The sequence below is a fragment of the Amborella trichopoda genome, chromosome 8 (assembly GCF_054954075.1).
Source record: "Amborella trichopoda isolate Santa Cruz 75 chromosome 8, AtrichopodaSantaCruz75HAP2 v2.0, whole genome shotgun sequence".
In the NCBI taxonomy this organism is placed as follows: domain Eukaryota; kingdom Viridiplantae; phylum Streptophyta; class Magnoliopsida; order Amborellales; family Amborellaceae; genus Amborella; species Amborella trichopoda.
Window position 1 is genome coordinate 504,476 of NC_142343.1, and position 124,499 is coordinate 628,974.

Below are 124,499 nucleotides of genomic sequence, written 5' to 3' on the forward strand. Positions count from 1 at the left end.
TGATCATCATAATCCTAAAAAAATAATCATGGTTGAAAGATATCAATATTTTCCAAAATGAGATATATTAACAGAAATGCATCAACAGTTTCACTTTCAATAAATGCATAATTAAGTATAATCCGAATAATTGAAATGCACATAACATTTTAACGGCAGTACATAATTCAAAGGATTTCAAAAAATACCCTACTGGCGTCCCCAGTAGGTCACCTATATACCCCATCAGCGTCCTGATGGGTCCACTTAATCCCTATCGACGTCCCAGATAGGTCCACTTAATCCCTGCAGGTCCACTTATACCTCACCGGCGTACCGGATGAGTCCACTTAATCCCTACCGGCGTCCCAGATAGGTCCACTTATACCTCACCGGCGAACCGGATGAGTCCACTTGCATACTTAAATTATTTCTAAATCTCTTTAAACATTCGAAAGCAGCAATATCATGTACTCAACATATCACTGAAATCATTAATATGATTTCACTTAAACCATTAATAACAGTCACTCTCTATAACATTTCAAAAATAACCAATCAAATATTTTGGGCTCAAATTTAGAAAGGTAGCAGTTTGTAAAGGCATTCTAGCATAATTGCCCATTTAATATGTATAGAAAAACTCTTATAAAAATTCAAGAATACGGAATTATCACAATTTATGGGATATCAATCCACAAATAAACATTTCACAACAATACTATAATCAATTGCAAAAATGTCAATTTTTAAATAATAAGGCAGTCATTTGCACATGAATTTTACAATGTCTAAATATTCAAAACAGTAGAAAGAAATATCACAATTTTACTAAAAGCAGAAATATCACATTTATTTCTAATAATTTGATAGTATCTAAAATTTTCTAACAATAGCCAAGAAAAATAAATAAATTTATTTTTCTAAGAATTTACAGCATTTAAAATTTCTAACATAAATAAAATATCACAATTTTTATTAAAAAGATTATTTTTCAAGATAATGAGGTCGTGTGCGCATAAAATTTATCGCACCTAAAATTCATGATAATAAGCAGAAATAATTATTTCATTTTATTTTTAAAAAGAATGGATTATTTTTCGAGACAATGAGGTCACTTACACATAAAACTGATAAAATAAAGATCCTGGACGGAAATATCACTATTTATTAAAGACAGACTATTTTTCAGAAAGACGATGTCACTTACTCACAAATATTTGAGAGGGAGCTTCCGATAAAAATTCGGTTCGAGAGAGGAGTTCACTGTGTTTCGACCAGAGAGAGAGAGAGATCTCAAAATTTTCTAGGGTGGGAGTGCTCACCTCCCCTATTTAAATTCTTATAACGTATTATTATATTATTTTATTACGCTCTACCTCATACCTGAGGTGTCGCGTTAAGAGTCTGCTTTTAACATACGAAAACCACGTCCACTAAAGGACGTGGCAAGCAGCAAGCAGCAGCAGGCAAAAGCAGCAGCAAGCAAAAGCAGGCAAAAGCAGCAAGCAAAAGTTTTAACCAAGTAAAAACTTTGAAAGTAGTGATGGTCCCCAAGGACGATCATACTCAAACAGACCATCACCTATTTAAAAGCATCTTTTCTCCTTCTTCTTCTTTTTTTTTTTTTTTTTTTAAAAAATTTTAGGATTGTTACAAACAAGAAGTATCAAACTTATCAAAAGGATCTGTGTATCAGATCTAATTTACTATCATGTTATTTTTTTTGGTCCAATATATTTCCAAGAGATCACATGACCATATAAAAAGTTTTAACTCATATAACAATGCATGTGAGCTTACATCTTGGAAGAAATTGAATTCTTTTACATAATAAAAACTTGGCCCGCCACTTTTGGATGATTCTCCTTTATTTTCAAATAAAGTGCCAAATATTGTTTCCCCTTTAGCTACTTCAATCATTCCATAAAGAATTGGTGATACATGTTTATCTTCCCCTTGTTTAGTTTTGAATGAGAGAAGTTTAGATAAAACTATTTTCCTAAAGGGATTGTATGCAATGAGACCGTTTACCTTTAATACAACGAGGTCACAATTATTACAACCATCTTATGTGAAATCTGATAGCTTAGGTATGTCTCAAAGTTTGAGAAATTTTTTTTTGAAGTTTGAGCTTGCTTAATCGAATAACTATGGCCGTCTAATTTCATATCCAATAGTCAAGATTAATTGTGACCAGCTTGTACCAAAGATAAATAGTCTCATTATACCAATGACCTGATTATTCCACTCCACCTAACGGAGACAATTGCTTTGCACTGTTATGATTCATTCTTGAATAAATCAAGACAATATTTAGATGTAAGAGATATAATTACTTTTCCCCTGCTTTGCTTTTCCATTTAAATAACGTCTAGAATGAAATGGACACACAACTTTTCTTACTTTCATGTTGTAATGCTTGACTTGTAGAAAAAATGAATGCTTCTATGTTAAATGTGATTGTTTCAATAATATTTGCAAGTGGCACTTGCAATGCTTGAATTCACTATATTAATTACAATCTCATAGAGGTAAGTGCATATTTAAAAAATTCTCCATCATCATCTTCTATGTCTTATCTTAACGATTTAGGGTCGAATAACAGTAAAAAAATTATTTTAAAAAATAATACCTAAAACTTGGTGATATGTCTTATCTTAACTATTTAGGGTCGAATAACATTAAAAAAATTATTTTAAAAAATAATACCTAAAACTTGGTGATAAGCGATTAAGTTTAGGTTACGATAAAAATAGTACGCATCTCCAGTTCCAATTAAATTACCTGCCGTATACTCCTCATGCAATCTTATCGGCTTCTGATTGGTTGAGATTGCTACCCATCTTTCAATTTCAAATTACAATGTTCATTTCAAGAAGGGGCAAAGATTGAATTGGATTAAGAAGTAGGTTATGCTTTCAAAACTCCTTAGCAGCTATCCTCCCCAAAGGTTTCTCATCGATATGGACCACTTTAGTAAATGTGGATTAATATATGTAGAATAGATACGTGAATTATAATGCCTATTATGATAAAAATATGTCAATATCAACATGCATATGCTCTACCCATTCATCATCGTCATCCAAATTTTGTTTTAATTATTTGGCGTCGGCTTCGTAAATTTTGTTCATTCAATTTTCTCTATTAATGGTCGTCCACTCAGTAAGAACAAAAGTCACTATATCTTTTCTCACTACGTCTATTTATGTCTTTTTAGACATTCCCTTTGTCTTTTTAAAGCATTATATTTGAATCAAATCGCACCGCCTAACTTGTGCTATATTAGGTCTACGCTACACATGACTACCCCAACTAAGTCTACCTTTCCTCATCTTTTCACCTATTGAAGCCATACCTAAAATCTTTTGTTTGTATTCATGTCAAATTCTATTCTTTATTGTCTCGTCACTCATCCATCTCAACATCGTCATCTTAGTTATACTCATCTTATTTATATGTTGTTTTTTGAACGCTTAATATATGATCTACCCATTGTAAGCTACATTTTATTTTCATTTGTGTATGTTCATTCCTAACTTCCACATTGTTTCTATAGCAACTAACAAAATGGTACGTGCTTAATTAGATGAAAAGTACTTGACATTTCAACATTTCAATCTCATTCTTATGTCGGTTTTTTTGGTAGAACTATTTTAACCATTTCTAAGCAATTTATTTTTATTTCTTTCATATGTTTAATTTTATTTATTAAATTTGTTATTTTTATTGATTTCTAATATTGACCTTTTTTTTGAGATAAGTGTTGTTGTTTTGATAAAATATAGGAACTCCTAGCTAACTTGATTGGAGAGGGAGTGTGTTGTTGTTTTGCTATAGGGAAAGTATATAATGAGACCATTTACCTTTGGTACAAGGTGAAACATTAATCTTGACCATTGGATTTAAAATTAGGTGGCTGAAATTATTCCATTGACCAAGCTTAAGCTTCAAAATAAATCGATATGAAATTGGGTGGCTGAAATTATTCCATTGACCAAGTTCAAGCTTCAAATTTTTTTTTTTTTGAACTTTGTGACATATCCAAACAATCAAACTTCACATTAGATGGTTGTAAATAATTGTGACCACTTTGTATAAAAAGTTAAATGGCCTCATTGTATACAATCCCTTTGATATAATACAGGAACTCCTGGCTAACTTGATTGGAGAGAGAGAGAGAGAGAGAGAGAGAGAGAGAGAGAGAGAGAGGGTGGGGGATTAGGTGAATTAGCGGGAGAAAAATTTATATAAAGCGTCAACTTTATATTATTGATATAAGGCCGTACATCAAAAACCCATCGAAAAAGGTTGTTTCAATGTTGAAACACTCAAATTGATCATCTCAACATTGAGATGTACATATATATAAAAAAGATTTCAAGTAATGAAAATAGTGCATCTAATAACACAATATTTGGATAGGTCAATTTTAAATTTTTTGAAGTATTTGTATATTTACATGATTTTTGGAAGTTTAAATCTCATTTTATGGATGGCAATAGATTTTCATACCATTGCAAGACTTTTCAACACCAAAACTGCATCTTTTGGCGTAGCTTTGTAGTGCGCCTTACTTTAATAGTGTAAGGAGTTGACACCTTAAACAGGCCCTTGCCATTAGGGGGACACTTAAAAAGAAAGTTGATTTGATTGAAAGTATTATTTTAGCCGTAAGTTAAATTTATTTAGAGTTTAAAAAGAAAGAAAAGCTTTATATGTTCCCTCTACACCATAGTAGTTCTATCCTCCTCCTACCATCCAGCCGTCCATTTTTTATCAAAAGAGTTACTCACCATTTGATCTTAGATTCGAATTCTTAAAATATTTTATTTTTAGTTGTTTTAATACAAATATTTTGAATATAAAATTTGGTATGTGCCATCTTATCATTGGGGCGTACCTATAAAAAATATTAACAATAATTTTTTATAAATTATAATGACCAAAATACCCATTAAAATTTCCAGATGTCTTTTGGTGATTTTATTTTATTGAAAATATTTTTTATATGTTTTTCGTTAGTGAGAGTTTAATAAAAGAATGGACATCCAAAATTTGGTATCAAAATAGTTTATAAAAAAAAAATTAAAAATAAAATAGTGTAAAGACATGACATTGTGATTGGAGCAATCTTAGCCCTCCATTAAAAAATTGACGGTTGGATAAGAGAGAGATAGAACTTCTATGTTGTAGGGAGAATATAAAAAGCTTTTCATATAAAAAAAATGATAAAATAGTAAAAAGCTAGAGATAGGAAAGGAGTTGGGTCGTGACAGTGGCAACCCGATACCTAGTTACCACATTGTGGTTTTCAATCTTATTGATACCACCCATGAAAGCTTTAGAAAAGTTAACTCCCTAATTTATAGAAAACACATGTAGAGGTATGTTATCTCTACTGGATTATCCAAAAAAAAAAAAAAGAAAAAAAGTAGAGATTAACATCGAGAATTTTAGAGTAAGTTCTAAACTTTAAAGTTCAAAAAAAATCTTAGGCATATAGAAAAAGAATTCACTGTATATATAATATTATATTAAAAAAATGACATATGTCAAATCTCACATGGGCATGTAATCATTGTAATTTGAACATTCTAATGAGAAAAATTATGCCGCGAAACCCCTTAGATAAGGACAACAAATGGAAGGGAGGGACCTTAGTGTTGTGTGATGGATCCCAAATTTTACATACATGTTTTAGATTCGTTAAGTTTTTAATAAATAAATACATGCAATGAAATATAAAATAAAATATATCTATCATGTTTTATCATTATATCACCCATTTTTATTCATTTCACTGCTCTATAATCTTGGGCCCTCAATAGATATTTCTCCTTTACCAAAGCCAAAAACAATAAAAACTATTATATTTTTGACAAAGCATCTTAAGAAAGTCTGGAATTATATTAATAGAGAAACTCTTCCTCATGGAGATAACCGTACCGCTCCTTTTAACCATGATTCTAACTAAACAACAAAGAAGAAAGGAAAAAAAAATGCCTATGTTGACGAGATTTTCCATGGGATAGTGACAGAAATCTTATTTTTCTCTCTATGTTTTTTTATGGGATAGTGATAAAACTAAAGTTAATTTGAAGAGAAAATTACCAGATTATCTCATTTAAAAATTATGATTATGGAAATCTCCCAAATTTTTGTATATTACACGTATATCTATTTTGGATGCGAAAAATCAGAAGTCAAGAGGACCGTATTTTCAACATCTGAAGTGATTTCAGGTTTTCTTCTAAAAAATAAATTTAATAAAATACAACTACAGATATTGAAAATCCGAAGTCATCGGTGACTTTGGATATTCAATCGCCAGAGTCAAAGATAAACTTAAAATTAAAAACGAGAGACAAAAGTGTTGGGTGTGTGTGGCCATCAAATGCTTCATGAGTGCTTTTAAATGAATTTATATAATAAAACATGAACTTAGTTGGAGTGTGATCCTGTGTTGATCATGCTAAGCAAAAGATATTTACAGATACCAGACTGAGCTTTACGAGCTAGGCCAGTCTGCTTGGGAAAAACTCATGTTACTTGGGTAGATAAAATAAACCGATAAAGGGTTATGATGGGTAATCCCTTGATGAAGTCAAAGTATGTCTGAAAAAGTGAGCCGAGAGACTGTGCGGCCCTTGTGTGATGAAGGCCTTCAGAGATGGAGCCAAAGTCACATTTGCATACCATTACACGGTATGCACAAGGATAATCGTTTTCAGAATACTGAACTACCTTTCAGAGTGAGGTTTGTGCATATGTGAGAGATAACTCTTATGCACCATAGAGCAATGGATTGTATCAAGTTTAGGTAACCTTAGTATGTATCTAGGGGAGAACCTGAAATCCACAAACTGAGATTACGACTCATTGCCCATTGGCTAGACTTTAATGACCCACTAATAATCCCTTGCATAGACTGTGCATCATAGGCAACATTGGGTTGGTTTGAAAAAACAAGTTCAGACCGTGGTCCTTAATAAAAAGTAAAGTGCTACAATATATATATATATTCATGTTAGATCACACAAGTCCTTTCAGAAAGAGACATACATGTAATATATAAAAATTAAAGATATTTGTATAATTATAATTTTAAATGAGATATAAAAATAAATTTCTCTAGTTTAAATACATTGTCCATGATGATAACATTGATAAGACATCAAATATGTGGGTAATAATAGAAGTGTCAATTTGAAGAGATATTGGGATAGAAATATATTAAGAGAAAGGCCTCAATAATTAGAAGATATTATATGTGAGCAGGGTTAGAGAGAGAGAGAGAGAGAGAAATTTTTTTTATTTTGACAAGAGAGAGAAAATATTATTGAAGAATATCAAGGGACTGGTGTGGGTAGCTAAAAAAAGCCCAATAATTTTAGAATTTTTATAGTTGCCATGCCCATGACGCGTTGTGCTGCCATTGTTTTCCTGCAAAATCCAAATGCCCCAAAAATTTTTAAACTGTCCTTCACCAGCCACCCCAAACAAACTAAAACGTCTTTCTCTCTAAACAAACATCTCTCTCTCTCTCTCTCTCTGTGTATTTGCAGTAAAATTTGGTGTTTTGATTGTGCAGAAATAGTATTAGTGATTCGAACTCTCTCTCTCTCTGTATAAAAAAATCGAAACGATTATTGCTCTGATTCTCTCTCTTAACTGTATGCTATTTTGTCATGACAAACAGAGCCTCGCTCTGAAGCCTCTCTCTCTCTCTTCTATCTTTGTCGTAAGCACGTGGATTGCTGCATCTTTGGCCAAAACTGAAGCTTATTTTCTCTCTCAACGAAGCTTCGAGGAAGATGCAACCTGCGTCATGACAACAACGCATACCTCACTCCTGCCCATTTGCCATAAAAGGACTCTGCCTCTCTATCTCTATATAACACCCCACCTCATCCTCATCCTCCTAATTAAATCTGATAATTCATTAGAGATTTATAAGTACGGCCTTCTACTTCCATTGTAGAGAGAGAAAGTGGGGGGAGTTCAATGGCTTCAAAGAGCATCATTGATGTGGAGAATGGAGGGAACTTGAAGGGATTGAGCAGGGAGATAAGGCATGGGAGAACGGCTCATAACATGTCTTCTTCTTCTCTCAGAAAGAAATCGGACGTCACTCTGCTTCAGAGTGTTCAGATTGGGGTTTTGAGAAAGATTTTGGCGAATTTGCAGGAAGTGATCCTCGGGACTAAGCTCGCATTTCTCTTTGTTTCAGTCCCCGTTGCCATTGTTGCTGAGTACTGCAATTTCGGCCATGTGAGTGATGTCAACTCCCCAATGGAAAGCAAACCTTTTCTTTCTCTCTCTACTTTCCCACCTATCAAAAGAAAAACCATGTCTCTCTCTCTCTACTTTCCCACCCATCAAAAGAAAAACCATGCCTTTTGCTTTTTGTTCTCTCTCTTAATAGAATCTTCACAAAGTTGGCAACATACTGAGTTTAAATTTATGAGCGAATTTATACTCCATTATATCAAGATTTTAATTACAAGCCTTTAAAAGCCATAAACCCAACAAAACTTTTATATATATATATATATATATAGTTTTTTTTTTTATTTTTTTATTCTTTATTCTCCACAAGAACCTGATGTCTCATTTTGTATACATTTTCGTCAAGAAAATCTTACTTTTTGTTTTCTTTTACCTGTCGCGAGAACCCCTTCTCTCTCTAGACTTCATGTTTTCGGTCTTCCTCTGGTGTAGTTTGGAATCTTATTGGTTTTATTGAAAAATCTTTCAGGGATGGGTCTTTATCCTGAGCTTACTGGGCCTCATACCTCTCGCTGAACGAGTCAGCTTCCTTACAGAGTATGTAATCTGCCTAGAGAGAGAGAGAGTATTTCAATAAAGAGAGAGAGAGAGAGAGAGAGCATTTCAATCCAAAACCACGAGTTCATGACTAAACTGATTTTGTGTTTCTCTACACAGGCAGATTGCATTCTTCACAGGCCCAACAGGTACCCAATGTTGGCGTATGGATATTTTGTTAGTATTTATGTATCAGTATATGAGTATATATCTGTTGAGTCAATAACTACTTCAAGATTTAGTAATTACCAATAACGGTTGGTATCAGTCGTGCTTTTTTTCTTTTTTTTTTAGAAAAAGCTAACTCATACTCTATTTGAAGAAAAAAAACGGGTGGTTTTGTTCCCACTATTAACACCATCCTATTAATATTTTTTAAAAAAGCTAATTTATAATCTATTTGAAGAAAAAAAACGGGTAGGGACGTATCTTTCCTACTGAATTACTCAAATAAAAAAAATGTAATTAATTTAAAATAAAAAACAAAATGTACTTCCTAAAAAACTAAAGATAACCTTATTTTCTTATAAGCATTGCTCTCCTCCTTATATGCAAACTTTAAAATTTTAGATAAAATATGAAATGCTCTATTTATACGTGGAAAAGAACTGTATTTTTTTTTTTTTTTTTCAATATTACTCATCGGTCACCTTGAATTTTGTTTTTTTAATTTTTTTACTTTTCTTTAGTAGTGCAGTGCCTTGAAGCTTGGGCCGCTGTCCTATAACAAAATAAAAGAAACTAAAAATAATAATCACAATTTAAATTGATAGAGATTTAATTTTGTAATTTTTGAACAGAGCATTTTGTATTTTACCTAAAATTTTAATGTTCGTGTCTAAATCACTTGAAAGTTAAAAGATAAGTTACCTTACTATCTTTAAAGACAAGCTTGAGGAACAAAATTGAGTTTTCCTCCAACAAAAATAAAACATACCCTTATTTTGGGCTAAGCTTTAGAAAAGCTTTATTTTGAAAAAAAAACAAAATTTAACCCTAACCCGATGCAATAATTAAAAAAAAAAATAACCTTAATAAAAACTAAAAAAATATATTCATAATAAAATAAAAAAATAATTTAAGTCTCAAAAATTTGAGAAGAACGAATGAAAAATGCTGAATCCATTTGATTTTGATCTGCATCGCATGCTCACCTGGTTCTTTCAATTTGGCCATGGAAATTACAGTGGGTGGGCTTCTCAATGCAACCTGTGGAAATGCAACAGAGCTTATAATTGCCTTCTTTGCCCTTGCAAGTGATAAAATAGTGGTGGTAAAGTGCTCCCTCTTGGGCTCTGTTCTCTCTAATCTCCTCCTGGTCTTGGGCACCTCTCTCTTTTGTGGTGGTCTGGTGAACCTCAGGAAGGAACAAAGATATGACAGAGTAAGTATTCTGTTTCGAGATTCTAGAGAGAGAGGGGGATTTTGTTGGTGGGTTTTCTCTCTGATACTCTGTTCTGATTTGATGGTTCTCTTTCAGACTCAGGCCGATGCGAATTCGGGTCTGCTCATATTGGGAACGATGTGCCTCATTCTCCCACTGCTCTTCAAATACGCGGATCCTTCGAGCTTGGGGCATCCAGCCCTCGATCTCTCGCGGGCGAGCAGTATCATAATGCTCATCTCCTACGGTGCTTATCTCTTCTTCCAGCTAAAGACCCATCGCCAATTGTTCGAGCCTCAAGAGGTGAGAGAAACACAGAAAATTCTCTGTGTTTCATTCCTGATTCTTGCAAACTAAAGATACAAGGTTCAGGGCTAATTCTTTCAAATTCAAGGAAAGGAACCGATGTCTTAGTTTTCATTTTTGAACTTTAAGAAAGAAAGTGTTGGATTTTTTATCAGGACGACGACGGAGACGAAGAGGATTCACAGGTTGAAGAGGCGGTTATCGGGTGGCAGAGCGGGGTCGCTTGGCTGGTGGTGATGACTGCTACTATCGCTCTCCTTTCTGAGTATGTGGTTAAAACCATTGAGGTACGCCACCATCTCTCCTCCAACAAATCCTCTCTCTCTCTCTCTACAAAACATGAATTCTCTCTCTACCGAAGTTTGTACACAGCTAATGGATTGTTTTCATGTAACTAGTCCGCAGCGAACTCATGGGATATCTCTGTGAGCTTTATAAGCGTAATCCTTCTACCCATAGTCGGGAATGCGGCCGAGCATGCCGGTGCAATCATCTTCGCTGTCAAGAACAAACTGGTTAGCCTCTGCTGAACTCCTAGAGAGAGAGTGTGTTTGGAAGAGATAGAGAAAGAGAGGAATTTAAGAGGGTGCATCCATCATCAAACAAGAGAGAGAAGAATAAATTCAGGAAATGGGGGTGGATGAGCCATGAATTTACAAGTGTATCCATCATCAAACAAACAGTATCCATTTAATTTTTTCCTCAAATTTACTTGCAGGATATCACTCTAGGTGTTGCCATGGGTTCTGCATCTCAGATATCCATGTTTGTGGTATGAATCCTCTCCTATGCTCATCTAGAGAGAGAGACAGTCCAAAAACATTGAGGTGGGTTTGTTGTGAATTTGATGATATTTTGGTGCAGGTTCCATTAACAGTTGTGGTGGCTTGGATGATGGGGAAGGGCATGGATCTTGACTTTGGAATCCTTGAGACTGTCTCTCTCTTCATATCAGTAGTTCTTGCTGCTTTCATGTTGCAGGCATGCCACCACACTCTCTCTCCTCAAATTTTATTGCCTTGTTCTTCAATCTCAGTTTCTGGTTTGTTTTTTCATGACCCATAAAGTGAATTGTTTTTCTCTCTTTTCTTTCAGACCGGAGATTCTCACTATATGAAGGGATTCATTCTCCTGCTCTCCTACTTAGTCATAGGCGCATGCTTGTTTGTTCTTAAAACTCCACTCGGTAAGAGCCCTAACAATGAATTCTCCTCTCTCTCTCTCTCTCTCTCTCTCTCTCTCTCTCTCTCTCTCTCTCGCTCACTCAATCAACTCCAGATTTTTTTATTTATTTAATATAAATAAATTAGATATTTTTATATAAAAAATAAATTTTAAAATATTTTTATATAAATATTTATTTTTTGGGATGGTACACAATAAGATCATTTACCTTCATAATTGATTACAGCTATAAAATCAAATAGCTTGGATGTGTTCGAGAATTTTCTTTTTTTCAACTTTGAGTTTGGTCAATAAAATAAAAGTAATAATCTTATAATACCTTCTCATATCTTAGGATTTTAAATGATCATTATTAAATTTGACACAGATTTTTAAAAAAATTGAAGTTCTCACTTATATGATAATGTTTTTTGATATTAATGTTAAATTTAATGGTAATCTTTTGAGATTTTAAACGTATGGGTGTGGGATGATCTTATCGTATTATTACTCATGAAATAAATGCAGCCACTTAATTTTACATCCGATAGTCAAGATTAAGTGAATGTCTAGTAGAAAAGGTAAATAACCTCGTTATATAGTTCCCTTATTTTTTTAAGACGAATTGGCTCGAGTTTAACTAAAGCAGCTCAAATCTGATTGAAGCGACGCACTAAACTTCGCCTTCGCCCCACTCGAGTCTCAGGATTAAAATCTGAAAGCTTCAGCCTCTGGGGCTAAACAAAGCGAGTTTGACAGAACGAGAAAGAACCTCATTTTCTCTCTCAAAATGAACTCCCGTCTCTTTCTATCTCTAGAGTGAGGAGTTCGATTCTCTTTCTCTCTCTAACGTTGGTTTCTCATTGTTGTTGTCGGCAGATGAGTCCAAGGTTGTGAATCTTAAGGGTGGTGCATTCAGTGGAGCTGCTGCATTTTAGTCCTACAAGATTTGAATCTTTTGATTGTTAGAGAGAGAGAGAGAGAGAGAAGAATCAGCGTGCTCATTCCTTTTTCATTCTTTCATTTTTATAATCCCTCGGTCCTTGGCTTAGGGATTGAAAATGTCGGCAACTTGCTGTACATATTCTAGAGAGAGAAAGAGAGAGGTTGGCATGTCTCCTATCTTATATCAACTTCCTCAATTAGAGAGATGTCATTTGAGTATTTTTCTAGAGGGAGAGTGGATGAAATAAATCATTCTAAATTTATGTAAAGTTGCAAATTTAATACGTAGAAATAAAGATGCGCTTCAAAAATCCATCAAAAACATTGGTTTAATGTTGAAATATCTTCAATTGATCGTCATAATATCAAGATCCATGAATATGAAAAAAAAAAAAAAAAATGAAAAAGATTTTGAGTCTTAAAAACTGTGTATCTTGCAACACATTGATTATTTTCAAAAAAATTTATATGCTTATAGATTTATTTGATTTTATCTATTTTTAAAATTTAAAATTTTATAATTAAATATCAAAATGGATTTTAAGATAATTTTAAAAAAAAATTACACCAAAAATTATATATTATGATAAAATTTCGAGGTAATTATTGGATGGTTTGAAGTTGCAATCTTCTAAATATCGCACCCTTTTAAGTTTCAGGTTTCTTCTAAGTGTCTTTCATGATTGACCATCTTTTAGTTAAAAAAATAGGAAGGGTTTGGTGTAGTAGGTGTTGGGTGAGATTTTAGAGAGAGAAACCTCAATATCATTATAATAAAAGAGACTTTAATGCCTCTCCCTCAAGATTATCAAGAGCGATAAACCTCAATACCATTATAATAAAGGAGATTTTAATGTCTCTCCATCAAGGTGATGTGTAACGTGTATGGAATTGGGCATTCGAGCTAGTAAATGGTGTGGTCTACAACAAAATTAGTATCATGGTTGGTCGGAATATATCTTTGAAAAAATAAAAAATAAAAAATAAAATATAATACAATAAAGTTTTATTTTGTTTAATTGGTGTGACGAGCCAAAATATTTCATTTGGATTATTAATGATTCTAGACCAAAAATCCATCTTTTACTACGGACTCGACCGGCCAATAATTTTATACCAAAAACGATTGGTGGCTTGGTGGGGTGGTTCGGTGAAATGTTTAATAACCATGCACTCGATACCTATTTAAGTAACATGATTGTATATTTCGAGACTACACAATGGACTTACTCGTTAAGGGTGAGTATGCAAACTTTCTATTTACTTGTAGAAATGAGATTATATTGTTTTATATCCTCTATTTTAATTGGACGGTGTATATTTGATATGATTTTTAAAATAATATATATTTTAAGATAGTGTCAAATCTACATTATTGATATCAAATGAATAGTTTAGATTGTTGTAATTTTACTTTTAATTAAGATTACAATTATATATATATATATATATATATATATATATATATATATAGGAGAATTTTTTGTCATCATGTTATTATTGGATGATATAGATTTTGATATGATTTTTAAAATAATATATATTTTAAGATAGTGTCAATTCTAAATTATTGATATAAAATGAATAGTTTAGATCATTGCAACTTTAATTTTAATTAAGGTTACAACTTTATATATAACGGAATAATTTTTTATCTTCGTGACATTATAATGTAATGAAACTACGCTTCTAGATAACTATGTTTGTGGCATCTATATGACCTACAAAATTGTAGACACCCTCTTTATATCCCAATAATCAATTTTTAAAATATAAATTTAATTTACACCTTAAATACGATCAAAATGAGTTCTCTTCACAATGAATCTTGACCAATTATTTGGTGAATTTCAAGATATAAGCCTTTACGAACTCAAATTCATTTTTTTTTTTTCTTAACAATGTTCATCATAGCAAAGGCATTAAAAATTTTGAAAAAGAAAAAATTCCTTCTAACGTCTAGTCTAAGCTTCAAGTCATGTTGGATGAAATAAATAAAACTTATTTCAAGTATGAAGAAAGTACACAAAGTAAGTTGCTAACACGTTTGATTCATATGCTGTTGTCGTTCAAATTTAATGGCAGGTAAGACACAATTGTGTTTCCAAACCAGATGGCAAGAGAGAGATGGTCTATGAGACAGATGCCATAGGTGGAATAAATTGTTAGAATTTAAAAAACCTCCGTCATGAAGAAATAGCTGAAATAGGAACACCTAATTTTGGGATTCTACCAAGATCGCGTATTTGGCTGGCTAGAAATAAAACATGCGAGAAAAACCATAATACAAGTATCAGAAATAAAACAAAAGAATTCACATACCATAAGAACACACAAATTTATGTGGTTTACCTCAAAATGTTATATTTATGGATACTACAACCAGAAATCCAATATACTAATAAGAATTATATTAAATATTTTGAGATACATAATTATCTCTCTAACTCTCGACAAAATGTAATATAGCAACTCCTTTAGACTAGCTCTCTCAACCAATATCATCGGGTAATCTCCCATCTTTATTCTGCAGCTAAATCTCTATCCAGGAAAAAAACCTCGAGACCTCTCTTGGTAAAAGGCGAGACATAACATAACATCCATGAAAAATGCGTCCCTATAAAAAATCAATATCTAACTTTGAAGGAAGCATTATCACAATGTTTATCTGCATAGGAAGTTCATTCCTCTCTATATAAAAACCTTGCCTCTCAATGTAAAAGACCGTTGCCTCTCTATAAAGGAAGCTACGTAAGGCACACACATCTTTTATCACTCATTCCATATAAATAAGTTCATGAATCTATGATGTTATATATATCTCAAACTTAAGATATTCAATACTTTAAATTTAGTTGAAGTTCTAAGTATTTTACTCAATCTTAACCCGACTTATACTAAGATTTCGGAAGGGTGTGGCTTTGACTGTCACCCTCTCCTATCTTAACCCTAAAGTGAGAATGGAACCACTCAAATGTAAAAGTTTACTACATATAGTGTACTTATGTAGAAGTAGATTTTTACATTTACTCTCGAGAGCAAAAGATCTACTTATATGAGGATTTTCTTGATTTGAAGTAGAGTTCTGTTTTCAAATGCTATGAAAATTATTTAAGAAAATCATATTGACTTTCATATGCTTAGTTTTTCTTTTAGACCAGTTTTGTTTACTTTTGTGAAAATATTGAGAGAAAGAGATATGAAATGAGATTTTTTTGGTGGATGAGGAAAAACAAAAACATGGGCTCTCTCTCTCTCTGGATCTCTGGAGAAAAACTGCATGGTGTTGTGTAGCATATATGTAACATCGGCCGTCAATTTCATGTATACATGGTGATGTGTAGCATATTCGCGTGGTGGTACTTTTTCTGATATTCGTGTGGTTAACGCCCTAAACAATCAAAGTAAGACGTAGGTCTAAATAGTGTCAAAATATGATATTTAAAAATAGTGTAGATCAAGTAGACTATAAACACGTTTAAAATATTTTAAATTGATGGCCCAAGTAATGCATCACAAGATGAACTATTTTCCAAACTTGTAATCCGTTTTTTTTTTTTTATGTTTATATATCTCAAGGTCGAGATGATCAATTTGAAGGATTTTTTTTTTATGATGGCAAAGTGGCTAAAGTTCCATTTCAGATCCAATGGCATGAAGAACATTTAGATTTCCACCTTTTCCACCACTCTCTGGCACTTGTGGGTCGAGTGTAATGCACGTATTCATGTGGGGAGAATGACCTCTAGAGAGCACCTCCTTGGGTGCATCATTCACTTTGTGAGAAAGTTAGCAGAAGGGAAGGGTTGGGCTTTCTACCCCTTTGAGCTTCATATTTCCACTAATGTAAAGCTTAAGTGGCATATTGCTCTCCCCCCTCCACCCCAGTCCCAATCTCATGGTCTCTCTCACCTACATGGTATTTTAAGTTCAACATCGATAGCTAGTCCTTTTGCAACCCAGGCACCACGGGATGTGGGGGGGGGGGGGGGGGGGGGGGGGGGGGGGGGTCATTAGAAATGACACAGGTGGCTTTGTAGTAGCCTTTACTATCCCTCTTGACACCAACTCCAACAATGCTACCGAGTTCCATACCTTGGATCGAGGTATCTCCTTGGCGCATGAGATAGATTGCCGCCATCTTATCATTAAGAGTGACTCTAAATTGCTAGTTGACTCACTCACCTGCCAGGACGTTTCCCCTTGGAGGCCTATCATCCTCTTGTCCAACTGTAGGGCAAAGCTCTCCTCCTTCGCAGATCACTAGTGCAAGATAGCACATGTATTCTCGGAGGAGAATATGACTGCTGATTGCCTGTCTAAACAGGTGGCATTCGTGGCACAAGCCACAGTTTGGCTGGCCCGTCCCCTTGATTTTGTCACTCCCTTCATTTCAATGGATAATACCAATGTTCCTCTTTAAATGCTTGGTTAATTTATTGTATATGTTCTCTTCTGCAATGTAGCCTTTTTTGTGTGTTCATTAATAAAAACAAAATGGGCAGCGGCTTGTTTATCCTCAATGATTTACCCAAAAATAAAAAAATAAAAAAATCTTCTAACGAATTTTTAAGTTGTCTTAATTTGATTGTTTAAACACTACTGGACATCCGTGATCATCAGATCGACCCAGATCCAATCTGGGCCGTTGGCATGTGGTTTATATATAGAGCTTAGGCTCTAAACGATCAAATTAAAGCTTACCTTCAAATAGTGGTGAGAAATGTCGTTTCAATATTGAAAATCTTTGTGATAGTCTTAAAATATATTTTTATATTTATTTATAAAGTTTGAAGCTTAAAAAATAGTGTATTTCGACATATCTATGAAAACTTGAAAATCTTGAAAATTGAGGGACAAAAAATACGTTACAAAATACACTATTTCCAAACTTACAATCCATTTTTTTCTCATGTCCATGCATCTTGATGTCGCGATGATCAATTTGAAGATATTTGGGCATCAAAACGACCTCTTCTAGTGAAATTTTTGAGGTAGCCTCAAATTTGATTGTTTAGAGCCTCGACTCTCTCTCTCTCACTATATATATATATATATATATATATATATATATATATATATATATATATATATATATATATATATATATATATATATATATCTAATGTAATTGTTGTGACCTTCTATTTGTAGAATGAGGTTATGATGTTTTACATGGCCTAGTATTCGTAAAATTGAGCTGGAACGGTTAATCAGAGATGGGCTTGAAAACGGTTTAATCAGCCTAACTGGTAAACTGAGCGATTCAACAGTTCTAATCGGACAGGTCTTGCGCGGTAAAAAAAAAAGCATATAAAGAATGATTAAAACATAACGCAATCAAATGAAGTTGAAAATTAATGAAAAATTTGGATTTTAATGAATTGCTTTTTGAATTAACGTGAGTATTAATGACCACAACAATTTATAATATTTACCATCATGTAAAGAATATTAAACAATGCATTACAAACCAAATTCTTTATTTTTAAGAATTTATATATGTTTTTTTTTTAATTTTTTAATACCGGTTGATTACCAAAACTACCCAAAACTAATCTAACATGCCAGTTAGCGGTTAGATTGCCAGGTTTTTCCAATTGTGACATGGCTCATAGATTTAAATTTATTTTTGATATAATATCAAAAAATTGTATGTTTTTTAAGATAGTGGAAAATCTATATCATCACTCACCCAAAAAAAAAAATCTACACTATCGATATAAAATGGATAGTGTAGAGCGTTGCAACCTAACTTTTAAGTAAAGTTGCAAATTTATAAATAGGGGACTAATTTCATGTCACCGTGTCATTATAATGTAATGAAACTATACTTCTAGAGAACCATGTTTGTCGCATTTGTATGACCTAAATAATTGCAAACACCCTCTCTTTATCCCAATAATCAATCACCAAAAAATAAAATTCAATTTGCACTTTGGTGGAAATAGATTACCTCCAACAATGAATCTAGACTATCCATTTGGTAAATTTCAATATCTAAGTGTTTACGAATTCAAAATCATTTTTTTCTTTTTTAATATTGTTCATCTAATGATCATAAAGTCGTATAAAAAGTTAAGAAGGAGAATTGTTTTTTCTACCACTTCGATCTAAGCATCTTCCCAAAAATGGACAACCTATATTAGTTGGGTTAAAAAAAAAAGCTTTTCTAAATTGTTGTTTTTAAATTATACTTTTTCCTAATTGTTCATTAAAATGAAAATAATGTATATTTAAAAAATGGGGTCAGAAAAATGGCCCTAACATAATATATTTTAAAAATAAGGTTAGATAAATGGCCCTAACATAATTTTCAGAAATTAATTCGTTATATTACTATATAACTATTGTATGAAATCACTCGCTATATGTGTATGTATGTATGGTGTTGTAAGCATATTTCTCATACATAGTGTTGTGCCTAGGGACATCCAGTTGTCTAATATTATAACCTAATGACTGAATGAATGCCACACATTAAATGTTGGTTGAGGTTTGACTACCAAATGGCTCCTAAAACGTTGTGATGGTGTCTAGGAATTTAAATCATACCATTTTTTAGGTGTGATAATATGCTAAGCTCCACAATATACTTGTTCGACACCCCATTTTTTAATAAGGCAAAATTGACTCATTTTTTTAACTTTAGACAACCCTTAGGATCATACTAACCACAAAATACCATAGTCCGTAGTCCTCATCTTGTAATCCAATATCCTCAAGACTCACTTATATTGAAAATAATCAATAAAAATTAGCAAGATATCGTACTTCAACCTGATTTTTAGAAAATCACTAAAAAATGTGTGGATCAACCCATCATCTGAAGTTTCAGATTTTGGTCAGATCTGGGCTGGGCGACACAAGGTGTGTGGCCAAGATCTATTGGGCTCAAATCGACCCAAATCCCCCTCTTTCAGCTTCCAAACCTTTTTTGGACCAGATTCAGTGAATGTAGGCTAGGCGACACAGCTTTTGTTGCGCAAGCCCGGGTTTGATCTAGGCGGCACAAAGTATGTTACCCAACCCTCTGACCACCAAAATTCGATTGCGATCTAGCATATCCACTTGTTTTTAGAAGTTATACAGTCCACACGCTTTTGGGTCTATAAAAATGCATTTTGCCAACACTTTTAGGGATGGCCAAAAAACATGAGAGAAGAACCCTGATCTGTGAGCAAAAACCCTGATCTGTGAGCAAAACCCTACAATGAAATCCTAAAATCCTAGACCATCAGCCACTTCCATGAAAACCTATCTTCAACCTTCAACTTTAGATCAATCTAAATCCTAGTTCAACCAAGCCACAACTTGGTCAAATCGGGATAGAGAAAGAAAGACGCACGACGTAAATTCAACGACGGTCCTGATGCGGACGACACCTCAAAGCCTTGAGTGTCATGGGCCAACCGGCTTAGTAAGGTATATTTCTATTACCATTTCCCTACATTTTTAGTTTCTTTGGTGATCTTGATAGACCTAGGATAGTTTATTGCTTTTCTTTTGGTATTTCATGCAAAAGATTGATGCTGACTCTGCCATTGATCTAAGAGCAGATATGTTTGTTTTTGGATAGATTTGTCTCTAGATTATAACTCGATTGATCTCACGTCTCTACTTTTCTTTAAAAAAATAAGTTTGTAGTGTCATATCCAGGTATCTTCACTCGAAGATCTCTAAACGCATAAAAATCTTAAAAATAGATGGTCCATATAATATGTCGCAAGATGTGTTATTTTTTGGATTTGAAATTTTCTTTTATTTTCCCACATCCGAACATCTCGATGATCAAATATATCGTTTTCCAATATCAAAATAGCCTTTTTTGATAGAATTTGAATTGTACCGTAAAGTACAATTTACATAATTGTACCTTATATAAACTTTTTCCTTTTATATATTTATATAAGCTATTATAGAAATAATGTACATACAACTTGATATCTGTCTCTGCTAAAGCCAGAACTAGCTCTCTCAAACCTCAAAATTAGCTCTTTTTTTAATCCACAAATCTAGCTTTCGCTCTCCTAACCCACGAACATATCTCTCTCTTTATAAGGAGGCAGCCACATTAGTTTCTCTCTCTCTCGCGCCTAAGCCATAACCCTATTCCTTTATGCAAACATAGCCAATCTTAATCGTCTCAGTATAAAGCAAATCCGACACTTGCCACTGTATAGACGAGAGAGTTTCGAAGGAAGAGAGAAAAATGTGCTTGTTTTGGTAGATATAGGGGTAGCAATGGGCTAGGTGGCTGCCTCGACCCGATTTGGGCGGCTTTAAAAAAAACAAGGCCCGAGGTACAAAATTTGGAAGATATTGAAGTTTGTGTTATTTAGAAGGGAAATAATTGAAAGAGGAAAATAATAAATTTTAATTTTTTTTTTTATGCAACTTCTAAGAGGGGCATTTGGTAATAATAATAATAATAATAATAATAATAATAATAGTAATAATAATAATAATAATAATAATAATAATAATAATAATAATAATAAAAAAGAAAAAAAAAGTGGATGGTATTGTTGAACGTTGAAAATATAAAATAGGAGCGTATCATTTGATGTCTACAAAGATTGATTTTGTGGGTAAAGGCGATAAATATTTAGACTAGGGCCGGGGCCACTAAGGGCCTAGTATGGTTCTTGTAGGAACGATTTGAGCCCAATCCGGCCAATAAAGGTAGACTGTCCCATGACCGAGCCAGGCCAGCCATGTTGTGGTCTTGGCCCAGCTCGGGCCTCCCCTTGGGTTGTGGTGCTCATGCCTACCTTATGTACTATTTTGTGGTCGAAGCTCTTTTATATAGTAAAGCTTGACTTTATAACTCATTGAAAATTGCAATTCAAGTATTGAGAAACTTTTATACCTATCATCTCCGCACGAACAATATCGGTGTGAAAAAAATAAAAAGAATAATTTCAAGCTCTAAATATGGTCTATATTATACCAAATTATCTAAACCGTCAATTTCACACTAAAACGAAGTGTTCATTTTTATTTTTTAAAAAAATTTATTGCCGAACTTGGAAATTGATTTAGAGCTATTATAAAAATTTCTGTGGGTAAAATTACTTTTTCAAAATTTGAGATGAGGCTTTATTTTGTTTCGATAAAACCTGGGCTTTATAATATAAACTTCATCCTCTTTTCAATTTTATAGAAATGTTTATTAAGATTTAAGAGAGAAATTAGGGAGAGGCAGTTAGGGTGATTGGTTTTCTACTTGCGTTCCACTCAGACCCAGTAACGACGCCAAATTAAAAGGAGGAGAGAGAGAGAGGGGATGGCCTCTTCCTCACTTTCTCTCTCTACAACTGAGAGGAAGATTGGGTTTTGATCTCTCTCTCATTGAGCTTGAGGTTTTTGGGGTTTACAGTTTTTGTGATGAGAGAGGGCGTGTTAATATGGAGGCCCATTCCAGGCTTTGAGCCCCCTCCTCCTCAACCTCAACAGCCCAGTAATGGCAAACTCGTTAGCGAATGCAGGGGTAGAGAGAGAAAATGGGGAGGAGAGAGAAATTGGGTTTTTGCTTCTGTGGGTTTTGGAGGGAAGGGAGAGAAGGGGGCCTCAAAAGAATTCCCGAGTAAGGAGCAATTTGTGAAACACCCATTGGCATTGTTCTCTTTGGTTCCTGATGAGTTGTCCCTCTGCATTGCGAGCGCCATTGCAGGAGCTGCTGCCAAGACATTCACCGCACCTCTCGATAGAATTAAGCTTCTCATGCAGGTCACTTCTTTCTCTCTCTACCCATGTTTTTTTTTCCATACTGCTATTGTCCATTGGCTTTCTGCAATCTTCTATTGAAATTGGTTTCATAGAAGACGCCCTCTCTCTACCCATCTTTCTCTCTATCTTCTCTGTGCACTAGCTTTGATGGAATTTGGTTTTTTTGTCACAGTGCTACTCTCCATTCGCTTTTTGCATTCTTCTGTTCGCTTTTTGCAATATCCGCATTTGGATTCCTAGTATATAGTCTCTCTCTAACTTTCTTATTTTTTACATTCAAGCGAATAGTCTCTCGCTTACCCATCTTTCTCTCTAAGTCCCTCTATCAGGCCATATTTGTTCCTCTACTCGGTGCCTCTCTCCCCGTATCTTTCTCTCTCTACTACTCTTTATTGGCTTCCTGCAATCTTGTATTGAATATGGTTTCTTGGATTAGTTACTCTCCTTCTACATCTTTCTTTTTCTCGCTTAAAGCACTAGTCATTGATGGAATTTTGTCCTTGTCGTAGTGCTGCTCTCCGTCGGCTTTCTGCAATCTTCCATTTAGTTTGGTTTCCTGGAACATATGTTGTTCACAGACACACTCCCTCTCTGAGTTTTTCAATTGTTTCTTGTAGTGGTGCCTTCTGTTTTTGTTATGGGAGCATTTATAGTCTAAGTGCCTTTTTTCAATTATTTCTTGTAGTGGTGCCTTCTGTTTTTGTTTTTTTATTATGTTTTCACCTTCTGCTTGAATTTCTGTTCCACTTAAATATGGGAGCATTTACAGTAGGAATGCCTTTTGATTGTGTTCCTAAACTCCCTCCAATTTTAGAACTCATATGGTATTTTATTTTATTTTGTTTTGCTATTTGTTGTCTTCCTCTTTCTTATCTTTCAAATCCTATTTATTTTCTCTTTTTATTTTTGGTTGGATTAGCAACATTGTGTGGGGGTTGGAGTGGTGTTTTATTTTAGAGGAGCACCTTTTCAAAAAGAGCACTTTGTTTTCTTTTGCTCCTTATTCAGCTACAAAGTGTGTATTTATTTTTGGTAATCTTATCATTCGGTTGCAGACTCATGGTATACGGGCTGTTGAGAAAAGTCAAAAGCAGGGCATTGGTTTTGTTGAGGTTGGTTTCTCCTTTTGTTTATATTGCATTTTTGACTGGTTTTGTACAGGCTTGGAATCGATATTCATTGTAACAATCCATTCTGTTAAGTGCTTTTTCTGGTCCACTTGTTGCAATCATCAGTTTCTTTTTCCAGGTCCACTGTTGTCAATCATAATCATGTTTCAGCATATTGTAGTGGTTGAAGTTCGCATTCAGGAATTCTTATTTGCAATCCTTAATTGAAAAGCTCATGTCTTAAGTAGTTTCTTATCCTCCTGTGATTTCATTTAGTTTGTAGTTTTGGCAAAGAACTAACTAAAACGCGGTGTCAGTCTCAGTCTCTGCACTGCACATTCCTTTTCCTTTTTCTTTCGAGATTCATGAGTATGGCAAAACAAAATCAAAATACTTTGTTCTTCAAGATGTACATCCAAATAAAAATTTGAATTCCTGTGCTATATCAAATGAAGACAAAAGAAGACTAGCATGGTAATAAGTCATATGGAACACACTTCAAATAGATTTCCAAGGATGCAAGTAGAGGAATTCATTGTGATATATGAAGTTTTATCATTACTCCTGATTATATACTGTGGAATTCGGTTGAGCTTAATCTTGAATTGCCTTAGCAAGATTACCACGTGTACAAACTATAGACTATCACTAATAAATCAAATTTGGGATTCATTGCTTATGAATAACAGGCCATTACGATGATTGGAAAGGAGGAAGGACTTAAAGGTTTCTGGAAAGGCAATCTTCCTCAGGTATATGTATATGTTCTTCATATATATGTCAGCTTTACATGTATCGCCTTTGCATGATTAGCTTGATCTTCTGTATGGTAGAACTTATGTTATTTGAAAATATATGATTTTCCTTTGAATTGTTTCAGGTGATACGGATTATTCCATACACTGTAGTGCAGCTTTTCTCATATGAAGTATACAAGGTGAATGTAGAGCTTGAATAATTGTTTGGCTGATGTAAACTTTTACTGCATTTAATGTTTGGATAAAATTATCAGAAGCGTGATAAGAGTGTTCGCCTAATGAAAAATGTCTCAAAATTTTGTATGCATATGGTGTTTTTCCTTTCCTTTTACTTTTTTTCTTTATAATTACTGGAAGAAATTGTTTTCATGTTTGTATAATAGTTTTCGTTCTTTTCTTTGTTGTTAGCCAGGATATCCGCCAGTTCTCGTGATATATAGAATTTACAAGAGAAACTATTAGTATCATTTGTAATATTCTTTTGCTATTGTTGGTTTTATTCACCAACAAAAACACTGATTCCTCTTCTGGCTTCTGTTGTATATTTGGACAGAAACTCTTTAGAAGAGAGGATGGAGAGCTCTCCGTTGTTGGGAGATTGGCAGCAGGGGCTTGTGCGGGCATGACTTCTACTCTCGTAAGTCTTATTTTGTATCATCATTTTATATCGTGCCCAACATGAATACAATGTCTCACAAGTTCTACTTTTCACTATTGACCTGATCAAATCATGCAGCTAGACATAGCAGCAGTCCGTAAAAGTCCAAATACATCTCCTAGGCAGATTTTGAATGCTGGAATATTGTTGTCTAGTTAAATTATGTCACAATGGAAAGTATAAAACTTATTCAACATGCACTATTTTTGTAAAGTTTTGGCAATTTACAAGTGGTTACTTTCTGTAATTGTTATTTTTGAATTATAGATTTTTCGTTCTAAAATCATAGGATTTACTCCTTTTTTTTTTGAAGTACATAAATTTTAAGCGTACAAACTCCCAGTAATCTGTGACCCTAACCACAGTTTTCTTCCTTTTGGCAGTCCAGCCTTAATCTCTTGCTTTCCCTATTCCCAAGAAAAGTTGGTGGGGCTTCCATATGTTAGATGGTGTCTTACTGGGTGATTGACATCATTAAGTGATCCAGAGATCAATGTTCGAAAATTCGGTTGCTTGACCGCCTAGGCGAAAAAAATTTCAAAACGCCTACGCGCAATTTGGGCTGGTGCATTAGGCTTTTTTGCTTTTGGGTGTCCGCCTAGGCTGTCTGGGCAGCGCCTAGGTGCTATTGTCTGGTCGTCGCCTAGGTGCTATTGTTTGGGCGTCGCCTAGGTGCTATTGTCTGGGGCCCTCCTAGGCGGCGCCCTGTGACAACTTGCGGGCGGCCCTTGGGTGAGGGTAAAATACGTAATTCCTTTTAGGGAAAAGGGTTTTAGGGGGTATTCTTAACCCCCAATAGAAAATCCGTGGCCTTTAGGATGAGAAAAACCCCTAAAAAACTACTATTTTTTGATTTATCGAAAGATCGACAATTTTTTATTTTTTCGATTTCTTCCCAAAACAAAAGCAATAGTTCTTGGGTGGATTTGGAGCTTCTAATAGTTGATTTTGAGAACTTTTGGCGACCCAATAGACGAGGTTTGCACCGACATCGATTTGATTTTGATATTTTAAAACTATTATCATATTTGAAAGAGGGTTTTGATTTTATTTTGCTACAACATATTATGTTATGAATCATGTGTTTTTTTGTTTTTTCCTTTCACGGTATATTTAGATGTTTGTAGTTTAAAGATTGATTTGTTTGGTGATTTATTGATTTTTTTCTCACTTGGACGATGAAATTGAGCATATATCGTATACTTTTATGAAATTGAATAATTGATTCCTTTTTGGTACAATGTCTCTTATTTTGATATTCTATTTTTTTTGTTATTTGATGAATAATTGATTATGTGATATCTTAATGGGTCAAGTCTTATGTGAAAGTGAAACTAAACACCCCTATTTTTTATGTTTGGGGTGCAGGGGGTTTTGATTTTGGTGAGGGCACCCTGTCCTTGGGCGCCCGCCTAGGCAGCCAGGCACCCAAACTGCCTAGGCACCCGAATCCGTTTTTTTTAACATTGTCAGAGATCTTCAAACATCTCCTTCCTCCATGGGGCAGTGCGCCAGTGATCTTTTTGTCTCCCAACTAGGATATCTTTTTGTGAAGGAAAATGGTTTGATAGGGCTGCAGCGCTATCAAAATAGGTAATAACTCATCAAAAATTGCAATTCAAGCATTAGAAAACCTTTAAATCAATTAAAGATCTACAAAAAAATGGATTTCAAGCTCTAAAACTAGTGTATATTGGAACAAATTATCTAGATCATCCATTTCACCCTAAAAATAAGCGTTCATAGATCCGCAAGATTTGTACCATTTTTTGAGTTTTGAATTTCACTGTCGGTGTTGGAAATTGATTTTAGAGCCATCATGGATATTTTCGTTGCTGAAAGTGCTTTCCGAATGAGGATTTGAGGTGAGGGTTTATTTTGTTTTCATAGAGCCTAAGCATTATAGAAACCTCACCCCTTTGGGAATACTTTGCATTTTGTTTTAGCCTACTCTCCCTCTGTTTCATTTTGTTTGCATGTTTTTGAAAGGCAGGGTATTGGAGCATCATCTCATCTCTTCCTCCTCTCCAATTTCTGTTAATTTTTCCAGCAACATTTTTTTCATTTCATAAAATTGCTGTATTTTGGTTTCACAGCTCGATGATAGATTAATTTTAATTCAGTTTTCCTTTCTTTGTCTCTAATTACTTCGACCTTATGAGGATTTTTGTTCGGTTAGTGTTTTATTTTCGATTATCTAGTTGGTCTTTATTGAAATTTGAGAGGTACAAGTGATTTTACGTGCTTGTCTTTTTGTGGATGTATGGTAAAAAAATAAAAATAATTATAAAAATGATAATGCTATAGTTTGACTCTCAAGGGAAACTAGGAGTCACTTTTTCATGTCTCTCATTTGTGGTCACGCACAAATGGAGCACCCTTTAGTTTTAGAAATGGACCAGACTTTCTGGGAGCCTCTAAAATCTGGTCCATTTCTAAACAAATTGTGTTCTTTTAAACAATTTATTTGAAGACAAACCTGTTTTAGTTTTAACATCACTGGGTAATAATCTTCATCCAGTGGTTATTTGGTATTTTTTTAATGCCATTTGAAGGAATGCATACTTATGAAGCCAAGAGGATGATTATTACTTTCGAGGGACTAGGAATGAGAAGTGTGGGGTGGGTGTGTGTTTGGGGGGTGGGGTTGTTACATAAACAGCCATCATCACCACCGCTCCCCCCCCCCCCCCCCCCCCCCTTTCCCCCCCAAGAAGAAGATGAAAAAGAAAAACAGAAAAAAAAAAATCTCCCCCACAGAATGAACAACCACCCAAAAAAAGGAGAAGAAGAAACACAAACCATTTTCCCCCCTTTTCCAATGGGGGGGGGCTGAAATCTTTTCCACTGCTCGTGTGGGCACATCACATGGCCTGATGTATTCCCATATTTGGTTATGCACCATTTGGACTGGTGCATCTTGCTTGGCCACACCACTTTAATGTATTGGCATAATTCATTAAGCAGCCACATTTGATAACGATGGCCTGGGTACGAATAAATTATATGGTTATTCTTTTACTTAGACTTTTAAAAGTAATGAAAGTACTCGAACTTTCTGGACTAGTCCAAGTTCTAACCTCAAAGTTTTGCTCTCTCATTTAATGTATGTCAGCTCCTCAAATATATTCACGAAAGGATACATTTATGGGGACTGTCCAAAAGAGGAAGGAGAACTTTAATAGCTCTGAATCACTTGATGTTTGTCATAACTATCCAATAATAAGGCACTGTTTCCAGGCTATTAAATTGCTATTTCGACCAAATTGCCATTTCAAATTTGAATTGATTTCTTATTTCAAATGGGCCCTCAAATTGGATCTTTTGCAAAACCTCCTTTAAGATGTTTACCAAATCCAACTTGGCTCTCTCTCTCTCTCTCTCTCTCACACACACACACACACGCACACACACACACACGCACACACACGCACACACACACACACACACACACCCGACCACCACCGCCTAGCCACCACCACCATCGCCTAGTCACCACCACCATCCTCATCACAATGCTGCTGCCACCACCACCACTGCACCACCATGACCACCACTATCGCGCCACACAATAACGATTTGCAAGTCAAATTAAAACGATCAACCACCCCTACACATCAAATGATGATTACCAAATTGCCACTTGGTCTATTCGAAAAAAACATTTGACTAAATTTGAAATCAAATGGTGCCTAAACATAATTTATACGTGGATGTATAGAACCCCTCATAGGAAGGTTTAACACTAGATTAGGGCTGGATGACAATGGTAAGGAAACTCTGTGTTTGTGGTGGAATTTCAGGGGAGTTTTATGCGAACTTGCAAAATGAATAAGACCTGCACATTTATATTTGTGTAATGGTACTGTATCATTTTACACTGAAAATTAAAATTTTATCTTGTGTTGTTCAAAAGTGATAACTATGAAGTTATGCAGTTTTAAGTCACCAAAAAGTCTATAATAGTAATGCTTATTGCATAAGTTATGATATCAGTGCCTATGGAAACCATAATATATTGAGGTGGTCACCATCCGTGGAAATGTTGGATGGTAATGGAGTGCAAGTGGGATGCACTGTCGAGGTACTGCCGTATTCTGATGGGTCCTACTCGTTCCCCGTCCCCATTAATCATTTCATTGGATGGCAATGCCTCAAATGGACTTTGGTTCTCCATACTCCTTTGGATTATATTACTTAGTGCATCGTGCCGAAGATATTTTGGCTCATATTCAATCTTTACTTCCTTTTTTTTTCAATTATTGGTCTTTCCACTTTTGTATTCTTAATAGGTGACTTACCCTTTAGATGTCCTAAGGTTGAGGTTAGCCGTTGAGCCAGGCTGCAAAACAATGACCCAGGTATGGGCACAAGTTAATGTCTTTTTTGGGAGCAAAATCTTTACATTTATTGTTACGAATTTGATGTCACAAATGAAGTTGGTGATGTGTAGAATTACATTATTATCAGGTTGCTTTAAACATGCTCAGAGATGAAGGAGTTGCTTCCTTCTACAGCGGTCTTGGACCTTCTCTTCTTGGAATCGCACCCTATATTGCTGTCAATTTTTGCATTTTTGACTTGTAAGCTTAATCCCTTTTGCTTTTTGCACTGAGAATTTTACTTTTTTGGAATTTATACTGTATACCAGGGATGCAACGTATATGTTAAACTAGAACCATATCGGCCCATCCATCTCAAATATCATAAGAGTGGAGATTAGGCAATGCCAGATATTCTCCAGGGTACATTTACTCTCCATTGTCATTGGGAATGGACAGTGTCACAGTGGTTGTCTCCGTCGCTTTCCAGATCCCACTTTTCTCGAGTCAACTTGTATTAAAATTCTACTTGTGTACCAACAATTATTGTTTTTAGCCTATTAGAAGGATGTTTGCAACCAGTAGTGCAGGTAACTTTGTTGAAACTTTATGTATATTCTCCAATGGGTGTATTTGCCGCATCTTTGTACAGTATTCATGCTGAAAGTTTCCCATGCAATTCAGTGCCCCCCTTTTAATAGGGAATGTATAGTGCACTTCAACAGGAGCAAAGTTTAGGCTGGCTCTCATGTGCCCCAAACACCTAGTTAGTTAGTTTTTTTTTAATTATCTGAAAGTTTGCAAATCATCTTTGATTCACCTTGTGAACAATATTTTTTTTCTTTTTTCTTTGTTTTAATGGTTTTAAGCTCTTGAAAACATAGATCCGATCATCCATAAAATAGATGGTCTTGAGTCAATGTTTGGGGCTGGCATTCATTTGGAGCACTTTTTTGGCTCCGAGTTCTCTTATTTTTTTTTAATTGATCTTAGAGATGAATAAAGATGATTTGGAAGTTCTGGGGTCAAGCAAATTCGTTTAACATAGTGTTTTGCCCGCAGGAGCATGTGTACAATTTGCTCCTGCTGGAGCACAAAATCATTTCCCTTGTTATTAAAAGAAGTGGTTTCTCTATGCGGCAGCAGTAATTGGAGTGTTTTTGTCTTGTTTGCATGTGTGAATGGCAGGATAAAGAAATCTCTACCAGAGAAGTATCAAAAGAGACCTGAAACATCTATTGTAACTGGTTTGGTGTCAGCCACCCTTGCGACACTTATGTGCTATCCTTTAGATACCGTTAGACGACAAATGCAAATGAGGGGCTCACCATACAAAACAGTTTTGGATGCTTTTCCAGGTAATATTTCGAATGCTTTTACTGTTGGGGTAGAATCTGATTGTTTTAATCCATTTTCTATCGTTCCAGTGTCCTTCTATGCAATCTCTTGAATGATAAAAACTTCTCATTTCTCGTTCACTCTCTATCGCTCTCTCTCTCACACGCACATACATAAATACACACAGAATCCTGAAGATGGAATGTTCAAGATGGAATGAGAGGAGTGCAAAGATGCTAACAGAGATAAAGAGGAAGTGTGATTTTAGTTTAGCAGGTGTTAGCCAGGATGGGGGGCAATCCATCCATTCAAGCCAACAATTCTCATTTAAACAATATAGAAAAACCATAGAGGGCCAGGATTCTTTGTTCTTCCTAGAAACAAGTCAAGCCCTAACAGCCAACTCTTTTAATGGATAGAGAGTAAGTGGGGAGCAACTGTGGCTCGACCAATGATCGCATTATCCATCATCATCACCGCCACCATCATCGTCAAAGCCTTTTCCTAACTATTTGGGGTCAACTACATGAATCCTACTCTGCCATTCTACTATATCAAAGATCATACCTTCAGTAAAACCATAATTCCCGACATTTTTTCTTACTACTTTCATCCATGTCCTTTTGGGCCTTCTTTTTACCCATTAAGAGCGTTCTACATCAACGAAAGCATACCTTCTAACCGGTGCTCTATTGGGTTCGTGCTGCACATGGCCAGCCCACCTAAGCTACTTTTGATTGTTGCTTATTGGAGCCACCTTGACTGATTCTCAGCAGCCAGTCAACATCTGGTTGTCTGGTTTGGACTTTGGAGGGAGACCACAAAGAGCTCATCGCATGGGCTGCCAGAGCATTAACAAAGAGATCGAGCCAGAGCGCTCCTTGTCTCTATATATGTTCGCCTTGTGCCTGAGCAATATCATTGATTGAACACTAAAACATAAGACTCTGTCTGTTAGGTTTCTAGGGCATCCTCTAAAGATTCATGGCAATGGGATATTCTCCAAGAAACCTGAGCTCCAGTATTGGTGGCAGTGAGATCTTTGAAGAGTTCCCATCTCCCTGAAATTTTCACCCAGGAGTTGAAGAAGTTCTAGAAGGAGGTGCTCGTCATGCCCCCCACATGGTCATGGAGCACCAGATGAACAAACCATCGCTCAACTCCCTAACCTAGCTCCCTAACCTGTTCACAGTAAACAACCCCTTTCTTAGTAGCGCCATCATTGCTATTGCCATAACAACAATGGATGGCTGGTACAGATGGGTATGGGGATACCTGAGTAGCAAGGATAATGAATTGCAATCGTGACTGATGGTGCCATCTAGGGCAAATAATGACTTCACATCATCAGTTACATAAGATGGAGTTGTGATGTCATCCACTGTGAGATGGGCTGCCTTCGTGGAGATGAAGGCAGAGCCAGCATCATTGCAATGGATGTTGATTGAACCATCACTGTGCGTGGCTAGGAACCCTGTCAGAGGGAAGAAGTGCGTGAGGCAGTTGGCGAACGTGACCTTGACGCCTTCCAGCACAGTGCCGAGACCTGAAGGGGTTTGACTGAAGAGTATGCCTTGACCTGAAGGGGAAGAGCATGCCTTTCTGGATGTAATGGGCGGAGAGCATGGCCAAATCCCATGGCATTAAGTCATAGAGTTCTATTGGGGAGGGTTGAGATGAGTAAACTGTAGATTTTGTGAGAGAGAAACTAGAGGTTGTTGGTGACATGGCTAGTTCGTTGCCATCTAGTTTGAATGTGAATTCACCATGAAAGGGAGGAGTGACTTCACTCCCTCGGTCTCATGTTGGACTGCGCATGGATGGCTTAGTTTTGGGGAAGTTTGCTTGGCTTTTGGGGATGTACAATGGGCTTAAGAAATTTTTTAATAATGATTTCAGGTAGAGATATGAGGTCTTCAGTTACTTGTCAAATGGAAAAGGATATAATCACCCCAGTTTGGGAACTCCTCCTTGCACACACGATAAATTTGGCACTTACTAAAACTCTCTCTCTCTGTTACAGACTCCCTCCCTTGCTGCCCCCGCCCCCCCGCCCCCCCCCAACCAAAAACGAAAACACAAAAATACATTTATGGATAATGATTGAGAGTGGGATTCCTTTGAGGTAGCTTGGATACTTAAAAAGCAAGTGCTGGATTTTACAGTGTCATCAAAATTGGACTAGTCATCGAATTGGTGAGGGCACCGGCCACGTCATAGGTAAAACTAGGCTGATAAATATAAATAAAAATTTTAAAAATTATGGTCAAAACCAGTTTGAAACCAGCCAGTTCACATTTTTCAACAAGTCTATACCAGATATTCAGACTAATTAAATATTTCCCTCCCAAACTGATTGGTTGGGGCACCAGTTATCAGTCCGAACTGGTCGGTCTGGTCTGGTCATGATAACACTCTTTTGTAGAGGCGGTGTATCATTTATGGCTTACCCAGGGGTCGACAGGTGATGCCCTTATTGGTTTCATGTCAACTGTGTGGAACTTGATATTTGTTTTTCAATCTTATTGACTTCAATATGAATATATAATTAGAAATGACGAATGTTATTTTTCCATCCGTATATTGATCAACTCTATTTGCTTTAAAATTTTTTGCCTTAATTATTTCCATTATTAACATGCAGGTATTATGGCGGCTGACGGTCTCATTGGATTATATAGAGGTTTCATACCAAATGCATTGAAAAACCTACCAAGTAGCAGGTCTCTTCCTCTCCTCCTTTCCCTTGCAAATTCTCTTATTCGCTAAAAAGTATACTTCGATCCATTGGACTATGTGTGAAAAGCATAATCCCTTGAGGCCATCATTGTCAAGAATTGGACTGTGATTGCTAAGTGCGCGCCCTGAGAGCTGGCCATGACCCTAATGGTAGGTTTGCCTCACCCCATCGCCATCCATCATTTCATCAGATGGCAATGACCCCAATGGACTATGGTTTTGCATGGTCAAGTGGGTTGTAGATAGTATATATTATATGCTTTTGAAACCATTGAAGTTGGTCACTCTCTTGATCTTTTGCAGCATACGACTAACTATATTTGACACCGGAAAAGGTCTGATAATCACCAGTCGGCAAGAATATGAGAGAATCCTTGAAGAAAACCGCAATAATTTAGTTGCCTAAGAAATTTATTATTTATTCATTTTGTTGTTTTGTTTAAGCTTTAGGGTTTGCAACAACCTGGCCTTATAGCAGTTTTTGTATTTGTAACAATGCGTTTTTGCTAATCTTAGTTTAAATTTTTGTGCATTGTTATTCTGCCGCCGCTGATCTTTCTCTCTCTCTCTCTCTCTCTCTCTCTCCCTCTCTATTTTTATTTTTGGCCAATTTTACCTTTCTTTGAATAAAATATATTTGCGGAATAGATGGATTCCTAACCTTCAAAATTGGTTAAATTGCTCTTATGCAGACGAAGAATATCAGTGGTTAAGGCATATTTAAGCTCAAGATTTAGGTTTGTTGATGATTGATTTATAGGCCCTCTTTCATATTATGGAAGCAACCCTTTTAGAACCATGTGTTGCCATTGGTTCCGTGACACACTGTATTATACTTGTTTTTCCTCCTTTTTTTTTTTTTTTTGATATATGTGTTGTACTTGTCATTTGTGGTTGTTTTACATTTCAAGTTTTAGCCTTTTGGTTTCTAAGTTATTTCCCTTTTTTGGCATCTTTTATGCATTTTGTGCAAAATTAGTGCTTTTCGAGCATTTCTTATGGATTTTGTGCGGATTAATTGTTGGCTTCTTCGGTAATAATTAGGGAAAGTGGACAATGAGACTATTCCCTTTGATATAAAAAAAAGGGTCCCAATCAACTTTAGCTATTACTTGTAAAATAAAATGCTCTTGTTTTGGGTTAAAAATCTTGAATAAACTAAATATATTTTGATAATTTTGCATTGGCCTAATTAAAATAATTTAGAAGGCCCTACTTGTCCTGGGGTTTAATACCAAAGTATGATTTTCCATTAAAGTCTCTTATTCTTTTTGGAAGCCATGACAAGCAAAGATGCGTCATTTGGCTTGAATCAAGTGGGCCAACGAAATGATAAAATTAGGGTGGCAGTGGGCTAGTCGGCCCGGCCTTAAAAAACAAGACCCTAGGCCACAAGATGCGACCGAGGGCTGGGCAACCATGGCCTAGGGTCAGGGCTTCTTTGACCCCATCAGGGTCATGGCCGGCCCTGTAGGGACTAGGCCAGGGCTATGGCCAAAGCAAGCCCAATCCAGGCTCGGCCCATTGTCAGTCCTGGACAAAACTACTCCCACTTGTTCTGAATTTTAAACCTAGTACAATGTTCTTCATTAAAATTTATAGTTTTTTGTTTCGAGCCTTCGATAAGGCTGGGAATAGGTTGGGTAAGGCCTAGGTCAAACGAGACCCAGATCCGACCTGACTAGGTTTAAGTTAAGACTTGGACCCAACCCAGACTTGGGTTGTGTCCAAATCAAGTCGGGCCCACAGGTCGACCTCCCTTGTTTCCCACTCCTAACCTTTAACAAGCGGAAAATTTGGTAATTTTCCTTTAGGTCAAATTATAGGAATGCCCTTCCATGATCAAGATTTAACCCGGATTTCAAACCCAAAACACAAGCATTCTTGGTATCTTTAACAAAAATAGGTAAGGAGGTGTGTCATTAAAATGATCTTATTAAAACTAATAACTTTATTAATAAAGTGGCCCATATGACCACTTAAATGGTTTGTTTGGGTGATTTGACCAGTGGTATTTCCCAAAAAAATTTAAATTCTAATTTTTATTATTTAGCTTGCGTGGCACCTTACCTATTCACACTTACTCTGCCTGCCTATTTTAAGGTCTACCACACATTGGGGAATATATGAGTGCCTCACAAGTTAGTCTGACTGTTGTTAAATTACTGGATTGGGAGAAGTTCTGCATCAAATATAATGAGGCTAAACTTTTTTCTAAGGATTTTTATTTTATTTTATTTTATTTTTATTTTTAATTTGGAGAGAGAAACCTATATGATGTTTGTACATGAGTTGGCCCAACAATTATTTTATCATCTGGTAGTGTGCAGTCATGAGGACAACATATCATTCTCTTCCACCTAGTTGGCTAGTCAATTACTTTTGTAATATTTATTAACAAACATTATTGTTAATAATGCTTTTGTTTTGTTGTTTCAATTATTTCTTATTGTGATTATTGTTATTATAACTACACACAATAGAAGGGGTTTACTTCTAATTATATTTTTATTATTTATTTATCTCCATATGATGTTCAATCCTCTTCTTATTTCATCTTTCTTTTAATGGAAGTCAAAGCTTATGAAATACCTATTATATCACTTAAGGTTTAGGTTGCTTTAGGAGCTAATAAAAATAATTTAAACTAGGCCAAAATATTTTATGCTCCCTCAGAAGCATAGTGTCATTCTGTACCCTGATTAAAACCCTATCTAGGAGTACTTTTAGGGTTCCAAAGTTTGGAGATGTGGCTTTTACTTGGTGTCAAACATTAAGAATAAATTAAAAAAGAAAAAGGAAAATATCACCGCATGTATTGAATGTGCTTGAAATATATGTCATTATTTGTTTTTTTTTTTTTTTCCGAAACAATGATCTGGCTTCTAAAATGGATCCCAAAACTTCATTTTGAAATAAATACTTCTAAGTAGTTCTTTTTTTTCTCTTCGAGGGATTAACTCTCTAGTGTGCTTCTGCGGGAGTATGTTCTATGCACTCTTAAATTTGAGATAGTGACTAGAATCAATTGGTTCCAACGCTTTGCAGTTTTTCCGAGGATTCGATCCTTATAATTACATGAAATATATGGGCCATTGCCATCCATTCCCCATGTTCTATAGAACTTTCCCTTCCGTTCCACATGTTCTATAGAACCTTTCTTTCTACTTTATTGGTAAGCGGCGTTCATATAAAGTTAATTATGATATTCAAATGTATGTGATCAACAAAACCAAAATTAAGTTTGGCTGTGCTTACATTCTACATGTGATTTAAATGAATAAGTATTCGCATTTTTTGGCAACAATTAATTGTAGTACATTATTCATCTATGTTTTACATTTGACCATGTTTTATTGCATTTGGTTTCTATTGCTATGATGTAGTATTAAGTCTTTTAATAATTTTTTATAAGTTTTACAAAATTATAATATACTATTTTTTTTTTTTTTTTGACAATGTTACTAAAGCTTTATTAATCAGTCAAATGTTACAACCAATCAGAAAGAGAAAACATCTGAAATAAACAAATTTTGCCACCTCTCATTTTGCCAATCCATCGGCAATGTCATTAGCCTCCCTATACACATGTTGAAATAAGATTTGGAGACCCTCACATATATCCATAAAATTTAGCCATTTCCTCCTCAAGCTCCATGGTGGCCTGGATATCTTATTGCACCAATTTATCACATTCAGAGAATCCCCTTCTACAATACATGGCATTCTAATATTCTTTTGACTCAAAATCTGAACTCCACACTCTAACGCAGCCAATTTTGCTTTATTAGTAGTTATCTACCTACAAGGGCCAGCAAACTAAAAGATCGTCTCTTCAAATGCATCTCGCTAAATTCCTCCAACTCCAGATATGCCTGGGTTTCGTAATAAGCTTCCATCAAAGTTAAGTTTGATACTCCCAAGCATAGGTAAGCTCCACTTACCTTTTTGGTCTCACTTTCATTACTTTTTGAAGCATCAAATTATGCAAATTAATCTCAACATCCGCTTTGGCCACTCCAACCCTTCCTTTGTCACAGAAAACCAACTCCAAACCGAATGTAGAATCTTCTTTTAACCAATTCCACCTCTAGAGCTTTGTTATCAAATGTCCTCCTATTGCGCTGCATCCAGATCTCCCAAAGAACAACGGCTCTTACCATCTCCCAAATCATCTTGCCCACCATTGGTAAAGAATCCAACTCCATCCTACCCAAAATATGCATATGACTACTCGGCACCACCATCGTATGTTTTGAAAAACCCATATCCAGAAGTGAGAAGAGAAAGGATAATGAAGGAAAAGATGATATCCATTCTCATCATTTTCCTTACAAAGAATGCAAACTTTCGTAATAATCCTGTCCTTTTTTATGATCTTATCCACAGTAAGTGACTTTCCTTGGAACAAGATCCATAAGAAAATTTGAATTTTAAAAGGGACCTTCCAAGACCATATTCTCTTCAATAATGGCCTACTCTACCGAATCCTATTATGAAACAACAGACTGTACACTAATTTAACTGAGAAAATACCGTCCTTCTCAGCCTCCCAAACCAACTCTTCTTCCCTTTCTCTATGCGGCGTAAACCCATGAATATCCTCAAGCAACGAAGTATATTGATCAATCAGTGTGTCCGAAACTCTGTTGTACCTACAGTTTAAAGACCAGACATTTGCATCCCAATCAAAGGTTTGAGATTCCATGATATCTTTTTGATTTGTCGCTCCAAAAACCAGCGGATATGCCGATTTCAAGCAACAATCTCCCACCCACTTACTATGCTAAGAAGATATCTTTCTCCTATCGCCCAAAATCCAGTTACAACCACCAATCATAAAAACCTGTTTTGAAGAATTCCTTTCCATATCGGTGATTTATGAACATCCCTTCCCTCGCTGCTTATCCAAAGATTATGCTGGTCCACTCCATACTTGGCTATTAATATATCTTTCCAAAACATCCCATCATGGCTCATTAATCTTCATCACCATTTTGAAAGCAAAGCCTGATTCACATATTTGAGTTTTCTAATTCCCAAACCACCTTCTCTTTTTGGTGCGCAAATCCTCTCCCAACTTACCAAATGATATTTATTGCCAAAATCTCTCTAACCCCACAAAAAGTTACTCATCATCTGTTCAATCTTTTTGGAAACTATACTCGACATTACTAAATAGGACATTTGGTATATCAGTAAATTCGTCATTGATGACTAAATTAGAGTAACTCTCCCTCCAATGGATAAATGCTTAACTTTCCACAAGTCTAGTTTTGTGTTTACTCTTTTTAAAACCGGATCCCATACCAACTTGAGCATTCAGCCATCTGAAATTGGTATGCCAAGATAACTAATTGGAAACTTCTCTACTCTACATCCCAAATGAAAAGCCAACCGCTTTAGTATTACATCTGAACACTCCACCCCTACCAAGGATGTTTTTTCAAAATTGACTTTGAAGCCGAGCACCACTTCACAACAGCACAAGAACCTTCTGATATTAATTATTTGATCCACCTCTGCATCACAAAACATCAAAATATTATCTGCATGTTGCAGATGAGTCACTGTCAAAGGAGATGTTTCAAATACCTTAAATCCATAAAATCTTCCCCTCTCTTCTATATTCCTTATCATCAAACTTATAACTTCAGCAACAATTGTGAACAGGAACAGAGAAAGCGGGTCTCCCTACCTCAATCCCCTTGAGGCCTTAAAAAAGCCTCTCGGGCTTTCATTGACCATCACTGAAAAATACGTCGAAAAAATGACCTTTTTATCCACCTTCTCCATTTTTTCTTAAAACCCATACATCTCAATGCTTCCAGCAAAATATCCCAATCGACCCGTTCGTAAGCCTTTTCCATACCTAATTTAAGCAATACTCCTGGCTTTGCGTTCCAACTTTCCATATGCTATTTTTTTCTTTCTGGATGGTAATCATAATCGTCTAATGTTTTTAATAGATGGTAAAACGATCAATGTTATTTTGATGGAAAAAACTTTACTTTGATGGAAAAAACTCGACTTACCTACAAGTAATGAGAACTAAGATGTATTCATTAATTATTTTGCCACATTTTTTTTTTTTTGGATGATAACCATAATAGTCTAATGTTTTTAATAGATCGTAAAACGATCAAAGTTATTTTGATGGAAAAACTCGACCTACCTACAAGTGATGAGAACTAAGATGTATTCATTAATTATTTTGCCACTTTTTTTTTTCTTTTTTGTAAAAAATAAAAATTTCAAAGAATTGTATATAAAGAAACCATTTATCTTTTGTATATGAAGGCCACAATCATTTTTATCCTTTAAATTTTAAAATGGGTGGCTGTAAGAATGTCATTGAATAGCTATAAAGTTCCAAAAAAAAATTCTCAGACTCTGTGACTCACCCCAAGCCATCAATTTGACATCTAATAAGTGAGAATGATTTGACCTCTATATACAAAAGTTAAATGGTTTCTTTATAGACAATCCTGACTATTAATGCGGACACAGTTTCTATAGGGCCAGCCCATATATTGTAAAAATGCAGACTTGACAATAAATATATGTTTAAATATAATTTGACCCTAATTTTTAGATAATATATAATCTCTAACATAGAGATCATGAATATGGAAATTAAAAATCAGAAATAATAATTATATTAAAAGAACATTTGGACAGTTTGGATGCTTTATACCTCGGTCCAGCCCACAAATTTCCTTTTAACGCTTTAACTATATTTCCTTGAAACCTTGTAGTAAGTGTATATGCAGTCATACAAGATAATGATTCCAGGAGCTGGTGGGCCGATGGAATAGTCATGAGCCGGTGGGCTGACGGAATGGCCATTAGTCCGATGACTCAAATTGAACCCTTGGACTGATATCGGTCATTGACAGGTGACATTTTGCTTTACTCTTCTTTTTTTTTGGTTTTTTTTAAGTGTATTTAGGTCAGACACATCTCTTCCCAAACTATCTCCGGATAAATTTTAAAAAAAAAAACACATTTACATCCATCTAAATATTCCGACGTCGAATGTGGGCTGTCAGGACCATACTATTTCATAGGCAGAGGGACTGGCAACTATATTTCCCATCATATAGCGCAAAGGACTTTGACACCGCCTGCTTGAGTTCAATGGTATCCTAGCACCTTGTCTGTCATCCGATGTCAACAATAAACGGCTGCAAAGTCACATTTCTATACATCAAAAAAAGAAAAAGAAAAAACTAAAATATATGTCTCTTATTACAATATATGCTAAAGCGATCTAAGAAATCATGTATTGATTAGTTTTTGAATTCATAATTTATTTATTTAATTTAATATACATTAAGTATTTTCCTTGCAATCTTGCCTTGCTCATGCCACAATATTATACATGGTCAATCAAGTTTTCAGAGTATAACTTAATATTTTCTTCACCAAAATATGGATATAGTATATAGAACGATAGATATAAGATATAAACACACAGAATATGGATATATATGCTTTTAGAGAAGCTTATAAGCAACATCCGAATCTTGGGTATGGTTTCTCAATCTTCAACGATGTAACCCCCAAAGTAAGAAGACAAGAAGTGGGAACCAACCTCAAAATCCCAATTGATATTTTCATTTTTATGTCACATTTTATACCTTAAGAGTCTAGATTTCTATGAAGAGATTCAATGTCCATTAATCAATATGAAAATACAAGCTTGTCTTATATAGACAAATACATATTACAAAAATCAAAATATATCACATATATCTATAATATACTTAGACTTATCATAAAATACAATATATTGCACTTAATTATAGAAGGTGTATATTATAATAAGTGTGTATGAAAAAACACTGATTATAATATACACCTTCTATAATTAAGGATGTATGATATATTCTTAAAAGAACAGGATATATAAGGCCATATTGCTAAGGGTGTAGCATTTATGATTTATACGTGGGCTGATGGCCATTGGATCTTGGTTTTTTATGAAACTAGCCATTGGATCTTGATTTTTTATGAAACTAGCCATTGGATCTTAATTAGGCTGCTGATATTGATCCGATCATGTTATATATTTATTAGAGCCTGACAATAACAATGATAATATCAGCAGTCCAATCTTTAATCTTCTGGTTTCAACAATAAAATCATCCTTAAGTATTATGCTCCACGCTAGGAATGACATCTAATTATGTGTGTTAGGGTGCAGAGTGCTACAACATGATATCTAGAGTTTTAGCAAGTTAACATCCAAAAAAAAAATTTATTTTGGGCTGAAAATTTCAAATCACTATTTATCCGCCTTCTCAACATAATAAATTTTTAAAAAATTGGATTGATTGGAGGCTCAAACAAATTTCCCCATGCAATTGGAATTTGGTAATGGAAGAATTGTACAAGGTGGTCCTGGGTGACCACTCCTAATTTCTAATTGGAAAGGATGAAGTTTTTATAGTGCATAGGCTTTATGAAAACAAAATAAAGCTTCATTTCAAATCCGCATCCGAAAAGCACTTTGGTTATCAAAAATCTTCATGATGCTCTAAAATTAATTTCCAACATTGATAACAAAATTTGAAATTTAAAAAACGATATAGATCTTACATATATGTGAACAATTATTTTTAAGGTGAATATGGATTGTCTAGATGATTTGTTACAATATATACTTAAAAGGTTTTTCAATACTTGAATAACAAGTTTTTATGAGCCATGAGGTGAGAGTTTACTTGTTTTGACCATTTTCCATTTAGAAACTCAAAATGTAAAAAATGACATTGCGGTAGCCATACGTCATCCCTTTAGCTGTATCTATATGTATGTATGCCAACTCCGATGCCTGCATATCCTACCTGCCATTTTATTCCGAGCCTGACCATGGTTTCTCCCCCACCCCAACAAGACCCTGTCATAGGCTCAGAGAGGTGCACCACAGTCGCACCACAGGCACCCATCGTGGCTCTAGTCGCTGGAGCCACCGGGCTCGTGGGGGCGGAGCTCATGGCTTTGCTGGCATCCCGGCCAAACTGTTCCAAGGTCTATGCCGTGGCCCGTCGTTCACTGAGTCAAGGCACCCTCTTATTCGACAACCACCACCACCACAACAAACATCACATGCAATGCGAATTCATTGCATGTGATCTTCTAAATCGAGAAGTGACTATGTCAAAGCTCTCGGAGCTGAAAGATGTGACCCACATCTTCTGGACCACTTGGGCTGTCCACTTCCCTTTGGACTCTCCTGATTGCTCCGATACGAATGCCGAGATGATTGCTAACACCCTCGATGCCCTCCTCCCGAATGCCCCGAACCTCAGGCACCTCACCCTCCAAACCGGTACCAAGCACTACCTCTCACCTAAAATCCTTATGGGAACCGCCAAATCTTTAGAGAGGAAGAACCATCGTTACGATGAGGAGAGCCCCAGAGCAACCTATGGCCACAATTTCTATTATGCTCTCGAAGACACGGTCGCGGCCAAACTCCTCGAGACACAAGTTTCATGGTCAATTCACAGGCCCGGGCTCTTGATGGGATGCTCCACCACTTCATTTTTCAACATAGTCGGGTGCTTGTGCGTTTACGCGAGCATATGCAAGCACCTGAGCCTGCCTTTCGTGTTTTGCGGGAGTCGAGAGTGCTGGGAGGAGCCCCACATTGACGCTTCCGATGCCCGGCTCGTGGCCCGGCAACAGATCTGGGCAGCAATCGACGGTGGAGATGCCACTAAGGGGCACGCATTCAACGCAATCAACGGCGAGGATTTCACGTGGAAGGAGGTGTGGCCCAAGATCGCAGCCAAGTTCCAACTCGAGCAGCCGGAGATGTCGCCGGAAGATGGAGATGGGTGGTTTTCTCGGGCCGGGTCCATCGTGGAGAGAATGGTGGACAAAGGAGAAATTTGGGAGGAGATCATAGAGAGAAATGGGCTGAGAAAAACGAAGATGGAGGAGATGGCAAATTGGTGGTTTTTGGACATCTTGTTCAGGTTGCCATTCAAGCTATTGAGCAGTAGAGACAAGGCCAACCGGTTGGGCTTCACCGACATGTGCGACACCGTGTCCTCCATTCTCTATTGGATTGACTTCATGAGACAAGAGCAACTCGTGCCCTAGACTCCCTTCTTTCAGGGTGGTGGAACCCAATTTATATAAGTACGGGTAAAGTGCAGCTAAAAACCCACGTTGTTCTCATACGGGAAAATCTTCAAATCGGTCATCTCGACCTCGAGATTCATAAACATGAGAAAATGGGATTTTCAAGTGTGTATATAGATCTTCTTGATCATCATCATTTCTGAAATTTTAAATTTCATAACTGAAGGCAACAATAGATTTCCATATCATCACAAGGCTTTGTGGCACCGAAATTGCATTTTTGGCATAATCATTGCTATTTTTTCTTTCTTCTTGTGAGATACCTCACTCTTTATGTATTCATTATAATTTAATCTCTCTCTCTCTTGTTTGTGTTCTTGTGATCTCTCTCTTTGTATGTTGTTGATTAGAGTTGTGTTCTTGTGATCTCTCTCTTTGTATGTTGTTGATTAGAGTTGTGTTCTTGTGATCTCTCTCTTTTTGTATCTCTTTTGTAGTTGTAGTCTTCTTTTCTGAATATCTCAATGAACTTTTCATTGTGATCTCGCTCTTTGTATGTTGTTGATTTAGAGTGTGATCTCGCTCTTTGTATGTTGTTGATTAGAGTTTTAAGTCTCTCTTTTGTAGTTGCAGTCTGAAATCTCTCTTCTTTTCTGAATATCTCAATGAACTTTTCATTATAATATCCACCCACCTCATATTTTCATATCCACCCACATCATATTTTCATAAGGAATCCCTTTTATTTTAAGTGGGGCTCTCTTTTTCAAGATGAGTTGTGCCTACATGGTGGGAAGAGGTTGACTAGTAGCAAAAGGTGCAGGTGGTGCATGGAGCTGGCAAAACCATGTGGAACGTTTCAATGTTTCCAAAATCGGAATCGGTCTTCGACTCATCAGAGTTGGTTTCGATTCGCCTAATTAGATTGGGACAGTTTATATTTTTAACAAAAAGTTTTAAAAATATAAATTGTCCCAATCTAACTAGGCGAATCGAAACCAAGATCGGGAGAACGAGACGATCATGCTAGAATTGCATGGTTCCTCATTCCCGTGCCGACTCGGGTAATTCCACATTGACTCGAAGATACCTATAGACAAAATCAGAAAAAGACAGTAATCGGACCAAAGCTAATAATAAGGTTACCATCCATTGGGTTGTCCTCCATTGAGAGAGTGGGACCCACATGTAAATGAATAATACTTTAATTTTTATTTTTATTTTTTGATATATTAATAGCGAGAATGGAGGGTGGGATGTTGTGTTGAAACATCTGACGCATTATTATTTTTAATTATTTATAATAAAGATTTCTGTGAGCATCGGTGAGTTCAGATTGGAAGAGAAAAGAGGGTGGGCGTTTGTATCCGAGAAGGGCAAAAGATGAGCAAGCTTTATGGAGAGTAGGTTTTTTTTTAACATGTTGACTCCATTGATCTAAATAGGTATTTTTTTATCATGTTAACTCCATTGATCTAAAGAGGTATTTTTTTAACATGTCAACTCCATTGATCTAAAGAAACTAAGTATAAAAAAGAGGCTGGAGAGGGGCCGAAATCCCCATGCGAGTTTAACCCAAAATAGGTTAGATCAGGTATGCACTTGTTTGCAAGGTAGAAGCTGCCTTGGGAGATAATGGGAGATTGATGCAGCTAGGTGTGACCATTTGTTTTTCAAAGTCCCTCTCCGAGAGGGATCTATATATAAAGAGAAGAGTGGATGCTGCCAACCCACGGGCTGACTACTACAATGTCAGTTAATAGTCTCGATTGAATCTAAGCGAATCTGATGGTTACGACTTTATTTTGTATTTGAATTTTTATTTTTTTTCTATGAATCTAAATTACTTGAAAATTTATACGTATATTATACTCATTAAGCCGCACCTAATAAAAATATAAAAAAGATAATTCACAAAATATAAATTGACCAAAATACTTTCGAAATTTTCCGGGGGTATTTTCGTCAAAAAAAAAATTGAATTTTTTTTTATTGTTTTTATTATATTATACTATTTTTTAATAATAAATTCTCAAAACTTCAAGTGATTTGGATTTGTATAAAAAATATTAAAATTAAAATACAAATGAAGTCATAACCGTTGGCTGACACTGTAGCCTAGGCCGACATGATCATTTATATATATATATATATATATATATAAATAAGAAAAAGTTTATATAAGGATGGAACCTTAAAATGTAGAATTACAGATGCACCTCAAAAATATATCGAAAAAAGTTGTTTTAATGTTGAAAAACCTTCCAATTGATCATCGAGATGTATCAATATGAAAAAAAAAAAAAAAAAGATTTTGAATCATAGAAATAACGCATCTTGCAACACTCTATCTACACCGTCCATTTTCAAGATTGTCGTATGTTTATAAATTTACTTGACTTTAACCATTTTTTGAGTTTAAAATTTTATAATTAGATATGAAAATATATTATCAAATAATTATAATAATTTTTTATATCAAAGTACATGTTATGATAAAATTTGGAGGTGCACTTTAATTGGATTGTTTAAAGTTGCAACCTTATAGAAACAAATGATCTGAAATTTAGAGCGTGTGCATATATATATATACAATGAAAATTCTACCAGACAATTATGACGGTACGATGAACTATCCAACTCACAATTCTCAATTTTGAAACACTGAATTTAATTCTTCCAAAATTACACACACCATGAGTCTAATAAACATGATTTTCAAATACAAACATAACCAAATGTGAATTTTCTTATGTGTTTAGTTGCTGGTTGAGAAGTTCATAATGTCAAAATTTGAGTCACAAAAATATTCCCAAGATTGGGTTTACCAAGGGCGGAGATGTACAATCTACTCCGGCGGTAGCAGATGTAAGATTTCAGGCCCCCGACCGCAGGAGCACAAAATCTTCTGGAAACGTGGACCTCACCTTTCTCTCTGGCTGAGCGACTGTGATAGCTGCACACCGTCTCTCTTACTGTACTTTGAGAGCACCTCTCTCTGTCTGGTAGTATTATTATAGCGCACTGCTCTCTGTAACCAAAGCGAAATCCAAATCAAATGCCGTTTACATCTCTGCGTTGTTCCCCCTTTCCTCCATTTGCGCCCTCCACAACAACACAAATAACGAGGAGGAGAATAAGCAGAGTACCATTCAATAAATATCAAAGAATTAGGGTTTGGGATAATGTTCTCACCATTTGTTCCTGCCAGGGCGGTATCCCAGAGTATGGCGATGATGATATGAACGATGATGTCAGGTACCAAAACCCTAATTCCTTCAGTCGTTGTCGTCTCGAGACCAACTGCTTGTAAACCCTAAATTTCTTTTACAGGCCATGATTTATTCGTGAGATATCAATTTATCTCACTAAATTATCCAGTTTTGATTATTGTGAATGATTGATATGTAATCCCTCCATTTATTTGAAAAACATAGTAAATTTAATGCATTGTTAAACATCTTAAGCTCTCCAATTTAACAAAAAAAAAAAAAGAAGACTCTTTGTTCACCTTATTTGAAGCAGAACTATGTATTTTCTAAGAAAAATATAATTCTATGAAAGAAATTTATTGAGTAGGTTATTTCCGATCAAATATGTATTGCCATTGATATCGAGCTAAAAAATTAGCTGCTTATACTGATCATTCTTAGAAAATTCTAATGGAAGGCTTCTTTTATCTGGAAGTTTGGATTCAATTTTTTTTTTTTTCGAACTTTATTTTAGTGATTGTTGGAAAATGAGGCCGGTGAAATAGGGCTGGAGTATGTAGTAAAGAAACAAATTAAAAGAAAGTGGACTTTCTTGTTTTCAGCCACACTAGATGAGTAATTTACCCCCTTACTAAAAATTACTAGCGTGCAAAAGGTGACCAAGGCAAATCTAATTTGCCCCCTTATTAAAAATAATAGTGTGCAAAAGGTGATCTGGGCAAATCATCGGGATATCTTAAATAGAAAGTTAGACAAAAAATATTTTTATTTTGTATAATATAGATAAGTCTACTATGCACGAGTTGCCTTAATATAGAGAGCGAAAGTGACACATTTTGTATTTTTAGACAAAAAAAAGTTAGTAGGAAACCGGTGAGAAAGAGAAAATTCGAGTTGGTTAAAAGTCAACCGGCACATTTTGTATTTTTAGTGAGAGAATGTCAGTAGGAAATTGTTGAGAGAGAGAGATATCGAATAAATAAAAAGGTGTCTAAAAAAGCAGTAAAAAATCCATTTTAAAGAGTGAATAGTGGCTGTTACGAATGGTCACTACTGTTTACATGGTATGTGACTGATGGGCTTCTAACTGCCACCGTCCAACGGTTATCAACCTCTTGGATCCACCATGCACATGTCTCTTGATCTTAAGGGCTAGTATCTTAGCCGTTAGATCTAAAATGGGAAAAGGGGATTGAGCCTCGAGCCCGACCCGTATACATTAAGCGCCTTACATTGTAAGGGTGGGAAGTGCAAAGTGAGTCATTAAGCGCCCTACATTATAAGGGTGGGAAGTGCAAAGTGAGCCATTAAGCGCCCCACATTGTAAGGGTGGGAAGTGCAAAGTGAGCCATATAGCGCCCTACGTTTAAAAAATCCCTATTAAAGAGTGAATAATGGCTGTTATGAATAGTCACCACCGTTCACATGATATGTGACTGTTGGGTTTCTAACTGCCACCATCCAACGGTTATCAACCGTTGGATCCACGATGCACATGCCCCTTGATCTCAAGGGCTAGTGTCTTAGTCGTTAGATCTAAAATGGGAAAGGGGGACCAAGCCTCGAGCCCAACCCGTATATGCACATGCCCCTTGATCTCAAGGGCTAGTGTCTTAGCCGTTAGATCTAAAATGGAAAAAGGGGACCGATCCTCAAGCCCGACCCGTATATGCACATGCCCCTTGATCTCAAGGGCTAGTGTCTTAGCCGTTAGATCTAAAATGGGAAAAGGGGACCGAGCCCAACCCATATACAATTAAGCACCATACATTGTAAGGGTGGGAAGTGCAAAGTGAGCCATTAAACACCTTGCCTCGCAATGCTTCACATGCTTTGTACATGCATCCACACTCACCTTTGTTCTAAAGATATTAGGCATGAAAGTGTTCCCATTTAAAATGCACTCTTTCAACACTTCACTCTTCAATGTGGGACTAAACCCCACCACTCAACACTGCACTCTTCAATGTGGGACTAAACCCCCCCACTCTCTATGTATTTAAAACATAGGAAAAACAATACGTATTAGATATATTAATTTGAAATTTGAAATATTTTATAGTATTTTACTATACTAAAATATTAACAGTGATATCATTAAAATGCATTTTATATACCGAGTAAACTATTGCCACTTTTGCTGGTGTAGGTTTACAACCTATTTATTGGTTGTTTTATCATTTCAAATTTATTCATTATTGTCAGTTTTTTTTTTTTTTTTGGTGATAATTTGTGGCCAATTCTTCATGTGCCATGGAAACATACTGAAATCGAAAATCTCTCATAATATTTTTCCTTTTATTTCCACAATTTTGTCACCCTTGTGTTTTTTGTCATTCGTCTTTTACTGCTTATATTACTTCACTCTCCTTTTCTTCTGATGGTTTGTTTATTTCTGTTCTTTTTGTTAGACTGCCAAGTACAATATTAGTTGAACGATATGAAGATGGTTCTACGAAAAGGTATAAGCTGGAGTTTTTTTTTGGCTAACTACCATTTATTTTTACTCCATTGGGAAGTATTGAAGTTGACTTTTAATGCATGTGTTTATAAATTAAGGATTGTATACAATGAGGCTGTTACTTTTCACACATCAAGGTCACAAACATCCCAAGCTTTCAGATGTGATTCGTATGGCTGGGGTGTATCATTTCTAGGCATGATATCCAAGAAAAATAATCTTTGCAGTAAATGGTGCATCCCCAGCCGCCCAATTTCACTTGTGACAGTAAGCGACGATTGTGAATTTTTGTAACTGAAGGTAAACACTCACATTGTATACTTTCTCTTTAGGTTATGAACCTGCATGACTTGCTGGTTTATGTTCGATGCAACAAGGCTCTATTTTTTGTTTACTTTTGGCTGGACCCCACTTTGAAAAGTAGCTCTCTGAAACCTTTCTGATTTTCAGTGCGTGAGGGGCGCCAATTTGTTACGCACAAATATAAGGATACCAAATTTGGATTGATGCAAACCAGGAAGTTAGAAGAACAAAAAAGACAAGAAGCCAACCCAATGAGCTACCTTGTTAATTAGATTAGGGCATATTTGTTTTGGTGGAACTTTTGGGTAGTGGAAGACCCTAGTTTCACCCATTCGATTTCCACGCTTGTCAGACCCTCGTGGAAGCCGATTTTAGGAAGGATGGCATTCCACGCTAAACGTCTTTTGATGTTGATTTTAGGAATCCACCAGCATGGAAGGAGCGGCCTCCATATTTTGTAGAAGAGGGGGCTGGGGGCTTGGGCAGCCCCCCTCTTCCACAAACAAACACACCCTTAAGGTTATAATTATCTTTTCAGGCAACATGGAAGACTTTTCTTATGGACTCCAAACCTAAGTCTAGAGGCTTCTAAAGACCCTTCACTAAGTCCGCATACATTGGAAGACTGAAATTCACGTAAAAACCCTTGATGCATCTATTAAAAAATAGACATTACATAGGAAACATGCAAAAGTGAACCACAAACCCCAATTATAGATTAATACTCATCTAGTAAAACATACATGCATCCTGTTCAAATGGAAGGCCCAAAAGGACATTGATAGAAATAGTGAGAAAAATAATGGTGACTTTTGGTCTTATTGAGAGTGTAGCCCTTGATAGAGAAGTATGGAGGAACAAAATTTATATAGCCGTTCCAAATAATTGGGATAAGTCTCGGATGATGATGATAACTCTCTTCCTAAATTATCCTTACTAAACTTTTGGCAGTTGTATGCTTTATAGTGCATGCGCACGCACGCTCGCGCACACACACACACAAAAAAGACTTGCTTTTGTAATGTTAAACTCCATCATTCTCCCTTTGTTGAAAAGAACTCGATTCCTGCGAGTTTTCCTTAACACACTGGCACAACAAATCCTCATCACCTTTCTCAACTCGACTTCAGAAACCCATGACCTTCCAGCCATAGTTTTCCTTCCCACTGAACTAGATATTGCTGATAAGAGCCACTTGTCTTGAGATAGTCCAAACCAAACTTCAAGATCTGGTTTGGTTTCTCTTCTTTCTCCTTTGGCAATTAATCAAGCCCATTCTTTGCTTGATCTTTATGCAGGTCCCCCTGAAAAGCATAAAGTCAGGTTCAATATTCTCTCTGGTAGCTCAATATGATAGAAATTATTTTTAATTTTAAAGTTTGAATTCATTGTCAGTACCTACATTAAGCCTCTCTTTTCATGGTTGAATTGTTTCTTGTAAAATCGGATCGAACTAGAAGACAAACTTAGTTGAGCTTGAAATGGAGTATCTGTGAGCTGGTTCGCTCAAGCTGATGGTCAAACATGGAACTTTCTTGATTTAACCTTTGATATGTTGCATATTGATCATTTGGACTTTGGTTGGATCGACTTTTAGACTGTGTTGTTCAAGTTCTATTTGGTCTACCACAATTGCAGGTACATATTTGATAACATTGCTCTACTCCAAACCATTCAAGAGGATGCTACCCCAACAGTGAGTGCAACAGTCCACGAATCACCCCCGACGCACACCCACATATCTTGGCTTCCCGGCATTTTTCAAAATTTTGTCTTGCCTGCGGGGTTTCCAGGTGACCAATGTTTTGGAAGGTTTGCTTTCCACTCGATTACTATTTCTTTCCATTTGTCTGTTGACTTTGTTATTATTACTTTCTCAATTTGTTTCTCTGTTATAAGGGTGAGGTGTATATAAGGTGCCCTCCTTATATTGTAAAAGTAACGTGTGCTTCTAAATTTTGCCTGGAGATGTAGCTCTGGTGTCGAAAACCCTATGATAGTTTGAAAATCTATTTTTATCGCTAGTTAAAAATTTAAAATTCCAAAAATGATACAGATTGAGTAGATCTATAAACACTTGAAAATCGTGAAAGTGGACGTTCTATATAACTTGTTACAAGATGCATATTTTTAGGACTTAAATTTTTTTCCCCTTCATAACAATTCATCTTGAGGTCGAGATGATTAATTGGAGGGCTTTCCAATGTTGGAACACTCTCTACAAGGGATTTTTGGGTTGCACCGTAATTCAACATTATAAGGTTTATCCCTGTTCCATGTGTTTTCACCAATGGTTTAAAAAACGGATCGGTGCCCCAGATTGGGCACCTCAAAAATCCATACGGATCGGTGAATCGGCGATCTGGATAGGAAATCGGTCGGATTAATCCTTAAAAAAAATCTAAAAAAATTATCAAAATTCATTATAAATATTGTTTTTTAGAAATCCAATAAAAAATTGAGGTACTACATTATTAACTTTCATTTTTTTCATCAATATGCGAATATTGAGATGTTCTTTCCCTGTATGAACTTATGTTAACTATTAAATTTACATCACACAAAAGAAAGATAATAGAATTATCATGGATGAAGTATATAATTATACTGGACTATAATAAAGAATGGATTAAATCGATGAAAAATTGGCCATCAAAATCTCGAATAGGCGGAAGACCCTACTCCGCTAAAAAAACCCAAATTATTAGTACCTAACTGCAGTATTATATACTGAAATTGAAAATGTTGGTTTATATTTTATAGTTTATTTTATTATACAAATAATAACAAATCCAAAATATCTTATAATATCATTTAATTTAAAATGTGTTATTGACAACTAGAAGAAAAAATAGTATATCACATAATTTATAATGCAAATAAATTAAAAAATAAAAAATAAAAGATTTGGTTATCAATGTAGAAATAAATTCTAAAGTGGTATGAGTTAGTGTTATTTTTCTCTCTTAAAATATCATCTAAACTAATATTTTTTAATATTCAATAAACTAGAATTAGTATTATTTTTGTTTTTTAATATCCTATGAGCTAGTACTAATTTTTAATCTCAGTTAACTACTTAATTAATTATTAATCATATAATGAAATAATCTTGTGATATACCTAATAGAATTTTTACGTTTTATTTGGGTAGGTAAATTTAGTTTTTTTGGTGTAAGATAGGGGTGATGAGCACCCAATTATTGTTATTAATAATTTTTTCATTTTTTATCATATAATGTAATTACCACCACTGAGTTGACTCGTTGTTTTTTAAATCCCTAATTATAACTATTAATTATAATATAGTATTATAATATTAAATCAAAATAATTTAAAAATATTAGTAGAAAACTTCCATATAATTTAACAATAATTTAATGTATATAAAACTAATTATATTGACAAAAAATTAACATAATTATATTTAAGTTATTCACATAAACAAACAACAATTTCATATAATTATGTTAATTTTTGTAAATTATTATATAACATTTTATTTTTGTAATTTTATGTAATTAAATATTATATGTACTTTATATTTGCATATCATAATAAATAAATATATAATTAATTTTAAAAAATAATATATCTTAAAAATAAATAAAAAGAATTATAGACTATTTCATTTTGTCATAAATTTTATTTTTTTGTCAATGGAACTTTTTTGTCAAAATAACTTTTATTTTTTTGGCTAAAGTAACTTTTATTTTTTGACAAAAATTAATTTTTTGTTAAAATTATTTTTATTTTTTTGTCAATATAACTTCTTTTTTTTGTCATAATTTTTATTTTTTGTCAAGATAACTTTTTTTATTTTTATGACTTCTTTTTTTTGTCAAGATAATTTTTTTTATTTTTATAAGTTCTTTTTTTTATAACTTTTTTTTATATTTTTATTTCTTTTTTTTTGACAAAAAATCCAATGCCGTTTGTTTTTATAACTTCTTTTTATATTTTTTTTTTTTGACAAAAAATTGTACTACAGTCGAGAGGGGGTTCGAACCTACAACCCCAGCAAGAAAAATAAAAGAGCTACCCATCATACCACTGCAGCGTATTTGTCTACTATATATGTATATTTCTTATGTTCTTAAGACCACCTAACTAATTATCCCACATTGAAGCCTATGGAAAAGCATTGTAAGTATAAATTGTTCACGGGTGGTGCATTACGTGGCGCACGTGGAAGGCAGGCGCTCCATGGACGCTGTTGCGTGAGCGTCCGCGCTTGTATGCCCGACTCGGCTCGTTTGCCCGTGTTAATGACGTCATGAGCCGGTCCATGACGTCAAAGTCGTTCGACTCGTCCGATTTGTTTCTAGACACGGGTGATTTGCGGTTTTACGCTAGAATCAACACGCGGCGATTTTTTAATCCCTGGTTTTCACATTGGATATTTTTATTGTCAAGAGTTTATAACTTGCTGCAAGGCTGATGCAACACCCGTAAGCTATGGAACATGAAATTTAACTTGCATGGATTATACAACATAGATTAGTGTAACATAATGTGATGTTTTCGAAAGTTTTATTATGATATGTTTTGAAACGAATGGTTAGCAATGGGATGAAGTTTGTTTTTAATTAATCTTGAGGTGTATAAGACAACAGCAAACATTAAGTGCCATTAATTGTACTCCACCCACAAATTGCAGAAGCTCCACTTGTGACATACTAAGGCATAACTCCCCCTTTTGGGTTGTAGTTATCTTAGTGATTTTGCCTTACTTTGTCTATATGGAGATGGAAAGGGCACGTTTTTGTGGTTCTTGTTTTTTTCTTTTTCTGTCACTGCTTTAGCTCTAGCCTCTGGTATATTTTCATAAGTTATTACCTATTATAGTGCTATCTTGCATGCTTACCTAGCCAACAAAAAGTTCTTATTCTTTCTCTTAGGGCCAGTTTAGGTAAGCTTTGAAACGCAGGTCCATTGTATTTAATACGTGGAACCACATGTTAAAAAATGGATGTAGATTAATCTATCCAATGGCTTTTGGATGCCATTTAGTATTATAAGTGCACTAGTAAAAAAGAACTCAACTAAGTGAGGATAAAACCTAATTTGATTGCACTTGTAAAAGAGCATACCCGGCTACGACCCTCTATCTCTCTTGACACTAACCTTACATCTCTCTCTCTCTCTCCCTCCCCGCCCCCTCGCCCCTACATGACATCAACCTACCACCATCACACTCTCACTTCCATTCCCACTATCACCACCACCACCATACCTGCACCACACCTAACCTCGAATATCACTATTATCACCACTGCACGTTTGCTGCAATCACCACCACCTCTACTGCCATTACTGTGCTGTCATTGTCACCGCGGTCCCCCCCACCACCACCCTTACTGCCACTCTGACAGAGCCACCATACTGCCATTGTTGCCACTACCACGAACTCCATCACATCTGACCCTAGCCTCCTCACCACCACCCCCACCCCCACCACACAATTCACAAAAGGCATTTTATGCTCAAAGGCAAGCCATGAAAAGAAACCCAAACAATACCTAATTACAATTCAACTGAACTGCAATTGTGGAAAACCACCATACGGCCATATGCAATTTTATGAAACGCATTTCCTTGTTCACATGCATCCAAACTGGCCTATGATTGACTTGAGGTTCTCCTTTTATGTTTCATCTTGATCTTTGGTTGAATTGCATTCACGACATTTTTGTTGTGCATGGAAAATTCGTATAAATATCTATATGCCACTCCTATGCATGTAATGTTCATTTCCTTAAAATTCCACTTGAGGTAAATGGTGATTAATGTTTTGAAATTTTATCGATAGGTCGTCAATATGTCAAAATGAGGATATCCTGTTCATTTGATGGTACATTACGGCATTATGTTTGGACTCCACAATGCAATTTTTTTTTTTTTTTTGTCTTTTGAATCTACACACAATTTATGATTCTCTATTGTGAATCCTTTGAAAGTTTTCAGAAAGTGGAGGTGTGAAAAATTCTCATTGGCTATGCTATTGTTCTCTTTCATAATAATGAATGTAGTCTGTTTCACAGTTTTTCATCTATAAGCACATTATATAGATTCATGTTCATAGAAAAAGTTTTAAGTTTTATCTTCATCCAATGAGGTATCCTTATACTGAACAATGTTTTTTGAATTTGATACAGATGTCTTATTATTTTTGGTAAGGTTAATATTTGCGTATCAGTGTTTGTTTTAGAAAGTTCTTTGTACCTCTTATTTTTCAGACTTGTTGTATCATGATGTCCTTTTTGTATCTTTTTAACATTGAAAACTTTTTGTTACCTATTTTATTTTTAAAAGTTTACGGAGAAAATGTGTAGTATATTTTAAGGTGGAGTGCTGGTGATTAATATGATTTAGTTGGTGTAAGAAAGTTTATTACTTTTTTATTTTGTTTATTGATTATATTAAATTATTGTTTCTGGCAAAAGCGTGTTTCCTGTCAATGTTTACAAGATGTAACTGAGTTAAGCTTTCTTCTTTCACATTGAACTTTTCTTGTCTTTGATATCACTTATCCTGGTTCTTGAATTTCCGTATTGATGAATTGCAGGATCAGTTTCAGATGATTACTTGGCTTACATGCTATTGCAGTTCCCAACCAATGTCACTGCATGGGTCTGCCATACACTTGTGACATCCTCTCTCTTAAAGGTATCATTGACTGTTATGAAGAATGCATTATTATTATCCATAATAATGGCTCAAATTTTGTCGGTGCAATGTCCTTAATTAGCATGAAACTAACTCACAGTTGCTAGGTCTAATTTGTTGCGATCCTCTAATGTTATGTGAGACCCCTGCAGAAACTATCATGTTTTTATGTATCAAAAGAAAAGGTAAGTAAAAATGCTTCCATTGAAGCATTTGATGCTGTTCATATAAGCAGAGATGGAGTATCAGGTGAATGAGATTGCTCATGTCTGATTAGTTAGGCATGCTCATCGATGTTTGTCATTATGGGTGTTCCATTTGACACTACTATGGGCTCATGAAAATTTGTATTTCCCTGGCACCCCATTATATCCATGATATATCACAGATGATTAGTGTTTCTTTCTACCATGTTAATGGAGAGGCCAACTTATGTTCTCAACTTGTCATGAACTTTGGAATAAGCGTGCCGGAGAAATTGATATAAACTGGATTGTAAGGGGATGAATTACATTCACATCACCCCACAATGTTAATTGATGGCCTACCTTAGGTTGTCAAGTTGTTATGAACTTTGGGATTAGCATATCGGAGACATTAATTTAATCTGGATAAGTAATGGGGTGGAATGCATTTAATACCGTCCTTGATTTCGTTTTTGTTATTGTCACACCTGTTTTGGGATCTTCTCTTTATTGTTATAACTCTTTCTCCAGCTCGTGAACGTGTTATGCGGTAGAATATCAAACTTATAATTTGTTGTGACCCCCTCTGAGGTGGTTTGTGGAGTTGAAAATTGAGAATTGTTTCTTATGAGAACTTATTTGCTTCATAAATTGTGAATGTACTATTTTTATTGTTCATGGTTGTGGCTTCATTAATATCATAAATCAGGCTGTAGGCGTGGGTTCTGTTTCTGGAACAACAGTTGCAGCCTCTACTGCTGCTATCAGGTAACTTTTTTTTTTTTCAATGAGCTTTCAAGTGGACTTGCTTAAATGAGTAGCTAACCTGTTCCCCCGCTTCTGTTGATGCAATTTTCACTGAAATGTGAAGCACGCATGTTTTGACTCTGTTAACGGTTCAATATTGATATAAAACTCATGTTGAGAATATCATGGTTATACAAAGGAACTATTTCTGTTATAATCTATCCTTTGTCTTTCTTTGCGATTGTTTCATTGGACATGATTACACTATTTATATAAATGTTTTTTTGCGATTGTTTCATTGGACATGATTACACTATTTATATAAATGTTTTTCTTGAAAGTTCAGATTAGTATTATTGTGGTTAATTTTATTTGAGATATGTATGATGATGCTCTTTATGTTTGATGTGCGAAAAGCTGTAGATTTATTATTGTTATTTTCAGATGGGTGTCAAAGGATGGCTTTGGAGCTTTTGGGCGTCTATTAATTGGTCCGTAATGCTTCAGCTTAAAGCCTCAAACAATAGTAATTTATTAGATATCTTCTTGCTTAAGGACTCTTGTATTGTTTATAGGCGGGCGCTTTGGGGGGCTTTTTGATGACGACCCAAAACAATGGCGCATGTATGCAGATTTCATTGGCAGCGCTGGCAGGTTATGTAACTGGACATTATTTTAATATCGATTGTGACACTTAAATATCCAGAAATACAAGATGACTGTTAAATGATGAGTCACTTGGCGAAAAAGGGCTATTAAACTGACTGAATCCATATTTCAGTATCTTTGAGCTGAGCACCCAACTCTATCCAGCATATTTCCTCCCACTTGCATCTCTAGGAAATCTTGCAAAGGTATTCAAGAACTAAGCTTGGCATGCTGCTGCCTGTGTTCGTGATTACTATCCCTTCCATCATTCTTTAATCCAGCTTTCCATGTTGTTATGATCGATATGTTCTATTTCTTTCTTGGGTGCCATTAGACTGAATTAGTTGTCAATCCCCTTCTGAAAATTTCACGAGTTACAGTGAAATCACTTGAGCTATGCAAAAGTTTATAGAAACAAATTCCAGATGCAAAATCACATAATCTGTTTATAATCTGAGTTACAAGCATTGGACAATAGATTAGAAGTATGTGATGTTCGAATCATGTTGATACAATAAAAGTGAATTCTTTGAAATTATTTTTACTGGAGTCACTCATCATTTGAGGTATGTCCCTAGTGTTGTGGACGCAATTCAGAATACTTTGTATTATGTTTAGTTTGACCTCATGAATGACTCCATGGGATAAAAGTCAAAGGGAAATTCTTATATAGCCAGCCTGCAAAACAAAGAAGTCAGACTTGATGCGATTTCTTGGCCCCCGAGGGAGTGAAAAGAATGTTACGAGTCCATCCAAATAAAATTGCACATGCATGTAATATAAATGGCAACCCATGGCATCGCATATAATTTTCTATGGCCCAGGACAATGCTCTGCTACGTGACACTTACCTCTATGAATAATGCCTTAGCTAAAATTTCAAATTCCTTTATTATATGAAGACTCTTTATTTTATTTTTAAATGTCTGAGGGACGGCCAGTATTTCAGCTTTTACAAGGTAAAGATGCCGGTATCATTGTCAGCAGGATATGTTGGATTAATTTTATCAATGTCAAGGTCGGTTAATATTTTAACTCTATTGTCCAATTATCGAAGACTGACATCATTGGCTTGCTTACAAGTGAACATTCAAGTCAATTGAGTATGTAACAGGGTATAATGTGCCATGCATTAGGAAATGCAAAGGAACAAATGCATTTCAATTTGCAAATATATGCATACAAATGTAAGTCGATAATAGAATGTGCGCAGGCATTCATGGATGCACCCTTAGACTTCTATACACATTCGCCCCACACACTCACCTCTACCTGCATGTTCTTGCATGATAATAGATGAGGCTGCACATGCATATGCATATTATTATGTGTTTCGATTCTATTGACAAGATTCTTGCTACTAGTTACTAATTCTTTTGGAGTCAGGACTTATTCTGTTTAATATCATGATTTTCTTATTTAACTTCTGTCCTTAATTTGTAAACATGATATAGGCTGTAGCCAGAGGACTGAAGGACCCATCATTTCGTGTGATACAAAATCATTTTGCTGTTTCTCTAAATCTGGGGGATGTTGCTGCCAAGGTATTAGCTTTACACAAGTGCAGTTTCACCTCAGATCTTTACATGATAACAGCAATATTTTTCCCTTGCTCAAATGGAGGTATTACTAAATTAGACCAACAGCGATATAGTTCACGTTATAAAACCATGTTTTTATAATATTGTGCTCAAAATTTGTCTTATACATGCTTATCTAATAGATGCATTGACACTTTATAAATGAATACACAGTATCACTTTATAAATGAATACACAGTATAAACAAGGCATACAGATTAATTGAACATTGTTTAGCCCATGCAAAATTTAATGGAAGTCACATGCATGGATGTTTGAAGCTGTGGAAGTAACGTTCCCAAAGAATAGCGCTTTGGTAAAGGAACTGTTGCAAGTACTACAGGCATTTTATTGTGTTTGTGGTGTGAAAGGAAAGTTACAAAACATTTTGAAAGGTAAGGAAATGAAGTGAAGCACTAGTAGGGACTACAATGTAAAGTAGAATGTGAATTAGTGGCACAATCTAGAATGTGAATTGGTGGATCAACATGTCCTTAAATACCTTATTCGTAATGCACTATCTGATTTGGGATTTGACATGCTTCACCTACTGATTCTTGGCAGCTGTAGGGCTCGAAGGTACTTAAATACCATGTATCTCCTATGTGGGTCAAATGGATAACTATCTATCACCACTTTATAAGTTGGTTGCCTTCCCTCTAAATTCCTATTATGAGTGACTCTCAATCTCAAATTCTTGAATTGAGAAGATTCTCAAGGTCATTATTTGGTTGATTCTCTGGAAGGTTATTGGCATAATCTTAATCTCATCATATTATACCACCAATTGCACAGTTATTTTGCAACCCATTGGTGTAAGGTGCAGTAGCTTTATCTCATTGTGTATATTTGTTATTTTCCCTATGTGACAATCTACAACCTAGTATACCTTTTCTGACTCTTGGTGTTGTTCGTAAGCAATGTTATCTAATGCATTATAAATTTATAATTGCATTTGTTTACCATTTTATTTCAATATGTCCGTTAAAGATTTCTTGCTGATCAGGATAGCGAACGTAAAAAAAAAATTTCTTCCCATGCAGTCATGTAATAGACACTTTTATACATGACAGGAGGAAGTCTGGGAAGTTGCAGCTCAGCTGCTTGGACTTGGTCTTGGTATTCTGGTCTTGGTATGTACGTTAAAATAATTTGGTTCTCTTTTTTCAGTCAAATGTAACTGAGGGTTTGGGATTGACCATTTGGTCCCATGGTTGTGGTCTGAATTCTCATCTAAGCAGAATGTCTTTTCAAACTTAATGCAGGCAACACCTGGACTGATGAAATCATATACGACAGTGACTTGTATATGGTTGAGCATGCGAATACTGCATCTTTGGTTACGTTATCAGTCTCTCAATGTCCTAGTATTTCCTACTGTAAGTAATATGTTTCTGCAGTTCCTGCCATATATTGAATCCTCGAGCATAAATTGGAGTGCCTTACTCTGGACTTTCCCTCTGTTTATAGAACAATATCCGGTGGAATATCTGAAATTTAATCATTCCTAAGTTTTGTAGTGCTGAATTGTGTAGTATCAGATGTTGATCGTGCTATTGCTTGTATGTGTTTCAATATTCAAATTTGTTAGCATGAGCTTGTATTGCACGAAAATCAATGGCGCAATCTGCAGTGTACTGAGTATAGATATGTGGTGGAACTAGAACATGTGATCTCTGGTTAGCGAATTTCATATCTATATGTTCTTTTTGTGTACACCTTGATAAAGAAATTTTGACGTGGTATAACCAACATCTTTACTAATCATTTCCAAACGAAGCACACTGTTGCGCTCCATATTTAATGGCCTATACTTGCATCTGCAACTTTAGTATCTGTTCCGTGATATTATGGGGTTAATTAAATTATCAGTTGCATCTGTGTACTCATAGTTGCAGTAAAAATTGCACTGCGCTGTTCCATTCTTGTGTCAAAGTTGAAACCATCTCCCTTGGAAATTTGGAGCAAGTGGCATATCTTGAACCCCATTCAACTGTTCCTTAGGTTCTCCAAATGAGAATTTTTTAGTGTGGGTAAGAAAAAAGGAATAGAGAGATTACCTGCTGATAATCCTCATTTTTGTTACCTTGGATTCTAAATTTTGGCAAGCCCAAGCTCTCTTAGATATGGAAGTCTTCGTATAACCTCTTGAGATATGTCCTCCTACCCACCTCCCCATCCCCCTAAACCCAATATGAAGAAGCTTCAGTGCCCATGATAGACTTTCATTGCAATACCAGCTGCCATACACAAACTGCAGACCTATTAGCAGTGATGTGGATGGTTATATTGCCTGTTTCAGAGCATCCAGTCGGTAAGTAAAACTAACTTTCCCTGGTTTCTCCTATTATTGCATTAATCTCTTTGTTTCTTCGAGTAGGCTAGCAGTGGCTCTGAAACTTGGATGTATTAGTTGCATTATCATTCTGCAGGCTCTAAAGGCCACAAATTCATCAACCACGAGATGGATGACTCATTAATTGAAGTCTCTTGAGATTACACGTCTGACACATTATGGCATAAGTGACTATTTTAGATTAAATTCCTGTTGGTGGTGTGTGATGCAGATAAATCTCAAGCGTGCACGCATCCTTGCCAATGCACATGTCTCAGGATCCGCTGTTCCTGGTACTGAGATTCTACCACATTTTGGGTTTATATATATATATATATATATATATATATATAGATAGATAGATAGATAGAGAGAGAGAGAGAGAGAGCCAAGGCTCTAAACAATCAAAGTAGAGCACACTTTCAAATAGTGTTGAGAAATATGGTTTCAATACTGGAAATCTTTGTGATAGCTTCTTTAATTATGAAATTTAAAGCTTCAAAAACAGTGTAGATCCAGTAGATCTATGAAAATCTTGAAATTGACAGTCCAAAAATGCGTTACAAGATGCACTATTTGCAAAACTTGAAATCCATATGTTTCTTGTGTCCATGCATCTTGATGTCGAGATGATCAATTTGAAGATATTTGGGCATCAAAACAACCTCTTCTACTTAAATTTTTGAGGTGGGCTCTAATTTGATTGTTTAGAGCCTCGGCTCTAGATAGACTTTTTCCACACACACATACACACACACACGCACACACATATATATATATATATATATATATATATATATATATATATATATATATATATATATATATATATATATATATATATATATATATATATATATATATATAATTTGTCAACTAGACTCAGCATAATATTTCTGTTAAATTTTTGAGGTGGGCTCTAATTTGATTGTTGAGCCTCGGCTCCATATAGACTTTTTCCACACAAACACAGACATATATATATTGTCAACTAGACTCAGCATAATATTTCTGTTAAATTTTTGAGGTGGGCTCTAATTTGACTGTTTAGAGCCTCGGCTCTATGTAGACTTTTTCCACACACACACACACACACACACACACACACACACACACATATATATATATATATATATATATATATATATATATATATATATATATATATATATATATATATATATATATATATATATATAGTTTGTCAACTAGACTCAGCATAATATTTCTGTTATCACTGTTTTATTGCAGGATGTGTTGAATGCAACAGGGAAGAGAATATATTGTACCCTCAAAGATCTTTGAAGCCCAAACTGAGGTTTGGGGTATCCTTGAACAAGATGATTGGGAGGGATGGTTTCACTTTCAAGGTACTGAATCAGTTCTATCTGCTGTTGCTACTTTTATCTTTTCAACTCTTCTTATGATGACAATTATATTTAGGGTATAAGAGTGGAAGTCTCTTGCTAATGTTGACTTGGAACTCTTTTTGCTCTCACATGACTCCTTGCTGAGTTGTTCTTGAAAATGAATAAACTGTGAAATCGTTGCAACCTAGCAATGGCTGACCAAATGGAGCCCGACCACGGGAAGGGTATTCTATCTAGTTTTAGTTGAGCGAACAAATCACGGCCTCCCTCAAAAGAGGCTGATTCAGGGTTTGAAATATGGCTGTTACAGCTGTTATATCGACCATTATAAAGGTAACGAACCCTGGAACTTATATTAAGGTAATGGGCAAGGTGTAGAGTATAGCCTACAGCCTATATATCAAATAATGGCTGTTGTTTCATTTACAGCTGCCGTTACAGAACTGCTTAAAGCGGGTTAAAAGGTTTACAATTTTTCTAGATAAAATGGTGTTGAGAAATGAAAATAACAACTGGGAATAACGGAAGTAACAGCCTTTGTAAAAGGGAAAATTTGACCTTTTCCAAAAACACAAAATAAATTTATTTTTGGAATATTCTCTTTTGTGTAGTTCTATGGGGACCTTTCCCCTTCCTGTGGAAGGAATATAACTTAAAACGTCGCATTGTGGTGCCCTGACCTGATTCCTATTATTTCTGGAATATTCCCATGTTTCGTTCTTCGTTTTTCCATTATTTTCCGCTTTTTCTTTTTATTTTACTTATTTTTCATTTAATTATTTTATTTTGGGTAAAAAACAATTTTAAACCTTAATTATGGTGGCTCCATCTCCCTTTTTCTGTTTTTTTAGTATTGGAGTAAAATAAAGGAAATATGAGAGTAGAACATTGAAACCTAGACACAAGGGAGTTCTGCATAAATTTCATCTAATTCAACCTCAACGCATAGGAATCGAGCTTGGGCTTGATTGGTTGGTGGTTCATGATTGCAACATTAAGTCCCAAGTTTGATTCCTAGTGTAGAACTACCCAAGAGAAAGAAAAACCTCAAAGTACTTGATAAACGTCTGAAAAAGCATTCGCCTGTTATGGAACATGTAGACACTCTGGAAGTCGTACTGGAATGAGAAATACATCCTCACAGTACTGCCAAAGTCATACCAACAAGCTCGAAACCTCGAAGTCTTGATTACCTTTAAGGTACACTTCCTTTTGAAATTTGAATTTGAATTTCACTCAAGCAGGAGGAGCATTTAAATCACTTCAATAGGAGAAACATTCAAGTAGAATTCATCTATTTGTGACAAGCCTATCAGTTCTTAGAAATATTTGACAGTCATATTGGCTTTTTATCTATTTGTGCAGGTGGGTGCCACAAGCTTATCTGTTCTTAGAAGTATTTGGCAGTCATATTGGCTTTATCAACATTGGAGATCAGACTCTGTTTATGAGTGTACTGTGGAGAGCTTATTGAATTTGGAAGAAGGATTTGATGATTTCCTTCAACAGTTGAAGAAAGCAGGATGGGATATCAATATGATCACTCTTAAGGTCCCAAATTCACTTGTTATTGAGGAAATAAATCCTCCAATTTCCTAGCATGAGCTTGTATCCCTCTTTGAGGTTCCAAATTCACTCGCTAATGAGAGAATAGATTCTCCAATATCCTCTAGTACGGAGTCATAATACTCTCTCTGTTGCCGTGTGCGTGCTCACACACGCACACACAAACATACACCCACACATTTTATATCTGATGGATAAACCGCACAAAGCTTTGCCTCAATCATTTATGCCAAACAATAAAAGTTGGTTATTGTTTCATGGATCAAGAAAGCCTCTAAAAGTTGGTAACAGGCTCAATTCATGACATGGTTATTGTTTCATGGATCAAGAAAGCCTCTAAAAGTTCGTTTCATGGATCAAGAAAGCCTCTAAAAGTTGGTAACAGGCTCAATTCAGTCTTTAGACATTCCTTTGCAAGTTAATGGGCTGAAGAGGTTTACATATCTAAAATTTGGGGTCCAAAAATATAGGGTTTTACCCAAGGGAGTAAGTTAACTGTATATTACTATAGTAATATAATCTCTTTCGAATTTTCTTTTTATTTGTTATTTTTTACCTTATTAACAAAGATTTGCATGGACTGCTGCATTATGCAGTTTTGTAAGACATAAGAAACACTTTTCAATTTATGAGAGCTACCTTATTACCTAACGGTTTTGTAAGACGAACACTTTCATTAATGAGAGCTACATTATTACCAAAGGAAAAGGCTGGACGCACCTTTGAATATGCATGACATGCCATAAATATGCAATTAAAGATGAAATAGGGATAGTCTAAAGAGATCATTTATCTTTTTTTGTACATAGGAGTTATAATCATTTCCACCCATTAAATGGATTGGAGTGAGTCACGAAATTTGAGAACTTGTTTTCTGCGATTGTATACAATGAGACCATATTTGGTACAGGGAAGTTACAATTACTTACAACTATCTAATGTGAAATCTACTAGTTGTGTTGTGTCATCAAGTTCAAGAAATTTTTTTTTGAACTTTGAGATTGATCAATGAAATAAATGTTGCCACCCAATTTCACATCCAATGGTTAAGATTAATTGTGATCACTTTATATCAAAGATAAATGATCTCAATACATATTTTTCTTTTTTTTTTTAAACTTCGTATTTATTCAAAGACACTCTTACAACCACCTATTTTGATATTTAAGGGACAATAATGATTGTTTCCATCACCTACTGCTTATAACCATTTATCAACATCTTACTACTATCAATCCAATAAAAATGGATGGTCCACAAAATTCGGAATGTTTATAAATGAATCTGAATTTGTCAATGCCCCGTTGGATTACCCAAAGAGTGGTGGTCTATGATCACTGTTGACAAAGCCACTCACCCATGCCATTATAAAAGAAAGAAAAAAAAACTGAAATGATCACCAAATAGAGGTGAATAGATCTACATATATATTATATATGGATAAAGTTTATACAAGGTGTTTAAGCCTTTTATGATCACCTGATCCTATTTAAGAAAGATCACCTAAAAAATGATCACCTTCACCTGATACTGTTTAAGTAAGATCACCTAAAAAATGATCACCTTATACTATTGAAGTAAAATGTACTTCAAAAGTCCCATAGAAGAGAGTAAAAGATTATTTGGACCGTAAACTTCCTAATATTATAAATCCAGAATTAGTTTTATCTTGTAAAACATTATTTGGACCGTAAACTTCCTAATATTCGTAGATATGTGACATTTACTCCATTTTTAAAGCTCTAAATTTCATAATAAAAGGTATGAAAATATTTTCAAAACCATTATAGGGTTTTTTTGGGTAATTCAGTGGGGAAAACAGCCCCTGTTTTTTCAAATGGTTTAGGAATTAAATTTTTTTTTAAAGGTGTTAGTGGGACAGTGTCAATGCGAATGGAAATCACAAGGTGGTGACTACGGTGTGGGTATGCTGCCACCACGACCCCAGCCCTTCTTCTTTTATAGGGTTTTTTCGATCGCTAAAACTGCATTATCCTGAGAACTTCCTATATATGAACATATCAGGTATGTGCTCATATGCGTGCATATGTACATGGATGCAAATGCTTATGCATGTCCACAAATGTCAGTTACTTTTGCGAGTGCACCCAATATTATCCTCTTTCCTCAACATTGGATGCACCAAATGATATATGGGTTGGTAGATCAAGATGTGAAAATACCTACAATCATGTACAGTTAATGGAACTTACTAAACTCAATTCTGTAGTTCTGTACTCGATAACAAATGGTCAAAAACTTGGAACTCCATGCCAATACTTGGAAGAATGTTTTACATCAAACACTATGAAGAAGTTCGATATTTTCATTTTGAAGGTAACTACAATGACATTTTTTTTTTATAAATGTACCTTAGGAAAATGACATTCGTTTATGCCATGACATATATGTTAACTTTTAAAAAAGGCAATCTAAAATGAGACCATTCGCTTTTGGTACAAAAAGGTCACAATTACTCCTATTAGTTAGATGTGAAATATTACGGCTAAAGGTGTATCATTTATTGCTCTCGAAGTCCAAGGAAATTTTCCTCAAGCTTTGTGCACAGGTGAATGATACAAACCACCAATCCGTTTTCACATCTGATAGCTTAGGGAGTTTGTGACTTTTGTGTATGAAAGATAATTCTGTATAATCTCTCATTAAAAGAATAGCCACAATGTTCCAAGATGAAAGGATCTGTGAGTTCCATTTCATCAACAAAAAACTTGTTAGAATTATAATAAAATTGGAGCATTTTATGATCAATGAAAAGCTTAGAAATCCAAGGAATCCAAAGAGCGCTAAGAAATAGAAAACAAAACGTCCAGCAAGGCAGAAAATGACAGAAAATAACATAGCATCAGCCAAAAAAAGGGTCACCTGGTTTAGATCTCAAAAACTATAGCAAATGGTTCGTTATATGCTAGTACGATTTCAATGCATTTTCTCCTTTGGAAAGCAACTACTTTGTAACATCCATTGCTTCATGTTCGTATAAGCTGCAATCACCACAAACTGAGAGAAGCATAAAACCATGATAAATGCCTCAAAGATGAAGGGATATCTCTTAGGAGGGGTCACTGACAGGTAAATAACATGAATGACAAGAAAACTCAACAGACAGAGGGCCATCAACACCTTCCTAAAGCCAAAAGAAACTCTCTCTCTCCTACGATGTCCCCCGAAAACTTGAGGCGTAAAGTAGAGGAGGTTGGAGAGAAGCAAAAGAGCTCCATATGGTACAACCAACCCATCCCGACAAAGAAGAGGATACATGGAAAGCATAGCGTAGCATGAAAACCAGTGGAAAAGAAGAGGCTCTTCCAAAGCCAAGAGGCTCATCGCTACCAGTGGCAAAAGGACAGACTTCTCGTGAACTGCAATTTTCCACAGGTGACCGATTAGTACAAAGAATAATCTATCAACCAAACAGGCAAAGGACATATCGCTATATACACACACATTACCTTGGAAAGAGAAGAGATAGAAGGAAAATGAACTATTCAGCATAGCATAAAGGAAGCCTTGGCGACTAGGCACACTGATTTGGTGAACCGTCGAGGGTAAAATCGATGCTAGAGTAGCACCAAAGCTAAGCAAGCGCAGTGTTTGCATAGAGAAGAGCCGCTTCCACTTTATGACAAATGACGTGCTACACCAAAAGTTAGCCACATAGTCCTCGTATATTCCCCTCTCAAAAGGGGCCAGGCGACGAAGAACCTGTGTGATAAATTATCAAAAAGAGGCTACAATGACAATAACTGCATTTCAACATGATAATAAATGAATAATTTCACACCAGAGGAAAGGACCCAACAGAGCAGAGAGGAGCAAGATGAGTTAAATGTCAGAGACGAATACTCACTTCTAAAATTGCTTCAACAGAAGAGAGATAAGGCCACCAAACAATGATGAAAGTTCCGAAGACCACAAAACCTAGTTTCATAGTCTCTAGTAGCGGGTTCTTGCGACGGATGCATTTCCCTAATAAATGGCCAAAAAATGCAGGTGCATAATATGCACTCATCTGAGAGTAAAACAAAATGGATATTAACAATATGACTAGATAAGTATGAACAAATTGAAACATAAACAAGCTAAGAAACATGGAATGTGATGATAACCTGCTTGTGGTTGAGTGCTAGACAATATAACACAGAAGCAAGCACATCATTCTCAGAGATGATAGCAGCGACTGCTCCAATCGTTAAACCAAGGCTGATGCAATTATACTGTTAAAGTCACTTAAATCAGAAGCAACTATGCACAACTATGGCAACAACGCACAATCATGGGCCAACATTATAGGAATTTCAACTAGTATGTCATATTTGTGAAAATACACAAGCATGAGAGACTAGAGGGAACTAAATTCAGAGGACCTCAATAAAGCTTGTACTCTGTTCTTTTACTTGCTATAAAAGTAAAAAAAATACCTGAAAGTGACCATGATCTATCAAAATGACACCTGGAAGAAGTAAAATCATGGCAAGTTGCCATGCAACTTCATCATCTTTACGACCAGCATAGTAAACAATAACAAAATACAGAGCTGCTGGAAAGAATACGAGTGCATCTGATGACAATACCGTCCACCTCATCAGGAGCTTGCTACCAAAAAAACAAAGAGAATTACAAGTAGAAATGGGAAACTCGAGCTTCATCACTAAAGTTCCAGATCTGACGTTACATTCAAAATGAGCAGTAACCCTTCTACATGGAAACAATTTTGATAAAGAAGGTCAAATGGCCTGATCAAAAGTCATCATAAGGAAAAATGGCACTTGGTACATAAGACAGATTCCCCCACCTCCCCCCTCCCCCCCCCCCCCAAAAAAAAAAGATGCAGCAAATAGAAAGCTGAACCCTAACTCAATGGAACTTCTTTGTCAGGGCAAATTAACTTGCTAGAAATTCACAAAGACAAGCTCAGACAAGCAATCAATTTTTTTACTGGTTTTTCCTTTGAAACCCATTGGGCACCATTACAACGAGAGAGAGAGATTGGGAATGCACAGATAGATACCTGAGAGGAGTTTCATAGCCTCTGGAAGAGGAGAGGGCGACAGAATTGGGGTCGAGGGCTCGGAGGAAGATGCCATGGAAGTAGCTCTGGTAAGCAGTGAGGGGAGGATAGTCGAGGCCCCAATAGGCAAGATGGTTGAAGGTGGTGTTCTTGTACCATTCTCGAGGTGGGATGTTTATAGTAATCTCCATCCAATGGCGTTGGGCTTCATAGTCCCCAAACATGGGGGGCCTCCGTGCACCTGCAATTAACAATTGATTCATCCAATTTTTCTATACTTAGAAAATTAAGAAGACATTCATTCATTACACTGATCTACATTTTCAGTTCTTTTTGTTCTAGTAGGGGAAGGCAAGGAAAGATAAAGAAAGTACGCAAGAGATACAAGGGTACAAACCAGAGTAAGGATGGAGAGAAACGAGAATGCGAAGGAAAAAGGCAAATAGAAGGATGGACAGGAGAGTGAATTTTCTATGTAGAAGCCAAACGACAACACGGTCTGATTTTTTAGTTGGGTTCCTCTCCTCCTTCCCCTTCCCTTCCATTGTTTTCGTTTGTGTTGTCTCCATTGCAGCTCCTGGCTTTCCAATGCACTAGACTTGCAAAACTACACCCAAGTTGGATATGTATACCTGCCCAAAGCAAGGTAAACTAAGTGCAGCAATACAATACAGCCATACTAGATATTTTGTTATATTTTCAAGCAATTCAGGTCATTTATTTCATAGATAGATGATTTTTCCATCAACTTGAACAAAGGATAGATGTATATATCATCTGGACCATATGAAGAATAACACTGTTAAACTCATGTATAGCAAGACTGAACATTAAGCTGTTCATATTCTTTTAGAATCTGATAGCTCCTGCAAATTTGTGCTCCCTCCCTCCCTCGAAATGCAAAACCAGGTTTAGGGACAATGTTACTCAGATGGCTTTTGGATGAAACCCAGGATATTGCAAATCCATTGTTTGGTTGATCTATCTCTAAAACCTGAATTTGACAGTTTAATGTTAAAACATGTCAACCATTCATTACAAGTTTTGTTGATAAGATATCAAGATCTATCCAATGAAGACAATTTCTAGAAATAATTCCATAACATGACTAACAAAATGGACTGTTCAGATTATCAGCTTTAGATAGCTGTTAAACTTTCACTTTCCATCCCTCCTAAATCATAAGATGTTGAATAGAAATTGATACATTCATGTGATATATCAACCAAAATAAGTTGTCATATCAATGCTGTGATATCAATTTTCCACAAGTGCTTTGAGATTACTCAAATTTCACGAATAAAAAGTTCATATATGCAATGGAATATGGTAAGAAAGATCCATAAATACCCAGATTCTAATTTCCTGTTCATTCTCCCCCATGAAAAGAAAGTTCATTGTCACATACAAACAATAATAATAAGGGATTAAACACAGAAAACTGTTAAATTCCACATGATATTTCAAGGTTTACAGCTTCATTTCTTCATATTCGAAAAAATAGATCAAGGTCTCTTCTTCATATTCAACAAAATGCAGACTACTTCTAAAATCCAAAAAATATAAATTGAAAGATCCACTCTCCCAATACAACCAGAAAACTAGCAACTTTGAACCCCCCAAAAAAAAGAAATATATATTAAAGAAAAACAAATGAAGAAAACCGAATCAGAACCATAAAATTTCATAAAAAACCAGGCATCAGTTATCTCCAAACCCATAAATATAGCAAAACACGCACCAAAAAGAAAAACCAAATAAAGAAAACAAAAAACAAAAGAACTGAAATCCAACCAAATGTCAGGAACTATAAAATTCAAAACACCCTTAAAAAGAAAAAAAAAAAGCAGCAATAGGAAATGATTAAAATATCAGCAAAAGAGAGGAAACCCATTAGCATCAAAGGATTAATTTTTTCAAACCAAAAAATAATAACAAGCATCAATAGAAGTGATAAGAATCACAGTATTGTAGCACCTCATACTACAATGATAGGGGAAGTCCAGTGCTTGTTCCCTGAGATATTTGAGTGGGCTTCAATGATGGTTTGATCCACACAAAACAGCAAAGTTCCTAGGAGTTGCAGGAATGCGAACCTCCTTAAAAAACCAAACAAAATTATATTACAGAAGAAATACATTTCCCGATAATTTCTTAACCAAACTTTCGTAGATTAGATTCAGAGAACAACGCAAGAAGACTTTCATGCTTATCACCATATAGCAAAAAAAAGACCAAACAGAAGTTTGTGACAATGGAAGGAGAGAGAGCCCGAGGGGGAGAACCCAGAATCAGGTTGATCAGAACAAGGGACCATAATAGGGTATTGGGGGTTGAGAGAGAGAGAGAGAAGAAACGAGAATTGGGCTTCGTGGATTTGGATCGAACCTGTTCAGGTACCCTGTAATCAAGAATGAAAGAGTCAGGTCTTGAAGCCTCAGAAACAAAGGGTCTGAAATTCTCGTCTCTCTCTCTACTCCCTTTTTTCTCTCTCTAGCAATGGCCTCGATCATAACCACAATTTACAGAGCTGAAGCCCGATAATAAGAACAATATCGGAGGTCGCAATCCCTTCACACTAGGCCATGAGCCGAGCATTAGCACGGTGGCAAAAGGGTCGGGTCGGGGTCGTTCCGGTCAGAACCGTACTTGTCAGACCCCGCCTGGATACGATCGAACTCCCATGGACTCGGACCCGGATCAGAACGGACCCTTGACCGGTCCCAAAAATAAAAAATAAAAATATTAAAATATATTTAAATGTTATGTTAAATATATGGAAAAAGTTTATATAGAGCCGAGGTTCTAAACAATCAAATTAAAGCACACCTCAAAAGTTTCATTAGAAGAGGTTGTTTTGATGCCCAAATATCCTCAAATTGATCATCTCAACATAAAGATGCATGAACATGAGAAAAAAATGGATTTCAAGTTTTGAAAATAGGGCATCTTACCATCAATTTTCAACGTTTTCAAGTTTGTTTTCATGGATCTACTCAAACTACACTATTTTTTAAGCTTGAAAATTTATAATTAGAGATGAAAATATATTTTAAGGCTATCACAAATATTTTTAGCATTGAAACCACATTTCTCGACGCTATTTGAAAGTGTGTTTTACTTTTGCTTGTTTAGAGCCTTGGCTCTATACTACCTGCACCGTAAATATTGACATGTATTTTTTTTATGGGTTGTCTAAAATAGACCATTTATCTTTTGTACATAGATGTCAAAATCATTTTTTAGTGAAGTCCAAAATTTTGTCTTTTTGAAAATTTACATTTATTTAATGACACTCTTACAACCACCCATTTTAAAATTCAATGGACGATAATGATTGTGACTTCTATGTGCAAAAGATAAAAAATTTTCTGGTAGACAATCTCATTATTTAAAGGGTGTGGTTTCTATAAGGTTGCAACTTTAAACAATTCAATTAAAGTGTACCTTGACATTTTATCTTAACATGTAATTTTGTTGTAAAAAATTCTTAGTATTATCTTAAAATCTATTTTCATACCTAATTAGAAAATTTTAAATTCCAAAAATGGTTAAAATCAGGTAGATCTATAAATATATGAAAATATTGAAAATGGACAATCTATATAATGTGTTGCAAGATGCATTATTTCTGATATTCAAAAACTTTTTTTTTTCATATTCATAGATCTTGATGTCGAGATGATTGATGAGATGGCTTTTTCAACATTAAAACAACATTTTCGATGAAGTTTTTAGGCCCATATGTGATTCTACATTTTAAGGTTGCAACCTTACATAAACTTTTCCCTTATTTAAAAGGTGTCGTTTCTATAAGGTTGCCACTCTAAACAATTCAATTAAGAGGCTCTTCCAAATTTTAACATAACATGTAATTTTGTTGTAAAAAATTCATAGGATTATTTTTAAATCTATTTTTTTATCTAATTAAAAAAAAGTAAATCTTGAAATGGTTAAAATCAAATAGATATATAAATATATGAAAATTTTGAAAATTGACGGTCTAGATAATGTATTACAAGATGCATTATTTTTTAGACTAAAAAACTATGGTTTTTTTCATATTCATACATCTCGATGATCGATTAGAGGGTTTTTCAATATTAAAACAACATTTTCGATAGATTTTTGAGGTGCATATATGATTCTACATTTTAAGGTTGCAACCTTATAAAAGCTTTTCCATTATTTAAAGGGTGCGGTTTCTATAAAGTTGCAACCTCAAACACTCCAATTAAGACGCACCTTAAAATTTTATCATAACATGTAATCTTGTTACAAATAATTCTTAATATTATCATAAAATCTATTTTCATACATAATTATAAAATTTTAAATCTAAAAATGGTTAAAATTAAGTAGATCTATAAATATATGAAAATATTGAAAATAGACAGTCTATATAATGTGTTGCAAGATACACTATTTTTTAGGACTCAAAACTTTTTTTTTGTCATATTCATACAACTCAATGTCGAGATGATCAATTAGAGGGTTTTTTCAACATTAAAACAACGTTTTCGATAGATTTTTGAGGTACATATGTAATTCTACGTTTTAAAGTTGCAACCTTATATAAATTTTTTCCTTATTTAAATATTATAATTAAAATGTATTATAATATCAATTAAATATATTAAAATATTATTATTAAAATAATATTATTCGGGTTCGGATCCACATGAATCCAAACTTAAATAATGTTTGGGTCCAATACTTGGACAGAACTTGATCGATCGGATCTAATTTTTGGACCCATATCCAGACTCAAGTCAGGTCCAAACATCGGGTCTTGAGTCAGGTTCAATCCCATAGCCACCCGAAATTTAGGATGACCCATTCAGGAACACCAATGAATCCTTCAATGATTGATTTCTCTGCGAACAAATGTTGTCTTAAAATGCAGGGCACAACAAATGGGGCAGATAATTAGGACAAAAAAAAGGCAGAGAGGACAGGACCAAGAAATGGAGGAGCACAAAAATGGAGGAGCGAGAAAAAGGATGGGAATATACGGGACAGCGATGCAAAATATTGCAATCAACGGTCCACGAAATTTCAATCTAGTGTTTGTTAATAGAAAAAAAAAAAAAAGGAAGAAGAGTAAAGTAAGGAAAGAAAAGAGGAGAAGGAGAGAGGGTAGGAGTGAGTGCGTGGAGGAGAGAAGAAATAGGTGGTCTTGTGGTGCATGAAAGAGTTGGTTATACGGACTAAGAGGTTTGGGGTAGGAAGGAGGAGAGAGAAATATTTGTTAGGAAGAGAGGGAGGAGCACAAGAGTTGAGTTTGTGCTATAACAACCCCCTCCTCTCCCTACCTTTGGCTCTCTGTCTTCTTAGGCAGCCTTGGGCCTGACTTAGATGCACCAAAAAAATGAAGGCCTTGGGCTGCATTTTTTTTCTTATTTTCTCTCTCGTCTTTCTCTTTCTACGTCTCTCATATGCTGTCACTGATACGGAGGCACGGTTTATCGCGGGCCGTCAGCTCCTCCACTTGCGGGAGGGGGAGGATTTGCCTGACGACCTCGAATTCCATGTCGATACCAACCTCACGTTCCCGAACCCTCGCCTCCGCCGAGCTTACATAGCCCTGCACACATGGAAGGAAGCCATCTTCTCCGATCCTTACAATGTAACCTCGAATTGGGAGGGCGCCGACGTGTGTTCTTACAAGGGGGTGTTCTGCGCCCCTGCCTTGGACGACCCGTCGATCGACGTCGTCGCCGGCATCGACCTCAACCACGCCGACATCGCGGGATATCTACCTCCTGAGATCGGCCTCCTCACCGATCTTGCCCTCCTCCACATCAACTCCAACAGGTTTTGCGGCATTGTGCCCAAGAGCTTCAACAAGTTAGAGTTGTTGTTCGAGCTCGACTTGAGCAACAACCGGTTCGTCGGGCCGTTCCCGACCGTCGTCATCTCTATTCCGGCGCTCAAGTACCTCGACCTCAGGTACAACGACTTCGAGGGCCCCCTCCCCTCAGAGCTGTTCGATAAGGACCTCGACGCCATCTTCCTCAACAACAACCGCTTCCATTTTCACATCCCTGAGAACATGGGCAACTCTCCGGCCTCAATTGTCGTGTTAGCCAACAACAAGCTCGGCGGGTGCATCCCCAGCAGCATCGGCAAGATGGCCAAGACCTTGAACGAGATCATGTTCATCAACAATGACCTGTCAGGGTGCTTGCCACCAGGGCTCGGCCTGCTGAAGAATGCGACTGTCATCGATGTGAGCGGCAACTCCCTATCAGGGCTCCTCCCTACTGGCCTCTCCGGCCTTGCCGGCATCGAGCGACTCGACATTGCCCACAACAAACTCACCGGCTACATCCCATCGAGCCTTTGCACCCTCCCCTACCTGACCAACTTCAGCTTCTCCAACAATTTCTTCAAGGGGGAGGCCTCTGTGTGCGTGCCCACCGCCACTTCTAACGTGCTGCTCGATGACACTGTCAATTGTATCCCCAACAGGCCCAAGCAGCGCTCCGCCCAGCAATGCGCAGCAGTGCTCTCTAACCCTGTCGATTGTTCCAAGTTCAAATGTAGCAGCAGCAGCAGCCCCAAGACGAGCCCTCCTACGCCCCCTAAGAAGACCCCTTCGCCACAATCTCCTCCTTCCGGGACTTCTCCGATTGCAAGACATAGGCCCCCTCCCCCACCAGCACATAGAGAGTCGCCCATTGTGAGGGTGCACTCACCACCACCACCACCAACAGTTGTCCACTCCCCTCCTCCATCTCCACCACCACCGCCACCGGTGCTTAGCCCACCACCCCCCACCGTGTTTAGCCCACCACCACCAGTGCATAGCCCCCCACCTCCCCCAGTCCATAGCCCATCACCACCCCCCACCGTGTTTAGCCCACCACCACCAGTGCATAGCCCCCCACCTCCCCCAGTCCATAGCCCATCACCACCCCCAGTTTTCAGCCCACCTCCCTCAGTTCATAGCCCACCACCACCCCCAGTTTTCAGCCCACCTCCCCCAGTCCATAGCCCACCACCACCAGTCCATAGCCCACCACCCCCCGTCCATAGCCCACCACCCCCCGTCTTTAGCCCACCTCCCCCAGTCCACAGCCCACCACCCCCAGTCTTCAGCCCACCACCCCCAGCCTTCAGCCCACCTCCCCCAGTCCACAGCCCACCACCCCCAGTCCACAGCCCACCACCCCCAGTCCACAGCCCACCACCCCCAGTCTTCAGCCCACCTCCCCCAGTCCACAGCCCACCACCCCCAGTCTTCAGCCCACCTCCCCCAGTCAACAGCCCACCACCCCCAGTCTTCAGCCCACCTCCCCCAGTCCGCAGCCCACCACCCCCAGCCTTCAGCCCACCTCCCCCAGTCCACAGCCCACCACCCCCAGTCTTCAGCCCACCTCCCCCAGTCCACAGCCCACCACCGCCATCAGCACCACCACGGGTGGCATCACCACCACCTCCAATAGCCTCTCCACCACCCCCGGTGGCCTCTCCACCACCCCCAGTCTTCAGCCCACCTCCCCCAGTCAACAGCCCACCACCCCCAGTCTTCAGCCCACCTCCCCCAGTCCGCAGCCCACCACCCCCAGCCTTCAGCCCACCTCCCCCAGTCCACAGCCCACCACCCCCAGTCTTCAGCCCACCTCCCCCAGTCCACAGCCCACCACCGCCATCAGCACCACCACGGGTGGCATCACCACCACCTCCAATAGCCTCTCCACCACCCCCGGTGGCCTCTCCACCACCTCCAGTTGCCTCTCCACCACCCCCAGTGGCATCGCGCCCACCTCCAAGAGCCTCTCCACCACCTCCAGTGGCCTCTCCACCACCCCCAGTGGCATCGCGCCCACCTCCAAGAGCCTCTCCACCACCTACAGTTGCCTCTCCACCACCCCCAGAGGCCTCTCCACCACCACCAGTGGCCTCTCGACCAACCCCAGTGGCATCGCCCCCACCTCCAATAGCCTCTCCACCACCGCCTCCTCCAGCCCGCTCTCCACCTCCGCCGGCTCCTCTCGCTTCTCAACCACCACCACCACCGACCGACGATGACATTGCCCTTCCTCCTACCATCGGTATCAACTACTCATCTCCTCCTCCACCAGTGTACCCCAACTACTAAGCCCTTGACTCCCTCACTCTCTCTCTTGAGCTGACTGATCATGGTGGCCCCTCCCCACCTCATGACTAGAGGAATGAAGGGCTGAGAAACATGGAGAAAAAGACCCGGCTATGGCCATGGCAGAACCAGTGGGGATGTAATGGACTACGATCACTACGTACTCCATAGTCTATAGTCCATACTCTCTTTTTACTAACGAATTTATATTTATTAAAGCCTTTTATAGCTCCATTGAGTCCCCTTATACTTCGGGTTTCTTTTGTCTTATTTTATTTATTTATTTTTAGCCTTTGGAAATTTTCGAGTAAGCGCCATTACCATTAATTTTTTGGTGTTGTGATTCCTTGGACAAATGTACGTTGAATTAGTGCGAAAACTTGTTACGTGAGTAACTCTAATTCATATTTTTATGCCATCTATTATTCTCTCTCTCAATTGGATAAAACAAACCTCAATAATCTATGATGGACTCCATTTATGTCTATATTTTAGTACATGTATTCTTTCTCTCTAAAATGCCATCTATTTTTTTTATTACTTTCTACTATTTATATTGGTTGTGGTTCATGTATAAGAAACATATTTGATGTTCTACAATATGCAGACCCAAGGTATAAATTATCCCTTGTTCGTCTAAAAACAATTGAAACTAACGGTCCAAATGTTTTTTCATAAAATTATTATTTTTATTTCTTAATTTTTTTTTATTTTTTTGTATTCATGATCTCCATTTTAGATATTACAAGTCCTTAAAAATTGGGTCCAAAAATCCATGTAAAAAATAGATTTTTAAGAATCAACTAATTTCTACATGGACTCATAGAAACCATGTCCTTTTGTATAAGGTTGCAACCCTAAACCATCAAATTACGACACACCTTAAATTTTATCATAAATATAATTTTGGTGTAAAATTTCTTTTGGATGACTTGGGAATCTATTTTCTATCTCTAATAATAAAATAATAAACTCTAAAACTGAAGTAGATCCGTAAACATTTTAAAATTTTGAAAATGGACTGTCCAAATAATACGTTGCAAGATAAACTATTTTTAGGACTTAAAATCTTATATATATATATATATATATATATATATATATATATATATATATATATCGATGTGGAGATGATCAATTAGACAATTTTTATACATCTCGAAGTGGAGATGATGATCAATTATACGGTTTTCCAACATCAAAACCACCATTTTTAGAGAATTTTAGAGGTGCACCTTAATTCTACATTTTAAGGTTGCAACCTTATATAAACATTTTTCAAGAAAAAATGATGTAGAAGTATGAATAATAAGGGATTTTGCACTATAAAACCGTTTATTTTTAGATTAAAGAGGTCACAATTAATCCTAACCGTCAAAGGTGAAATGGACGCTTTAGAGCACGTTACAAAGTAAAAAAAAAAAAAAAGGTTTTGAGCTTATAAACAACCTCGTTGTCCAAAAGGAGATCACAAAGAACAATAAAGATTGTAGGTCGTTTTAAAATACTTAAATATCGAATGGTGCGATAATTTATTTTTATCTCTAATTACAAAGTATTAAACTAAAAAAATAGCTCAAATGAAGTATATTTATTAGTGTATAAAAGTATTGAAAATAGACCGTTCAAATAATGTATTGCAAAATGTAATATATATATATAGTGTTTGAATTTTAGTTTTTTTTTAACATATCAAAATCATTTGAAATTTTAGGTGTGTTCTTCTCATTAAAACGCACCTAATAAAAATATAAAAAAATTATCTGTGAAAATAAAAAATGACTAAAATAGCCTTTTGGGGGAATTTTGACCAATTTATTTCATGCAAAATATTTTTTTGATATTTTTCGAAGATTCACCTATTTTTTATGAACACACACTTAAAACTTCAAGTGATTTAGATTTGTAAAAAAAACTAAAATTCAAATACTACTAGACATTCATGATCGTCAGATAGGTCCATATTCAATCTGGATCGTTGGATTCATATGTTCATATGAACTAGTGGGTTAATTACATCATTTTCCATATATATATATATATATACACGGAAAATTACTATAAAAAAAAGCATAGGGACTTTGATGTTAGCCTGTAGAACATGATGATCCCGCTTACTTGTGTTCAGAGCCTTCTTTGTGACGAGTTCATGAACAGATCGATTGAGTTTCCTTACATCAAGGATCCATGCCATTCGCCGGGTCTTGACAGCCGTTCATTTTTTAGATCACGAAAAAGAGTGCCCGTTATATGAATGAAGTTAAGCTTTCGAGGGTGCGGATTGTATAGAGCCTAGGCTCTAAACAATCAAATTAAAGCTATACCTTCAAATAGTATGGAGAAATGTGGTTTTAATATTGGAAATATTTGTGAGTCAAGCTTTCGAGGGTGCGGATTGTATAGAGCCTAGGCTCTAAACAATCAAATTAAAGCTACCTTCAAATAGTATCGAGAAATGTGGTTTTAATAATGGAAATATTTGTGATAGCCTTAAAATATATATTCATATTTATTTATGAAGTTTAAAGCTTCAAAAATAATATATATCGACTATGAAAACTTGAAAATATTGAAAATTGACGGTCCAAAAATGTGTTACAAAATACATTATTTACAAAACTTGAAATCCATGTTTTTCTTATGTCCATTCATATTGATGTCAAGATGATGGATTTGAAGATATTTGGACATCAAAACAACTTCCGTAGTGAAATTTTTTATGTAGGCTCAAATTTGATTGTTTAGAGCCTCGGCTCTATATAAATTTTTTGGAGGTTTTGAATTCTTTTACCAAGAGAGAGAAATAGCAATTTCATGAGAGAGATGGAGAAAGAAAGAGAGAAATAGCAATTTCGTAGAGAGAGATGGAGTGATAATTTCCTAGTGTTTTAAAGAGATGAATGTGGGATTGTAGAGAGAGAAATAGCAATTTCGTAGAGAGATATAGAGCACTTATAGGTTACACCTCTCTTGAGAGAAGGACATGATCGATCGCTTTTATACGATGTAATAATTGGAAACCCTAAATTGTAAACTTTGACACAGAAAGCAAACGAATGAGAAAACTACCTTCTTCTTAAGAAGATAAAGACGTGGGAGATGGAAACAAGTAAAATGCCATGGGAGCACTTCTCAACAAAAAAAAATTAAGAGTACTTTACATACAGCCCGTAAAAAAATAAGCAAAATACAAAATCTTCCGTTTATATCCCAAAATTTAAAAAAAAAAAAAAAAAAAAAAGTTGGTTAATGCACTTTTTTTATTTTTTTTCTAAATTACCCTTAAATTTTTATTTATTTATTTTTCTTTAGTAGGGCAGTATCTCAAATTTTAGAGGAAGTGCATAGGTAGTTCGATGTTGGCATCCTTGGATGGTTTGGAATTCCACATATCAAAAAAACGAAAGGCGGTCAGAGGATGGCATCCTCGGACCGGAAATGAAGTTCACAAGGAGGTTCGAGGATGCCAACCTCGGGCTACTGAAGTTCCAAGCAGTTTGAGTATGTGAACCTCGAACCGCATTATGCACATTACATCAGGAGGCGGTTTGAGGTTGGCGTCCTCCGACTAGAAATGAAGTTCACAAGGAGGTCCGACGATGCTAACCTCAGACCGCTATTTTTTCAAAGAAAGTATTATCAGTCCGAGGATTCCATATTGAAAAAGAATAAAAAAAACAAAAAAAAGTCAAATTCTTGTCCGAGGATGCTAACCTTTGACCAAGGTGCAATTTTTTTTTTAAAAAAAGAAAAATCACGCATTAACCGACTTCTTTGTAATTTTAGACTATAGATGGAGTATTTTGTATTTTCCATTTTTTTTTAAAGACTAAACATAAATTTCTCGAGAATTAAAAGAACTATATTACCCCTTGGGCGAACCACCCAAACAATTATAGAAAATACAATATACTACTATCTCTCTTGTGCTTAGAAGCTTGATTTGATCTCCATTGTCATCTGGCATCGGGTTTTTTAGCTCTTTTAAAGGCCCTGAACCTCAAGGGTTTTTTGCTCTCTTTATTTCTTTCTCTGCAATTCAGTCTGGTTTTCTCACTCTTTCTCTGCAATTTGCTATGGTTTTTCTCTCTCTCCCTCTCCTGCAATTTGCTATGGTTTTTGCTCTCTCTGCAATTCGCCGTGGTTTTCCCCCTCTCTCTCAAGAATTTCCCTAGTTTCCGTTCTCTAGGTATTCTCTAGTTTCTCTCTCTAGGAATCCTTCGCACCCTGTATCTCTTCGCGTTTACAATTTCTCTATCGTCTGCGGATTTCTCTGATCTCTCTCTACTCTTAGAATTGTTCTGGTTCCTCTCTCCATCAATCTATTGCTTTCTGTTCCCTCTCTCTCTCCATCCAATTTCTCTGTTGTCTCTTTCATTCACTCTGTTTTCTGATCTCTCTCTCTCTAAAATCTCTCCATGAAACGGCCGGACGACCTGGACAACTCTCTTCCATGAATCAGTAAACAGTTACTTGTCTCTCTCACAGGTGTAGCGCTCACATGAATCAGTAAAGTTTCAGTGACCAAAACTACCCATATGATTATCCATACCTGAAAGAAAGTACCCCTCCATATTAATTACCATCACCTCCTTATCTATTTTTTATTTTCAAATTGTTTATACGAGTTCCCTGTTTTACTTTTCTTCAAGATCATTCAACTAAAATGTTTCAATTAATTAAAATATTTTAATTACAATATTATACCTCCTTATTTATTTTTAATTTTCAGATTGTTTATACAAGTTATTAATTTTATTCGTTTATTCAAAATCTAGATCATTCAACTAAAATGTTTCAATTACAACATTATATAAGGTAAATTAGTTTATGTGGGTTGGCCTGCATAAAACCTATGCTATCCAACTCAGTTGGAAACTTGGTCGCATGAAAATCGTATTTTTTATATGCGTTTTACCATTTAAGTAATTTATATTTTTAATAAGCACCAGTGTTTTGGAGAAGAACTAAATATTAATTGATTTTATATTTAATCAAGGGTCATATTTTATTTATATAATATTATTAAGCTACAATTAAAAGGTGGATATGTATAGTAAAAATAATGAGGGATCTCAATGAGAGAAGATATTATATGAAGTCCTAAATTTAGGTTATATTTATAGAAAGAGGTAACTACAGTGATTTAGAATCAGATTCTAGAGTTTCTTGTCTACCGAACTAGCCGTGGCTCACGAGATCATTGCAAAAGGGATGGGTGTTCATGGGTTGTCTGACGGTGTAGTTTGGTGATTGTCTTTGATGGTTCTTGGTGTGGTTTTCTTGGGCTCTTTCAAAGTTTGTAATGTTGGATCAGTCGAGGATGGAGTTAGGATATATTCTACAGTTAAATCGATTCATCTTTGCAGCAGTGAGTAGGTTTGTATTTTTCGATTTCTTCCTCTCTTATTACTATTGTAATCTTAGAGCTCTGCTCTTTTATCTAATGACAATTTTTTTTATTGATGAACACAAAAGAGTATATGCTATTGCCAAGGATGATTATGTATGGAAAGAGGTAATTACAAATAGAAGAATTGCCAAATGTTTGGAAACCTGGGCTGGCTTGGGTCTATCGAAATTCTCTGTCTCAAACTCCATATGGGTCTATAGGTGGCCGGTCCGGACACGTTGCCCCGCTCAGGAGAACTTGTTCCTGGGCCACAAAAATTGACCGTAGGCTAAGCCATGCTGCGGCAAGGGCAATGGCTATAGCCTAAATTACGGTTCTCTAGGGATAGGCTGGTTGGTATTTTCGTTTTTTGAAAACTATATGTGGGTATTTCAAAATAAAGATAATATGGTTTTTTTGTAGTTTTTTTAAGCTGTATTTTATAGAGAGAGATAATAACGAGATTTTAATCCACATAGGCATTGTCATTCCTTACACTGTAAGTACAAATGTGAGAGTGACGGTGCATGTGCATTAGCACAACGACTCACTTGAAAAGTGTTGATGGGGTACTTGATGATGCACTCTGCACTAAAGAGTATTGAAGTTTTTTAAAGTCAAGCCAAGCGCCCGTCCCCAAGGAACCATGTTTTTTAGGGCCAAGCCAAGTGCCCATCCCCAAGGGTCGTAATAGGTCGGGTCGTCCAAACCCGTACCCGAACCTGGACCCAATGTAACCAAACTTTGATTTGGACCCAAAAAAAATATAATGTAGGACCCGGACCGGACCTAAAAACTAAAATATCTATATATTTTAATATATTTTCATAAATTAGGAAATATGGGACTTGGACCCAAACCTAAATTGTGTTCAGGTCCAAATCATGAACTCAAATCCGACCCGCCGGGTTCAAATATTGGACCCATACTTGAATTGAGTCTAGCTGCCGAGTCCTAAATCAGATCGAGGTCTATTGACACCCCTAATCCCAACCTTGGTTCTCGTACAGATGGATCCCCGGAATGATGGTTCGCAAGGACCCAGCTTGTCCTCACGCGTGCCCTAATTACAACTCTCTTGGGTTCTTCTAGAAGTCTTGATGTACTAATCTGGCACAATCTAATTAAAAATTTGTATTTAATAACGATTTAAGCGATATTAGGCCACACTTCTCTTCCTAAAACTAGGGGAAGTTAGCCTAGTAAAAAGAAAAAACTTCTAGAAGCTTCTAAAAGTCCTAGAGTGCTAAACTAGTAATGGTGCAGTTTAGTGAGATGTGTTCAACGAATTTATCATATTTCTTATTAATAACAAAATAAATAAGGGAAATTATCATAAATATATTTTAATTTTCGAAAAACTTCTAAACAATTCTAAAAGTCCTATAGTGCTAAACTAGTAACTAGTAATGGTGCAGTTTAATGAGACGTGTTCAACGAATTTACCATATTTATCTTATTAATATCAAAATAAATCATAATTATAAGAAAAATTATCACAAATATATCTTCATATTTGTCTATTTAAAAAACCTCAACTTTTATCGTGAAGCACAATTACGACATTTTAAATACGTAAAAACTAACTCATATTATACGGTACCATAAAAAATTTAAATACCGTAAAACTAACCCATGTTATAGAGCACTCGAAATGCCGTAAACTCGTTGCTCCCTCTATTTATATTTCTCTTTCATCTCTATGATTATTTTTATGGTTACTCTTATTTCTCTCTAATTGTTTTTAATATTTATCTCTTATTTCTCTATCTTTTTTATATATATATATATTATTTTTCACTCTAACTCTCTTTCTCTCTCTAAGTAGATTTGTATAACAACGTGAGCGTACCTTACCCTCTCATATAAAACTCCCGTCAACCCAGAAAATTAGAAGAACTATATAAACAACGTATCCATGATCCCTAATTTGAAGTTTATTTTAGAGCGTGTAATCTTCTAGAACTAGCGATCTATATATGGTTCTTTGATTTTCACTCACTTCCATGATCCCTAATTATAAGTTTATTTTAGAGCGTGTGATCTTATAGAACTAGTGATCTATATTTGGTTCTTTGATTTTCACCCACTTTCACGAGATTTATGCTTTGTTATGTGAACTTTAGTTAGTTCATAGATGCAAATTCATCCAAATAATTAACAAAGTTTGTGATTTGATTAGAATGAATTTAATTTAATAAATTTTGGATTTTAATTACCCAAAAAATAAATTTTGAATTTATTATTAGCATAATAAAACTCGCCTAAATAATTTGTCGTTGACATACCATATTTATTTCGAAAGTGACGTATTTATATTTCATTCGAAAGTGACGTATTTACATTTCATTGAGATTTTTTTGGGGTTAAAATTGTTGTTTTCGAAAAAAAATATATTCCGACTTTAAATAAATTTAAATATTAATGTATTTTTAGCGAATTATTATTTATTTATTTATTTTCTTAATTCGCTTTTTTATATTCACTCGTGCACTATAAATACGGATCAGTCTTCCAGGTTTCATTCCCACTGCAAAAGCCGCGCGCGCCATTCAGTTGGAGAACGCGATTCTGTTGGAGAGAGAGAAACACCGTAGAGAGTGTTGGAGAGAGAGAAACACCCTAGAGAGAAGAAAAATCGAGTTAAGAGAGAGAGAGTTGGAGAGAGAGAAACACCCTAGAGAGAGAGGAAAAATCGAGAAAGAAACATACCAGAGAAATCCCTGAAGAGAAAAGAGAAATAAAAATCATAGAGAGAGATAGAACATCAAATGCGAGAGAAAGAGAGTTGTTGAGAGAGGGATAGAGAGAGGAGGAATGCCATTTCCATTCCTTAGTCGAGCAAGAAATGGAGTAAGCTTTTGAGCCAGAGAAAAAAAGATAAAAAATACAGGCTTAAGACCTCGTGTTTCAGAGATCTTTAACGCAAAGACCCTCCACACTTCAGCCCTACTGAAGCCAAAAAACAGAGGAGCTGCAGTGCAGCTCTAATGGCAGCCTCAAATGGAAGCGAATGGTTTGAGGTGGACATGGATAGTCACACCGAGCACTTCTCCAGGTCCTCCAACGCTGCAGCAGTTGCAGAGGAGGAAGAGGAGCTCCTTTGGGCTGCTATTGAAAGGCTTCCTTCTCAGAAACGCTCGAATTTTGCGATCTTGAAAAGGAGTGCCTCCGATAACCCAGGGAACAGCCACGGAGTCCTCCCAACGACCGTTGATGTAAGGAAGCTGAGTCGATCTGGCCGTGAACTCGTCGTCAAGAAGGCTCTGAACACAACCGAGCAAGATAACTATAACCTTTTGGCAAGCATCAAAACTCGGCTTGACAGGTATTTCCTTATTTATTCATTTTATTTCCTTATTTGCTTTGAATTTTTTTAATTATTTTTATTGAAATTATGCTTTTCTATTCTATTTGATTCTGCATTTATTTTTTTGTTTTTGATGTAGTGGACTAAAAATCAATATTGTGAAATAATTCTGTTTTTAACATTCTTAGAAAGAAATTCCCATTTCTAAGTTTGGAGAAATCGGCTATTAAATTGTAATTATGTTTATTGAAATTACAATTTTATGTTCTATTTGATTCTGCATTTATTTATTTATTTATTTTTGTTGTACTTTGGAGAAATCAGCAATTAATTTTTAATTATGTTTATTGAAATTACGCTTTTCTGTTCTTTTTGCTTCTGCATTTATTTTTTTGTTTTTGTTGTAGAGGACTAAAAATAATATTCTGAAATAATTATGTTTTTTGTCATTCTTGGAAAGAAACCCCCATTTCTAAGTATGGAGAAATCAGCTATTAAATATCAGTTTGGAGTTTGGAGTTATCAGCTATTAATTTTTCAAGATATCAAATATCAGTTTGGAGATATCAGTTATTAATTTTTCAAGAAATCAAATATCCTCTAGTTTTCACTTAGAAAGTTGGTTGAAAATTCTTGATCAATATTTTAGAGTGAAGATGGCTTCAAATGAATCCTATGCTTAATTGAAAATTGATTGAAATTCTTGATAAATATTTTAGAGTGAAGATGGTTTCAAATGAATCCTATGCTTAGATTTTGCTCAGTTTTATTTGTCTTTGAGTTTTTAATTTGATCCTTTTCGTTTTTTTACCGAAAATTTGATCCTTTTCCTTTTTTACCGTAAATCTATTTGCGTTTGCTTAATTTTTTTGATGAATTGTGATGAAGATTTAGGAAGTAATAATGACGGTGTATATAGCCCTGTATTGAATAATAAAATGGATTTTTTTTATTTTTAAAAAGATGAATTGATTTGGATTCTTGTATTTTAAATTCAATTTTCTAAATTTCAAAATTTAGAGATAAACATAAAAAATAATTCATCATTTTCTGAAATTTTCAATTCCTCTGATAGACGAAAATTTCAAAATTCCTGTATTTTTAAATTCTATCTTCTAAAATAGAAAAACAAGAGATAGAATTTTAAAAAATAGGGAAACTAGAGATAAAATTAGAGAGATGAAAGGGAAATCTTTTAAAATAGAGAAAGAAGAGATGAACATAAAAAGAATTAGAGAGAGGAAAGGGATGAAAAGGAATCTTTTAAAATAGAGAAAGAAGAGATAAAAATAAAAAAAAATTAGAGAGATGAAAGGGATGAAAAGAAGTCTTTTAAAATAGAGAAAGACGAGATAAAAAAAAAAATTAGAGAGAAAAAAGAGATAACTTAATACTTAAATCTTAATACTTCAATTTAAATGATATGTATTTCTTAATATAAAATTGAATATTTGAATTTTCATTTACACCGATATCCTAATACTATGCGTATACTACTCTCTAATTAGTTTTACTTTACAATAAACAATAAATAATACTATATAAATATATAAATAACTTGAAATTATAATAATAAAATAATAAATTAAGAATTTAATTTTAGTAAAATAATCAAAATATGATATTAATATTTCATGATAACGAAGGGGGAATCTTCTCAAATAGAAAAGAGATAAACATAAAAAAATTAAAGAGAGATAAATATAAACCAAAATGGAATATTTTAAAATAGAGAGAAGATATAAACATAAAAATAATTAGACAGATAAAGAAAAGATCAAAGAAATAAATATAAACGAAGATGGAGTTCTAAAATAGAGAAATAAGAGACAAAAATAAAAAGAATTAGAGAGATGAAAGAGAGAAATATAACAAAAAAAAATATTCTAAAACAGAGAAAGGAAGATAAACATAACAAAATAGATAAACAACTAAAGAGATAAATATAAACGAAAAGGGTTTATGGTATTTGTTATATAAATATTTGGGTTAGTTTTAACCGTAATTGTGGTAACATGAATAGGTTTTTTGACGTTTTCTAATATTGAAGAGCGAAGTTTATGAAAATTGAGGGTTTTTTTTTTTCTAAATAGACAAAAGTCAAGGTAAATTGGTGATAATTTCCTTATAAACTATCACATTACAAGAACAAAATAAGTACTTCTGATGGGAAAGTATTTCTGTTGGAAAAATACCATTTGCCTTTGACACAGCAGCGAAACTTTACATTATATCAAGTATTTCGCTATTATCCCATAGTATGTAAATATTGGAACTAAAAAATTTGTATTTCGGTATTATCCCGTATTATGTAAGAGTATTGGAACTAAAAACTTTTATCGATATTCTATCTTTTACGTTTATATTTACTTGTTTACATTTAATTCTTTTTTCCAAAATACACCATGAAGGTTAGATGCTAGTATTAAACGGGCATTCTTTGTGTACCAACAGATTAGCCTAGATGACACAGATGTTCCGTGTTGTAGATGTAGACTGTTCTGAGCATCGAGAGTTGCTGAAACCGATTGGGAACCATTAGTTCTGAACATCTAAACCATTACTTTCAATAGTTGATAGAGACGCCGGTTTGATCTCTAGTTTAAAAGGGCCATTTTGAAAACAAAAGAAAAAAGAGACATAAAAAAGCAAATATAAGATATGAGGACGTTTTTTTTACTCGCTAATTATAAGTGATATCAGTGTAAATTGCATTTTATTCTGTACCAAAATAAAAATGGCATTAATGTCCCGGTGAGGGCAAGGAATCCGGGCTGTTTTGGTCATTCCCATCAAATTAATGGCTGGTCACGCGTTATCTCCCCTGAAAACTAGGGTCAGTTTCAATTTTCATTTTCAGAAAAAAATTAGAAATCACAGGGGCTCCTAATTATTGAATGTCGCGTTATCTCCCCTGAAAACTAGGGTCAGTTTCAATTTTCATTTTCAGAAAAAAATTAGAAATCACAGGGGCTCCTATTTATTGAATGTCGCGTTATCTCCCCTGAAAACTAGGGTCAGTTTCAATTTTCATTTTCAGAAAAAAATTAGAAATCACAGGGGCTCCTAATTATTAAATGTGGATTCCTTTTCTGGCATTCATTAATCAGATATTTCTAAAATGAAATTTAGAATAAAAAGGGCCTTTTGACTTCTAACCATTCGAAATTCTTTTAGGTCCTTCTAAAAGGACAGACAACAAATTATTCCCTTAAAAAGTAATAGAAATTCTTCAGGAAAATATAGAACCCACTGGAGTGATTCATTAATAATTCCCTTTAAAAAAGGACAAATTCTATAGAAACATATATAACCCACAGGTCTACTATTAAGGGCTTGTTTGATTCAATCAGTTTCTAAATAACGGGCACTCTGTTCTTTATAACGGCAGAATATGTTAAATGAGAATGATGCTAGTTTCTAAATAACGGGCATCCTGTCCTTTGTAACGGGTGCTTTCACCTTCAATCCCATAAAGCGTGATCCAACGTTTGGTGTTAATATCATGTGAGCCCACCTGCTGTGCATCATCATCTGCAATGGTGTGGGAATTGACAGCTGAGATGCAGTGGACGTACTGAGGTTAAAAACTGAACATCACTGAAACAGCACAGGCCGTTAATTGATAAACAAGACCTTTTTTTCTAAATAACGGGCGGGCCTGGTGTCCTCTGTAACGGGAGCCTCCACCTTCAATCCTATCAAGAGTGGAGATCTGAATTGTTTATGGAGCCACACTAATTTAATGAGTGGCCCACTTTCGGTGCATCTACAAGAATTGATGGCGCAGATGCGGTGACGCATGTAACCGCGACATGAGATCATCCCCTGCTAATCCTATAGGATTTGCATGGCACGGCTTTCTTTTTATGTTAGGGCTTGGGAGCCTCCATCGTTTTATTGGAGATTAGGGATATGAGTAACAATGATGCACATATACCCATAGTTATTAAGAATGGATAGGACTGGCCAAGTTTGACAGGTTGGACCACCAAAATGTGCCTTAAATAGTTTGCTCAAGAATAAAAACTAAGACCAATCAGACATATTTGGACAACCTTTTTTTATATATTATTTTTCATATTTTTAAACTGACTATTCATAGTTTTAAATTTAGTTCAACCAGTTCGATCAATAGTTAAATTGGTTTTGATTGCATTGTACCATTCACTAATAGCAAGTCATTTTACCTATTATATGCACTTGCCCTCATAGTTTATACTTTATACCATTTTAGGACAAATATTCTTTTTATCTTATTGTTTACAAAGAACCAAATACTTTTAAGCCCCGTAAAAGAGCATCGTATTTCTTAGTCCTGGCCTCATTTCATATGGGATAGTTAGAAAGGCATTTGTGCTAACAATGTTATAGCAAGTAAGGGTTTGTTTAGAGTTAACAACCCTACAAAATACAAAAAAGTTAATATTATAGTGAATTGTGATGGGTGTATTTATTGAAAAACTCATTATTTTATTTTTTTTGTTTAAAAAATTATTTTAATAGGTAACATAATCATTAAATAAGGACAAATTCATTTTTTTACAAAAATACAGTGATATTTTGGAAGTTAGTATCTTGATATTTTATTTATAGAGTACATTTATCTTTAAGTAAGAATTTTAGCTTTACCCCTTGTGAAAATGATTAAAGTACACATTGTCTTTTACTAATATTTATACAAACACCCTTATTAGATAAACAAGATATTTAAAAAGCAACTTTTTTAAAAAACGACACTTCAGGTTTAATAAATCCACTCATTACAACTCGCTCTAACATTAACTTTTGTAATTTGAAAAGTTGTGAATTATAAATTATCTCAATAAATGATTATTCTCGTTATGCGATGTCATGAGCTCACCAACCATATACCCAATTGCTAATGAATACATTTTGATTTAACTGCAGAGCTAAAATTGCATTAAAACAGGGTTCACGTGAGTTTTTTTTACCAACAACAAGCATGCAAGTGCCATAAAGCACTATTATTGAATGTGTTGATATAATAATAATAATAATAATTGATTTGTCCAACTAAGAATCTAAAATTTACAACAACATTGGCCGCCATAAAAAATTATCTAAGCTCAACCCATCAAACCGGTGTTCAAAATGTGTGGCTTCGACCTCGGACTTGATAAGGTCCCAATTTTGAGTCGGCCAGAGAACCTATCGAGTTTGAGGCTCGACACAGTTGATTTTGTATGAAAATAAAAAGGATCCTAGGTTCACTAGCCCATTTTTGGGAGACTTGTATGTATATTATTATTATTTTTTGAGCTGGCCAGGCGATTCCAACTCAGCTCAGTGATTTTCAAATTATTAAGTCACACTATCATTTTATAATGACATTAAAATCTGTGAAAGCGTGATCGATGATAATGAGAGCCACATTTATATGGGATTGTATTTTGGACTTCTTCGTATCTAAATAATTGTACTGGATTTGTGCCAAGTTAATGACATATTTCTAGCCACTCGATTTCACATCTAATAATCAATATTAAATTGACTTTTTTATACAAAAAATAAATGATTTTATTGTATATGTTTTCCATTTATATAACTTGTAATGAACTTAAATTAAGTAGGATTTTGGGCTTTGGGATCTACTTTTTATTCTCTTTAGCCATGTATAACTTGTAATGAACTTAAATATTGATGTATAACTCGATGGCATGTGTTACATAACGTTTTCAGATGGAAAAATATATAATGAAGCGTACGAGTACCCTCAAAGTTCAAAAATACCATGCGAGTATAGTCTGCACAGTGAATGGATGGATATGTCACCCCAACAAAGTTGATGTGACCCAAATGGTAAAACGGCCTTTGTTTATGAACAAATTCCTACAGTTTCAGGAAATTTCCGAAATGCGATAATAACTTTTAACTCTTTGACAGTCGCGTACCATTTTCTCCACGTAAAATGGTTACTGATGATGTATGTGCTATGTTGTAACTGCTTTGATATTAATAAATTCTGAATTTCGTCAAAAAAAAAAATTTAGACGTAGATTATTGCCATCTTATTACGGTCAGCATTGGACATTCTTTTTCATTGGGCTACCAGATCATTTTTTTTAATAATTCAGTAGGTAAAACAAATCCCACTATTATTATTATTATTATTATTATTATTATTATTATTTTTAATAAGAGAGTTAGCTTTTTCGAGATTGAAAACCACAGCCTAGTGACTAAGCATGGGCTGCTACCACGAGACCGTAACTTCTTTTACATAAAGTTCACAAACATTCGAATTTGTCGGTCGGTGTAAACTTGTCTCAATTAGGGCTAAGGTGGAAGGTCCGGGCCTAAGGTCCGAAGGCCACAAAAACCTGGGCGAGGCTTCTTTGGCCAAATACAGGTCCGGCCTTCTATTCCTATAAGATCCAGGGCCTGGCGCAGCCCACCTCGCCCCACCACCGCAGCAATGTAAGGGACGTGCCGGGACGGACGGGCCTGGCCCAGCCCACCTCGCCCCACCCACCCCAGCACTGTAAGAGACGGGACGGGACGGGACGGGAAGGGCGGGGCGGGGCTTGGGCAAACCCGTTGACGCTGAGGATTTTACCTTTCAAAAAAATTTGTAAGTTTTAGGTGCATCTTTTGGCAGAGTTGGTTTGGTTGCTCCAAAAGTGGAAGTGAGATTTGAGAACCTGAACGTGTCAGCAAATGTTCATGTGGGTGGAAGAGCTTTACCTACTCTCGTAAACAGCATCCGAGATTCAGTGGAGGTATGTCTATATACCTGTCAATTAACCCAAACTATATTTCACGCTCTGTTATGGCATCTATATATGTTGCTTAAATTCCCTCCTATGCTAACCAAAGGGTGTGCATTGATTGATGTAGCAATGCCTCACTGCTTTGAGACTGCTTCCATCTCAGAAACACTCTTTGACCATCCTCGACAATGTCAGTGGCATTGTGAAGCCACGGAGGTAGGCCATGGAATGGACTCTTCACATCCTGTGTGTGTATGTATGTGTAAAATTCCAGCTTTATGCTCACATGACTTATGAAATATGGCAGGATGACCCTGCTCTTGGGGCCTCCCGCTTCTGGGAAATCGACATTGTTGATGGCTCTTGCTGGGAAATTGGACAAGACCTTAAAGGTTGGTAACTTTAAAATTTTTATCCTTGGTAATGGAACCATTAAAGCTAATGCCATTATGAAAGAAGGAACTTGCTGGTTGCTCCTTTTATTTTCATGCACATTAGCCCATTTTATATTAAACTTCAAAAAAACAAAAAAAAAACTGCATTTATATTAATGTATGATTGTGTATATTGCAGGCATGCATTTATAAATGTAGATGCAGAAAACTCTGTCAATGAATGTAATATGTGTTAAAACAAGGAATGAGAGTAGGGGATTTTGGCCTTTTCCAACTCATTTAAATTCTTACTAGTACATGGAATGACAAGGGAAAAGGATGGGTGACTTTGGCCTTCATTTCATATGAATTCCTATCAGAACATCGAATCATACCTTGGTGGATATATTGGATTTCGAAGTTCCCATGGGAAATGAATCATCAAGATGGAAAAATTCAATTAATCAATGAATTTTAGGACCTGTGTAAGAAAACATGAAATTGGGTTGGGACTCGCTAGAGTCTCGTGCCCAGTTAGGTCTAATAGACTCCAACCGAGTCCCAAAAAAGCCAGACTTGGGCGGTTGTGTGTGGTTCTGGGCTCAGCAGGGTGCCAAGACGGAGTGTCTTGGGCAAGTCCAAGTAGACTTGGTCGAGTTTTCCATCACTAGCTAGGAGATATCCATGTAAATAAATCAATAAAATAAAAAAATAGAAGATTCTTAGGAGCACATATGCAGATTTTTGCTGCTAGTTGACCCAAGCAATGGATTCAGAGCCTTCCTTCCATTCCTTCCACGGGCTGAGTGGTGGCACACTGCTACTCATCATTCAACGCCTAATTTTACACCACTTGAAATAGTTGACCCAATTGACCCAAGCAATGGATTCAGAGCTTTCCTTCCATTCCTTCCACAGTCTAAGTGGTGGCACACTGCGACTCATCATTCAACGACTAATATCACACCACTTGAAGTAGTCTGTGGCCAACAATCACCTTTGTGAATTTAGTCTATGTTCAACCACTTCCTAGCTTTGTAGATTCATTGGATTTGTAGTCTTCACATCATCATCATTATCATAAGAGCCTTTTCCAATTATTTGGGGTCGGTTACACGAATGCTAATCTGCCATTCTGCTCAGCGAGTCTTCACTATGTAGATTAAATCTTATATTTTGATGCATAAATACTAGTCCCCCATTCTGCTCAACGAGTCTTCACTATTTTGGATGCCTAATCAAATGAAACAGAGACTGACTAGAAACATAGGAAGAGGGTGTTTAGTCACTATGTAGATTGTTTTGGATGCATAATCAAATGAAACCGAGACTGACTAGAAACATAGGAAGATGGAGTTTAGTTGGTGATCTGATTTTCCTTTTGTTTCAGCCCTGCCACCTAATGTCCATGGTACATTAGTAACCCAAGGCCTAAAGAAGATAGCTCTAACATTTTGTGGACCTTATTGAGTTATTGAATGCATCCAGTGGCCTACAAATGCTTGCTGTGATGACAAATCATCAATTGATCCACAAATCATGCTTAAAGAGGAATTGGGGTTTTTGAGCAGTGATACTATCTGTCCGTCATACTTTTCTGGAGGAAACACATTTGTCAAACATGTAATAATATTAGATAATCGGGTGTGCAAGTTCTAACATTGTGGCATAGCTATGGTCCTAGTTCAGTGCACTGATGTGGAAATGGAAAATGCTATATGAATTTACTACACAAGCTTAAGGAATGGCGTTCCTATTCCAGCCTTGGATCATCCCATGCTTCTCTTGGAAGGTTGGCATGGTATGGCCCGTATTAGAAGGAATACTTGCTGATAAAATGATAATAGGAAGTAGACTTAGTATGTTTTGGGGTGTGTACAAGTAGGCCATGGTGTATTGGATAAGAAATCTTGTATCTCATTGTTAATATACCTTGAAGATTAAAAAGGAAAGGCAAATGGGTAACTTCAATGAACAATATGCTGCTTTTATCGTTTGCTACCTTCTACTGAAATTGTTTGTTTGGTTTTTGTTAGACAAGTGGGCATATTACATACAATGGTGAGTCGCTTAAGAACTTCTACCCAAGGAGGACTTCTGCATATGTAAGTCAGACTGACAATCATATTGGGGAGCTTACTGTTCGTGAAACACTGGATTTTGCTGCAAGATGCCAAGATTCTAGCGGCCAAACTGCAGGTTTGCTTTCTCTATCCTATCAAAATTTGCTATTGTATGGTGACAGGTAGTCTCTTTGGTTTAGTGTTGCTTCAAACGTGGAAAAAGAGGAGTTCGGGGGATCTGTTGTATAAGTTCCCTTCCCCCTCCCTCTCTCTCCTCTCTCTTTAATATGGTGTTTTTATTAGTAGATTGAGTGCACTAATTTCTTGTTACTTGAAATATGTGTTCCACATCTTTGTTTTTAAACCTTGATATTGGAGATTGCTTTTGTATGTAGCCATATATATCTACACACTCTTCCCTTCTCCCCCAGTCGCTGAAATGTAAATTTCCTTCTATAGGCACCATGCAAGAATGCGATCTTGACATTCCTAGATTATGTAAGATCAAACTGGTAACCTGAATTCACACCCTTCCATGGGGGTAAAACCACTTTACTATATGTCGAAACCTCTCGGTATCGTACATCAAATTTGAGGGCTTTGGACTAGAAGATTTCTAAAAAGGCTTTAGGATGGATTAGTTGATAGATCACCTCCTGTGTGTGAGACCTACTTTGGCATAGTCCTTAGAGTTGATGTTTCACCATGCTGTTGGCGTACTGCTCCCTATAACTAGGGGCTAGGAGCAAGGCAAATGCAAAAGGTTGCAAGACGTGGCTGTTAATTTATTGATCGTGTATAGTAGGTTGAGTTGTGTGCGTGTGTGCGTGCATGTGAGACTAATGCTTGGGAAGGAGAGTTAGAGGGAGAGTTAAATGTATTACATGTCACGTAGTGTGTATTTTTTATTAATTCAACTTTTATGACTTGCTTATTTGCTGGACTTTTTGGTGGATTATTCTGGTAAAATATTTGCAGCTAACTGTTCTCTATTGATAATGTATGCATTAAAGCGATATCTGATGCATTGCAAGTGGCACAATTGTTCTGAATGGCTTTAGATGTAAGCATTTATGTTACCATGGCTTCATTCAGCTTAGAAGAAAACACACTAAAGAATGCTTTGAATAATTCATTTTGACTAGTCTTTCTTTTTATGTCCCAAATAGATTTTAAGTGTTATAGCAGGGGTTTCAATGACTAGTAACCCTGTTCCGCCAATACATAGGATAAAATTGCAGAATCTTTGATGTACTTTAATACTTTGAACAATTCATTTTGACTAAGTCTTTCTTTTTATGTCCCGAATAGATTTAAGAGTTATAGCAGGGGTTTCAATGACTAGTAACCCTGTTCCACAAATAAATAAGATAAAATTGCAGAATCTTTGATGTACTTTACTGAGTGTTCTTGGAGCCACTGTTTTATGAGTAGACATTTCCTCACCCTGATGTTCCTTCCATTTATTTTTTATCTGGAGTATTCTCTTAAATTATTGTGTTTATTTGTAGGATACCTGAGTGATCTGACAAAACTCGAGAAGGAGAGGAAAATACGTCCAAGTCCCGCAATTGATGCTTTTATGAAGGTTACCATACTTATCTTGGCTGAGAGTGTATCATACATTTTTCTGCTTTTTATAGAATGAGTTTGCATCTTTTCTAAACTATAAATTGCCGCACACAGGCAGCTTCAGTTGGAGGAAAGCACTCCCTTGCAACTGACTATGTCATGAGAGTACTTGGCCTTGACGTCTGTGCAGATACCCTAGTAGGTAGTGACATGGACAGAGGTGTTTCTGGTGGTCAGAAGAAGAGAGTGACTACAGGTTCCTTCATGTGCCTTTGCTTTTTATCATGTTCCACTGACACTCTGTATTGTAAGAATTCCTAATGTAATTACAAAGTTCTTTGATCATGGATGCCACCAGGCAATGTGCTATAGAAAGTCTAATGAAATATTTTTGCTATCTTGCTTGTAACAATTCTATATTCTTAATTATTGTGAAGAATGATAGTAGCACGCCCATAAAAAAGAAATTAGAAAACCTTATCAGTGGATGTCATTCTCTACAGGCATCTTTCAAGGACATGGAAGAAACTTATTATTTATTAGTTTGTGACTCTTCCCAATTAATGTGTCACTAACCTTTAGAGTTTGACATGCATAAATATGCAGTTACATATGTGCATGCACAAATATGATATTTCTCAGGAGAAATCAAATAAACCTTCTGCAATATCATTTAGAAAAGTCTGTGTATGTATAACTGGTGCCTTTCACACAGTGAAAAGCTTCAAAAGTTGCATCTACGTATTTGATTGTTGATGTTATGTAGTGAGTTCTTTCTGACAATGTGACAAACTTATTATGCATTTCAGGGGAAATGGTGGTTGGACCAAGGAAAACACTCTTTATGGACGAAATATCTACGGGACTTGATAGTTCAACTACTTTCCAAATTGTTAAATGCCTTGGAAATTTTGTTCATCTCATGGAGGGAACTGTGTTAATCGCTCTTCTTCAGCCAGCTCCAGAGGCATATGAACTTTTTGATGATCTAATACTCTTATCTGAGGGACAAATTGTTTATCAAGGTCCTCGAGAATCTGTTCTGGAGTTCTTCGAGTCACTGGGATTTGTGATACCAGTTCGTAAGGGAGTTGCAGATTTTCTTCAAGAGGTTTTTATTTTTCTAAGATTACTTGTTGATACCCTTCGGCCTTATTTTCTTATTCTAATTTTTGTTTCTCACTTGGCTTATTACATTCCTTTCCGTTCTACTTCTCAGGTCACGTCTAGGAAAGATCAGGCCCAATATTGGGCTGACAACTCGAGGCCCTATGTTTTTGTTCCAACTTCAAAAATTGCAGAAGCATTCAGGGAATCTAAATATGGAAAGCTCGTCGAGTCCAATCTTGTGGTTCCTTTTAATAAAGAAAATGATAATCAATCAGCCCTAGCACGATCTAGATATGCTGTTTCAAAATGGGAGATTTTTAAGGCCTGCTTTTCCAGGGAACTACTTTTAATAAGTCGGCATCGCTTCTTATATATCTTCAGGACATGCCAAGTGAGTCCCTTCTTTATCTTTTCAAGATTTTGCATTTCCATACTTCAAATGTTAATATCCTTTAGTTGTTTCAGAATCTCTTTAGTAAGTCATCTATTTCTGTGAACCATGCCTAAAACAATTCTACTTGTTTGTAGTTATTCTGGATAAGTCTAATAACCAAACTCAAGGCACTTGACTAGCCACTAAGTTTTCATGGTAGTGGTTTTTGCTGATGTCATCTATGTTTACTCACCTATTTACTTGTTTGACCATCCTAAATCTGTTAAAGTATTGCAAGTGCACATGTAGTTAAAAAAATCAATATCATAAACTTCTAAAACGTACATGGTGTTGTGAAATTGCTTTCCTGCTCGGTGGTATCTTTTTGAGGAGTAGACATGTTACTTATGAGATATTCTTTTTCCACTATACTACTTTTCATGCTCGTGATATGCTTCATATCCTTTAGAAAATTTCTCAATATTTGAAACACTACCCCGATTGAGGATAAAATTCATCAATAAACAATGGAAGCTTTTTTTTGTTTTGAAGTTAGACGTAGTGGTGATATCATTTTTTTTATGCATCTCTACAGTGTATTATCTCAAGTGGTTGTTTTTATTTTGAACTACCTGATATAGAATTTTTTGCAGGTTGCATTTGTTGGACTTATCACATGTACGATGTTTTTAAGGACTAGGATACACCCCACTGATGAGATAAATGGGAATCTTTATCTATCTTGCTTGTTTTTTGGGCTTGTGCATATGATGTTCAATGGGTTTTCTGAGCTGCCCATATTGATAACACGGCTTCCTGTGTTCTATAAGCAGAGAGATAATTTGTTTTATCCTGCTTGGGCATTTTCGATTCCTAGTTGGATTCTGCGCGTACCTTACTCCATTGTTGAAGCACTTATATGGTCGTGTGTTGTGTATTATACAGTTGGATTTGCTCCTGAAGGTGGCAGGTATTCCTTTTTCAGCTTTTCCTGTTGGTATATTTTTTCTATTTCCTATAATATTTTATTTTGTTTCTCATTTCTTACAATGTATTTCAGGTTTTTCCGCTTCATGTTCATATTATTTTCAGTGCACCAGATGGCCCTTGGACTTTTCAGGACGATAGGTGCAATAGGGCGAGACATGGTGGTTACAAACACATACGGTTCTTTTGCACTTCTTATTGTGTTTTTGCTGGGGGGATTCATACTTCCAAGAGGTTAAAATGGCTGAATTTGAGTCTTTTCAGATATTATAGTGCCTTTCGGATGCATCCCATTCTTTCATGTGCTGATTTATGGTAGAAGTGTTGCATGACATGAATGAGTATGATCAACTCACTGTTTATCTTCCTAAGCTTTTGGCATCTTTTGATTTGAGATTATTGTGATGCAGATACCATAAAACCCTGGTGGATTTGGGCCTACTGGATATCTCCACTTTCATATGGACAAAATGCAATATCAGTAAATGAGTTCATCGCTCCTCGATGGATGAAGGTGTGCTATTATGTGGCTATCTCTAATTTCTCTTCGCGTTCTGTGCAATATGGATATCCCTTATATAACTCATATGAAATTAATCCTGTCAATCATTTTTTACTTACATCTTTGAGGCAGATTAATTAGTTATCTTATTCTCTTACTACATTTTGTGGCAGGAATCAACTTTTGGGAGTGATACAGTAGGACACAATGTCCTCAGATCCCATGGACTTCCTGTGAGGGGATACTGGTATTGGCTTGGTGTAGGGGTTTTACTGGCATACAGCGTGCTTTTCAATGTTTTATCAACATTAGCTCTGAAACACCTTAATGGTAGGTTCCCCAATGTTTGCCATATTTTTGTTACTGTAACTGTTCTGTGTGAATGATTATCCAAAAGATAATCTTCTATTCTTAGTAAACTTATGTACTTGAATTATGATAGTTGAACTCTTTTCTATCGAAATGCCTGGTAAACTTTTGATTGTTTCATGCTTGGATCTTCCTTCCAGCACTCAGGAACACTCAGGCAGTTATTCCTTCTGATGCCACAAAGGGAAGTAATGTTGAAAATGATCATTCCCACTCTACCCAAGAGCTTCCGGTCAAAGGTCTCATATTTATTTTGTATTTGGTTATAGTTTACTACCATAAACATTGGCAGTTTATCCAAAATATATTACTGTTCATTACAAGTTTCAGTTCCTGCTACATATAGTTTTGCTATGATGTTGACCCTGACAACCAATTTAACTACTGTAATAGTACCTCAGACGGCTTCGGTTTTAGGCACCAGCCCTGAAAGATCCACTGTAAACACTAATTCTAAGAATGGGATGATTCTTCCCTTCCAGCCATTATCAATGACGTTTCATAATGTGAATTATTTTGTCAATATGCCCAAGGTGAATCATGTACTTGGTTAATTTTTACTAGATTTAATTTTGTTTTCTTGTATCAAGGGTTTATTAACTTGTGGATCTTTGAAATTTTTAAGGAAATGCGTCGAGAAGGCGTTCCTGAAAAGAGGCTCCAACTTTTATCAAATGTGAGTGGGATATTTAGGCCCGGTGTCCTTACTGCTTTGGTTGGTTCAAGTGGAGCTGGGAAGACCACACTTATGGATGTCCTTGCTGGTAGGAAAACCGGTGGATATATTGAGGGAGATATTAGAATATCAGGTCATCCCAAAGAACAGAAGACATTCGCAAGAATTTCAGGATATGTCGAACAAAATGATATACACTCCCCTCAAATAACAGTAGAAGAATCCCTGTGGTACTCATCATGGTTACGCCTTCCAAAGGAAGTCACCCGAGAAAGACAACTTGTCAGTTTCCATCCTTATTTGTTTTATCCATTTGTCCATTTGTTGCTTTATGTTTCTCAAACAATATGAATTGCAGGAATTTGTTGAAGAAGTAATGAAATTGGTTGAACTTGACGCTCTAAGACATGCTCTGGTTGGTCTTCCTGGGAGTTCTGGTCTCTCAACTGAACAAAGGAAACGGCTTACTATTTCAGTGGAGCTTGTAGCTAATCCTTCAATTATCTTTATGGATGAACCCACATCTGGCTTAGATGCAAGAGCTGCAGCAATCGTGATGCGTACTGTTCGTAATACTGTTGATACTGGCAGAACTGTGGTTTGCACAATACATCAACCAAGTATTGATATATTTGAGTCATTTGATGAGGTTGATAAACACATTCGCTACTCCATGGAACTCTATGGGACTATTATTTTCAATTTTTTTAGTTTATTTATTTTTTATTGCCCGGATATAAACTTACTTTATTTTGTTCCAGCTCCTCCTTATGAAGAGAGGTGGACAAGTTATCTATGGAGGTCCACTTGGAGAGCACTCACAGTTGATGATAAAGTATTTCCAGGTACATTTTTTTATCTTCTGAAGTGGGATAAAATAGCTCTCATATTTCATGAGTCCTCAAAATGATGCAGCATAAAAGGTAGGATAGGCTGTTTTGTCATATTAATAATCAGGTTATTTCAAAAAATTAAATGGCCATTTTTCTTATTTAAAAAATTATAAACGATTATTTGGAATATCAATGCATCTCTAGGTTTCTGATCTTGAACTGTGGGGTTCATATATATTTTTACTTACAAAATGTAAGTTGAAAATTTTGAGCTGTCCTGGTCACAAATAAGCACACTACACTTACCATCTTCCAGGTTGAATCTAATATTACACTCCTAGGATAAGAGATTATGTCTCCCCTGCTGTTTATTAACACTTGTCACTGTATAAAGTATTCCATGGTTTGCTTGACAGTATTGTTAATGAACTATTTCTTCTTATTGCACAGTCAATTACTGGGATCCCTGCTATTCCCCATGGATACAATCCTGCAACATGGATGCTCGAGATCAGTACACAGGCTTGGGAGCAGAAGATAGGCCAGGACTTTGCATCAATTTATAGAAACTCTGATCAATACAGGTGAGGCTCTAAACCTTTTCTGATGGTGTTGATTTGATTTGGAACTTTATCCTAGCTAATTCTCAAGCTTAATCTCATTCTACTTATGCTATTTTCTTATTTGCAATTGAGTGCACTTTAAACCTTCATCTTCAGGGAAGTAGAGGGTCTGATTGAACATTTAAGTAGTCCTGTTGCTGGCTCAGAGCCCCTGAAGTTTGCTACCGAATTTCCACAAGACACTGCCACCCAATTTAAAGTATGCCTTTGGAAACAAAACCTGACATACTGGAGGAGTCCTCATTACAATGTTGTGCGGTTGTTCTTCTCCACAATATGCGCGTTGATATTTGGCTCTGTATTTTGGAATATTGGATCGAAGAGGTAATTCTAATGGCTGTTTAGCTAAGACTTTACAAACATTCGTGGTGATGCAAGAGACATACACACAGATCTCTCTATGACGCTCGGGGCACTGTTGTTCATGTGCATGTATGTGGTGTGGGTCTGTGTTTGTGCTTGTGTGCCTGTGTCTATGGTTCTCTATAGTCTGGTATTAAGGAGCTGTTTGCTGCATGAGTCCAAACATCTAGAGTTCGGTTGCTATGGTGCAGTAAGCAGCAAAGGCCTTCATCTATGTCTCTTAAATATTATGGCTTTTTTATGTACAATCCTCAACCATTGGTGACCTCGCATCAATCATTTGGCTTTCAAAAATCAAGGCTTGGAATTCTTATAATATCTGCCTTATAACAAGTACATATTACCGACGATGGTTGGGAAAAATCAGAGAACTTGGCTCCCTTTATTGTTCATGCCTTTACCATTCTAGGATCCTTTCCTTAGATATCTACAGGTGGCACACCTTACTTTGGCCGGAAAATTCACCTATGGTTGGTTGATTAAATGTCAAAGATGGCCACATAGTAGCCACATCTAAGATTTTACTTTTTGTTTCAGGGAAACAATCCAAGACTTATTCAATGTGATGGCGGCTCTTTATTCAGCTTGTTTGTTTCTTGGAGTGAACAATTCCTCATCAATACAACCAATTATATCCATGGAGAGAACTGTTTATTATAGAGAGAAGGCTAGTGGGATGTATTATCCTTTCCCATATGCAGCAGCACAGGCAAGAAATTTGACCATATTATATGTTTATGATTGTTAAGTTTTAAAATCAGTATTAAAACCATATCTGTTGCGATTGATAGGGTCTTGTGGAGATCCCGTACATTGCTGTTCAAACATTACTTTTCGGTGGCATTACATACTTCATGATAGGCTTTGAGAGAACACTAGGTAAGATATCCCTTATACATACCTTTGGGAGGAACCTCTCTTGTTTCTCTTATGAAATGAGATATTCTGCATGCTAAATTTGATTAAAATATAGATGATAAATTCATCTTATAGTAGTTGTTTGCTTGTCCCTGAAGATGGTGCAAAAAATATGGTGCTTGAAATGCTTTGTATCAGACATCCCTATGTCCTCTTGATGGATATTTAGTATAAGTCCAGCTATTAAGATGGTTTTGTTCACAAAGTCGGATATGCTACAAAGAAATGTATTGGAAGTAGTTATAAATTAATTATCTAACTATTTGTGCTGATGTTTATAGCCATTTGCTTGCTTTTGGCTTCCTGTTCTTTTAAGCAAGTTAACCCCTAAGCAGTAGCATTTAATGAATCCATCACTTCTTGCTATCTGATGCTTACTTGATGTTAATATCTTGATGTTAATATCGACTTCATGTCTGGATGTCTCTATGTACTATCTACTACTAAGCATTTTTTGTGTTACAGAAATTCTTCTCTACTTTTTATTCAAAAAAGAAGACGAAGAAATTTTCCTCTACTGGATAGGGGGGAGTTCGGGGTTGTTACTCTATGTTTAATTTGTCGGTGTCCTATACATACTTATTTTTCAATATATATTATTTTTAAACTGTTCATGTTTGGTGTCCTACACTTATTGACACTTATTGAAGGTGTCTGATATAGCAACCCTAAATTATGACATGAGGACCACATGACTGTTTACAAATGCACAAATAAGCAAGATTAAAAATATTGAAATATTAAGACTTCAAAATTTTGTTTTCTTGAATATATAAGGGGTTTAGTGAGAACTAAAAATGAAAAGATTAATACATTGAAGGATGTATTTAAGATATATATCACATTACTTATGGCCAAGTGATTGGTCTAATAAGGGTGAGGACTTTAAACATTTGTGGGTTGCATTAGGTAGGCAATCAGCATAAAACTTAGACACATCTTAGCGTGAATCCTGAACCTATTGAAGAATGAAGGAACAAGATTCATGTACCCAACCCAAAATCATTAGGATAAGACTTGAATGCTGGTGATGATGATGATGACTTATGGCGAAGTGATACATGTACAATAAAGTATAGAGGGCCCTAACCCCGTTATGGTCCTGCTTGCGCAGGATTCCGGGAGGGAAAGACTAGATACGATCCTAACCTTTGGCATTTTTTCATAAAGCAGCTGCTCTCAGAGTTTAAACCCGCGTTTTCACACTGTCAGCCCGAGCCTTTTACCATCGCACCAGGCGACGGCCCCAAATGTACAATAAAGTATATATTCATAAAACGTTGGCTGAAACCTAGCTAACCGACCCAACTTTCAGTTCATGTGGTCTATAAAAATATATAGCTGGAGTTCCGTAACAATATACTGTATAAGCTTCTCTAATATTAAACCTCATTTCGGTGTATAACTTAATGAAATGGTTATTACGATTTATATTGTTGTCCTGATTTTTACTTTAAATTTTTTGATTCATTACCAAAGAGGATCCTTAATACAGCTTGTTGGTTTTACAGTGAAGTTCTTGCTCTACATGTTGTTCATGTTCCTCACTTTCTCCTACTTCGCGTTCTATGGAATGATGGCAGTTGGTTTGACATCCTCTCAGCACCTTTCGGCTGTTGTCTCTTCTGCATTCTACTCATTATGGAATCTTCTCTCTGGTTTCCTCGTCCCAAAACCAGTAAGTGACATCTTCATCTTTGGTACTTCTTTAGCTTAGCTAATGGACACTAAAATTTGACTCTTGCCTAGTTTATTTAACAAAAGGGATCGTATACTATAAGGCTGTTACGTTTGGTGCAATAAGGCTTCAATCATCCCTAGCCATTGGATTTGAAATAGCGCAGGTGGCATTTGAACAGGAACCCTGCCAGTTGTCTTAACCTCTAAACATTTGTATGTTAGTAATTAGGCCTAAGACTATGAACTGTCTTAAAGAAATGGAGTAACAGAAAGAAAGAACGTGTTCTTTGTCTCGACTATTGTGAAATGCTTTGTGAAATGTTTCATGACAATCTCTCTCTCAGATGATCCCTGGCTGGTGGATCTGGTTCTACTACATATGCCCGGTAGCCTGGACCCTACAAGGGATCATCACTTCCCAATTGGGTGATGTGGACACTAGGGTGGTGGGACCAGGCTTCGATGGAACAGTGAAAGAATATCTCGAGGTATCTTTGGGCTACGACACTAGCATGACGGGTATCAGTGTGGTTGTGCTCTTGGCGTTCATCTTGTTCTTTTTCTCCATATTTGCAGCTTCGATCAAGTTCTTGAATTTTCAGAAGAGATGAGATGAGATGAGATGAGATGAGACAAGATAACTTTTTTTTCTTTTTAGTTCGAATGGGCTCAAGGCTAGGCGGTTAGGGTTTTATTCTTTTTAGTTCAAATGGGCTCAAGGCTAGGCGGTTCGGGTTGTAGTGCGGCACCAACAGGAAGTCTTTGAGTTCTATTTCTACCATGACTAAAAGACCCCCGCTGATTTTCTCTTACGTTTTTGCTCCTACTCAAGATATTGGGGGTACACGAGAGTTATGCTTTGTCTTTACTTTCCTATTCCAAGTTTCTGTTTGTAAATTCATTTTTTTTTGTTTTTTTGTGATCGCAAGTTGGTGCCTTGATTTTTATTCTCTTTAGTTTTTTGCTCCCTTTTATGTTTCATAGACACGGTAATGTGTATTATTGTTGGACATAGATAAAGCGTCCAAAACGCTATAAACCACCCTTCTTTCCTTCAAAAAAAGCGAGAGGTGGCTTTGTGTGCTTTTTATTGAGATTTTGAGATGAAAGGTTAAGAAGAAGTTTCTTTAGTTGTCAAAAATATCAGACCCAAGTGTCCTTGCTGTGTTGTACCACGTAAAAAAAAAAAAACCTGTAGACTCCACCCCTCCCTATGCTACATTGGTGACCTTTTTCCTTTCCAGAATCCAGACTCTAAATCACTCTGTAGATTTAACAATCATATGGACCCCTTTGAGAAGAAGCTAGCGATGGGAATGGACTCAGACCTGACCTAGTAATCGACGGGTAGACGCAATCTCAGTCTAGGTATGAGTTTAAAAATAAGACCCGGTGGATCGGATCTGGGTCCAAATCTTGGACCTGAACACTATTCAGGTAATATTTTTTGGTTCCCAATACATTAAATAGAGAATTGATCCTATAGGACTTTCCTCCACCCATGTGTATAGGACCCTAAAAGATCACCATGAAATTTGTCACGTATCCATAGAAAAGTCAAGTTCATACTCATGTAATAACTTTTATAGAGATTCATGTCAACTTTAATAGTGATCTTTTGCGGTCTTACACACATTGGTAGGGGAAGGTCCTATAGGATCATTACTCTATTAAATATTGTTATATACATAGATATTTTAATTTTTGGGTCAGGTCTGTTCTTGGTCCCACACTATATTTTTGGGTCTGGCCCTGACCCATTGACACCCCTAGAAGATTTACTTTAGATTGGTTATCAAAAAGAAAAAGATTCCAATGAGCTAGGGGTAGTTCGAATCCAAAATTTTCATAACTATAATATTAGAATATACGTCTATAGCCCATACCTCTTTGTCTTAGTTATAGATGATTTAACTAGGCATTTACATAATGAAGTACCGTGGTGCATGTTGTTCGCAAATGATATAATTTTGATTGATGAGACTTGAAACAATGTCAACACAAAGTTAGAATTTTTGAGAGATGCTTTAAAATCCAAAGGTTTTAAAATTATTCGGACTAACAGACTATATGGTGTGCAAATTTAGTAACAATAGGAGTAGATACGAGCAAGTAGTTAAGATTGATAGTCAAGTAGTACAAAAAAGATCGTACTTTCGATATCTTGGGTCGATAATCTAGGAAAATGGAGAGATCGAAGACGATGTCACACACGGAATTAGAGTTGGGTGGGCAAAGTGAAGTTGTACAACTAAAATTTTATGTGAACGCCGCATATCAATGAGGCTGAAGGGAAAGTTCTATAGGACAATAGTGAGACCAGCTTTACTCTATGAGGTGGAATGTTGGGTGGACAAAAAACAATATACTCAGAATGAGTGTAGTGGATCTATGGAGCAGAATATTGGGCGGATAAAAAAATATATACTCATAGAATGAGTGTAACAGATATGAGGATATTGAGATGGATGAGTGACAAAGAAAGAAGAAATAGAATTCGCAATGAATCTATTCAAGAGAATTTAAATGTGGCACCAATAGAGGATAAAATGAGAGATAATAGACTTAGGTAGGTGGGACCAAGTACATCACATGTTAGGATGTGGGAATTAGTTCAAGTGGAAAGACTGAAAAGGATAAAAAGTATGCCCAAAAGAACATGGTTGGAAGTAGTCCGAAAAAATATGAGGACTTATGGCCTCACCGAGAATATGGTCTTTAATAGAGGATAATGGAGAATGGAGAACCGTGATTCATATAACCGATCTCAATTAATTGGAAAAAAGCTAAAATGATGATGATGATTATAGCATTAGAATATAAATAAAACAAAATACAATAGTAGACTAATCTGCTATTAACAAAGTTCAAGATTGGAAAATTGATTTTTATTCAAAATTTCTAATTTTTAGATGAATACACATAATTCAGCCCAAAAAATCTATCTAGCCTGATGACGTATACTATTCCATAAGCCCATCGGCTTATAGAATATTCAAGGGAGTCCAATTATCTTAAGCCATTAACCAATTTCTTCATTGGAGATTTATGTCCTTACCCCTCTCTTGAATGACAAATGTCAGTTGGTGTTGTCATTAACAGTGAGCAAAAGCAATGTGGGTTTTGCGAAAAAAATCATTTGCATACCCATCTGGTGACAAATGTGCTTCAGATGAATCAGCTGTGCAAATTGTAAAATGGAAGTTAAGAGAGTGTGTGTGTCTATGCTCATAGTGCGAAAATGAATTTATCAAATATTTTATGAAAAAATGACTAGCCCATAGCTACCTTATTCCCAGTGTCATAGCTCGGAGCAACGGTAACTCTTTTGTTTTTGTTTTTTTTTATTTTTTATTTAGAAAAAAAAAAAAGAAACTAGAGGTAATTAGTCTTGGAGTATACAAATCCTTTAGAGAAGCCATCTAGGTTTGCAAAAGGAGAGGTCAAATCCTAAAAAGAAAAAAAGGTTTTGAAACATAATTCCCATAAAAAAAATTAAAAAAGGAGAGAAAGAAACAATGCTAATTGGCATCAAAGTTGCTCGAAAAAAACTAAAAATAAAATAAAAAGAAATTCATTAAAATACACCTAAATTTTCATCAATTTAACACTTCACCCTTTCTGAACTATTCCAATGGACATATGTAATTTGAAAGCTGTTTTCAAATTAAATAAAAAATCCAGGTAAAATGTTAAACAGTTAATCTCAGTTGATCTTTTACATGTATTCTAAAAAATTTCCCACGACAAAGGTCAAAGCCATCTTAAATGCAATATAAGGTCACTGAATCCTCCCTAACCTTTAGTTTGCCATTAACTCCATTCAATTAAGAATTTCTCGAACTGGAATTTTAAAATCCTATCATTAAAAATAATTATAATTTTTTCAAACAAATTACTACATTTTTGAGTCCTTAAGACTTGGGACATCCTCTTTTCAAATTTAAGACATTATAATTCGGTCATACAGAGCATGTGAAATTTCTCCCTGAGGTTGCTTGGTAGTTTAATGAGGTTACTCCCCTGAATTTGGGGTCCTAAAAACACTATCAAGTAAGGCTTACCCTCAGGGAGTGAATAGGCTTAATTAATTCTTGAAGCCAGATGGAGAAGAAACAGCAAAGCAGTTGTGAATCAATATCATTGTCAACTCTCTCTCTCTCTCTCTCTCTCTCTCTCTCTCTCAGACATCCTGAAAGGAAAGGAATTCATAGGAAAGCATGTTGGGTAGCACAAAAGTTGGACGTATTAAGGGTAGTATATACATATATTAACAAACATGTCAATGAAAGCAACTTTGGAGATGTACCATAGCGTATATACATCACCTTCAAACCTTGTCAAGTGACCTAAATGTAATTTTGCACAAACGAGCTGAAGTTCACTGTGGCAAAACGTGACCAGACCCAAAATTTCCAAATGTGGCTTCTTTCTATTTCTCTTGAAGGGTAAGGATAACTTAGTTCAGTGGATTAGAAGAAACCACAGTCCATTGAGTCATAAAATGGTGGGTAGAGAGAGAGAGAGAGAGAGAGAGGAACATACCAGAACAGAACATGACACAACATACTAGTACAGAACATGACCCACCAAGGGGTGGGACCCTCACCATCATCATCCACCATTTCATCACAAGCACCTCAAAGGTGTTAAACTCAATGGACTATGATTTTCCATGACCCCACATACTGTAACCTACTTTCCCTATAAAGCAACAAAATTTCGCCCCTGTAATTTGTTATGGTTATCTAATTTTCCACATTGTACTTCGTCACAAAGCACCTTACTTTTTCGACTTCGACTTTGAGCTCGGTGGGCAATGTAATACTTTGTAACAAGCACCTGGCTTCTGCTTGCTTTTGTCATTCAGGTCGAGACCACTAACATCATCTCCCTCGTCGCTTTCATCATCTAGTTTCGCTCTCTTTGATTTCTTCTCTTGTTTATTGCAAATTGAGACCCTGTAATTCCTTTCCCCTTGTTCCTCCGAAGGCTCAAGCTGCTCCTTGGGTCTCCAAATGAAGAGAGATCTGAGGGATGCCAAAATAACAAACTGATTGTATCAGAATTGAAAGCTCTCTCACAGGTTAACACGTCCAAAGGCTCCTTATTTGCAGAGAAAAAGCAATTAAAGAGAATGGTAGTTTCGGTACCAAAGCAATCATGCACGTGATATGTACTTATAGAGAGAGAGGGGGAGATAATGCACAAGCACGCATTCAGGATATAATAGATAAACAAATAAAAGTATATTATTTTATTTGTTATCACCCATGGCGCAAGTTTTCACCTGTTATATAGTCTACCAAGGGAATGAGAGAATAATTAACCAATTCAGTGTAAAGGGTTCTTATTTTAATACAGGAATAAAGGTTGAGATTAATATTTTCTCAGAAACAAAAAGAAAATGAGAAGAAACTACAGTTTATAAATTTAAAACTTTAGTCCGATGATGAATTGATGGTTGGACCCAGTGTACAAGAACCAGGACACAGGTAGGAACCAGCAATCCCAACTCACAAGGTCAGACTCATCCGTCATAAAGAAGCAGGAGACCGGGGGCCATTCCTAGGCTTTGCCTCCAGAATCACCAGGGTCTCAAATCGGCGTGGCAACTTTTCTAATCACTGGCTGGACCTATGATAAGTTGATAATAACTGTGAATTGGGCTCATAGTGACAATTCTCACTCTCCATAAACTTTTGGCCAAAGTAGTTTCTACCAAAATTTTAAAAATTGATGTTGGTCCGATCAAAATATCAGAAAAAAACAATAAATTGTCCAGGCCAGGAACATATGAAGATTTCATCTGATGAAGCATAAACTGAAGATAGTTACAAGTACAAACCTTGAGCTACCGGTGGCCAAGACATCATCTCGAGGGTGCAGTTTATTCACAGGGCTGATGGTTTTAATGTTGGGTTCAATAACTTCAGCAACCAGTCTCCCTGTACTAGTGTCAATGAAATCAATTGGATGTAGTGCAACTCCATCGTAGTTCTCGCTTATGTATCTCCCAATAACTGCAAGGGATTCAGATGGATCCTGCAGAATGCAAAAACATGTAAAATGCTAAGCATACGGGAATAATTTTTTCAATCAATAACTTGGGAGATGCTTCAAGATATATATTTCTCACACACGCACAGTACTTCAATATTTAATCTCCATAAAGAGCAGCAAGAAGCGTACCATAATATTATAACAAGTAACTTCCAAACAATAACTTTAAATGCTAGAAAATCTTATCAGAGAGAGAGAGAGTGAGAGACTTCAAATTTTTATTGGAAAGAATATTTCAACATTTACTCTCCACATAAAGGAAAAAAGCGCACCTTTGGATCCCACTCAGCTCGGAAACAGGTAAGATGCCGGTTGAAATCATGACTATGAATGATCTCCCGGCTTGGTGATTCTATATTGCCAAAGATGGAATCCCATACACGAATACGGTTGTCTTGAGAAGTCGTGAGGATTTTGGTGCCAGTCAAAGGAGAAAAATAGGCAGAATTCACAACTCGACTGTGAGGGAGATTTCCAAGGGAGTCACCAGCATCTATTCGTCGGAGATCCCATAGACGTGCCTGCATTCAAAAACAATTTTCTAGAATTTCTAAAAGGTTTTCACCCAAAAACTATCATAATTACACCATTCTCTCAATTAAAAATTGATCAATATTATAAAATTTGCATTGATTTAATTCAATGCATTACCATATGCCTTTATTCTTCTTGACATGGATTGGTAACACCATACATAATTGTGCTGCATTAGAGAACTGTAATCATTTGTTGGTGACAAATTAACTATAAATGAACTTCAATTAATGATGCAACAACGCACAGACATACTCATACGCACAAGACATACATCATGGGATGCCAAAATATGTCAAACTATATTGTCACCAGTGTTGCACAGACAACAACACAAGTCTCGAGTCTAACAAGTGTCTAGAGTGTCTAGTTCTTCATCCAAAAAACCAGTGTCTAGAGTGTCTAGTTCTTCATCCAAAAAACCCAACACCGCAAGACATGACAGAGCAAATATTTTTTACATCAATAAATATGTTCATAAAACAAAATCAGTTGTGTGGAGAGTTTAACTGTAGAATTTATCACTCTCATGGTCAATGTCCCAAGTGCAAGCTCCTGGAAGCATGTTTTGATACCAAATAACAGTACTTATACTGTTTAGTAAAAAGTTTGAACACCTTCCTTATGCACACCCCTGTGACTTGGAAGAATGGTAGACATTACACTCATTTCCTAAGAGGACATGGGTTCTAACCTACTGGCCTCACTCAAATAACAATTTTTATCCTCACCCATTTTCACCAGTGTCTCATGACACATGTCGAACTGTCGACATATGTACAGGACACAAGAGGGTGATTGCAGCCTAGGTAACACTGATTCATTCAAGCAGCATCGCATTGCTGTATGGATAGATGGCAGCAAGTTTGCGTGCATATCTATACCACTTAAAGAACAAGCACATCATACACCTTAACACTCTCCTTTCCTGATAGTTATACATTTCAATAAACAAACAAAGATGCAAAACACCACTTATATAAAGGTAAGGTTTTGGTGCATAGTACATCCATCTTTCCAAAATCCATCTTGGAGATGGATGGAGTGAGGTTCAAAACTTCACAAGTCTATCATCTTGACCACCACAATTATGAAACTGACCCAAAAAAATAAAAAGAATTTTAAGCACAAAAAAAGGTCCATCTTGTTCTTTTACTTCTTCAAAGGTCATCAGACATGCACTATTTTTTAGCTCCAAATTCATGGGGCAGAAATGAATTTCCAGACATTTGGGACCTGTTTTGCGTCCTAAAAACCCAAAAAAACAGGGCAGACACGATCAGTGGATTCACCATAATATTTCTTTATAGTTTAGAGTCCAAGTCCCATCATTTAATCCTGTAGATATACAGTGAGCGTGGAAACATATCAATAAGCCTACAAATATACAGCTGCAAAATCTCATAAAACCAACCCAATCACTAAAACAGAGTGCTACAGTGAAAATGGCAAATTGTGTATATTACTAAAGAATTTGTATCAATATTACTAGGGTAAAATCAAATTCTGTAAATAAGTTTAACACCTTAAGTATAGGCAACGCACAAAGTGATCATTCCCAAACCTTTATATAACCTAAGTCCAGAGATTATTCACCACAGTAAAACCTCAATTCAAAACTGTAGTAAAACACCATGACAGAGCTTGTTGATTATCAAATAAAAGATGCTTCATATGTAATGGAGGGTCCTCCATGCACAAGTAAATTGAAAACAATCCACAGATGCATTACTCAACTGCCAGATGTGTATGCACACATGTATGTCTGCATATGTGCATGAACTTATTTCAAATAATACAAACAGATCTGCATCAAATGACTGTAAACTGTAATGCAAAGTGTTGGACTGACAAATTTATAGATTTTATTTATTAGTTTATAGCAGTTAGTTTTCTCAATAATCTTTGAATATTTTCTTGAGGCCACAACCAATATTCTATAATACAAATAGATTTGTAACGAAAACCACAGATATTTTACAAATGCTGATTTTAAAAGAGATATGCATATAACATCATAAATAATAGAAGATTTTTTTTTTGGGGGGAAAGAAAGATAGGAAATAATAAAAAGATATATTAAATCACAAATTTAACCAAGAATGTAGAATGGCATTGAAATTGTGGCTCACAGTCCAAGATACTCACAAAGTGATCATTTCCACAACTTAGTAGAAGCTCGGGCTGAAGAGGATTGCAGTGAAGGCCGACAACCTTGGTACCCTTTTTGTGAATAAGAACTGGCTCTCTTATTCTCTTGTTGGAGCGCATATCCACCCTAAGGAGTCATTGGCAAATAGTGAAACTATTAAACAGGTTCAAGATGCACTCATCCAGCCTAATATAATCAAACTACACCATACGACATGGAGAAATTCGACATATGAAACCATGGCTGCTCAATTCCCACATTATTCCAAAAGTAACATAAAAACATTCTCCAAAACAATTACAAACAAAAGCTTTTCTCAAAATTTGAAATTCTTTATAATCAATCAGATGGTTGAGGAATACATAACATAGTAAGACAGCACCAAAGTTAGCTTTGATTTAGGTGGCTCCTAACAACAACAGATTTCTTATTCCAAATGCCTATCTTCTCTCATATTTTCTTCTCAATGGATTTCACCGGTGGTTTAAAAAACAAATCGGTGCCCCGGATCGGATACCCCAAAAACCCAGCTGGATTGGTGAATCGGCATTTCGGATCGAGAATAGGCCGAATCGGTCGTATTCGGCCTTAAAAAAAATCCAAAAAAATTATTAAAAAAAACATTATAAACGTTGTTTTTTATAGAAAGTGAAATTAGTATCAAATCAAACATTTATTAATTCTCTTTACTCGTCCACAATTATCACAACCTAACTAACAATAATATTATACATTGAAATTGAGATTATTGGTTTATACTTTATAATAATTTTACTATTCAAATAAGAATATATTTGAAATTTGTCTTGTAATATCATCAAATTTTAAAAACTAATTTACAACTATAACAAAAGATACTAAATTATATAATTTATAATTAAAATATATTAATAAATAACATATAAGATTTGATTATCAATGTAATTAGTATAATCATTAATTATAATATTATACTAAACGTGATTCAAAAAACAAGATGGCTCTTGTATGTATATTTTGAATTGCTTGTATAGTTTTTATAATAAACATAATTTATTATAAAAGGCTCGCTCTATTAAATAACTATTTTTATAATAAACATAATTATTAAAATACTTTTGTTTTGTTAATTTAATAAACATTTTTTATAATAAACTGAATTCTATAAGAGCTAATGGTTACACGCTAATAGGTTTGCAGGACCATGAGTTAACAGTTTGCACGCTAATAGGTGCAGGACCATGTGTTAACAGTTTGCAGGCAATAGATTTGTTCTCAAGCTGCTACAGTAGGAATTGTCTCACATAAAAAACTTCAAGGGGATTTCACATCTATAAAACACCTGAGGACCAGCGTATTTGTTGGTGACAAATGAATGGGACATGGGGCCACGTAATTGTGTGTGTGGTGACATCAGCTCAGCATGGTAAAGTTCTCTTATTTTGAAAAAAATATATCCCAATTACCCTTGCAAAAAATTGAAAACAAATGTTCTATTGAGACATGGTGACGTGTCCGGTTTTTTAGCGAAACTCGTTGATATATGACATCATACTGTGTAGAAACGCCGAGTCATGACATCACCTACCGATTCCATACATTGACTCAGGCAGTTCACTATAGAGAATCGCCGGTTCTTCTCTAGAACTGGGCGATGCAACATTTTTTACTGGAATCGACACGGGGTAACCGATTCCCGTGTAGACTTGCCTGAGTCCGTGCTGACTCAACAATTTTTAAACCATTGGATTTCACAGACACTATTTATTTTTCCGACACATACAGCAAGCCCAAACAATTAGAAGGGGTTACACTTTGCAACCTAGCCTCTCTCTCCTCTCCTCCAACTGGGTCCCCAAAATTCGAATACCTGCGACTGAAATTTTCCCCAAAAATGCCAAGCCAGCAAAAGGTAGAGTCATGGAATCTCATAATCATCCCCAATTTCTTCTAATGAAAAAGGGATTTTCAAAGGCTAAGGAAAATACATTGGCAAAAGTTTTGGTGCAAGTTAGTGAACCGAAATTTACACATATATATGAATAGACAATAATGTTCATTTGGTAGTAATTCTTCTCAATAACATTGTTAATATGAAAAAGGTTGTTAAACATGCATTCAATCCATTTACAGGATAGATTTTAAATCTTCATAACCTCAGATCTGCAGGATAGTCATAAAACTCATACTAAACTTGTGCATAACAAACTACACATTCTGAATGCGAACACAAAAGGAAGTAGGTGCTACTGGAACAATAAATGAACTATCAATACAAAGGAAAACACAAGCTAGAGGATATGTTCTTACAGGTAAAGAAATCCAAAGTTATCTGCCACGAGCACAAGGCTTTTACTTGAACTAATATCCATGCCATACAGCATTCGCCAATTTGCAGGGCCCTGATAAAGATTATAAAGATAACTCAGACTTCACCCCCCAAACAATGAGATGTGTGCAATTACCCACAGACTGATATCTCAAACTTAAACCCGATTACAGAGCGTGCACACGGGCGTGCGCACACACAGAAGGAGGAGGGGAGGAGGGGGGGAGGAAGGGAGGGAGGGTGATAAAGCAACTACATTGATAAGAATATTACATTCCAGCCATCTGGATTGAGATTCATCAATAAATTGGGAGTCCCAATTTCAAGATCAGTGTAGCATATTGTTCCATCAGAAGACGCTGTATACAAGCTCCCATCATTCACAGGATTAAACCTACAGAATTCAACAGGAAATATACAACCATAAGACTTTTATAAAGTTTTGCATGAAAAAGGAATGCCACAAAGTTCCTACAAGTGCACTTACTTCATGCTGTTTAGTATGCAAGAATGAATTGATCCATAGACGGTCTTTTCATACACTTTGTTGTAATCCCATATTCCAAGTTGCCCTTTCTACTTAAACAAAAAAAAAGAGAGAGAATCATATTGATGCCCACTAAAACCCAAGAGTGGTTTATCCCTAAATCATCACATATCACATCGAAAGACTCAAAAAAATAGAACAAGGATAATCCACACATAATACCTTATCACCCGATAAAAGAATACTGTTATTAGTGGGATGAAACTCTAAGGATGTCACCCTCCTGCTATGCAATCTAATGATGGCACAGTCCACTTGGTCTGGTATCACAAACCCTGGTTTTATCTGAAACAATTACAAGATAATCATGCTTATTTCACCTTTTTTAAAATTCTTATTTCACGCTAACAATTACAAAATAACCAATGCTTATTTCGCATTAACATAATGACATAGTTATTTATTTTATTCAAGGTGTAAACTCTTCCATGGGTTCTCTAATGAAGTTATCATGGAAAGGTGCCCAAGAATAAGACTTTTCTACTTACCCAAAAAATGAGAATTTTCTGCCTAAGACTAAAACCCAGTAACAAATTCGTATAACAGTACATTGCAGTGAAAATAATGTCATATTATAATTCTCCATCAAATGATATTGATTTCGAATCAAGCAAAAGAATGAGAAATATTCCAAACATAAGGAGACATAATTACAATTGAATTAAAGGCAACTAAATACAAACCAAAGCCACATGGGTTCAAGGTCCAAAAACCAATATAACCAACCAGGCAACACAACATAAAGAGAACAAAAAAAACAATTTCTTAAGTCAAATAAAAGTGGAAAAAGATGCAACAACAAATAAACCAAACCCAGAAGAATTTGATATTCGCATCCTAGTTTACCAACCCAGAAATAAAGCATGGGGAAACATACAAAAGGAGAGCAAAGAATTTCAGGGATCCTTCGGATAGCATACCATTGGAACATTAGCTCTTAATTGACGCTCAAAAAGGTAATCAAGTGAGCCGCGAAACTCTCGACGATGGGCAGGAACAACACCATGCTCTGTAGCCACGCGATGCGGACAATTCATAGTAGTATGCCCTAAAACCAGAAGCAAAGAGAAACAATTTGAAAAACGGATTTGAACATAAATACTCAACAATATCAATACAAATAATACACTCAAAAACTACCAATGTGAACCATCAAGATGTAAAAATAACTCAAGCTTCATTCAAATAAACCCAATGTGGGCAAGTCATAGTGGTGTGCCCTAAAAATCCAAAAAGAAGAAAAAGCCTTCGAAATAATAATTAAAATATAATACTCAGGAATACCAATGTGAACCATAAAAAAGTAAATAATAAATGACGCTACATTCAAATAATACAGAGAAAACACTCAACAGTACCAATGTGACTCGTCAAGAAGTAAAAATAAATGAATGAAGCTACATTCAAATAATAAAGAAAAAATACTCAGTAAAAATAAATGAATAAAACTACATTAAGTAATACAGAGAAAAAAAACTCAAATGGAGCTATACTCAAATAATACAGGGAAAAACATTATTCCAGAAACTATCATACCCGGTTGTTTACAGAGAAAGCACGGCTTCTTAGGGCAATCGATGTAAGTGGCACCTTTGAATCCGGCTTCATGGCCAGTCCCTTTGCAAACCTAATTTTTTTCAAAGGCCATCAATTGAATCACGACATATGTAGAAAACGACCGGCACAAAATTCCACTAGAAAGAAAAGAAACCCAATAAAAGTGGGCAGAAAAAACTAGAAATGCGTACCTTGCAAACTCTCTTGAGACTAATGGTGATGGGAGCTTTCTTCTTGTTATTGACTGGTTGGGTAGGTGGGGTTAACGGTTCTTCTTCATGGTCTTCTTCTTCATCTTCAGAGCTCTCCTCTGTTTCCGACTCTACCTCGATTGCAACTCTGGGGAACAGTACTCTCCTGCTTCGCCGATTCATTGTCCGGTTGAAGATGAAGTGAGAGAAAACGGAGGATGAACCGGTTAGAGAGAGAAAATGGAGGGTCAGAAGAATGTTAGAGAGAGAAAATGGAGATGAGAAGAAGGCTAGAGAGAGAAAATCGGATAGGAGAAGTTTGTTAGGACGGAGAGTAGAAAGAGAGCAAAAAGGCCATGTCTTTGAAAGAGCCAAGACCGATCGAATTCTTGAGAGAGATTCAACTGCTCAAGGAAAGATGAGAGAGAGAGACGTGTGTGTGGAAGAGGAAAGGAACTTTAGAGAGAGAAAGAGGCAGAAACAAAATTTCAGAGGCAGAGAGATGAACGGACTTAGAGAGATGAATGGACTGAGAGAGAGAGAGAGAGAGGCAGAGAGATTAATGGACTTAGAGAGAGAGAGAGAGGCAGAGAGATTAATGGACTTAGAGAGAGAGAGAGAGAGGCAGAGAGATTAATGGACTTAGAGAGAGAGAGAGAGGCAGAGAGATTAATGGACTTAGAGAGAGAGAGGATTAATGGAGAGAGGGAGCGCGAGAGCAAGAAATGGCACCGGAGGGTAAGAGAGCACAGACCTAAGACTTTAGAGAGAGAGAGAGAGAGAGAGAGAGAGAGGAGCAGTTGCCGGAGTTAGAGCCGCTGGAGTGTAAATATAATTAGTTTTAGAGAGAGAAGGGATAATGAAATTGTAGAGAGAGAGAGAGAAAGAAAGTAGGACAAGGACAGCAAAAAGCCACGACAACGTCCGACCCTAATGTAGGTTACATACTATTTAAATCCCCATGATCCCACCATTCTAACTGTACGATTCCGAAATAGACGGTTTTGATTTGGCCAAACAAAATTAAAATTGTTTGTGTACTGTGCCCGCCTTTAAATCTACCGCAACACATCCCCATTCTCACCCCTCGCTAATGGCGGGAAACAAAGAGAATCGTCCGAAATTTACAGATATTTTAAGGAGTCCGATATGAACGAAATCTCGGGGATTTTGTCGGAGTGGATAATCGAAATGGGACCATCCAGGAATCGAGGTCGGAAAGATACATTTCAATTGCAGAGAGAGAGAGAGAAGAATGGAGGATTCAATTGAAGAGAGAGAAGAATGGAGGATTCAATTGAAGAGAGAGAAGAATGGAGGATTCAATTGAAGAGAGAGGGGGAGGATTAAATTGCAGTGCAGCAGAGGTTCAGAATTCAAGAGAGAGAGGTGAAGGAATCTAGTGAGAGAGAGAGAGGTGGAGGATTTAAGTGTATAAAAAAATTGGAGCTTGAGAGTGAGTACAAAAGGTCCAGCTTGATTGTTAGAGAAGAGAGAGAAATAGACCGCGTCTCCGTGTCTTCTGGCCAAACCTCTAATGGGATCGCTGCAAATACCTCTTCCCATTATCAAGGATAAAATCCTTTCAGCCCACTCTGTCAAGACACCCCCTTTCTCTCTCTACCCTCCACTAATGGTCGCTGCAAAGGACAATCCTTTCAGGTACTTCCTTCTCTCTCTATACCCCATCAAAGCTATCTATTTCTCTTATCTAAAAATCACCATAAAACCTGTCCTCTCAGGTGCTTCCTTTTCTCTCCACACAGACGGAAAGCAAAGCAAGAATGGCAAACCAGGAGCTTCAGGGTTTACTTGTCCATGGTGGAAGTTTCTCCAAAGTAAGCCAACCAGACTTCCAATGACATCTCAGTCTCTAAAGACCATTTTCAGGCCAAAGAAACCAAGTTTCCCGACAAGAATGGGCATTTCCGAGTCATTGATGACCATTTTCCGGCAGGTACGTCAGACACCCTCTTAGCAGAACATGTAGCCATGATAATGGATGGGAATTCGAGGTGGGCTAGAGAGAGAGGATTGCCTGTTTCAGCTGGTCATGAAGCCGGTGTCAGGGCATTCAGAAAAGTTGTCAAATTATCCATCAAATGAGGTATTAGGGTTCTCACCGTGTTCGCATCGTCACTGGATAACGGGCTCAGGCCCAAGGTCATGTAGCTGATCCCAATTAGTAGGAAAAAAGCTTTGATGATGATAATGCTGAAACACCTGATTTCAGTTAACTGTTTCATTCATTTTATGCAATATATTTACAACAATCAGAACAACCGATTTATGCTCATTGGTCATGTTGGTTTCTTATGAATCTGGTGTGCGTCATTCCTCTCCTTGTTAAACTATTTTAGTTGCTTTTGTTCTTGATATACAGAATTATCTTTGAAGAAACCAAAATACATCTTAGTCAGTGGAGTCGGTTTATTGATTTTAAACAGAGAAAGTATTCAACTACATATGATTGGGGATTCATCAAAGCTACCAAAGACTTTACAAAAGTTGATCTTGGAGGCAGAAGAGATCACCAAGAAGAGCACAAAGCTCAAATTGATAGTTGCTGTTAGTTATAGTGGTCGAGATGACATCGTTCAAGCTTGTCAGGGAATTGCTCACAAAGTAAAGGATGCTCTACTTGAACCAACGGACATCACTGAATCCTTAATTGATCAGGAGCTTAAAACAAATCGTGTCATTGATTTTCCTTCTCCTGATTTACTCATTCGAACCAGTGGGGAACAGAGGCTTAGTAACTTCCTGTTGTGGCAATTGGCATATACTGAGCTTTTTTTTGTGGAATCGTTTTGGCCTGATTTTGGTGAGCGTGAGTACGCAGCGGCCTTGTGTTTTTTTCAAAGTAGGCAGAGGCGATTCGGTAAAAGGGTTTTGGAAGATGACTCTTATTGGGTAGGTACTTTTATTGACACCATGGGTTCCAAACCTATGGAAAGGATGCAATATTCCATTGGAGTGTGGTATACAATGTTCTAAAGGGGCATCCGCCATCCGTTTCTGATAACAAGTGGTGGACATCTACCTTGATGGGTCATCAGGGTATTTGCAAAACTAGATTTGATCTCCATCGAAGTTCATGAGGATGAACAATGGACTTCCTTTAGAGTTCTACCACAATGAAATGTTGAAAATGCCATTCGAGGGTATGATTTTTCTTTCCAACTTTCTTGCTGAGCTTCATGGTTAAAGGTGGTCAATATCCAGCTATCAGAACATGGCAAGAAAGTGATTACTGGTGTTCTTATGCTATGCATAACCAGAGGCCATTAAAAAGGGACTCTGGTTTCTCCATATGAACAGGTTCACTTGAGCTATTTGATTCGATTATCTTTTGTTGTGGTTGTTAGTGTTACCTGCACAATTGCCCTTATGTTTTGTGTCATATGTTTAGGTATCAAGGATCGCAACCAAGACCATAGCCCTGCAGCCCTTTTGTTCAAACAACTGAGACGAGCCCAATGATTCTTAGGGTTCATGGGTCCGGTCTCGATGTTATGATACAGGCTTTGTAATGGATGGTTTTGAGGCTTAGATGCTTTTTTTAATTCAGTATAATTGGGATTGTTTTGTGATTTCTCGTTGGGTAAATTGTTTGATTTTCAATGCCTAAAAATGATATGATAGGCCATTGAATCCAATCTATCTACAACAATGGTAAAATTTGAAATCTCGATTTTCAGTTGTTTAACCTTGATTATTATGTACTAATTAAATTGCTTCATGTCTTAAATGAGTCTCTATTGGGTTGAGATAGGATTGGAAGGGAAAGGTAGTAAAATCAAGAAAATTTGGTGATAGTTGAAACATGTACTCAACCACACAAAGGTTTTTTGGACCAGGATTCGAGGTGAGGCTTTATTTTGTTTTCACGAAGCCTAGGCCTTATAGAGACCTCATCCTTTACTTAAATTCCTTTTTGTCTTAATTCTAGAAGTAAAAAAGTGTGAATGAGATCCCATTTAGATGTGGTCCCCTTCAAAAAAATGCATCCGAAAGACAAATTTAGGATCCAAAACATATCTCGAGTCATCAAAGTTCAAAATAGCTTATTTTTTAGAAGTTTAAAATCAACTTTTTTTCCAGATTTATGGTGGGTACATAGATTATCGACTCGTGAAATTTTAGATTTAAGATCCATATGTAAGATGGATTTTACAGGAGACTACATTTGAATGGCAAGGGGCGAAATTGGTAATTGCTCCTGTCTGGTCCCTCGTGGGATTTGTTGTGTATTTGATATGCAGCTTGATGGGATTTCTGAAATTGGGATAAAGTTCGATGGGATTTTCGAAAGTGGGACAAGGAGATGGACCCGATTTTGGATCCAAATTTGTAGAGATCCATGATCTACACTATGATGATCATGAATATAAAAAATACAATATGATAAAATATAAGTTCAAAACAATTTTTAAAAAAAAAATTCCGGGAATTTTTAGTTGTGGAAGTTCATCTTTATTTGTGAGTCAGCGGGCTACTGAGTTTGCTGACTCATAAAACACCCTTCCCAAGAGAATGGATGAAACTTAAGAGAATATCTGTTTGATAAATTTTCTTTAGGGAATACCCTCCTCCCAGCAATTTTCCAACCCCAGTAGACACTCACCAAAATCCCTTGTAATAGCCTCAAATTTAAAATTTTGAGACAATTAGCCCCCTCAATTACGTTTTGTTCTTTTATCAGATTTATTCTTTTTGTTTTACAAAATGTCAACCCCATTTATTAGTCATCTCCCCCACCTTCTTCTTGCCCAACCCCAATCTTATCTCCGTGGAACCCACTCTACAAATTTAGACTTGAAAAGAAAATGAATTCTTTTTTTAAAATTATGTCCTATTTTACAATTGCATCAATGTTTTTTTTAACTTGCACAATGACTAATCAAGATCTTTATTACTAATGTTAATAGATTATTATTATTTGTTCATTTACTAAAGAAATTTATCACAATAACTATATGAGATAAACTACTTAAAAATTAAAATATTGTTATTGTTGTTGCTACTGCTATTGGTATTATTATTAAAATTTGTATGTAAAGTCACGAAAAAGAAAATATATTGATGGCTAATGGATGGGGTTTGGCATTTAGTAAAACAAAAAAATGAAATCTCTATTAAAAAAAAAAAAAAAGCCTCCAGAAATTTAACTAGAAGGTACAAAAGATTTTAGTGAACCCGAGGGTCTAATAAAGATGAAAATGATAGACCACATGCTGTGCATGTGTAGGCCCCACTCTCTTTATCAACATCCATTCAATGATTGGACAACCCTTAGGACTATGGATTCTCAATGGTGATCCGGAATTTATAGCTTACTCCACATTCATTACAAACACAGCAAAATTTACTCACTTAAACTTCCAAACAGAGACAAAGTTAACTGTCCCCCTGGACCTTTCAGTAATAAACTACAGAGACAATAGAAAATTTAAGGCTAACAAGAAATGTAAATCATCCCCCACATTGCTTATTGCTTAGGAGCTTTATTCTTTTTCCTCATGAAATGCTCAATTCCTTGAGAATACCTTTTGGATAGAGAGACAGAGACCCTGTCTCCTTTTGTATTTATGAAATCTCATTATCTAAAATATTCATTCTTTGGAAACTAGGATTTTATATGACAATTTATAGTTTACTATATTCCAATATTTCTGGATTTTCCTTTTTAGAA

The 124,499-nt window shown here is 36.0% G+C and overlaps 8 protein-coding genes across 38 annotated transcripts; 6 read left to right on the forward strand and 2 right to left on the reverse strand.

Moving 5' to 3' along the window:
- Positions 1 to 7,908: 7,908 nt before the first annotated feature.
- On the forward strand, positions 7,909 to 34,202 carry LOC18437956 (vacuolar cation/proton exchanger 3). 12 transcript variants are annotated; one of them, XR_016060181.1, is made up of 20 exons: positions 7,909 to 8,256; positions 8,744 to 8,811; positions 8,932 to 8,960; positions 9,999 to 10,195; positions 10,292 to 10,498; positions 10,657 to 10,788; positions 10,900 to 11,016; positions 11,220 to 11,273; positions 11,366 to 11,482; positions 11,597 to 11,687; positions 22,287 to 22,342; positions 23,398 to 23,454; positions 24,141 to 24,203; positions 24,332 to 24,388; positions 24,763 to 24,846; positions 29,160 to 29,228; positions 29,338 to 29,450; positions 30,378 to 30,547; positions 33,172 to 33,416; positions 33,959 to 34,202. XR_016060181.1 is itself a non-coding variant. In XM_020669480.2 (20 exons), exons 1-20 carry the CDS (start codon positions 7,990 to 7,992, stop codon positions 34,017 to 34,019), a joined length of 2,088 nt encoding a protein of 695 aa, XP_020525139.1. In that variant the 5' UTR covers positions 7,909 to 7,989; the 3' UTR covers positions 34,020 to 34,202. The 12 variants fall into 12 exon arrangements, 4 of the variants coding, with proteins under 4 accessions (XP_020525139.1, XP_020525138.1, XP_020525144.2 ...); XR_016060180.1 differs by lacking the exon at positions 33,959 to 34,202 and adding an exon at positions 33,570 to 33,798; XR_016060187.1 differs by lacking the exon at positions 33,959 to 34,202 and adding an exon at positions 33,570 to 33,798 and having other exon boundaries at positions 29,176 to 29,228.
- Positions 34,203 to 41,995: 7,793 nt separating this feature from the next.
- LOC18437954 (NAD(P)-binding Rossmann-fold superfamily protein) lies at positions 41,996 to 43,730 on the forward strand. The gene has a single exon (XM_006848150.3). The coding sequence runs from the start codon at positions 42,090 to 42,092 to the stop codon at positions 43,380 to 43,382; it is 1,293 nt and encodes a 430-aa protein (XP_006848213.3). The 5' UTR covers positions 41,996 to 42,089; the 3' UTR covers positions 43,383 to 43,730.
- Positions 43,731 to 46,099: 2,369 nt separating this feature from the next.
- Positions 46,100 to 64,710, forward strand: RUS5 (root UVB sensitive protein (Protein of unknown function, DUF647)). Of its 9 annotated transcripts, none has more exons than XM_011626539.3 (15): positions 46,100 to 46,622; positions 48,988 to 49,038; positions 50,979 to 51,133; positions 55,909 to 56,009; positions 56,904 to 56,962; positions 57,386 to 57,432; positions 57,517 to 57,595; positions 57,723 to 57,795; positions 59,044 to 59,133; positions 60,243 to 60,302; positions 60,435 to 60,548; positions 61,737 to 61,797; positions 62,756 to 62,874; positions 63,976 to 64,074; positions 64,240 to 64,710. In XM_011626539.3, exons 1-15 carry the CDS (start codon positions 46,423 to 46,425, stop codon positions 64,471 to 64,473), a joined length of 1,542 nt encoding a protein of 513 aa, XP_011624841.1. In that variant the 5' UTR covers positions 46,100 to 46,422; the 3' UTR covers positions 64,474 to 64,710. The 9 variants fall into 9 exon arrangements, 7 of the variants coding, with proteins under 7 accessions (XP_011624841.1, XP_020525035.1, XP_088729207.1 ...); XR_016060188.1 differs by having other exon boundaries at positions 46,102 to 46,622; positions 59,044 to 59,212; XM_020669378.2 differs by having other exon boundaries at positions 46,219 to 46,622; positions 50,979 to 51,152.
- Positions 64,711 to 67,305: 2,595 nt separating this feature from the next.
- Positions 67,306 to 71,988, reverse strand: LOC18437952 (ALG6, ALG8 glycosyltransferase family). 11 transcript variants are annotated; one of them, XM_088873077.1, is made up of 9 exons: positions 71,858 to 71,988; positions 71,447 to 71,568; positions 69,867 to 70,101; positions 69,470 to 69,710; positions 68,880 to 69,050; positions 68,568 to 68,661; positions 68,309 to 68,470; positions 67,911 to 68,163; positions 67,306 to 67,820 (listed from the first exon to the last, which is right to left on the reverse strand). In XM_088873077.1, the coding sequence occupies exons 5-9, from the start codon at positions 68,891 to 68,893 to the stop codon at positions 67,378 to 67,380; spliced, it is 966 nt and encodes a 321-aa protein (XP_088729203.1). In that variant the 5' UTR covers positions 68,894 to 69,050; positions 69,470 to 69,710; positions 69,867 to 70,101; positions 71,447 to 71,568; positions 71,858 to 71,988; the 3' UTR covers positions 67,306 to 67,377. The 11 variants fall into 11 exon arrangements, with proteins under 11 accessions (XP_088729203.1, XP_088729197.1, XP_088729200.1 ...); XM_088873071.1 differs by having other exon boundaries at positions 68,568 to 68,675; XM_088873074.1 differs by having other exon boundaries at positions 68,880 to 69,054.
- Positions 71,989 to 74,326: 2,338 nt separating this feature from the next.
- LOC18437950 (uncharacterized) lies at positions 74,327 to 78,011 on the forward strand. The gene has a single exon (XM_088873069.1). The coding sequence runs from the start codon at positions 74,841 to 74,843 to the stop codon at positions 77,574 to 77,576; it is 2,736 nt and encodes a 911-aa protein (XP_088729195.1). The 5' UTR covers positions 74,327 to 74,840; the 3' UTR covers positions 77,577 to 78,011.
- A 7,483-nt stretch (positions 78,012 to 85,494) lies between these two features.
- On the forward strand, positions 85,495 to 106,593 carry LOC18437949 (ABC transporter G family member 31). 2 transcript variants are annotated; one of them, XM_020669478.2, is made up of 24 exons: positions 85,495 to 86,293; positions 92,898 to 93,018; positions 93,137 to 93,225; positions 93,317 to 93,401; positions 95,420 to 95,582; positions 96,958 to 97,034; positions 97,133 to 97,274; positions 97,828 to 98,129; positions 98,238 to 98,519; positions 99,155 to 99,471; positions 99,562 to 99,722; positions 99,899 to 100,002; positions 100,164 to 100,320; positions 100,500 to 100,598; positions 100,753 to 100,892; positions 100,985 to 101,317; positions 101,394 to 101,684; positions 101,797 to 101,880; positions 102,319 to 102,452; positions 102,588 to 102,815; positions 103,392 to 103,563; positions 103,646 to 103,733; positions 105,284 to 105,450; positions 105,797 to 106,593. In XM_020669478.2, the coding sequence occupies exons 1-24, from the start codon at positions 85,956 to 85,958 to the stop codon at positions 106,061 to 106,063; spliced, it is 4,341 nt and encodes a 1,446-aa protein (XP_020525137.1). In that variant the 5' UTR covers positions 85,495 to 85,955; the 3' UTR covers positions 106,064 to 106,593. The 2 variants fall into 2 exon arrangements, with proteins under 2 accessions (XP_020525137.1, XP_020525136.1); XM_020669477.2 differs by having other exon boundaries at positions 99,155 to 99,722.
- Positions 106,594 to 109,691: 3,098 nt separating this feature from the next.
- DDB2 (damaged DNA binding 2) lies at positions 109,692 to 120,649 on the reverse strand. Its single transcript, XM_006848144.4, has 11 exons — positions 118,805 to 120,649; positions 118,593 to 118,683; positions 117,977 to 118,104; positions 117,219 to 117,341; positions 116,997 to 117,085; positions 116,783 to 116,903; positions 116,491 to 116,582; positions 114,198 to 114,327; positions 111,788 to 112,036; positions 111,301 to 111,497; positions 109,692 to 110,482 (listed from the first exon to the last, which is right to left on the reverse strand). Exons 1-11 carry the CDS (start codon positions 118,985 to 118,987, stop codon positions 110,236 to 110,238), a joined length of 1,650 nt encoding a protein of 549 aa, XP_006848207.1. The 5' UTR covers positions 118,988 to 120,649; the 3' UTR covers positions 109,692 to 110,235.
- A 147-nt stretch (positions 120,650 to 120,796) lies between these two features.
- On the forward strand, positions 120,797 to 122,510 carry CPT4 (Undecaprenyl pyrophosphate synthetase family protein). The gene is given in 2 exon segments (XM_020669383.2): positions 120,797 to 120,967; positions 121,181 to 122,510. Coding segments are annotated over 2 exon segments (792 nt in total). The 3' UTR covers positions 121,802 to 122,510.
- The last annotated feature ends 1,989 nt before the right edge of the window (positions 122,511 to 124,499 follow it).

Excerpts from the sequence above, each read along its gene's own strand:
- DDB2 (XM_006848144.4), bottom strand. The coding sequence starts at position 118,987 with ATGAATCGGCGAAGCAGGAGAGTACTGTTCCCCAGAGTTGCAATCGAG. Across the intron at positions 117,086-117,218 it reads TTCTTTTATCGGGTGATAAG|AAAGGGCAACTTGGAATATG; the intron begins GTATTATGTGTG and ends TTGTTTAAGTAG. Across the intron at positions 111,498-111,787 it reads GAGCTGAGTGGGATCCAAAG|GATCCATCTGAATCCCTTGC; the intron begins GTGCGCTTTTTT and ends TGCATTCTGCAG.
- RUS5 (XM_011626539.3), top strand. The coding sequence starts at position 46,423 with ATGCCGTTTACATCTCTGCGTTGTTCCCCCTTTCCTCCATTTGCGCCC. Across the intron at positions 56,010-56,903 it reads TGACATCCTCTCTCTTAAAG|GCTGTAGGCGTGGGTTCTGT; the intron begins GTATCATTGACT and ends ATCATAAATCAG. Across the intron at positions 57,596-57,722 it reads TTCATTGGCAGCGCTGGCAG|TATCTTTGAGCTGAGCACCC; the intron begins GTTATGTAACTG and ends TCCATATTTCAG.
- LOC18437949 (XM_020669477.2), top strand. The coding sequence starts at position 85,956 with ATGGCAGCCTCAAATGGAAGCGAATGGTTTGAGGTGGACATGGATAGT. Across the intron at positions 93,019-93,136 it reads GCATCCGAGATTCAGTGGAG|CAATGCCTCACTGCTTTGAG; the intron begins GTATGTCTATAT and ends TGATTGATGTAG. Across the intron at positions 103,564-103,645 it reads TCCCATATGCAGCAGCACAG|GGTCTTGTGGAGATCCCGTA; the intron begins GCAAGAAATTTG and ends TGCGATTGATAG.
- LOC18437954 (XM_006848150.3), top strand. The coding sequence starts at position 42,090 with ATGCCAACTCCGATGCCTGCATATCCTACCTGCCATTTTATTCCGAGC.
- LOC18437950 (XM_088873069.1), top strand. The coding sequence starts at position 74,841 with ATGAAGGCCTTGGGCTGCATTTTTTTTCTTATTTTCTCTCTCGTCTTT.
- LOC18437952 (XM_006848148.4), bottom strand. The coding sequence starts at position 70,038 with ATGGAGACAACACAAACGAAAACAATGGAAGGGAAGGGGAAGGAGGAG. Across the intron at positions 69,055-69,469 it reads GGCTATGAAACTCCTCTCAG|CAAGCTCCTGATGAGGTGGA; the intron begins GTATCTATCTGT and ends TTTTTTTGGTAG. Across the intron at positions 68,676-68,879 it reads TAGATCATGGTCACTTTCAG|TATAATTGCATCAGCCTTGG; the intron begins GTATTTTTTTTA and ends TGACTTTAACAG.
- LOC18437956 (XM_020669479.2), top strand. The coding sequence starts at position 7,990 with ATGGCTTCAAAGAGCATCATTGATGTGGAGAATGGAGGGAACTTGAAG. Across the intron at positions 24,204-24,331 it reads GGAAAGGCAATCTTCCTCAG|GTGATACGGATTATTCCATA; the intron begins GTATATGTATAT and ends GAATTGTTTCAG. Across the intron at positions 29,451-30,377 it reads AATTTTTGCATTTTTGACTT|GATAAAGAAATCTCTACCAG; the intron begins GTAAGCTTAATC and ends TGTGAATGGCAG.